At 36.0% G+C, this 120,024-nt stretch overlaps 1 protein-coding gene, 2 non-coding genes and 2 pseudogenes across 5 annotated transcripts; 2 read left to right on the top strand and 3 right to left on the bottom strand.

Moving 5' to 3' along the window:
* Positions 1–20,644: 20,644 nt before the first annotated feature.
* ARHGAP5 (Rho GTPase activating protein 5) lies at positions 20,645–89,130 on the top strand. Of its 3 annotated transcripts, none has more exons than XM_037050261.1 (7): positions 20,645–20,740; positions 33,548–37,438; positions 60,935–61,082; positions 77,411–77,488; positions 79,700–79,831; positions 81,658–81,763; positions 86,194–89,130. In XM_037050261.1, the coding sequence occupies exons 2-7, from the start codon at positions 33,719–33,721 to the stop codon at positions 86,519–86,521; spliced, it is 4,512 nt and encodes a 1,503-aa protein (XP_036906156.1). In that variant the 5' UTR covers positions 20,645–20,740; positions 33,548–33,718; the 3' UTR covers positions 86,522–89,130. The 3 variants fall into 3 exon arrangements, with proteins under 3 accessions (XP_036906156.1, XP_036906157.1, XP_036906155.1); XM_037050262.1 differs by lacking the exon at positions 20,645–20,740 and adding an exon at positions 20,882–21,111 and having other exon boundaries at positions 60,938–61,082; XM_037050260.1 differs by lacking the exon at positions 20,645–20,740 and adding an exon at positions 20,882–21,111.
* On the bottom strand, positions 84,840–85,198 carry LOC118989922 (60S acidic ribosomal protein P1-like; annotated as a pseudogene).
* An 8,948-nt stretch (positions 89,131–98,078) lies between the features above and the next one.
* LOC118989937 (uncharacterized) lies at positions 98,079–98,260 on the bottom strand (annotated as a pseudogene).
* A 10,399-nt stretch (positions 98,261–108,659) lies between these two features.
* LOC118989939 (U6 spliceosomal RNA) lies at positions 108,660–108,766 on the top strand. The gene has a single exon (XR_005067128.1). It is a non-coding gene; the product is annotated as a U6 spliceosomal RNA (small nuclear RNA).
* Positions 108,767–109,586: 820 nt separating this feature from the next.
* LOC118989938 (U6 spliceosomal RNA) lies at positions 109,587–109,693 on the bottom strand. The gene has a single exon (XR_005067127.1). It is a non-coding gene; the product is annotated as a U6 spliceosomal RNA (small nuclear RNA).
* Between the last annotated feature and the right edge of the window lie 10,331 nt (positions 109,694–120,024).

Raw genomic sequence — 120,024 nt, 5'->3', positions numbered from 1 at the left:
AGGCTAGCCTGGTTTCTCAAAAAAGACGGGGTGTGTGTGTGTTTGCACGTGTGTGTATATGTGTGTATCTGCATGTATATGTACAGCTAAATGCACAAACCCTACTCAGAAACACTTTAGTAATAACCTTGATTCTGGAAGGTAGGACTATGTAAAGCTAAGTGTAATTTTTACCTTAATACTACATCATTTATTTAGATCATGGTTTTCTGGGAAGTTGCTAAAACCACAAATGCAAATGACACATGTATCTCTAGAAATTTCCTTTTTAAGAGAATGTCAGTATGCCAACAAAGGTGAAGTACAGAGCATACTTTTGAAAAAGAGCACCTAACCAGGCCTGTATTTTGTAGTGCGTTTGGACCCTTATTTTGTCCTCTCTGTTTGCTTCTTTAACATGCTAGCTGTCAAAGGCACTTTATTTAAATTCAATGAAGGGAAACTGCAAAGGGTGGAACCATTAAATAAACTGTAGTGTCCTTGAGTGTATCCCCTGTGAAGGTCATGGGCTTTGGAAAAGACAAACTTGGGTGGTTGGGATTCCAGCTCTGTCAGTGACCACCTGTTTGACTTCAAATAATGTTCTTCACAGAGTTCCTTTCTGAAAAAGAAAAAATAACCCCTAACAGTTGTTATGAGAAGAATACATAGAAAATTAATAGTATAATGAATAATGTACATAAAATGAATAGTATATATATGGAAATGCTTAGCACAATAACATGGCATGTATAAGGTGCACACATAATTACTTTCCTTATTACCTGGTGTTATTTACCCCCTCAGCATCCTGCACAATATGGGCTGTTTAAGTACTGGACATCCCCCAAACTAGAGGAAATCAAGAAAAAAATAGTTGTTCTTCCTTTGTTTTTCTCCTTTACTTTCACACAGAAGTCTTCACTTCTGACACTTGTGGTCAGCAAACAGGTGGACCCCCTCATCCCCCACCCCACATACACACAACAAGCAATTCTCTGTGCATTAGCTGGATATTCTACAATTTAACTCATCTGTGACACTGTCTACTTGGAGATAGTGTCAGATACCACAGGTTAAGGGTTCAATCCCACAAAGGCAGCCCCCATTCCTCTTAAGTAGGAGGTCTCCAGGTTGCCCACAACTACTACTGCCTGACTTGGCTACAAATTGCAGTTTCCCACTGCACACTCCTTGGGTTTGATTAATTTACTAGAGAGGCTCACAGAACTCAAGGGGACACTTACACATGTTCACCAGTTTATTACAGGATATGATAAAGGATACAGCAACAGCCAGATGAAGAGGTACATAAAGTGAGGTACAGGAGGGTCCTGAGTACAGGAGCTTCTGTTCCATGGAGTTGGGGTGTGTCACCCCCCTTAGTGCGGATGCGTTTTCAGTGTGGAAGCTCTCTGAATCTCTTACTATTGAGATTTTATGGAGACTTCATCACATAGTCGTGATCAATTAGTAACTTCATCTCTAGCCCCTCTTTCTTCTCTAGGTAAGTGGAGTTGGGGCAGGGCTAAAAATAACCAATACTGTCTCCCAAAAATGTAAGAAAAATGATCTCATTTTTAGAATTCACATAAACTATGAAATTAAAAATTTGGTAAAATAGAGGTCAGATAAGACATTCTACAGCATTTCTAGAGTCCTCCATTTCCTGTAGTGTCAACACTTTCATTGTCAGGAAAATTCACTTGCCCAATTATCAATTCTTTTCTAATTAATTGTTGGTAAAATGATACTGTTGTCTTCTTATACTTAAAATTCAGAACCCCAATGCCAAAGACAAGCACTGTGTTTCGCTTTAATGAACTGTAGAAGCCCATTTCTTTCTGTCTAAAAATGAGTTTTGGCAGTGGGTAGCGAGATTTTTGGGTTGTAGTTCAGCAGCAGATATTGGCAAGTCAATTAATCCAGCCAAGTTTATAATTTACCACCTCAATAGTGCTGCTGATTATTTCTTAGGTGCTTTGAAATTTTAAAACATTATTTAATTTTTCTGCAATTTAAGTTCCTCATTTGCAAAAAGAAGGTAAAAATACCTGCATGAAGAGGTGAAGATGAAATGTAAATGTTAAATGAAACCATCTAACATAGTACTTTGCGTGTAGTAGGTACCCAGTAAATGTTATTTTCTTTCTCGTCACGATTTTGTTTATAACACCATGTTTTACTCAGATTAATGTGTTTACATATGGGTCTACCTCACTACATTGCAAACTCATTCAAGGCAAGAATTATGTCATATTCATTTTTGGATTCCTAATACCCAGCATACTGCTTGACACAAAACACATGTTTAACCCATAGTTATTGAATACAGGAAGAAAGAAAAGGGGGGAAAAAGAAAGGAGAAAGGGAAAGACAAAGGGAACTAAGTGTTAGGTAAAGTTGATACCATAGAACAAAACTCTCACTATATAATTACTAAAGTTATTGTATTTTAGGTATTTGTTTTACATATTAATCTAAGAATTCTAAGAAATTACTAACATTATAAAATTATAGTTGAATACTTCTTCATATTTTTGAAGTGGGAAAAAAAAAAACCTGAACTGTGTCTCCTTTTGTTTTATGCTGATATACAGGAACAAGCATTACTTGAATGAAAATTGCTTGTCAAAAATGTAACTAATGTGAGATGGGGCTGTGATTTTGATGGCATGTGTCATTTATGCCAGCAAAATGAGAGGAGTGTCACCATGTTTCAGGGCTCTTATGCGTCACTTAGAAAACTCTGCAGTCTGCAATCTACTCATTCTGTGACCTAGTCAAGGTGATTTATCACCGGTAAAAAGAATATGTTTCATGCCTTTTTAGTGACACACTTGACACATATTACAAAATGATACCATCTATAGAGTATAAAGTTGCAGTGCATATCAATCAGGCATGTTATACTTTTTGGTTGCATAATTCACTGTTTGAAAATACCATATCTGATATCAAGAAAAGAACAAGTAGCTGCTATCAATGTGGTTTTCAGCCCTCTCAAATAGACTTCCAGCACTCCTCTCCAATGTGTGCTCTGGCCCTAGCTTTCTTTTATCTTGGGCTTTCTGTTGCTGTTGCAGTTATTGTCTCTTAAATCGTGGTTGATAAACACAGGGTTTTTATTTTTTAAATGTTAAAAAATTTCATAACATAAAATCATAAAAAGTAAGACATTCATCTTTGCCACCTTTATACCCACTTTTCTTGCACTCCACTTTCTTCTACAGGTATGTATTCTTCCAAACTTTTCCCATATATTAAATGTATAGATATATGTGTGAACAAATATATCTTTATATAAATGGGATCCAGCTATATATATTTTATCAAGCAATATGCTTTTTTCACTTGATATGCCTTGTAGTTCTTTTTATGTTTATATATATAAATTGATCTTATTCTTTCTGATGGTTGCATAGTATTCCATACCCTGGTTCTAACATAACTGATTTCATCAGAATAAGTTTGTTTTATCTTTAATATAGTATAAATAGTACAGCAACAGATATTCTTGTCTATTTATCTTTCCACAGAATAGAGTCCTAGAAGTAGAATTTCTGTGTTAAAGGGCGCACAATTTTTGAGTGCCACTTAGAGCATTCTATTTAATAATCATTTCTGTTTGGTTATCCTTCCCTGTTTTACACCACATTGTATTCTACTCTGGCTTAACTGATCCTTTCAATACATCGAGATACCTGCATAAAGAAGCTTTAGCTTCTTAAACAGAATAGGGGAAAGGAAGATTGTGCTACTTATGTTGATTTAATCAGAAAATTTTAGTAATGTCATAATATTTGGTTTTCACCATAACAAGCTTTGTTTTAAAGTTGAGTTCAGTTTAAGTTTTATAGTTATTTTATCTTGTACCACATTCAAGGGGTTTTAAATGTTTAAATGGGCAGTCACTTAAAAATTATCCTACAGAAGGAATTGGAGGGGGCAGGCAAATATGGAGTGAAGTGCTTCCTAGTAGATTAGACAATTGCCATCGGGTCAATAGAAGCTCTATGAAGTGATTGCTGCTAAACTACATGTACTTTTTTGGGTTTGGGGGCTTGGAGGAAACAAATGCTTCCATTATTTTCTTTGTGTTACAGAAACGGGAGCATCTAAGCATTGTGAATTTTTAAGTGTTAAAAATGAGACATGTAGGTTACAACTACATGGGTCATGTTTTGACTCATCTTTTTAGAAAAGATCATGAGATTCCTAAGTATGGGATATATCACAGCCTCTCAAATGGGGACTTATAAACAATGTCTAGAGAGGATTGAGGACTCCCTCCTGTATTCTCTGGTACTCTCCTCCACCAAATCTGCCTGCTGTGGTCACAAAGAAAATTGATCTTCTTTATCACTTGATTTCTAAGCTTGTGCCACAGTTTCAAAAATCAGAAAATTTTAACATATACAAGGAGTCCCTGGAGACCACCGACTCCTTTCTCTTGCCCTGAAGCAATAAACCTATGAGCTGCATTCTAGTTTAACCACAGGTCATCTGTCTTTCCAAATAGTTTCTACTGAGTTTCTTTCACTTTTATTTATTTTTTTTAATTTATGGCTAAGGAGAACAGAATGATCAAATCAAATTTCTCCCCCTCCTTGCCCTCTGCACATGTGCCCATTCCTTGGAACTTCCCTACTCTCTTCACCATTGAAGCTCCTTCTCCTTCACACTCTGGTCAGTCATCATCTCCTTGGTGATGGAAGCATTTTTTGGTACTCTCTTACTTCCAGTGGAAAGTATTCTTCTAGCATACTTATTACTATAATATGATACTGTTCTCTCTCTCCCAGTAAACAGTGAGGATAGGGGATTTGTCTTTATCTTCAACAACCCCAGCATCAAGCACAATATCCAGTAATCAGGAAATATTGGTTAAATGAATGAACGAACAAACAATGGACTGAATAAACTGATTTAACGAACAGTTCTTTCTTAGATGTCATGTCTTAGAAGTGTATGGATTGATTAGAGATCCCTCTCTACTTTCAGAGTTCATATTAAAGCTACAGTCATTTACTTAGGCTCTTTCAAGTCTTTGGATAAGGGTGAAAATTACTTAAAAATGACTAGTACATGATTTGGTGTCTGTTAACATGCCAGTAGGCATCATGACAGCAAAAGGCATTATGTCCATCCATCATTTGTTAATTTGCTTGATTCTTAGCCCATGGAAGTGGTTAAAGAGGTTTGTTATAGAGACCTCAGATCATTGGACTGGGCCAAACTGATTTATAAAAACATAGATATTTTTAAAAAACTTGGATTTTTCAATGGCATTTGCACTAAGAAACATTCCCAAATTTGTGTGGGATTGCATTTAGCTTTGACTGGAGTGTTTGTTTGTTTGTTTGTTTATTTTTTAATGAGGGCAAGAATGATAAGACCTTTATCAAAACAAAATGTGCTGTGGAAATTGCTAAATAATGGCATTTGGGAAACATGGTTAAATGTGTGTGCTTTTGTAAAAAGTGATTAAACTGAAACAGGATTAGCAAAAATTCAGGGTTCAAGCATGGAAATTAATTTCTGAACAAGAAATTAATGTCTTGTTTCATTTAATTGTTTCCTGTGTGATTATGTTAAACTGAAATTAATTTCTGAAATTTTTTAAGCATTGAAACTATCGTAGTGTTTCTCAAGTTTTTGTTTGTGTCTGCGTCTAGATTCCCATTTTGTGTCCTCCCATCATTCCGTGGTCAATCAAGGGCCTATTTATACCCTCGTATGTTTCTGGCTAGTTACTTCCGACCCTACTTATCTCATGCAGCATGTTCCAGACTGTATACACACCACTTCTGAATCATTGTATTTTTTAGGAAAATTTTTACCACACCAAGCAATACTGGGAAAGCTTCATGAAGAGACTGCTCAGAAGCCTTGAATTTGTAAGTGCTTAATCAGGGCACAAAGCTTGCTCTAGCTTGCAAAGTTAGTTTCCATGAACGCATCTATTTCCACACAGAATAGTGACTATGAAGAAGGGCAACCCTTACTAGGGGCCTGCAATGTGGCCCAGTCATCCTAATTTATTCAGGAATGAGAAGGATTTCAAAAAGGAAGAGCTGAGTTGAGAGAAGTCTCAATGCCGTAATCCCTGGCTCTATAGAAGTTTTCTGGGTTTAAGTTACTTACGATTTGGGCTCTAATTTTCTTTCCACTGCCAGCTAAAACCCTGGACCTTTATAATGCTTACCGTGACATGACTTCTTAGAGTTTTACACAATACAATTTTTATACCTAGGTGAAATGTAAACATACTGAACCCTTGTTAAACTGGTACTGGTTTATTCTGGATAATAGTTCTATTGCTTCAAATTGAAAGCTATTCTTCTTTTGAGTACTTTAGGGACTCGGTCGCTCTTAAAATACTGGGCTACCCCAAGTTTCTTGGAGTAGAAGTCTCTTTGTATCTATACTACCAGTATTTTAGGACAAAATGTTTTCCTGTAACTAGGCTTTAAAATAATGGAATGGTTATAAATGAAATTTATTCCTGTGGCTACTTAAAATATCCACTGAGAGTTCAAAATGACTTTAAACAGAGGAAGAGATATGTGCGTGTGTGCATGGCATTTAAATATATATTATATATGTGAGTTTGTGTATAAACTTGTATTAGTTTTGTATATAAATTTACTTTAAGAAAAATGGTCAAAATAGTTAAATAAATGCTAAAGACAACACTAAAATCATATTACTGAAGAAAAGTAATCATCAAATAAGGATATAAACATTAAAATTAAGATGACGATATTTTTAAATTAAAAAGTATAATTATTGAAATTTACTAAGCACAGCACTTATTAGAACTCCACTAATTCACTCTCAAAATTTACTCTCAAAATTTATGTAAACTGCAAATGCTATTTACGTAAACTGTAATAGTATTAATATTAAATATTTTAAGGTATAGTTCAACTTCAGCATTTAAAAATATACACAAACTCTAATGCAGCAACATTATAATCTTTAATAAATTAAAATCAAATAACATAAACTAGAAAAGTACTGAGTTAATAATCATAAATAATTAGGACAGTGATAATTTTAGAGAAGAAAATCACCTGCAGTGATTATTTTAATAACTTACTCATTACTATGAAGGGAGCATAAACAGATTCTTTTAGCATTCTTTGCAGAAATTATCTCCTAATGACACTTTCATCTTAAACTATTTCACTGACTTACTCTGTGATTTTTTGGACATACTCCAGTGTTTATGTCTATACTATAAAGACAAATACGTTGAAACCTTATTTTTGATCTGAATAAAATATAAAATATAAATCAGTATTTAATAATAAGAATGCTGGATATTTATTTATATTAGGTTCACTAAACATAAATGTACAGAAATATTGATAAATTTTTATAAGAACAAGTTCCCTAGCATGAAAAGAATATTAATATTGCTACATGTTGACATTTACAACCATATATGACATTTAAGTCCAGTTTTGTATGGTTGCTAAATAAAGGACCTGATGTAATCAAAGAAGTTTTAGAGCTCAGGGTATTCTTAAAGAGCAACTAGTCCAACTGCCTTATTTTATAGATGAGAAAATTAATGTCAGAAAACGGAAGGCATTTGCTTATGAGTTCAAGGAGTTACTGCAGACCCAAATCTCCTCCACTCAGGTGAGTCATTATGCCCAGAGAGAGCTGACTTTTGTGGGGACCTTTGAATACGCACCAAATGTTGTCTGGAAACAACATACAGTGTCTCACAGGTACAATTATTCGAATGAACATAAATGCCACTGGGATTAACAAAATACATTCATTTTAAAATATAAGAAAGTACATAGTAGTTTTTTATTGTTGTTGTCCTTTGTGCTTGTCTCATCAATAGATTCTCAAAATACAAAATGTCACATGAAAACCACTGAAAAAAATTTTTATTTAATTCTTATTCAAGGACAGTTTCCTGTTTTATATTCCCTGCCCTGGCGCCCCCAGTGCTCCCCAACTCCCTCCCATTTCCACCCCCCACCTTAATTATTGTCGATGTGTCCTTTAACCACTGAAAATTTTTGAAGTAAATATGAAAACTCAGGGAACCAAAACCCAATATTCCTTCTCCTAACTATTTATTAAAACTTTGAATCATTTAAAATGTCACAAATATTGGAAAGAGATAATGACTTTTATTAGTTACTTGATTACTGTTATTATCATTATTAATAGTAGTACCTATGGGAGCAGTGGACCAGTACTACTGAGGCAAAGATGAACCTGAGACCAAGGGCTCCGACAAGTAATCCAGTGAGACAAAACAAGAACACAACTCTGATATCAGTGTGTGCCCTGTGCCACTGGAGCGTTATTTACCCAGTGCTCTCATACCAAGTGAAAGGTAATCTTCTTGTTTTATAGGCATATTAAGATACACAGAACATTTTATTTTAACGGCATTTTTTCACTTGACAAGAGTAGTATCATAAAAATATGATACTATTCCTTTATCCTGACTTACAGTGGCACTTCTGACTCTCTCTGGTTTTGAAATATCTGTAGAGAAGCTGCAAAACCCTATGGTATCTAATTTTTAACATCAGCACTGTCAGGTCTTCCTTTTTTTTTTAACCTTACGGCCGTGTAAGCTCATTTCCTTTTGTTCATTCTTTCCTATATCATTTATATACTTAAAGATAGTTTTTCTTTTCTCATGCAAAGGAATCAAAGTTACTTCAGTTCTTATAGAGCATCTTTCCAACGAAGGAGCACACTCAGAAGTATTTGTATTTAATTGTGCTCTCTGAGTAGACCATGTGCAGCACATCACTGGAACAAAACGCTCTGCCATGAGACTGCACAAAGAAGGGTTCGAGAAAACATACTAAGGCTTTCCCAGATGAAATGAGGAACTGGAACACAACCCTCATTACAATTCGACAAACCAACTGCTCATTCACCGAATGTTCTCAAAGTCTTCTCTGCTATTATGTTCTGTGGGCTCCAGGCTTGCCACTTCATTGAGTTTTATACACACATCAAAAGAGACTGACACACGTATATGGAGAGCTGCCATATGCTGTCTTTCTTGGAACACAAGATGCCACAGAAATAATCTTATATCGGAATATAGCCAAGGTCTTCATTAGTGCTTCCTTTCCATAGCAGATTCTATCCATTTCTCTTTGCATTTGCATTGCTTTGAATCCAGATAAATTTTGCATTTAAAAGAAAAACTAAGATCTTTAGGCTAAAAATTTGGCAACACAGGAAAAGTTTTTGTTTAAACAATTGAGAAATAATACACACTGCTGAAGAATTGTGAGTTATTTATATTGTACCAACTAATACATGTAGCAAATGTTGATATTTTTAATTGCTGGGTTTTCTAAATTTGTTTAAAAGGATTGATGTTTTAAGTGTTCAAATACATTATGATTATTATTTTTCTATGCTATTACCACTGTTCCTGCTGCTACTACTCTTAATACCACCAAGAGGATTTACAGAGTAAAACTTCTGTGTTTGCTTGTCTAAAACACCTCCCTTTATCACTTTTCTTGGAATGTCCTGCTAAAAATTTAGTTACAATGAAGGAAATAAAAACAGTATATGAAAAGGGGATGGCTTTTATGAAATGGAATTTGTGGAATGCCCTTATTTTGGATGAGTTGCAGACTTCCAAATTCCACAGAAACCCAAATAAAAACAGTTCTGTGCCAGTTAAAACAAGACCTCACTCAGTTTGGAATGGCTTCTATGTCATTTGGTGGTATGGCACTAACCTGAAGATCGAAAAAAACAAAACCACAAGACTACAAATTTGACTATAGAAGAGAAAAATGAGTTGATTCAAAGTACCTCCAAAATTCCATATATGAATCTGAAAATACCATAACCACAAACTTAATTTGAGTAAGTAAGTTGGTTAGTTTAAGAGAAATTATTGCCCATTTAAATTTGTCATTCTTCAGAAGATTTTATATCTATAATCTATCTATCTAGTTTGTCATGTTTAAAGTGAGAAATTGTAAATGATAAAGCTATTATAGAATAATAGAAATTGAAAGATTTATTTGCTTTTCATTAAAATATATAATCTAGGGCTTCTTGGTTAAGATTCAACTCTACAACTTGAAAATGAGTTCATTTTAGGCAAAAATCATGCCTTTTATGCTTATAGTTCTGATTTGAGCACAGCCTTTGGCACATAGTGGGTACAAATGATAGTTGTTGAGTGAAAGTGTATACCAAATACTATTTCTTCTTCCTCTTCATTCTTCTTCATCCCCTCCCTCTCCCTTTCCCTCCCTCCCTCCCTCCCTCTTTCTCTCTTCCTTTCTCTCTTCCTTTCTTTCTTCCTTCCTTCCTTCCTTCCTTCCTTCCTTCCTTCCTTCCTTTCTTTCTCCCTTTAACATTTCATGTAATAAGGTCTTAGTGATGATGAACGCCTTTAACTTGACCTCATCTGAGAAGCACTTTATCTGCCCTCCCATTCTAAATGATAGCTTTGCTGGATAGAGTCGTCTTGGATGTACGTACTTGCCTTTCTTGACTTTGAATACTTCTTTCTAGCCCCTTCTTGCCTGCATGGTTTCTTCTGAGAAATCAGCTGATAGTCTTATTGGAACTCCTGTGTAGGTAACTCTCTCCTTTTTCCTTGCAGCTTTTAAGGTTCTCTTTCTCTTTAATCTTGGGTAACATAATTATAATGTACATGATTAGTGTGTGCTTCCTTGGGTCCAATTTCTTTGGGACTCTCTGAGCTTCCTGGACTTCCTGGAAGTCTATTTCTTTTGCCAGTTTGGGGAAGTTCTCCTTCATTATTTGTTTAAATGTTTTCAATTTCTTGCTCTTCCTCTTCTCCTCTGGCACCCCTAGGATCTGGATGTTAGAACGTTTAAAGTTGTCCCATAGGTTCCTAAGCCTCTCCTCCTTTTTTTGAGTTCTTGTTTCTTCATTCTGTTCTGGTTGAATGTTTATGTCTTCCTTCTGGTCCAGATTGTTGATTTGAGTCCCAGTTTCCTTCCTGTTACTGTTGGTTCCCTGTACATTTTCCTTTATTTCACTTTTCATAGCCTTCACTTTTTCCTCTATTTTGTGACCATACTCAACCATTTCTGTGAGCATCCTGATTACCAGTGTTTTGAACTCTGCATCTGACAGGTTGACTATCTCTTCATTGCTTAGTTGTATTTTTTTCAGGAGCTTTGAATTGTTCTTTAATTTGGGCCATATTTTTTGGTCTAGGCACACTTGTTACCTAGTAAGGGGTGGAACCTTAGGTATTCACCAGGGTGGAACAACCCACATCTATGCTTTGTGGCACTGTATATGGAGGAGGGGTCTGAGAGGGAACAATGCCCTCACTCAGCTCTTGGCTGGCTTTGAGTCACTTTCTTTGCTACCCACAAGCAGATTGGGCCCCTCTGGTGCTGATTCCCTGGATGGGTGGTTTGTGTATGTCCTAGGACCCTGTGGGTCTCTCCAACAAACTCTCCTGTGAGGCTTGACGTTTCTCCTGCTGCCTCAACCCTTACAAGTTTTCCCAGTCAGAGGTTTTGAGGCTTTATTTTCCCATGCTGGAACCCTGGGATGTGTCATCTGTCTCATTCCCCAGATGTTCTTCTAGGTTTATCTGCATGCAAATGTGGGACCACCTGCTCCACCAGCCTCTACCCTGCCTGGTCCCCCAGCCACTGCCTTGCTTGTCCCATCCTCCAGCCACCACCTTGCCACAAGTCCTCTCCACCCTGGCTGCCCAGCCCTGCCCCTTATACTGACCTGAATGAATGTTTCTTCCTTAATTCCTTGGTTATTGGACTTCCATACAGTTTGATTTTCTGGCAGGTCTGGTTATTTTTATTTTTAAATTTGTTGTTTTTCTTCTTTTAATTGTGTGAGGAGCAAAGTGTATCTACCTCAGCCTTCATCTTGGCCAGAAGTCCCTTAAAGTAGAATTTGAAAGAGATGATCTACCTAAGTTTCAAAACTCTTGTTTATTATATTCTGCCAGTCAGTGTAATTTTAACGAATCTTGTGGATAAGAAGATAAGACTACTACGTACAGTGTGTGTGTGTGTATATGTATATATGAAAGCATATATGAGAAAGTATATAAGATGGATATGTAAGAAAGTATATATGATAAATATATTTTTCAAAAAATTATCCAGGATAGCCACTGTTAATATTTTTATATGTTTCCTTTCAGGCTGTTGAAATATTCATATTTAAAAAAAACATTTGAACATATTTTGGATCATAATTAATCTCTAGTATATGAATGTCAAACTCCAAATATATTTCATGCATAAAATAATCAAGTGTAAACTAAATATAATTACCCTATAACCAACTTAAACTCAATATATATCACTTTCAAACAATAAGAGCTCTCAACAAAATTAATCTAGAAACTAAAACTGAGTAAGATTTGGATTAAGGTAATAGAATTCAAGAGAGTTCCTAGATCTCCTGGTTGTCAGCATTTCTAAAGTGTTTCCGCTTTGTATGGAGACTATTCCATTTTCAAATGAGGACATTTTATCTTAGAAATATTGCAAGGTATATGTTCTTTACGTCTTAGGAGAGTTTGATAGGGAAGCACTCACCTCTAAGCTGCGGGTATACATAATGGCATCTAACCTGGAAAATACCTTTGCAAATACCTATTATTGTGATGATTTAGCTAAAAACACTTACCTGAACTGTGGGCTGTGGCAGTGGATCACAGTGAGCTAACTGATGAGATGAAGGGGGAGGGTAAAGAGTTTTACTCTCAGGTAAATTCAAAGAATTGCCAGCAGCCTGTTCTAATACAAGGCAAACATACATAACACTGTTGATAGCAGAGCTCTTTCATTAGAATCAGGATGACACTTGGGATGTGTACCACAGTAACATGAACCTTCAGGCCATGCTGCAGATATGCACAGAGTAAATCAGAGGTGAGTATCCAAACTGCAGTAGCCTCTTTTCTTTCTAATCCCCAAATCAGTGTGGCCCATGGTTTCTTTTGGGCCAAGCAGTTGCCTTGCACTGCGAAATATTAAAAGGCATGTCAGTGTTTCCTGGTATCAAATGAAAAGATCACTTTGAAGTGCTCTTTTTGCTTAACTCACTTTCAAAAGTACGTGCTAACTGAAAATGAATTAGACACCAAGAAAGTTAGTTGTAGTTACTCACTTTTGATTAAAATGCCACAGAAGTCCTGCTCAAGGCTCATGTTATTGAGAGAGAGATCCCAGCTTCCCTGGATCAGGGAATATATTGCCCACTGTTTAATAGTTCTTCAGCCAGATTTTGTGATAGAATGAGTGTGCCGTTTCTAACAACAAAAATCAAATAGGGTAACTGGCATGAAACTGTTCAGTCTGAAAAAGAAGTAATGAGAAAAGAAAACCTACATGATGACTATATATTGCCAATTAAGTAAACTACTTATAAGAATGCCCTAGAAGAGAAAGTATTTACTCGATTATTTTGTAACTTTGACAATATTTTGCAGGTTGGGAAAAAGAAGTATTGCAAACATGTAAAAAGGGGATTGTTGGGAAAACTCAGTCAAGTTTTTAAGATCCAGTGAGGCTCAATTCAATTAAGGTTAAAAGTCCAATTAAAAAACGGCAAAAATTTTGAATAAATATCATATCAAATAAGAGATACCAAAGGCTAATAAGCACATAACAAAGATGCTTGACATCATTTCTCATTAGGAAATGTGAATCCAAACTATAATAAGATACTACTTCATACCCATTAGAATGGCTATAATAAAAAAGACAGAAAATAACAAGTATTGGCCAGGTTATGGAGAAACTAGAACCCTTACACAGTGATGACTAGAATGTAAAAAGGTACAACCACTTTGGAAAATGTTTGGCATTTTCTTATAATGTTAAACAAAATTTTACTATATGACTTTTCAATGTTACCTAAAGGTATCTATCCAAAAGAAATGGAAATAAACGAGGTCTGTCCAGAAAGTATCCAGCCATGCAATATGAAAAATAGAGGCATTTATTGAAGAACATACAATACAATGAAGATAGTATATAGAACAATGACACCTCAGTCTCTTTCAAAGTAGGCACCTTGGGACCTCACACATTTCTCTCCCAATCACCATCAGCTTCCCTGTTGTACTTTCCTAAATCTCATTGACAGTCTAAAATCTCTTACCTTTCAGAGGTGATTTTAGTTTTGAGAAAAGCCCAAAGTTGAAGGATGCCAAATCTGGGGTGTAGGTGGGCTGAGTGACCTGAAAGATCTGAAGTTTTGCCAAAAGACTTGGCACAAAACAAGATGCTTGAGTGGGTGCATTGTCATGATGAAGCTGCTGTCCATTGCTGTGGCCTTCTGAATCGATCAAATAGTTTCCACGAAGGATTGTTCAACTTTAATGCAAACTTTTATGCCAATTCCTTGCTCTACTCGCACAGTCATTTTGGGGGTTTTTAAAAATATGTTTTATTGATTATGGTATTATAGTTGTCCCAGTTTTTCCTCCTCTTTATTCCCCTCCACCCTGTACCTCCTTGCTTACCAACATTCCCCCACCTTAGTTCATGTCCATGGGTCATGACTTCTGAAAGTCACACAGTAATCAGAACCTCAGACACAAATTCAGGTCTCTGGACTCTCAGTTCAGTGTTCTTCCCACTTCAGACTAATTTGTGCCCCAGCATTCCTTTGCACTGTAATAAGACCATTTTTTAAACTTTCCTTTAAATGGGTAATTGTGTGGTGTTGAGGAGGATATAGTGGAGGAGGAGTACTACAAGATAAATGTTCCGACTGAGAAAAGCAACCTTCTGTTCCATGGGGTGATGGAAGACATTTTATCACAAACCTTATGGTCCAAAAGGAAATACCAAAGCATGTGGAAAGATCAACTCAGCTTTACCAGTATTAGAGAAACGATCTGTTGTCTATACCTGAAAGCTTTTGAACAGAATCTTAGTGTAGAAAGAGTTTAAAAATAGAATCTGTGACTTGAGATTATCAGATATATAGACAATACTACTGGCAAAATTATATAATTAAAATAGTCATTAATATAGTAAAATGTTCCTTGCTTAATATGTTTTGGTCTGTAAGAACTTAACAAAAGTTATCAAAGACAATACAATCCAGTGGTAGCAGTAATATGTTTGCCTAAACCATTTCTTTTCATTACATCAGAGGTTGCTGCAGACAGAACCAGGTAATGACCAAGGTGGTCTGTAAAGGTCCAAGAGATAATTAAGACAGAAGGGAAGGAACAAGGAAAAAAAGTAAAAAGAAAGGAAAAAGAAATGAACATCTAAAGGAGGAATAAGAAGGAAGAAAAGAGACAAGAAAGGGGAAGAATGAAAAAGAAAATAGAGATTTATGTGGTAGGCAGTTCAACATCTTTACGACAATTTACTTCATCCTGCTTTATACAATCTAAATTTCCAACACCACTATAATCCACATTTTTATTGCATGATAAACATGTTCACTATAAAAATTTTAAAATACAAAAAAGCAAAAAGAAGAAAATAAACACTAGCTATAATCCCACCACCTAGAATAAATCTTTATTAATATGTAGGCCAATATTGTCATAGTGTTTTTAAAATATTTTCTTTTTACAAATATGGAATTACACACCTTTTATTGTTTTGTGGCCTGATTTTTTTTCACAGAAAATATTGTGAATATTTTTCTATCTCAATACATTTATAAGTTTAAAATATTTTAAATATTTGCCTCCACTTAATTTTATAAGACTTTAATTTGTATGACACATATAGCTGTCTATGAATTTTCACCATTTCACTTTTACTCAATTATCATGTTTGTGAAATCTCAGAATGTCTAATGTAAATTATCTTTTGGGGAAAGAATAAAAAAGACATTCAGTGTCTATTACTATGGGAAGCAAAGCTAGAAATAAATGAAGTATATATTACAGCTTGAAGAGAGATGGGAAACCTGTTAGGGGAAAGATGAGTATTATTATTCCTCACCGCGTAGATGTGTCCAAAGAAGCTATGTGTCCATCAGAAAAATCAGATTGTTATTTGAGAAGCTTTTTGAAGACAATGCAGAAGCATGATTTGGCAGAGCAAATATCTACCACTTACTTCAGCTTATAGTAACAGGGAAAAATGACAAAGCCTTCATTGTGAGGTGATTAGACACCTTATTATTGATTTCAGAAATTCTAATGCTGCACTAGTCCTTTAGAATGTTCCCTGATGTTTTAGATCCACAGTTATTTGTTGCTAGTGATTCACATTTATGTACTAGAGGGATGTTACGGGGAGAAGTATGGGTTGTGCTTGGTGAAGGACATCTAACTTGACTTTCACAGGATAATTCAGAGATATCTTTAAATGATTTGTATTTTCCAAAAGTGATTATCTCAGCTGGGACTTGAAAATATAATCTAAAGCCTTCTGTTAGTAATAAATCTACAGAAATCCATACAACCTAGAGTGTTTCATATTATTATTACCAAATATTTATTGAACTTTCTACTAATGGTATTCTAGTTATTGTATAGGTCCAAATATTAATTTGTGATCCCTGTCTAGAGGGGCTCACAACCCAAATTTGACCTAAAAAAAGTGGGAATAAGGGATATCCACAAAAATTATGTTCTGTGGTTAGTCAAGCAATATACGTTCCTGCTACCCATTGTAATGATTTACAAACGACAATGGTAACAATCTCAGAGAATTCAGTTAGTGGCCTTTCCTTTGCAATTATTTTTTTAGCTTTATGGGGTTAACCTTATTGAGATTGATTAAATTCAAGCTGTGATCTTTTATAAAAACTCAATGGAGGGTCCAGATGGCCCAACAATACCTCCTTTTGTGAGAGGAAATAACTTGAAATTTTTTGTCTAATTAAAGTATTTGTGCTGGTGAGAAATGAATGAATTGTTATTCTTTCAAAAGGAGTCTACATTACAAATAATCTTTATAAAATACTAATTATTAAAAAATAGAGGTCTCCTTTCACTATTTCAGTTATGTCCTAGGACCAGAAGGGCACAAACATGACATTTTGAAGCTAGACTCTGATACCATCTTTGGGATTTCAGTCTGAAAATACAATTCTGGAAAATAACGGAACAAGTCTCTGTGAAGCAAAATGCCAAACAGGTCCATGTATTACTCTCCTACTGTTCTAGTCCCCTGCTCACAATTACCTAACTCTTGTCAAAATATTTTCTACAGTAACAGCCAAGACATAATTAGCACCTTTTCTTCATGCTGAAAATATTTTACTGGTAGACATAAAATAAATTTGGAGAAAACCTTTCAGTACCTTAAGTCAGCAAATGACCACTATGTTTATTGGTATATCTGAATTTCCCTACTATGGGAATGGCACCCTACTTCATCCTGCCTGTTCTCCCATCTGTACAAGAGAGAGAGAAAGAGAGAAGTCTAGGTGAGAGGTGGAGTGGGGCAGGGTGGGGTAGAAATGAGTTTTGAAATTCAATAGGAAATTAGACAATAAACAACCTTTCAGTGCTTTATTTAGTCCTCTTCATTATTTTCCAATTTTGTGTATTTTGTCTAGGTGGTATTCTGACGTAGTGTTCCCCAAAGTGTGTTTTGTATCAGACAGGCAAAACGTAATGGTTAATTTTGTCATGAATAGAAAGTCTATTTGGCTTTTTATGCATTCTTAGTTGAGGATATGAAAGCCAAAGTAGTTATGATCAGAAATTTCCAGCAGGGGGTGTACTTGCTTCTATAGGGTAAATTCTTTTGCAGCTAAACCACATCAAACACCAGAATCCCATAGTGTTACCACAGATGGTCAAACTAGAATTTTGATTACATTTATATGGTTCTCATCTCTTTTGAGCCTAAAAAAGCCTGAATACTTTATTAGGTTGTGTTAAAGAATAGAAATTTGTGGAGGATATTTAAATTAAAAATCTAAAAAGCTTACTAAAATCTTACTCTACTAATTTTTTCAAAGTAACTGAAGAACAAAGCTTCTGGTGATTTTACTTATCTACTACAGTAGAACAAATGTTTACTTTTTTAAAGATAAGACTAAGATGGCTTGGTAATATTTTCTCTCTTTCTCATGTGTGCATAATAAACTATCCTCTCAAAATCTCTTTTTTTGGATGGGGAGGGAGGGTGTTTATTTTTCAGAAGACATGGCTCCTAAACAATTAAAAAAGATGCCATCTTATCCTTTGGTTTTTCTTATTTTCTGTTATTGCCTTTTATTTGTAGATACTTGAGCATTTTCAGCCACAGAACTATGCCCCTTCCAATTCCTACTTTCAGATTTTTATTTATACTGAAATTGTGTGCTTCATTTTCTTTAGAAAACCAAGCAACATACAAACAATAAAAATGTTAGCCTATTTGTACTGGTAAGCAGCTTGAGAGTAATACTATTAACAAGAAACAAAGTCTTAAAGTTCCAGGTTTCTGGAATCCAAATGGATGATGTAGAATGACTAAAAATGTCAGCTATGAAAATTATTGCTAAAAAACTTTTAAAAATATTTTCTAGTATCTTAATTATGGGAAAATGAGTCTTCCTCTTTCTCACCCTGGTGGTATGATGTCTTGATTCTTCAGCATCATGTGTTTTAGAGGAACGGTTAAAAGAAGGTGAATACCTTCTTTATATGTTAATGTGTCCTTGAAAAGCCCTGATTTGACTTTGCTTTATGTTCATACATGTCCACGGTTATGAAACTTCTGATTTAGAAAATAATTTTTAAAATATTGTACGGTGGAGATGCTAGAATACTTATCATTTCAAAACCAAAGTTATGACTTTAAATTGGCTTCTCATATTTTCAAACACTTTTAATACAAAGGTCAAGAAATGCATTTAAATTCTTGAACATTCCAACCTATACAAGCAGTATGAGTACTTGTACCACACTTGGAAGTTTTCACTCCTCCCCAATTTCCTCCCCTACTCTTTTTTCCCTTTATTACACTCTATGGTTACTTTTATTGCAAGTTTTCTTTAGAGTCCTCTTCCCTGCCTATGGCTTGCAATGGAAAGAAAGAAGTACCTACAGACTTTACTTAACCTATTAATTACCATTCAGATGCAAGGGGGTGGCTGGAATACGGAATTTTAGTGATACCTTTCTAAAATTAGAGAGTACGAGACACAGAGAAATTAAACATCTCTTTCTTGCTTTTGTCTATTAAGACTACCTTTGAGAAGTACAGCGAGTAGAGGGGCTGGGGTGGGGAACAAACAAAATGAACTCCCACTGGAATTATGAGATAGATTTACTAACAAACATTTTCTACCAAAAGGCAGATTTTTGTTTTTCTTTACTCCAAGACAGAACTGTACGTGGTTGGCAGCAGCTGCATCCTAACACTAAAAAGCAGCCTTGAGTAACTTCAGTACCTTATGTAACACAAGAAATAAAGAATAACCTCAATGTAAAGGACTTTTTATATGCTTACTTTACTGACGATGAACTGTTCTCAATGTAGGAAACGAAATCTTTCCCCACAGAGAAATTCTAACCCAAATTGCTTTTCTTTTAGACTTAACAACGAATTGGAGTAGATTTACTTTTGCTCATTCTTTTATCCATTGGCAACTATTTTTAGATCTCTAAATAAAACAGATTCTGATGACCTTGGGAAAGTCACAAGACCTCAGTCTCAATTGTAAAAGGAAAGGCGTTTTCCACTGTCCTTTCTTTCTCCACCATTTAATGCCAATGCCTAGATGAGAAATACACCGAAAGCCCAGGAGTCCAGGTACCCCCCAAACTTGTGGGGTCTCAAAAAATACTGAATATACTTAAGGCAGTATAATAAAATCTAGGTTGAATTGGTAGTGGTGTGTGCAGGGGTCTTTGGGCCACCCTAAAACCCACCCCATTTGGCATGGCGCTCAATTTCCACAACAGACTAAATCGAGGGCCTCAGCCTGCCAGTGCCGTTAAGGACGGAGAAAAGGATTCTTCGGGCTCCCGTGGAGTTTTGCCTTCTGGTTGAGTACGTCACCAGGTCCCAGGCGGGTGATGTCTGTAGTTGACGAACGATCCCCAGAAAGGCTGGCTGCACACTAGCATGTCCCTGCTAAAGAGCTTGGGCGTAGACTTTCCTGCTTCGAATTCTTGAATGCTCGGAGACCGTAGAGGGGTTTAGCGAGAATCACTCAGCGCCCATGCGATGTTTTGCAAAGGCTAACACAAAGTAAGGTTCTTTTGCACTGTTGTGGTTTGCTGTGTTTCGGCCAGAAAACGGAACCGAAGGAAAGGGAGAAAGCAAGGGAGGGTTCGGAGGCAACCGCGCTCAGGGCTGCACAGTCTGCAGCTTCTGAATCGTGGAGGATGGGACACAGAAGGAGAACACTACGGAGACAGGGGAAAGCTAAGGAAAAATACTCACGCCAATGGGTAAAAGGGAAAAGGTGAGAAGGAATGGAGTAGAAGAGGGAACCAATGGGTGAGAGAGGAGGAGGAAGAAGGGGGAGGGGCAGAAGCCAATGAGAGAGCCGAGACGCGAGCGAGGACGCGGCCCCGCGCTTGCTCTCCTCCCTCCGACTCCAGAGCTCGCGCCTTCCCCAGCTCCCGGGAGACGAAGGCAGGGGCGGGGCCCAGCCCGGCGCGCGGCGCGGGAGGCGTAGCGAGGTGAGGGCGGTCGGGGTGGAGGATAGTGGGGAGGGAGGCGCGGGTGCGCGCGCGCGCGCGCCCTGGCGAGACTGCGCCGCCGCTCCACCCCCGGCCTAGTGTGTGGTTGCGCGCGCGCGCGCCTGCGTTCCGGCGGTGCGCGCCGGGAGAGATGCTGAGGTAAAGTTCGGGAGAGAGAGAGAGAGATCCGTCAGCTTGAGGGAGCCCGAGTGGCCGCCATTACTGAGCCCCGCGCGGCGGCAGGCGCGGGGGAAGGGGGGAGGGACGGGGCCACCTTTGGTGGCTGGGAGGGAGGGTGGGTTACCCGGCGGCGAGAGCCGTAGGGCTTAAGGTTTCGGGGCGTGTGTGCTGGGGAGCGCGGGGGAGGTGGCTGAAGGGACGCGGAGCTCGGAGAGCGCGCCGGGGAAGAGAGGCGAGCAGAGAGTGGAGGAGGCGGCGGCGGCGGCGGGAGCGCTCCCCAGGAATGTCGCTGCCGCCGCCACCGCCGGGACCGCTGCCGCTGAGGAGACGGAGGAGACCTACTGTGTTAGGTAGGACCATGCGACCCCCCCCCCTTTTCGCTCCTGTGTGGGCCTGCCCTCTCGCCCCCTCCCCACCTCGCCAGGGACCCTCGCTGCCCGGCTTAGTCGCCGCCGCCGGTTGTAACCAGTTCAAGGGGCTGGGGCCCCGCAGCCGCGGAGGGAACCTGGCGCCGCGCTCCGTCCTCGCAGGCGAGGCGGGGGTGGGGGGAATACGGTCGGCGTGAAGGGCAGAGCAGCCGGGGGAGGGGGTGCTTTCCCCACAGGTGACGGGCTGGGGTCGACGAGGGCCTGGTGGTGGCCGGGTGCGCGTCGGCTCCGCCAGCCGGCCGCTCTCTCCGGTCGCCTTGACTTGCCCGGGTAAGTAGGGTTGTGTCTGTGGGCTGGGTTGCCTCTAACGAGTTCCACCTGGAAGGGGGAAAGGGGGGTGGACTCATATTCGCGGAAACACGATCTTCGTTGCAAACTTAGCCGCCTTTCAGGGGACTCAGCCCTTTCACTTTTCCTTATCTCCCCCACTCCGCCTTGGGTTCTCTCCACCAATTCCCCTGCCGCTGCTAAAAGTCGGGGCACGATGCGAGAAGTTGCACTGCGCCACCAAAACGGAGTCCTGTCGATGGACTCGGTGGGTTGAGGCTTTGACACTGAGTTTTCGCTAGAATAATAGTCTCCAGATTCTTCCTCTGTTTCCACTAAAGAAAAGTATCGGGGTGGGGGTGGGGGACCGCTCGGGAGCGCGCGCGCACTTATCCACACAGAAATGCACTCACTCCCTCACACCCTCCCTCTACAGCGTTATTAGAAATGCAAGTAAGGTGGAGACTGTGGGTGTAGCTGAAGCTGAAAGGTGTTCAGAAGTAAAAGCAAACTGTTAGGACGTTTAGTAAGATTTCGAGAAAGTTGTAGGGGAGACGCTTATACTTGGGCCATATGACAGAGATCCAGTTTGGGCCCGTGTTTGTATACAGAAATTTAAATGTTTTAAAGCTGCACCAAAATAGGCACGTAGGTGGTGTGTACACACGTTGTTAAGTTTAAGTACCCAACGATACCACTGAAAGAATGTTCAGGGGTAAAACAGTGAAATACGTCGCTGTATTTACTGGTCTTTGCCTATGCTGCCTTCTACAGGTGTTGGGGGTGGGGGTTGCCGGTTCCACTTAACAGTAATCCAGAACCAAAATTCAATCTGAACAGTACATTAGAGGGGTGTTTGTTGATAGTGAGGATCTCATTCAATTCAGGGAAGTTTAAAGAAATATCCCAGGGAGTATTTAAATCTCCGTCTTAAAATGGTTCTTTTAACAAAAAAATGCTGTACTTAGATGCAACTATTCGGAAAAACATTTGGTTAATTAAGATGCTATTATGCATCTGGAAATGTTTTACTGTCAATTCCAATTTATTTGACTCTAATATGATAAGGTTGTGCTCTATTTTTAGATATATGTGCGTACCATATAGGCAACCTACTAGACTGCTTTCATTTTTAATTATTTTCTCATTTGTGGCTCTTACATATATTCTTTGTAGTTGACCCATATTTCTTGTATCTATCATAGAGTAAAGGAAGAGAGTGTTAAGTGAAGATCAAAAACTTACATAGGCCTTGGAGCATGTATGACTATCGTATGTTAGTCGTATGATTAACGATTGATTGAAAAGCTGGTTATGCCTCTTCATGTAACTTTCAATAAATAGAACTACTGATCTGATTGACTTAAAGCAGAAATTAGTGTGGCACTAGATAACGATTGATTTGGTTGTCATGTGAAAGCCACGTTTTTTAACCCACCCTAGCAGGTCTTACGTTATCATTCTTTGTACATTATAGAGCTTTGTGGAACGGGGGTTACACTTTGATATGAGAATTGACACAGAATTCTGGTATTTTAATAATTTTTAGCACTTCCATTTAAATTACTGTAGCAATTTAAAATATGTATTGCAAAAGTACTGTCCTAATTCTGTCAGATGGTACTTACCCTGAATGCTTTAAAACTCTTTCCCCCTCTTCCTTTTTCTGTTTGAAAGGCAGATTTAATACACTTACTCTTTTAGAGAAAATAAATTATTCTGACCTTGCAAGTTAAAGAGTTTTTAAGGAGTAAAATACTGCATTTACATTCCTTTTTGGAATTTACCATATGTTGTGGTCCATCTTAGAATAGTAGTTTTGTAACTCACTTATTTAAAGTGAAGAAAAAGTTATGTTCCATGCTATACTTTTATAGTTATGTCCTATACTAAACTTTTTCAACATTAGCAGGACTTAAGGTGAAGTGTTGTCTTTAGTATTTACTTTTTTAATATGAAATGGCATGATAGAGATTTTTTGGTAGCTACAGAAGTTTTAATTGTCATGATTTCAGTTTTCATAGATACTATTTTGAGTTATTTGGGCTGTGAGAGCCATGATTTTTTCTTTATGCATCCATAAATTATGCAGATAATATAAATTGAAGAAGCATTGTGAAGTGTTTTGCTTCAGTAATGTTTATGTTCATAAAGATATTTGCGAAATACACTTAAAATACACCAGGGGAATTTAGTTTTTTAGAAGAACTGTGCAGAACCTTTTGATAAAGTGATCTATCATTTGGTGATTTGAGTAATCAAGCTCCTATTTGTTTAAGTGAAGGTTGTTGTAGATAATTTTATCAAACCAAGAAAAGCCATATTAATAAGAAAAATAGTTACAATGGTAAGAATTTTAACTGTAAATTATTTGTTTCTCAGACTGTTCGTTGAACCCATTAAGGATTTTTCCAGAGTATCTTGAGATTTCCTCTAACAACCCACCCTCCCAAACAAGGGCAGCTTCTACTTTTCTGTTAAATGTATTGTACTTAAATATAAGAATTCCTTTGAAAAAAGAAATCACCTGTACTAAAATTTTTTAAAGCCTCGGATTTTTTACACATTAATCCATCTTACCTTTATTTAGCACTTACTCTGTGCCTGGCCTTGATAAATTAGAGATGGTGTTACTCGAACTTACTTAGTTGAAGAGGTAGTTAACTATAGTTATAGGAGTTGAAGAGGTAGTTAACTGTAGTTATAGGGGTAAATAGTTACAAGTACTAAGAGGTGCAGAAAAGAGAACAGCTATTTCTCTCGAGGCTTCTTTGGGAATCCTGTAACAGAAGAAGGAAAAAAAATGAATTTAGATGTTTTAACAGCGGAAGTTTGAATGTAAAAGAGAAAATAAATAAGCTTGGTCTTTTTTCACTATATTTTGGACGTTGACTCTCCACAATATTTGCAGTCAAATAAAATAGGTTGTTAATGTTTGGTCATGTTTGTGTTTTGCTACTTAAAATTAAAACTATTTCTTGGGAAAAAGAGTTATGCATAACTCTAATTTTAGGGGTAAATATGACTAATGTGTCACTTGGTTAGTGTTTCAAGCTTTTCATTATGAAGAATTAATGATAAAAAGTTAGTTTTCATTTTTCTAGCTTCATATTAGATTTAGCCTATTTTATTATCCCTGACCAATATTTTGTTAAGAATTTGAGCACTGTGAGTGATACAAAGGAAATACAAATTATTGCTTTCCTAACAGAACATAGCTTGGGAAGTTTGACAATTTAGGAATTGTTAAGTGCCATTTCAAGGTAGAGTAGAACCATGTACTAGGCAGTACCTACTGATTTAAAAATCAGTGCTAAAGAATTTAGATAAAGGAGATAACATTTGGAAGTTTCATTAACATTAGGATTGGGATAAATGAGGGAGGAAAAGGCTTTCAGGTAAGTTGGTGATGTGGGACAAAAAGCAGAGAGAAGTAAAGGGTAGGTTGGCAGTTGAGGGGGAAATATAAAGTAAAAATATAATAGCATCATTGATTTGTACTGTATGAGACAAATTGAGAGATTTGGAGAAAAATATGGGAAGTATCAGAAGGAATGATGGAGAAATAAATAATGTTTGCCTTACTATCTGGTCTCCTTGCTGGATCTTGGCATTGTTAAACAGTCTTGGAAAAACTCCTACCTTGGCTGTTTCTGGTAAGAGTATAGCTCATTTTCTTCCTGTTGATCCAAACTTTTATGTTTTTTCCCCTACATTGGGCTTTTTAGAGCCAAGATAATAATTTACCTATCTATCTGCCTATTGGTTGACTACAGAACTAGTGAAAATTAACATTCCTATGATCTGGGAAATTGGAAGATCCAGATTTCATTCTTTTTTACTATGTAACCCTTTGGATGTTTCTTTCAAGTATTAAATCAAATGGTGTTTTAAATACTTTTCTAAAGTTTATGTTCTTTATTTGTGTTACTAGTCTTGACCTTGCCTCATTTCATTAAGTATATTTTCATTTGTCTTCAGAAATAATGTTACCTGAAACTCAAGTGATACCACCATTTACTGCTAAAAGAGATTAGTTTGTCATAAAGAAATATTGACTTTTTTGTCTTTATTTTTTGTATGGAGCAGCTGATCATCAAAGTCTTTGTCTTGATTTACTCTTTTTAGTTTGGTTATAGTTCAGGTGCTTTAAACTGTATCCATCCATCTCTTGAGCTTTGTGCCCCAGTAAATCTAACTTTGTATTCCACTTTTAGTCTATAATGTCTTCCTATTGCTTATTACAAGGTCTAATTTGTTTTTGTCCTTGAAGACCCTTGGTAGCCGTGTCTTGTATCTTCAGAAATAAAAGAAATAAGGACGGTCTCTACTTTCCATCATGGCAACTGTGCTCTACCACGCTACCCTAATCACACACCTGAAAGGACTTATGTTTTAGATGCAAATCCAGCTTATTTTTCAAAGTTCACTCAGATCTTTTCTCTTCACTGAAACTTGAAAGTCTGCAGGTGATGGCCTCTGGGCACAATTCACCCTTCTGCCTGCTTTTGTATAATGGCTTTTTACGTTTTGAAATGGTTAAGGAAACAATTAAAAGAATATTTTGTGATATGTTAAAGTTACATGCAATTCAAGTTTCAGTGTCCATAAACATACCATGATTATTCCCTTATGAGCTATTATGTATGGTGGGTTGTGGGGAGGGGTTTTTGTTTTGTTTTGTTTTGTTTTGCGCTATGCGTTCAGATTTGAATAGTTGTAACAGACATTGTGTGGAACACAAAACCTAAAATATTTACTGTCTGGTCTTTTACAAAAAGCTTTCAAAGCTCTGATCTATTCCATTAAGTGCTGATTTTTCGTTTATTTGAATTACTATTGAATTTATCATTTCCGTTACTTTTGTTTTTGAAGCTTCTTAGAATTAGTGGGTAAAGTGCTTCTGAGCCTATTTTTTTAAAAACCTGTACCTCCTTTTTAGTTTATACCCCTTCCTAAGATTCCTACTTGACCTGTTAATGTCTCCATCATTAAGAAAATTGTTAAACCACCTAATGTAGTTTGTTTAATGAAAATAATGGTTTCCCACCAATATAGCTTTGCAATATTGAATGTCAGATTATTGTACATCCTTTTCCCCACTTCACACTTCTCCGAAGTGAGGAGAAGGGACTCAGTCCTTTGGAAGGGAGGCGAGCATATTCATAGCACTGGTTTAGTGGACTTCTCTATACATACCTTTGTACCCTGTCTCAAAACCTCTGACGTGAAGCTAAAGAGATAGTGGCTAAGCCCAGTAAATACTTAATGAGTTGTTTACATAGGTTGATAAAAATGAAATGACCTTTGGTTCACCACAGAATAAGGAAGTGGTCTAGAGAGAGTTTAGAATAACTTTCATACCAAGGCCTGCCTTGCCTCAGTGATAACATGTTGAAGCACGTATTGATTAAATAATAAGGTAGGCAGTTAATCTATTTAGGAATGGTTTGGGATGGTTATTGGTTCTCAAATATTTTGTTAAGTGAAACTTTTTTTAAAGTAGTACATTTTTGAAATATGGAAAGGTAAAAATGGCTAAAAACAATTATGTTTGCCAAGTAGAGCTTTTGGGGAGCTTCCAGGGTACTGCCTGCTTAGACCCTCTTGGAAATCCTTCCATTGAACTGTGAGGGTCACTGTTTATAAATCTATAATTTGCATTAATGAGCAGATTATTTCTTGGAAAAAAGCTGGACTTTTTATAAGAATATTCTGCTATACCAGACTTTATGGGTCCATAGCATTATGTGATTTTTTGTTAATTGTGTCTAAAAATATGACTTCAGGATTGCTTAGTGACTTAGGATCTAAATCTGGAGATTGATTCATTCAGTCGCCAAATATTTGAGCACCTGCTGTGTGTCAGGCACTGCTCTGGGTTCTAGGAATATGGTAAAACAAACAAAATTTTCATCCTAAACGTTTAATCATAAACCCTAACAAGATATGCTTCTAGGTTATTTATATTTAGTTACTATGTAAATTGGTGAAATTTTTAATAGATTCTCCTTATTCACCTGATTATAGTCTTATCTAATGATTAATTCATAGGAATGATGACTTTTTTAGTGTTCCTTTCACCCTGAAGATTGTGTATTTATGTACCTTGGTAAAAAAAATATGGAATGTGATCAACTCTCCTACAGGTATTACATTGTTTAATTACTTAGCTACCTTATATATGTTAAAACGGCTTTTTCATTTCCTCTTGTAGTTTTTCACAACATTGACGAATTTGTCAGTGAAAATGAACAACATTAAGAGAAGTAACAGTATGTCAGTATTATACCGTATTCATCTTTTAGTACCATTTAACATTTTTGTTCTTAAACTATTGTAGATAAGTTTACCTGAGATTGTGGGATATACAGGGTCTGGCACTAATAACACCACTTTTTTATTACAAACTCATAAGCGTGTAATTCTGTAATATAGCAATATTGCACTCAAGTATACCATATCACATTTTAGGTGAAATGTTCAAATTAAAATTATAAGTTTTGACACCCATAGTATTACCCTACAAATCACACTCAAGTAAGCCTTACTTCTGCTGGACCCTGTATGATAATCTTTGGGCTTGGGTGTTTCTTCTCTCTAATATCTGTTTATATAAGGGATATCTCGTTTATTTCACTTACAGAAGATGGAGCACATAATTATAAAATTTCTTTCTGTGTAATTAGGTCTTGAAAAATATAATTTCCTATACTGAATATTTGATTTTTAAAATGTGTTAAGAATAAAAATTAGATCTGAATATATTGTTACAGATTATAGCCTTCATTCTGACAGCTTAATTTTTGACCAAATTTTTAGTGCCTTAAAACTTGTATATATTTTCTCCATAAATGGATTTATAAAACATTTTAGATTAATAAATTACAGCACTTATTTAGTAAACATAATATACTTCACTTTTTTGTTTGCCATGGGATGAAGAACATTTTGATTTTAATATATGTTATAGGATTCGTGCATTTATTGAGTGGTTGCTATGTGGGAAGACCCTGTTGTAGGCTCTTGGGATGTATTGGTGAAATAAAAACATGTGTCTTTGTGAATCTTTATTAAACCTGAAGTAAGGTGGGGAAAGGGATAGAGTTAATAATAAAATAAAGTAAGTTGTATAGTGAGTTAGTAGGTAAGGAGTTAAGTGGGGGTGGGGGTTGGTGGGGAGGAATTAGGAAAAGTAAGTGCAAACACAAGAACATGCTTAATGAGTCAAGGAACTGTTGTTCATTGTTCCTTATTGTGACTGGAGTAGAATGAGAGTGGGGCCAATAGTAGCTCACAGAGATGGAGAAGGACGATCTCACAGTAAGCCATTGAAAGGACTTGTTTTCTTTTAGGAGCCACTGGAAAGAGTTGAGCAGAAGAATGGGAGGCTCTAACTTATGTTTTAAGAGGAACATTCTGGATGTTCTGATGGGAATAAACTGGGGGAGGGGAGAAGAAGCGGAAGTGGGGAAGTTAGTTTAGAAGCCTTGGAAAATTCTAGGACCATAGATGATGGTCAGAGTTACAGCAGTAAAAGTAGTGAAAAGTGATAGATTATGGATGTATTTTGAAGATAGATCCAGTAGGAATTTCCTGACCGTATAATTTTCAAGGTTAAAATATTCTTTAAATTGCAGTTATTAGTGAATGCAACAGTTTTGTGGAAAAGTACAAACAAAATTTTAGTTTAAATACAAAATTACTAACCTCTTTTTTAAAGTTTCCAAGATACCCTATAGAACTTCAAAAAAACCCTTTTTTGCAGAAAGCCACTTCATGTTATTAAAACTACAATAAATGGAGCATGTTACATTTGAATGGCTTAGTAGAAATGTCTTAGGAAACTTAGTTGTACAGATAGCTTTATTTCAGCAGACAATTCTAGGACATTTGACTCAAATTATCCATTATATTCATTTCTTTAAGGATAATTAATCTAAACATTTTCTTGAAATAAGATTATGCAAGTTATTTAAAGGCCAAATGAGAAACTGCATTGCAGACTAGTAAAAGCTTAATAACAAAACTGTTCTAATGCTTAAAGATTGTTCATTAAGAGACTCTTCTTAACTCTAACTTTGAGTATGTCATTGCTCCTGTTGTCTTGGTTTACTTGAGTGAAAATAAGCATGATGCTACAACTTAGAAAATGAGAAGTTATATTAAAGTTACATCAGCCCTGGCTGGTGTAGCTCAGTGGATTGAGCGCGGGCCTGCGAACCACACCGTCGCGGTTTGATTCCCAGTCAGAGCACATGGCCTGGGTTGCAGGCCAGTTCCCAGCAGGGGGCTCACGAGAGGCAACCATACATTGATATTTCTCTCCTTCCCTCCTTCCCTTCCCCTCTAAAGATAAATAAATAAAATCTTTAAAAAAATAATCAAATGTAGAAAAGATATAAATATTACCATTAAACATATTTGAAAGGAATTTTCAAAATAAACATCCCGCACATGGACATTGGCCATTAGTTTAATTACTGGTGTACATAACAAAACAATGGATTCTTTCTCTGCATGGTAGGAAAAAATACCTGGGTTAGTGAGTAGAGGACAATTTTGACTTGGATGTTGAGGACCAGTAAATTCATGTATTTATAAAACTACCCAAGTGTATGAAATTAAACTCCTTTTCAATCTATTAACAGTCAACCTCATGAAAGCTGTCTTTCTCCATGTTTAGGTGAGTAACATACTCACGTAAACAAATGGCAAAATATTTTTGAGGGCAGGGTGGGGGCAATTTTTTTCTAGTCTAGGGTTTCTAAAACTTTTTTAAAATCTGAAAACACTTTCCTAACTAAAAAGCTTCTGAGTTAAGTAAACCTGTAAATCAGATAAAGAAAGCACTACTCTTTTGAGAGAGTTGAAAGGAGAAAGCAATAGTTTGCTCAATATTCTTCTTTCCTACCCCTAGGTGAAAGAATTTTTCCACAGTTTGAAAATCATTACTGGTTGACTCATGACAAGCTCTTGAAGCTGACTTCAGAATACCAGCAGGTAGCCCACCTATGAGAGCATTCTTAGAAAGGACATGGATGTTCCTTACTGTATCTGATTGGTAGTTTATTGTGAATTTTCTGTGAAAATCATAAATGCATAAATGCAGATCTAACTTATTTTTAATTACAATTTTAATATTCATGATTCAGAGACTGCTGCTATCAAATTAATTGAAGTCTGTCCAAGCCTTATTATTAAAATTTGTCCTCCATATAATATAGTTTTATTTCTCTTAGATAAAAAGCTTACCAGTTTTCAGTAATGAAAGGGTGATGACTTCATGACTCCATTCATCTTTGTTTTATAATACATTTTGTGACAGTGTATTGTTTCTGCTCTTATAATCTGTAACTTGAGATAGAAAGCTATCTCACTATTTTGAGGGTTATATTATAGGAGAGCGGAAATGAGTTTTAATGTGTTTGGATAAGCATAAAGAAATATTAATAAAAATATGACTGGCAAGGATTTTATTTGTAGTTGAAAAATGTCTGCAGTACTCAGGTCCTTATGGCATAGTCTTGTTATATCTCTATTAACAACTTCGTCTTCAACTGTGGAAGGCAGAGGACCGTCTTTGAATTGCTCTTAATATTTAGAATAGGTATTTATTTAAGAAAGGGTTTTATGTAGTTCTGTTTGTATTGTTTAATAGAAATACTCCCTTAGGTAATCACTAGATAAGTTTTCTTTTGATGTACATTTTAAAGTGTATTGTCTGCAGTCTTTGTTTTTCTAGTAAGGAAAGATAGACCTCATATTCTACTGTTTTCAGTTGTTTCCCTGTTAGTTATGGAATCGTGCTGTTTTCACCAACTAGTTTCCCTTTTTATCACTGTGTATAACTTTGTCTAGTTAATTCACTGTTTTCTTTTTGGTAAATAACCATAAATAAAGAGTCCAGTTGTTCTTTTATTTAGGTTTAGGTGACCTAAAGTTTAGGTAGAGAATGTTGAACTTGTTGCTAAGTGCAAACCCCAATTTTACCAGATTAAGATTTTTACAAAATTACAAAGAAAAAAAGAAAGTTAATGGGATTAGATGGGACAGTCCTAATTTAAAAAGAAAAAATCTTCACCCAAGGATATGTTTATTGATTTGAGAGGGGGAGAGAGAGGATCAAATTAAGAAATGAAACTATTTATTAAACACCATTTTTTTTGCTAGGCACTTAACATTTGAAAAAAATTGTTTAGTTCTTAAAATTTGTATAGATAATGTAGCCCCATTTTATAGATGGGGAACCATGCTTCAAGACATGTAGGTCTTTACTGTTTAGACCTACTATCTTTAGGTCTTTACATAAACAAGGATATGATAGTCCTACTTGTAATTGATTGTATTTATTCCTAGTTTTCTATTTCTTTTGTTGCTCCTTCAACATAATAATCTATTTATTACAAAGGTGAACCTAATAAACATTTTGTTTGAATATTACATGGCTGAAATTAATATTTAATTGAGACTAATAGAATAAACTTCTGGAATATAAGAATAAGGCTGATTTTTAAATATTTTACCTGAAATGATAGTCAAAAATTTAAATGATAAGAACAGCTTCTCTTTATCATTAGTTGTTATATACCAAATATGTAGCATAATCTGAATAGATGTTTACTTGAAATCGAGGTCAGTGGGGAAACCAGATATTGGAGCCAGGTGGTAGGTCTTTCCTTACCTTTATTTTTATTGTTGTGTTCTTTATATTCTTTATCTAGATTAAAGATAACTTTAACATGTTAGTATATATAACTGGATATTTTCCCTATCCTGTAAAATTTTGATGTGATGGAAATGATGTATTGCTTTTAATTCAATCTCAAAAGAATGTGAAGAATCTCCCAAGTAAAATTATTTGAGAGACTGAGTCATTGCTTCCACATAAATAACCTAAATTACATGGAATTCTTAAAAGTTATTTAATGATGCTGCTATATAAAATACTTCTTAAAGGTTGTCTCAAATGTATACTTTTAAAATTCTTTACAGCTTGGTGCTACTCAAGTGTGGTTCATGAGCTCTTTGTAACTGAGGAAATAATGTAGAAATCAAGGACATTTAGAAACACTTGGATAGTAATTTTATATCTCTTGGATCTAACAAGAAATTAGAGCTTAGATTTTTAAAAAATGTTATTTATGCTCTGGCTGGGTGGCTCAGTTGATTAGAGTGTCATCCCATACACCAAAAGGTTACCAGTGCAATCCCTGGTCAAGGCACATACCTAGGTTGTGGGTTTGATCCCTGTTTGGAATGTGGGTTTGATCTCTGTTTAGGGGAGGCAGCTGATTGATGTTTCTCTCTCACATTGATGTCTCTCTCTCTTTCTCTAAAATCAATAAGTATCCTCAGGTAAGGATCTTTTAAAAATGTTATTTATATTATAAAAGTGAGCTTATAGATAATGAAGTAAAAAAATTGATCCTTTACCTTAGTGTGAAAAGCATTGATCTAGTCAAATATTGTCATTTGCATGAACTGTCCTTTTATTTCTATTTCCACTTGTAAGTATTTGAATATCTTAATTGTCTTTGGGCATAATATTTGATAGACTTCAAAGAAGTGTTGAAATTGCTTGAAAAAATTTTAAATTCTAAAATCTTGCTAATAAATTCTTACGAAATTTCATTTTAGGGAACAAGTTCTGAGAGATCAGGTTAGAAAGCAGGTCGTTTAAAGGTTGTGAGGGTGTTGTTAAAGCAGTTGCTAAATGTACTAGTTAGTACATTTTAGTAACAAAGCATAGTTCCCTAGTCATTGAAGGCAGGAAAATTGAGGTTAGGGGAAAGGGCTAGTTATTCTCTTAAACTCATAGGAAAGAGTAGAGACAAAATGTGCATTTGGTTAATAGGGAGTATTTTAAAGATCGTGAGATTAAATTTTGTATTATATTAATTGTTAGAATTGCCTTACATTTTGAGGTCATTTTTTATTTATAACAATAAGCCACAGACTCTTTATGATGATTTTTAAAAATACATCCAATGTTAACTTGCATGGTGCTTTGTTATGGCTATCTTAATATGTATGGAATTCAATGTATGTAATTCATAATTAAGATTTGTCCTTTCTGTCTTCTTTCTAGGGAGATGATGATCCATATGATTTTGAAGATCTTTCTGCACAAAAATGAGGGAAATACAAAGAAACAAATATAGTTCTGAAATTCAGGATCTATATTTTGAGATGATTTTATTTTCAGAATGAGAAGTATATCTGGTTACCTTTATGAATGTAGAGACATGAGAAGAGGGTAATGATGGCAAAAAACAAAGAGCCTCGACCCCCATCCTATACTATCAGTGTAGTTGGACTCTCTGGGACTGAAAAAGACAAAGGTAACTGTGGAGTTGGAAAGTCTTGTTTGTGCAATAGATTTGTACGCTCAAAAGCAGATGAATATTATCCAGAGCATACTTCTGTGCTCAGCACCATTGACTTTGGAGGACGAGTAGTAAACAATGATCACTTTTTGTACTGGGGTGACATAACACTAAATGGTGAAGATGGAGTAGAATGCAAAATTCATGTCATTGAACAAACAGAGTTCATTGATGACCAGACTTTCTTGCCTCATCGGAGTACGAATTTGCAACCGTATATAAAACGTGCAGCTGCCTCTAAATTGCAGTCAGCAGAAAAACTAATGTACATTTGCACTGATCAACTAGGCCTGGAGCAAGACTTTGAACAGAAACAAATGCCTGAAGGGAAGCTCAGTGTGGATGGATTTTTATTGTGCATTGATGTGAGTCAGGGATGTAATAGGAAGTTTGATGATCAACTTAAATTTGTGAATAATCTTTTTGTCCAGCTATCAAAATCAAAAAAACCTGTAATAATAGCAGCAACTAAATGTGATGAATGTGTGGATCACTATCTTAGAGAAGCTCAGGCCTTTGCTTCAAACAAAAAGAACCTTCTTGTAGTGGAAACATCAGCACGCTTGAACGTCAACATTGAAACATGTTTCACTGCACTGGTACAAATGTTGGATAAAACTCGTGGCAAACCTAAAATTATTCCCTATCTGGATGCTTTTAAAACACAGAGACAACTTGTTGTCACAGCAACAGATAAGTTTGAAAAACTTGTGCAGACTGTGCGAGATTATCATGCAACTTGGAAAACTGTTAGTAACAAATTAAAAAATCATCCTGATTATGAAGAATATATCAACTTAGAGGGAACAAAAAAGGCCAGAAATACATTCTCAAAACACATAGAACAACTTAAACAGGAACATATAAGAAAAAGGAGAGAAGAATATATAAATACCTTACCAAGAGCTTTTAACACTCTTTTGCCAAATCTAGAAGAGATTGAACATATGAATTGGTCAGAAGCTTTGAAGTTAATGGAAAAGAGAGCAGATTTTCAGTTATGTTTTGTGGTGCTAGAAAAAACACCTTGGGATGAAACTGACCATATAGACAAAATTAATGATAGGCGAATTCCATTTGACCTCCTAAGCACTTTAGAAGCTGAAAAAGTCTATCAGAACCATGTACAACATCTAATATCAGAGAAGAGGAGGGTAGAAATGAAGGAAAAATTCAAAAAGACTTTGGAAAAAATTCAGTTCATTTCACCTGGGCAGCCATGGGAGGAAGTTATGTGCTTTGTTATGGAGGATGAAGCCTTCAAGTATATTACAGAGGCTGATAGCAAAGAAGTGTACAGTAGGCATCAGCGAGAAATAGTTGAAAAAGCCAAAGAAGAGTTTCAGGAGATGCTTTTTGAGCATTCTGAACTTTTTTATGATTTAGATCTCAATGCAACACCTAGTTCAGATAAAATGAGTGAAATTCATACAGTTTTGAGTGAAGAACCTAGATATAAAGCTTTACAGAAACTTGCACCTGATAGGGAGTCTCTTCTACTTAAGCATATAGGGTTTGTTTATCATCCCACTAAAGAAACATGTCTCAGTGGCCAAAATTGTACGGACATTAAAGTAGAACAGTTACTTGCCAATAGTCTTCTGCAATTGGATCACAGCCGCTTACGGTTGTATCATGATAGTACCAGTATAGATAAAGTTAACCTTTTCATTTTAGGGAAGGATGGCCTTGCCCAAGAACTAGCAAATGAGATAAGGACACAATCCACTGATGATGAGTATGCCTTAGATGGGAAGATTTATGAACTTGATCTTCGACCAGTTGATGCCAAGTCGCCTTACTTTTTAAGTCAGTCATGGACTGTCGCCTTTAAACCGCATGGGTGCTTCTGTGTATTTAATTCCATTGAGTCACTGAATTTTATTGGGGAATTTATTGGAAAAATAAGAACTGAAGCTTCTCAGATCAGAAAAGATAAATATATGGCTAATCTTCCATTTACATTAATTCTGGCAAATCAGAGAGATTCTATTAGTAAGAATCTACCAATTCTCAGGCACCAAGGGCAGCAGTTGGCAAACAAGTTACAATGTCCTTTTGTAGATGTACCTGCTGGTACGTATCCTCGTAAGTTTAATGAAACCCAAATAAAGCAAGCTCTAAGAGGAGTATTAGAATCAGTTAAACATAATTCAGATGTGGTAAGCCCAGTTCCCACCAGTAAGGATGTATCAGAAGCTGACTTGAGAATTGTCATGTGTGCCATGTGTGGTGATCCATTTAGTGTGGATCTTATTCTTTCACCCTTCCTTGATTCCCATTCTTGCAGCGCTGCTCAAGCTGGACAGAATAATTCCTTAATGCTTGATAAAATCATTGGTGAAAAGAGGAGGCGAATACAGATCACAATATTATCATATCATTCCTCAATTGGAGTAAGAAAAGATGAACTTGTTCATGGATATATATTAGTTTATTCTGCCAAACGAAAAGCATCAATGGGAATGCTTCGAGCATTTCTCTCCGAAGTTCAGGACACCATTCCTGTACAGCTGGTGGCAGTTACTGACAGCCAAGCAGATTTTTTTGAAAATGAGGCCATTAAGGAGTTAATGACTGAAGGAGAACACATTGCAACTGAGATCACTGCTAAATTTACAGCATTGTATTCTTTATCTCAGTATCATCGGCAAACCGAGGTCTTTACACTGTTTTTCAGTGATGTTCTAGAGAAAAAAAATATGATAGAAAATTCCTATTTATCTGATAATACAAGGGAATCAACCCATCAGAGTGAGGATGTTTTTCTGCCATCTCCCAGAGACTGTTTTCCTTATAACAACTACCCTGATTCAGATGATGATACAGAAGCGCCACCTCCTTATAGTCCAATTGGAGATGATGTACAGTTGCTTCCAACACCTAGTGACCGTTCCAGATATAGATTAGATTTCGAAGGAAATGAATATCCTATTCATAGCACCCCCAACTGTCATGATCATGAACGCAACCATAAAGTGCCTCCACCTATTAAACCTAAACCAGTTGTACCTAAGACGAATGTGAAGAAATTGGATCCAAACCTTTTAAAAACAATTGAAGCTGGTATTGGTAAAAATCCAAGAAAACAGACTTCCCGGGTGCCTTTGGCACATCCTGAAGATATGGATCCTTCAGATAACTATGCCGAACCCATTGATACAATTTTCAAACAGAAGGGCTGTTCTGATGAGATATATGTTGTCCCAGATGATAGTCAGAATCGCATTATTAAAATTCGAAACTCATTTGTAAATAATACCCAAGGAGATGAAGAAAATGGATTTTCTGAAAGAACCTCAAAAAGTCATGGGGAACGGAGGCCTTCAAAATACAAATATAAATCTAAAACCCTGTTTAGTAAAGCCAAGTCATACTATCGAAGAACACATTCAGATGCAAGTGATGATGAGGCTTTCACAACTTCTAAAACAAAAAGAAAAGGAAGACATCGTGGAAGTGAAGAAGATCCACTTCTTTCTCCTGTTGAAACTTGGAAAGGTGGTATTGATAATCCTGCAATCACCTCAGACCAGGAATTAGATGATAAGAAAATGAAGAAGAAAATCCACAAAGGAAAAGAAGATAAAAAGGTAATTTTAATTTATAGCCAGTAATGTTTATAAAGATGTTTGTTTTTTTTACCTTTAAACATTTTCTTGAGATCATGGAATTGGTATCAGTGCATTTTTATTCAGTAAATAAAATCAGCTCCTTAAATTTTTCTAAATGTTTTATATAGGAGGGAATTTTTTTTGTTACTGGTTGTATTGAATTTTGATTCTTTGTGCTTTATCTCATTTAGCGTAGTTTTATTTCATACTCAGTGTAAAAATTCTAGCTGAATATATTCTCTTGATAGAAACCCATATATAAGTAATTTGGGGTTTTTTTGTAAGCATCCCATTTGTCTATTTTTCCCTGCTGACCCATCAGTTTTGTGATACTAATTTCATATACGTGTCTCACTCAAACATATTAACAGTATAATAAAACTAAAAATTTATAGACTTAGACATTTAGTAACTTATCCAGGAAGCTTCTTTGGATAGTGGTGTACTAACAAAAGACGTGCAGAAAGGTTTTTTAAGTTTGAATTACAGAAATCTGTCCAAATAGCAAGTATTTTCTGTTGTATTTTAAATAGTTACTAATTTATCTGATGATATTAAGCATTAGAAACCTAAATATGTGTGCTATTAAAGTAGAATTTAATAGTTTGTTTTTATTAGGTACTTTTCACAGTGGTACTTAAGTCCCTTCACTTTTTAAAAAAAGATTTTAACTATTCATCTTTATTCATTCATTGTGGTGCTGTATGTGGCAGGGGGCAGATTCACTGTGTGGTTTTGCCTTTTGTGCATCCCCTGCTGGGATCTGGCCTGCAACCCAGGCATGTGCCCTGACCGGGAATCAAAGCACAGGTCGTTTGATTCGCACACCCGCACTCAATCCACTGAGCCAAACCAGCCAGGTCTACTTTTTTTAAAGTATATTTTAATGATTATGCTATTAGGATTGCCCCATTTTTTTCTCCCTTTTCTCCCCCTCCTTTCTATAACCACCCCACCCTCCAGCATTCCCCCTGTTTTGTTCATGTCCATGGGTTGTACACAAGTTCTTTGGCTTCTACATTTCCTGTATTATTATTAACGTCTCCCATCTATTTTGTGCCTGCCAATTATGCTTCTTATTCCCTGTACCTTCCCCCCATTCTCTTCCCTCCCCACTGATAATCCTCCCTGTGATCTCCATTTCTGTGATTCTGTTCTTGTTCTAGTTGTTTGCTTAGTTTGTTTTTGTGGGGTTTTTTTTAGGTTCAGTTGTTGATAGTTGTGAGTTTTTTGTCATTTTAGTGTTCATATTTTTGATCATCTTCTTTTGCTTAGATAAGTCCTTTTTAGCATTTCACATAATAAGGGCTTGGTGATGATGAACTGCTTTAATTTGACCTTATCTGTGAAGAATTTTATCTGCCCTTCCATTCTAAATGATAGCTTTGCTGGGTAGAGTAATCTTGGATGTAGGTCCTTGCCTTTCATGACTTTGAGTACTTCTTTCCAGCCCTTTCTTGCTTATAAAGTTTCTTTTGAGAAATCACCTGATAGTCTTATGGGAACTCCTTTGTAGGTAACTTTCTCCTTTCCTCTTGCTGCTTTTAAGATTCTCTCCTCTTTAATCTTGGGTAATGTGATTATGATATGTGTGCTTGGTGTGTGCTTCCGTGGGTCCAATTTCTTAGGGACTCTGAGCTTCCTGGACTTCCCAAAAGTCTATTTCCTTTGCCAGATTGGGGAAGTTCTCCATTATTTGTTTAAATGAGTTTTCAATGTCTTCCTCTTCCTCTTCTCCTTCTGGCACCCCTAGGATTTGGATGTTGGAACGTTTAAAGTTGTCCCAGAGGTTCCTAAGCCTCTTCTCTTTTTTTGAATTCTTGTTTCTTCATGTTGTTCTGATTGAACGTTTATTTCTTCCATCAGTTCCAAATTTTCGTTCCCTGGTCCTTCCCTTTACTGTTGGTTGTATATTTTTCTTTATTTCACTTTGCATAGCCTTCACTTGTTTATTTTGCAGCTGTACTCAGTCATTTCTGTGAGTATCCTGATACCACTGTTTTGAACTCTGCATCTGATAAGTTGGCTATCTCATCACTTAGTTCTTTTTCTGGAATTTTTATCTGTTCTTTTATTTGGGCCATATTTCTTTGTCTCAGCACACCTGTTAGGTTGTAAGGGGTGGATGGAGCCTTATGTTTTTGCCAGGGTGGGGCAACCCACTTAGCTGCATTGTGGTGCTGTGTGTGGCAGGGGGCGGATCAAACAATGTCACTTGCTTGGCTCTTGTCGTGCTTTTAGTCACTTCTTTTGCTTCCCACAAGCGGATTGTGCCCTTTCAGTTGCCAATTCCCAGGTGGGTGGACATGTGTACGTTCTAGGATCCTGGTAGGCCCCTCCAAAGGACTGTCTTATGAGAATGGGAGTTTCTCCCACTGCTGTAACCTCCACGGGTTTTTTCAGCCAGAGGTTTTGAGGCTTTAGTTTCATGTGCTAGAACCCTGGGTTGTACATGGTCTGTCTCACTCCCTAGTTGTTCCTCCAGGCTTATCCCCACATGAATATGGGATATCCTGGTCTGCCAACTGCCCCCTTGACCACCCAGTCTGCCAGCTGTAACCTTGTTGTGTGTCCTCAGTGCCCGGGCTTCCCAGAGCCAGGCGTTCCATCTCTGCCCCTCCTACCAGTCTGGGTGAATGTTTCTTTAAGTCCTTGGTCATCAGACTTCCATACAGTTTGATTTTCTGGCAGTTCTGGTTATTTTTGTTTTTAATTGGTTCTTATCCTTCTTTTGGTTGTTCTAGGAAGCAAAGTATATCTACCTATTCCTCCATCTTGGCTGGAAGCTGACAGTGCCTTTACTTGTAATGCTATTGTATTTGACACTGGAGTGTACATAAACTTTTTTCATTGTATAATGCATCTGATTTTTTATTATTCTGTTATAGTTGTCCAGATTTTTCACCCTTTAACTTTTATTCAGAGTTTTCACATGGCATTCAGTAGTCTTTTATTCTACCTATTGCTAATTTCCTCATTCAATAAGACCATCACCGTGATATTTACTACAGCTGTCTGCTGTTTATTAAGCCCAGTTGAAGACACATATTTTGAGTGAGTTTTCTTACATATAGTAATTGGTACCCCACAGTTGGGTAGACCTCATTTTATTTTCTAAATTTAAGTTGCAATATTTCCTTATTTTATTGGTGTTTTTTTTTTTAGATCAGGTATTTAAACTACTGAAATAAGGCTCATCTAGATCTACACCACAAATTCTGACTCAAGCCACAGGGCAAACTAAGTATCTCTGGCAGATAAAGTATCTGCAGTTTTCCATTTTACATTGCTTTTATTTTTCCTTTTTTTAAGTAGTATTTATTTATTTTCAGTGAGAGAAGGAGGGAGAGAGAAAGGGAGAGATATCAGTGTGCCAGAGAAACATCAATGTGTGGTTGCCTCTCGAGTGTCCCCTAGTAGGGACCTGGCTCACAATGCAGAGCATGGAAGCGGTGACCTTTTGGTTTGCAGGCTGTCGCTTAATCCATTGAGCCACATCAGCCAAGGCTATTTTTCCATTTTTGACCACAAGTCTACTTAATTGTTTTGCTAATGTTTTATTTTGATATAATTTCAACTTAGAGAAAACTTGGAGAAAGAGTAGATTTTAATTTTGTATACCTTTTACTGAGATTTGCCAGTTGTTTACATTTCGTCCTACTTTCTTAAGCCGTATGTGAGTGTTGGGGCAAGGGGAGTTTTTTTCCTGAGCCCTTTAACATTAAGTTGGAGATATTGGACTCTTTTTTTTTTTTTTAACCGTTAACTGCTTTACTGTGTACTTCTTAAGAACAAAAACACTCTCTTAAGTAGCAACAGTACAGATACCAAATTCAGGGAATTTAACGATGAAACCGCACTATAGTATTCCCCCTTGTCTGCAGGGGATGCATTCCAAGACTGCCAGTGGCTGCCTGAAATTGTGGATAGTACCAAATCCTATATATACTATGTTTTGTCATATATATACCTATGATAAAGTTTAATTTATAAATCAGCACAGTGAGAGATGAACAACAATAACTTATTATAAAATAGAACAGTTATACTGTAATAAAAGTTATATGAATATGGCATTATTGAGCAAAATAAAGGTACCATATTTTTCAGACTATAAGACTCACCTTCTCCCCCAAATCTAGGAGTAATAGTGATTGTTAATGCTGCTGTTGAGTTTTGTTTACATTTACATTAGTGAAATATTATTTATGTTATTAAATATTTTACCACATTTTTTTGCTTCAAGTTTTTTTTTTCCTATTTTCCTCTAAAACCTACGTGTGTCTTATGGTCCAAAAAATAAAGGTACTTGATTATAAGCACTATGATACCAGGATACTTGATCTGCTGACGTGGCTGACTGTGAGTGAGTAGTGAGCGGGTGGCATACACAGTGGGGATATGCTGGACAAAGGGATAATGCATGTCATAAAGCAGGATAAAGCAGGATGAAGCAGAACAGTGAAAAGTTTCATTACACTGGTCAGCACCCAATTTGAAATTTATGAATGGTTCATTTCTGGAATTTTCCGTTTAATATTCCTGGACCAAGATTGATGAAGGTAACTGAAACTGCATAAAGGGAAGCTGTGAATGTGGGTATGGGGTGGGCAACTACTATATTATTTCATCTCCAATCTTTGTTCAAAAAGATAAAAAGAACATGTTTGGAACATAGAGTTTTGAACATTTTGAACCTATTTTCTAATGATCTTTTTATCTTCCAGTACACCTAATTTTTATTTAGTTGGAATCATATTGTATACATATATTTTTTTCAGTTAATCACATTTTGCCATATCACTTCTTAGTCTTTCTAATTATACTCTGTCATTATGTAGTTTTCCATTTAGCAAATGATATTAAAAGTAAATGGTTAGGTTTTCAAGTTTTGAACTTTGTTGTCCTTTATTTTATTTTTTATTTCTTGCTGTCTTTTATTTAAGTGGCTAATTAATTTGCTTTAAAGTTTGTTCCATTTGGATTCTATCTTTGGGATAAATGTACAAAAGGCATGAGTGTTCCCATGGCTTGATATTTATTATGACTGTAGATCTTTCATTGTTAATTTCTTTACTCTGAGCACTATGAGGGAAAGGAATGCACCAAATTTGTATTTATATTCTGAAATTTTAGCACAGTTCCTGGTTCCAGTTAATTAGTGATAATGTCTTCGAATTGAATTAAATTTCTTCCCATCTGATTTGTCCCATTTACTTAACTATATTTTATTAATTCTAAAATTCATTATTTTAGCCCTGGCTGGTGTAGCTCAGTGGATTGAGCATGGGCCTGTGAACCAGAGGATAGCAGTTCGATTCCCAGTTAGGGCACATGCCTGGGTCTCCAGCCAGGTCCCCAGTAGGGGGCATGTGAGAGACAACCACACATTGATGTTTCTCTCCCTCTCTCCTTCCCTTCCCCTCTAAAGATAAATAAATAAAATCTTAAAAAATATATTAAAAAATAAAATTCATTTTTTTAACTTCTTAAAATCTCAGATCTGGATATGTCTAACAATTGATAACATGCCATAATTTAAGTAATGCAGGTTATTTTTTTTCTCCTCTTAGAGGAACATAAAACGTGGTTCTGTTTTCAGTCACTGGCATCTTATATTCACTTACTACAGTAATTTGTCTTTAATTTTTATTACTCCTACCCACATCTACGAGTAGGAATTAATATCAGACCTAGATTCTCTTTCTCTACCCTTGCAGATTACTCTTATATTTGATTCAGTGTTTCATATAGTATACTTCTTTTCATTTGGTGTGAGTCTTTTCCTCATTTGTATTGAAGTGGTAAGTAGACTTTGAGTTGTACTTATAATCTGCTTTCTGATGATTTTACTCAGAGTAGTCTTGGCTGTCTTACTTTTAGAGCTGTTAGAGAATCTCCTTGTACTTTTATATACCATTGTTTTAATTTTTAGAGTCATGTGTTATGATCCTGGAACCCTAAGAAAATTGGAGAAATGATATTTTAGAAGCTTTCACGCTTGTAGATAATTTTTAAAATCTGCAAATTAATTATTCGTGTTGATATGAGTTAACAAAATAGCTCAATATGAGATCAGTAGTCAAAAGTCGACTGCATTGCTGTACATAGCAATAAACAGCTAAAACACCATTTACAAAAGTAAGGCAGAGAGTATCAAGTTCCTGGGAGTAACTATAACATCATGTTCAAATCTGTGGGAAAGTATAAAACTTATAAAGACATTAAAAAGGAACTAAATAAATGGGGAGCTAGTGCCTTTTTATCCATGAATATGGCATACCATAAAGAAGTTGTTCTTAAAACTGGTTTCTAAATCCAGTGTTTCATTCAAAGTGTCAAGGGTTTTCAAGAAATATCATACACTTATTCCAGTCTATATATGGGAAAGCAAAGAACCTAGAATGGGCAGGACGCCCATGAATAAGGAAGAAGTGGAGTGGTGATGATGTGTATGTACTTATTCAATAAGATGTAAAATTTAATGTTTTAAGGCAATGTGGTATATAGCATTGGGATAGGCGCATTGACCAATAGAATAGAATACAGAGCCCCAAGGCCACAGACCTCTGGCTTGAAGCTGTCCTTCCAACGTGGTAGCTAGATGAGGCCTTGGATGCTTGAAATGTGGCTGGTCTGAATTGATATGTGCTGATCTAGAAGGTGAGAAAAGGCTTCCCTGAGAAGTGTGATTTTAAGTTAGATCTGAAGACTATTTAATGTTGAATGAATAGAATGTTCATGTGGTGAGAGGGATACATGGTATGTATTCTTAGAGGAGGTCACTGCAGCTAGTCATTGATCAAAGGCAGTGTTGGCATACTTTTTGTAAAGAGCCAGGTAATAAATATTTTAGGTTTTGAGGGTAATATAGCCATTGTTATAACTACTAGAATCTGCTGTTGCATTACAATCCATAGAAAATTTTTTAATGGATGAGTTATGGCTATTTTCAAATACAGGTAGCAGGCTGGATAGAGCCCCCAGGCCATAGTTTTGCTGACCCATGATCTATGGGAGAGAATAGTACAAGGAGAGGTTTGAGAATAGAGACTAGACTCAGATATTTTTAGCAATGTTAGGAATTTTTGTTATTTAGCCTAAGACTAATTTGAAACTAGACAGTGAGTGGATTTGGGATCACTTGGTTTTAGTGTGGAGAAGGGATTGAGTGTTATGGAAAACCAGTTGGTGTATTATAGTAGTCTGAATGAACCATGATGAAAGCTATGAGTTTTAGAGTGGGAAGGAAAATATTGGCAATGGATAGAATGGGATGGATTGGAGTGATACTTAAAATCCATAATATTTGATGATTGTATATGTGGGGGAAGGGTGAGAATGATGAAAAAAGAAAGGAAAGGTAGTTTGTTAGTTTCTAGCTTGTGCAGCTTCATCAGTGCTGATGCTGTTAATGATGCATAGCATTGGAGATTTACCCAGTTTGGATTTGGGGTGTGGAAATTATAACTTTGGTTTTAGAGTTTAAGGGGAGATGTCAATTTGGTAGTTACATACAAGAATTCTCAGAGGAGGGGTCTAAGTTGAAGATACGTATTTAGGAGTTAGTGACGGTAGTGATGGCAATAGGTGAAATGATCTCAAGAGTGATACAAAGGAGTGTGTATCAGAGCATTGAGAAATTGCTGGTGTTGAATAAACAAGTAGCCAAGATGATTCTTAAGAACAGTAAGTAGAGAGTAAGAATAAACCACTTACCCTTTCTTAGCTGGGTCCTTCACCTGTAAAATAGGAATAACAGGTAGGCTCTGACTTATAATGGTTCAACTTGTGATTTTTTTAACTTTATGAAGTGATATACATTTAGTGGAAAACATACTTCAAATTTTGAATTTGCTTGTTTCCCGGGTTAGCAGTATGCTATATGATACTCCCTTATCATGTTGGGTAGTGGCAGTAAGCCACTGCATCCAATCAGGCACACAATCACAAGGGTACTCTACAGTGTACTGTGATACTTGGTACTCTGCAGTGTACTGTGCTTCCAGTGTTCTGAGCACATTTGAGGCTAAACTATGATGTTCAGTAGGTTAGATATATTAAGTGCATTTTTGACTTGTGATATTTTCAAACTCATGATTGGTTTATTGGGATGTAACCTCATCATAAGTTGAGGAGGATATGTGTAATTCTTGTCTTGGAATTGTGCTAGAAATTGGAACTATGTGTTTCAAGTGCCTGGCATATAGCATGGTCAATAAATGCTACTATAGTGTGCATCAGGCCTGAAGTATTCCAGTGTACGCTGCCTGTATTTTAGAATAGTCCTTTGTCTCATTTGCTGGATTAGTTTTGTGACTCATTTTTAAAGTTAAATAATTCTATGATTTCTGATCCCGAATTTATGCAATTCTTAGCTTTTTTTCTCTTAAGAGAAAAATGGTATCTTCACTGTATATCTCCATTATTTGATTCTAAGTTGGGAGCCATAGTCAAGGAATTTTTTGTTGGACATAGAAAATCATAACTTTTGGGCATTGCTGGCATCTAAGGAAGGCACAGAGATTGTTTCTCAACAGCTTAGTTGTTATTCCTGCCAGTCAGAAAAGGTCTGTGCTTAACAGTTTTTGATTCTGTAATCCAAAGTGAGTTTAGTGTTAGTTACGAAAAGAAAACCTCGAAGACATTTTCTGATTGCAGCCATCAGTGGGAATTTTTTTAAATTACGACCTATTTATACATGTAAATACTTCTACAGTAGATGAAATCTCGCAAAACAATTCTTAATCTCTGCTGTGTATGTTATTTTGATTTTCTGTTCTGTTATAGTGGGGGGGGGGCTCTGGTTGTGACCTACAAAATTAATTTTGTGACCTGCTGTTTGAAAACAGTGCTTTAAGAGAATAGACTGAATGATAAAAATTTTGAATATATTGATAAAATTGCCAGTGTTTAAACACATCTATTCAGTGAAGTTAGTTATACCTGTGTTTAAAAAGCTAGTTCTTTTTTTCTCCAGTATCTGTTTCAGTGTTGTCAGCTTGATTCATATAGATAATGAGAGTAAAATCCTTGATGACTCATGATGCATTAGAGTTAAGTTGATATTCTGATGATTTTCATTTTCAGCTTTTTAAATTGTTTTCCTATCTTGTTTCTAGATCCTGATTTTTTTCATACTCTTAATTTATATTAGCAACTACAAATTCCTGATTTAGTCTCAAATGTTTTTTCCAGTCTATATTATTTTCTTTGTATTTTACTGCTCCCTTGTTACTAAACCCCACTGTGAAATAGTATATTAGAAAACTCTTGCTTTAGCTATTGTAATAGGTTTTGGAGCATGTTTGGGAATGAATGCTAAAATATGCATGTTTTCTTTAAAATAAATGCTGAATAGATATCTATATGTATATATTGAGTCACAAGATACTAATTTTAGTAAATAGTGAATTGATACCATGCTATTAATTTGGTAGGTCATTTAGAATGTAGTAAAATCTTAGGTTTAGAATTATTTAACTTCTGCCAGCCAGAACCTCAGTATTTATTAAGTAAAATGCCTTTTTAAAACACTGTTAACCCAACAGTGGTGGCTAGAATTTTCACTCAGTCCATAAATTGTTCAATTAGGTATAAAAGTAATGAAATATATGAAAATATGTCAATATTGAGCTTTTGTTTGTATCAGAATGCACAAGTTACAGGGTAAGTACTTTTCATTTTTATTGTCTATCACTTGACAGTAATTTTCAAGAAATTAGGTTCTTGAAAAAATTACAATTAAGGCTAAATAAAAATTGTATACTAAAAAGCTTTGTGTAGAAAGAGCAATACAGATCCAATACAGATAGGGTAGCCTTGCACTTGCTTAATTGACAAGGTCTTTTTACAAAATCTTAAGCTGCTTGAAAGTTTTAGATTTTTTTAAACTTATTTTTGGGGAATACCTTGGTTAGATGCTTGACAGTTGATATAGGATCTATGTTATATGCATTACCTGCAGATAGTTCCTTTAGGGGAGAGATGTGTCATGAGGGTAACTTTTGTAAAGGAAGTAGGTCAGAGGAATGAGAAAGCCACTTTCCCAGATCCCTCATCCAGCATGTTTCACAGCCTCTTTGCTTTGAGTTGGGTCCTATATCCATCCATTCCTAACCAGTAAATTCTGGCTAGAGGAATAGAATTATGCTGTTGAATATAGGCCCGAGCCTTCATCCTTGGGCCTCTGGGTGAAGTTGGCTTTCTCCAGATTATGATGAAATGTCTAAAGGATGAAAACCACAGTGTCCACTACAGGCAACATTTATATCTTATTTATAATTGCTCTCCATGGCCTAGCACAGTATATTGTATTGTGATCAGTTTAAGTCAATGTGAGTATATAACTTTGTTTTTGTACTGATAATAAAAGAATGGTTTCTGTGTTCATTTAATAATTAGAATTTATTTTGATTCAAGGAAGCTCTCATTTTATATTCAGTAAGTATCTTACTGAATGCCCACTATGCCTGAAGCTAAGGATGCAGGAGAGACTTAGTTACGGATTCTCCTCTCAAGGAACTTGGCCTAGTAAAATTGATTTTGTTGAAAATTAAACATTTAAAAATATTTTTAGCAAGGTTTCCCAGTCTCTGGTTATTTTTCATTGCATTTGGATAGCATTTAGTGGGGGAGTTTTTAAACCATTTCTATTTTTTCCTGGCTAATTGGCTAAGTTGTTCTGATTGATGAGTTCGGTGGTGTTTCTAAAATTTCTCATCAACTTAAAATTGGTTTCTTTGGCAGTATTTCTGGTGCTGGCTACATTAATTTATGGAATTATATAAGTGTAGATATATAATGTGAGTGTTTCTTCCAATATTTTACTATTGGCTATGTCTTCTGTGCTGTCTGACCATGATTTTTTACGTTTCATATTCTGATTGAAATGTGACTAAGTGGTCAATTTTTAAAGTATATTTTTGATTCATATGTTCTGTTGAGACTTAACTTAAATGATTGCATCAGTGGTATACTTCTTTTCACTAATTTAAAAGCAAGTGTAAATTTCTTAAGTTTGGCTTTCTGTTCAAACTTTTATTTTTTTCCTTAGTTTTTATAGGATATTGAATATTTAGGAAAAACTGACATAGCACAAATTATCGAAATGACTCATTTCTGCAGCATATTATTATAATTTTTAGAATATATTTAGTTCACATATTAAGGAGACATTTCTATAACAGCAGCAATTTTCAACTGGTATGCTGCAGGAGGCACATTACTGTGCTACCAGAATTTTTAAAACGTGCAATACCTGACTGTTAGTCAAGGGCACTGACCTCTTTTCCCTTAGATTGTTAAATTTAAAAAATGACAACAGCGAATATAACAATAGCTGTCTGGTATGAGTGAGTCAAAATTATACCTATTTTTTGTCAGATTGGCAAAAAATGTAGTTTGTGGTATACTGCAGAATTTTAGTAATTGATTTATGTGTGCTGTGAGATGAAAACAGTTGAAAATTACATGTTCTTGTGTTCTTATTATAATTTTATATCAATGAACAATTGTTACTATTGCAAGACTTACAGGCACATTTATAGGGTGGTCAGTTTTATATGCTTCAATATTTGGTACACTATGTATTGTTCCACTCAATCCATTTAGAGTTATTTTTACAGTTTGTACAGTTTTATGATTTCTAGTTTCGTGTTGTCATTTCAACTAATAGTGTGAAAGAATCCTCATGTAAATAGGGCATAATTTATGTGACTGTAAAGAGAAGCCCCAGTAGAGAATTGCTTTTTAAAGCAGTAATTTTTTATGTTTCCAGTTCTTAGAGCAAAATAAAAGGGCATGACCAAAGTGATCTTGTGATTTCTTATCTTACTTTGTCCAAATAGAAAGGCACCTTCCATACTTCGTATAAAGTAGTATATTTTTAGCTTTTTTTGAAATTGTTCTTAGCCTTTAAAAATCTGAGGACAGATTTAGGTATTTTCCCTGGAAAAATGCACGTTCATAAAATTTTATTGGAGTTTTAAGGGTTTAATATATTTGCCCAAGGTGCAAACTAATTTAAGAACCTTTGTTGATGTTAGGGAGGAGGAAGATAATTGACATTTTTCTTCATTCTTACTGATGTTCTGATTGGCAAGCCTTAGAGTAACAAAGTATGTAACAGCTGAGATGGGAAGCAAAGGGAGTGAGAATAGTTTTAAGAATGAAATGCTGGCTTTAATATAAAACTTACTTAATTTGAATATACTTTTAAAATATATATTTGGGAAGCTGGGAAGAAATACACCCATTATTCACTTGAATAGCTAGGTGTTTTGCTAGGACCCTTTCCAGGTGACTTCAGGTTTGTTTTTTTGTTTGTGAGGTTGTTAATGGCATTAATAAAATACTTTCCAGTTAGAAGATATATGTTGAAATGCTTAAAGGGAACATGCTGTCTGAGAGATTAATTAATGCTAGAACCAGTTTGTTAATGTATACAAGAATCCAGATCAGATTTATTTACCCCTAGTTATTTCTCTTCACCCTTTTCACCTCGATTAGCTTAAAGGGTGTGAAAGAGCCTTCACAACATTTCCAATTTTTTAAGTGTGTTTGGATTCTCATCCAGCACCTACAGCCTTCATAGACTTTTAAAAAGGGGGTTAAGTAAACCTTTATGGAGTCCTGGCTCCCACTAAAGATTTCTTTCTTATATTTATTAATATGTTATGCTATGGTGTAATAGTTGATTCCTCCCACCTTGAAGTAATCACTTTATAGTTTTATCACTTTGTAGTTTAATGTTTTGTTTTTCTTACTGCATTGTAATCTTTTTGAGGGCATTTATGATTATCATCAAGTATTGACCTAATTTAAAGTTAAAATTCACAGACTTCCAAAATGTATCTTTGGCCATCTCCCAAAATTGGGTTTCTTGGTTTTTGTTATTATTAACTTAGCACAGTGGTTCTCAACCAGGGTCAATTTTGCCCTCCAGGGATCATCTGACAAGACATCTGGAGATATTTTGGGCTGTTAAAACTGGGATGGGGAGTTGTTACTGGTGTGTATTGGGTAGAGGACAGGGATGCTGCTAAATCTCGTATAACAGTCCACAACAAATGATTATACAACCCAAAATGTCAGTAGTACTGAAGTTGAGACATTATGTATATAGAATGTGATTTTTAATGAAATTCCTGTGTAGTTCTAGAAGTCACTCATACAAGGCATGTTTGTACCTGCTTGTTATGAAGGGAGGTTTTTCCTTCACAGGATATAGATTTTACTTCCCCATCCTCACCATGATTGGATAGAGATAGTTTCAGGAAGGAACTACTGTGGGCCAAAGCTCCATGCCTGTTCCTCTTATGTCCTACTTAGCTGATCTGCATTCCACTGCAAAATACATTTTCATTTCATTGTCACAGTTGGCAACCTCATTGTCATTTGAGGTTTAATTTGACAAGCTGTTGTAAGGTAATGCAGAGATTTCCATGAACCTTTTGCCTAGTTTCCCACAAAAGCAACAACACCTTCTAAAATTAATAGTGCCAGTATTACAAGGATGTTGACATTGATGTGATCCACAGATCTTACTTAGGTTTCCCAAGTTTTACTTGTACTCATTAGTGTGTTTGTATTTAGTTCTGTGTAATTTTTCACCTGTGGGTTTGTGTATCTACCATCACAGTCAAGATACAAAATAATTCTGTCACCAACAGATCTTTCCTGTTTCCCTTTTACATCCATACCTTCCCTTCTCATTCTTTTCCATACATAATCCTTGGCAACCCCTAATTGGTTATTCTTTTTGTCATTTTATAGTTAAGCCAGTTCTAGAATGTTCTATAGATGGGATGATAGAGAATGTAGCTTTCTGGGGTTGATTTTTTTTTTCATTCAGTATAATTCCCTTGAGATTTAGACAAGTTGTTGAGTAAATGGTTTGTGTCTTTTTATTGCTGAGTAATATTTCATGTGTGAATATAGCACAGTTTTTTTAACCTGTTGAAGGACATCTGTATGCCGTATTTGGGGTTATTATGAATAAAGTTGCTGTAAACAATCAAGTACAGGTTTTTGTGTAAACATAACTTTTCATTTCTTTGGGATAAATGCCTAAGAGTGCAGTTGCTGGGTTGTATGGTAATTTCATACTTAGTCTTACAAGAAACTTATCTAGAGTGGATGTACTAGTTTGAATTCCTGCCAGCAATGTATAGTGGATCCAGTTTCTTGGTATCCTCACCAGCATTGGTGGTTCAGTTACTTTTTAATTAAGTTTCAGTGTCTCCTGTTAACCCTTGTTTGAAACTATACTTTTATGTTGCTTTCTGTGTGATACTGTTAATGGACATGCCTAATCTCTCTCCCTATAAAATAATACTTGTAGCCTCTGTGTCAAGTTCAGATTCTTTAGTTAGAGACCTAAAGCCATTTGCATTGTGGTTCTTGCCTGCTTTTTTAACCTCATTATGCATTCCTATATATTTTTTTTAGTTCCAGGTGTGTTGAAATAGATGCAAAATTTTAGCTATTTCAGAGCTCTTGTGATGATTAGATTATGCATGTACTATTACCAAGTACCTAATATATAGTAAGCAATAAATAAATAAATGATAGTTTTGATAGTTTCTCTAGTAATTCCTGAGTGCTTATGCTGACATATGGTAGGCAGTCAGATGTTTAGATGAGTAAATGACCTATAGATAGATTCTCTCTGAATTCCTGGAATGTCCTTGACCTCATCTCTATTTTTGAAGTCTGGGTTTAAACCTTACACTTAATTATTTTGACACTTAGTCATATACTGTTGTGTATGTACTACTAATTAAATGACTGGTAGTGAGATGTTTACTCTTCATAATAGATTATCTATTTCTTGAGAGTGTTTAACATTACTTCCACTGATTATTTTATCCTGCACAATACCTAGCTAGCATAATGCACAATAATTGTTCAGTTCTTACACACTGTTAAAAGTGTCACTTTATATCCAAATGAATTCACAGAGTTGGCTGTTTAATTCTTCTTGTAATTTTATAATAATCATTATTTTGGATGAGTCCTCATTTTATTAATTCAGATGCTTAAGTTTAGGCATACCTATACAGTGACTCCCCTAGGAATGAAGAACTAGATATAATGAAATTGTTCGCAGAAAATGATAAGTAAACCAACAATACTTTGTATATTTATTAACAAATCTTATATGGTAAAGGGTTTCTCTGGTTCCTGTTTAAATTTTTGTTTGTTTCTGTCAGTATTTACTGAGAACATCTACCATATGCTATATTGTGTCAGGTACAGGTACCAAAAATAGAAAAAGTATACATGTCCTATATAGTATTTACCAACAGGGCTTTTGCATTCGTTGTGGAGAGGAAAGGAAAAGGGAAAATAAGGTTAACTGTTGTAGATTTATGGTTTAAACAACTGTGTGGGTTTACTGAGATAGTGATGATTAAGCCATTTGCATTGAATCAGATTGAATCAAGACATCTGTTTTGTGCCCTTTTTTTCCTTTGAATTTTATGTATTTGTTTATTATTTAGAAAGGGGATGAGGGAGGGTTGGAAACAGAAACACTGATTGTTCCACTTATTTTTGCATTCATTGGTTGCTTCCTGTGTGTATGTACCTTGACCTATGAAATTGAACACACAGTCTTGGTGTATCGGGATGATGCTCTAACCAACTGATCTACCAGGTCAGGGTTGTGCCTTTTACGTTACATTTAAAATATGTTGACATCCCAGTGGAAGTATAAAAGGTTATGAGTCTGGTACTCAGAGGAAGAGTTATCAGGATGTAAAAGGATTTAAATCTATGGGATTAAGGTTGCAATGAACGTAGAGGTACATATATCTTTATGTATAAGTGTTTTCAAATTTTTCAGGTAGATACCCAGAAGAGGGATTGCTGGTTCATATGGTAACTCTATTCCTATTTTTTGAGGAACCTTCCTGCTCATTTCCATAGTAGCTGTACCAGTTTACATTCCTACCAGCAGTGTATGAGGATTCCTTTTTCTCTGCAACCTCTCCAACACTTATTATTTGTCTTGTTAATAATAGCCATTCTAACAAATGTGAGGTATTATCTCACTGTGGTTTTTATTTACATTTCCCTAATAGCTAGTGAAGTTGAGCATCTTTTCATATATCTGCTAGCTGCTTGTATGTCTTGGAAAAGTGTCTGTTCAGGTCTTCTGCACATCTTATAATTGGATTGTTTGGTTTTTGTCATTGTTGGGTTTATGAGTTCTTTATATATTTTAGCTATTAACTCCTTATCAGATGTGTTTGCAAATATCTTCTCCCATTTGGTTGATTTCATTTTTATTTTGATGATGGTTTTTTTTGCTGTACAGAAGCTTTTTAGTTCGATATAGTCCCATTTATTGATTTTTGCTTGCACTTCCCTTTCCTTTGAAGTCAAAGTCATAAATGAAGTTATAAGACGGAGGTTCATGAGTTTAGTACCTATTTTCTTGTATGTATTTTATTATTTTGAGTTAATTTTATGTATTGTGACAAATAGCCATCTAGTTTCATTCATTTGCATGTGGCTTTCCAGTGTCCTTCAGTAGGTGATTGGATAAAGATGTGGTACATACATACAGTGGAATACTACTCAGCCATCAGGAAAGATGAAATAGTGCCATTTGTGACAGTATGGGTGGATCTTGAGGATACCATGCTAAGCAAAATAAGTTAGGCGGAAAAAGCCAAGAACTACATGATTTCACTCATATGTGGTATGTAAAACTGAAAGCAACAAATATATGACAAACAAACTTATAGACACTGACAACAGTATGGTGGTTACCAGAGGAAAAGGGCTGAGGGATAGAAAAGGTTAAAGTCAGTCAAATACATATATGGTAACAGAAGGAGAGACTTGGCTTTGGGTACTGCACACAATACAGTATACACTTCAAATCTATATATGATTTTGTTAACCAGTGTCACCACAATAAGTGTAATGAAATTTTAAAAATAAAGCTATGGGATTAGATAAATTCATGTAAGGGGAGAGTACAGCTAGTTAAGAGAGGGATCAGAACTAAGTTTGAGTAGACCAAGAAGAGTTGTTGGCAGATGAAACAAAAGAGAATCCTGGTGAGAAAGGAAAAACTAATAAAGAATAGTGACATGGGAGCCAGGAGAGCAAATATTTAAGAAGGAAATAGTCAAGAAAGAATGTTGCTGAGAGCTCAAGAAGGATGAAGAGAAAAGTTACTTTTTGATTTGATGGTGTAGAAAGAAGTACTTAATCTAGACAAACAGATCAGTGGAATGGAAGAGAAAAACTAGATGGAACTAGGTTGAAGAATGAATGGAATGTGAAAAACAGGAATAGATGTAGACAACATCTTCAGGAAGTTTTGCTGTGAAAGAGAACAAGAACTGGAGAAGAAACTGGAGGTCATTGTGGGATCAAAGGAGGGTTTGTTTTCATGTTTTTAAAAAGAGAGTTGTTAGAGAGTTTTTATACATTCATAAGAATGACCCAGGAGAGGGACAAATTTATGCTATCGGAGAAAAGGGATAGGGAATAGGGGTTAATTGTATAGTTGAAAGCTTTTTGCCTTGAAGACATCTCCATTGTTAACATTGCTCTTTTCAAAAACAAATCATTACTTTTCCTATGCTCTTATTTTCAACATTGGGAATCTCTCTTCTTTCAGCATGTGGTTAGTCAGGTTTAGTTTTGTAACAAGTCTGAGAATATTTTGTAGCTGATATTCCACTTATATTTCTTTTGACAATGTTTACTTTCTTCTTTTCTATTTTTATTCATTGGTAGCAAAAGAAAAAAGAAGAAACTATTAGTTTGCGTGGTCCTTATTTTTATTTTTAAATTTATATTGAACCCATATTTCAGTTTATCATCCTTACTCTCCCATAGTACATCATGATATTCTATAATGCAGTAGTATAATTACATTATATATTATATTTCCCTCCCCACCTTTTAGAGTAGGTTGAGACTTTTGGTTCTGGCCTGTTACCAAATTATTTTTATATTTTGTAGCTTTATCCACAAAATGTAAATTATATTCTACAATATTGAACAGCTATACCATTGTAACTTAGTTTTATGTTTAACTGTAATACAATTTTTTATTGACAATATTTCATTGTGTGCTTAAGGTTTTTCAGGAGTTTGAGAGTTCTGTATTTTAAATACTAACATTTACATATTTTAGAACTTTAAAAATCTATAATTGCTTATTATACACATCTGCGTGAAATACTGCTAAGTAAAGAATTCCTGACACATAATTGTTCAAGAATATTCCCAAGTCTTCTGCCATCCCAGTTTTCCTGAGAACTTGGAGGCTAGCCTGGTATTTTGCCTCCACTTTTGGCCATTGTTTTCTTCTGCTTGGATGAACTTAAAATCTTTGAAGCTTACTGTGTCCAGCATGATATCTGTAACTTAATGGTTCACATATATTTGTCACTTATCTTTCTTAGTACATAGTGAGATCAATCTACAAATTAAGCTTGTTATTTCAGAAGATACCTCAAATATATTTCTGTTTTTTTCTTCATCTTTGGAATATGTTGACGAATGAAGCAGGTAAATTTTCCTGCTCTTGTATGAACCTTTAATTCTCTCAGGGAGACACTAAATAAAGTAACTACATGAGTAAATTATATAATGTAGTCAGAGAAAGCAATGTAAGAGAGATCGGTAATACTGGGTCAGAGCTAGTGGAAGACAGGCTATAAGATTGCAGTTTTTAATGGGATAGTCAATACAGACCTCATTGAGAAGGTAAAAAGAACAGCCACTGCAAAAGACCTAAGTCTCACTCACCCTGGCTGGTGTGGCTCAGTGGATTGAGCATGGCCTGTGAATCAAAGTGTTTCTGGTTCAATTTCCAGTCAGGGCACTTGCCTGGTTTGTGGGCCAGGTCCCCAGTAGGGAGTGCTTGAGAGGCTGGCATGTGAGAGGCAACCACTGATGTTTCTCTCCCTCCCCCTCTTTCTAAAAATAAATACAATCTTCAAAAAAAAAAAAAAGGTCCTAAGTCAGGAACACGTCAAGGCATGCAGATATACATTTGCTTAACAGTTGGAAATAGGATGAAAGAGAAAAGAGGGGTCAAGAATGACTCCCCAAAATTTTTGCTGAGCAACTGAAAAAATGGAATAGCCAATAGCTGAGATGGAGAAGGGTATGGATAAAGCACAGTTTAAGAAAATCATTAGGAGTTTAATTTTGCACATGTTAAGAAATATCTACCTCATAGCTATTCACGAGAAGATGTCAGGTAGAGTATTTCAAGTAAGTCTAGAGTTTAGGAGAAAGATGAATTGGAAGTATTAATTTGGGTTATTAGCATATGGATGACATTACCAAGAGAGTGAATATAGGTTCTGAGATTAAAAAAAAACAGTCAAGGACTGAAGCCTGGGGTATTCACAACATTACAAGATGGGTGAGAAAGGACTAGCAAAAGAGAACTAATACGGAGAGAGCAAGTGAGATCTAAAAAGTCCAGTGAAGAGTGACTGCTGAAAGTCAGGTAGGATAAGAACTGAACAACAATCACTGGAGACCTTAATTAGAACATTTGAGAGTAATAGACTACTATGAATACATAGTAAGAGAGAATGAAAGAGGAATTGGAGACTTCTAGTATAGATGACTAGTGTGAAGTTTGTCAGTGAAAGTGTAAGTTACATTATGGGACACATAGCTAAAAAGGAGAGGCAAGTTGAGAATTCTTTTAAAACTGGGAATAAGAGGAGTTGTTTCTTTGTTTTGTTTTTGTTTTTTTGTTTTGTATGTAGCACAGGAATTATACAGGAGAAATGTGAACTCTAATGATCTTTCCCACTTTATACTGATTTTTTCAATCATGTTGAGTCTTTTACTAAAGAAGTTTTCATTTCTTTTTATTTTATTTATTTATTTTTAGAGAGAGGGGACAGAAAGGAGAAAGAGTGGGAGAGAAACATCAGTGTGTGGTTGCCTCTCATGTGTACCCTACTGGGGACCTGGCCTGCAACCCAGGCATGTGTCCTGACTGGGAATGGAACTGGTGACCCTTTGCTTCACAGGCCTGTGCTCAATCACTGAGCTACACCAGCCAGGGCAAAGTTTTCATTTCTTTAATGGTTTTTTTTCCCTTCAGTTTCTTTACATTTTACCTCCTGTTGTCTTGTTTTTTTTAATTCAAGAATTTCATCTTGAGAGAATAGAGAAGTCTGTATTATTTTCTGGATTGGTTCTTTGAAAGTTTTGTCAACTGCTTTTTGCTACTTAAGGTTTCTTTGGGTTGTTAGTTATAGATGAAGAAGTTGAGTAGTGTGTTTTTGTAAATGTTATAATTACAGTATTTATTTGAGGATTGTTGTTTAGGTGCCCTTGTGGCAGCTGATACTATTAAATCGGGAGCAATTTCTGGAAAGAGCTATTTATTTACCTTTTCCTGGTCTTGTTCACTTATACTAATGATAATTTTTAAATATTTGCTGGACACTTAATTGATAATATTATTTATATTATCTGTTATTAAAATGTTTATTTTACTGTGGATATGCTTTTGCAGATCTGAGATTTACTTAAGTGACCAGAAAGACTGTGGGCATTTGCTTAGGCAGAAGTTAAGATACATGTGAATGTGGTAATGAATCAAAAGTTGGATTATCAGTAATTAGATATTGTTTTCCTACAGGCACAATTATTTAATTGGGGGCTGCCATTTTGGACTAATGGTTGATCATAAGCTGTAGCTATAAGTTAACTAAATAACCATACTCATCTTTTTCTCGCATTTCAGAGAATCTTAATGCTATTTAATAGCAGTTGTAATCATCTAGTCTTAGATGGTTTAATTTATGAAATAGGTTTTCAATCATATCATTTTGAATTGGTATAAATTTATAGCTATAGATCAGCAACTCTTAACCAAAGTGGTATATATCATAATTAGGAGAGTTATTCAAAATCCTTATATGCTGAAAGAACTCCCTGAAGGGATTCTTAAGAACTATTAAAGAAAAAAGGAAATCCTGGCTGGTGTAGCTCAGTGGATTGAGCGCCGGCTGATGAACCAAACAACCGCAGTTCGATTCCCAGTTAGGGCACATGCCTGGGTTGCAGGCCAGTTCCCAGCAGGGAATGCATGAGAGGCAACCATATGTTGATATTTCTCTCCCTCTCTCCTTCCCTTCCCCTCTAAAGGTAAATAAATAAAATCTTTTAAAAAGAGAAAAGGAATTTTATACATTTTTATTCATTATAAAAGGAGTGTGTAATCCAAAACTGTTTTTTCAGCATAGAATTTTCTTTTATCAGTGCCAATTGTAGAAAAATCAGTAAACTCACATTTTTTTGTTTCCCCACCAATATATGTGAATTATAATGTTACTATTGGGGAAGTTGTCTTAGTAAATTACTCCTTTAGAGTTTGCCAGAAATTCCATGCTATAAGCAAGCCACTTGGCTTTTCATGATCTTAGATTATTAGCCCTGAGTATTGATGTAATACAGAATTAAATTACTTGCCCCTGTAACTTTTTGGACTTTGGGGGATCTTTTCTGAGCATTTGCCAGAGAATCTACATTATTTTGCTTCCCTGTCCCCACTCTCCAATTTGAGTAAAGAATTTAAGGGATTCCTAGATAAAGGTTACACTTTTCTTTTTCCTGTAACCCCAAGGTAAGAGTGGAATGATTTCAAAGTCATCTCAGAGTTTAGATTACTTCCTAAAGAGCATTATTAAAAAGAGGATTTCTAAAGAGTTCATTGGAACAGTTAGGACTAGCTAGCTTATTTTTTAAACTTTAGGAAGCATTGCAAACTCTTAAAATACGTTTATCTCTTCATTCCTGTTGTTCCTGCCGTAGGCTGGGCATTCTTGTTTTTATTAATACTTAAGTGTAATATTTCCACCACTGTATTATCTCTCCAAAAAATTCATCTTTGCCTTAGTTTTCTAATCAAATGGTGCAACTAAGTAGTTAGCAGGCTGGAAATAGAAAGTACCTCAGTGCTCCTGAGAAAGAGGACTCAGCCAACATACCCCTGCCTGAACTTTGAAATTACAGTCTCTTTATTTCTGCATCCTTGAACATTCTTCTGTTTTGGTGATGGTGGTGGTGGTGGTGGTGGTGGTGGAAGGATCATTTAAGGGGTAAGGATCCCCACACTACTTCATTTGGTTGGGTTAGTTCTTGAGCCAGAGCTAACACTCCAATGCTCTGATGGCAGCTTCCCAGATATCTAGTTATGTTGTATGTACCCTGAATCACCAGAAAGTGATAGTATGAGGATTTAGAAATTGAAATTAAAGAGCTGTGGAGGATTGCTAGGTGGAGCAACCTGAAATTGAAAATAAGAAAGGACTTAGTTTAATTATTCAAGCTATCCAGAGACTTAGAAGAATACATTGGGGGATCCACCCAAAGGAGATACTCTTCCAGAAAGAAGGGGAAATTAAGATGAAGATTGTTGCTTTTAGGCTTTGAAAGTTCTGCCTGTGGTCCGTCCCTCACCAAACCACACTTTTCTGATTAGAAATGGTATGGTTTTTATCCTGTTTGTAAGGCAGTAATGATATTTATGACAAATATGAATAGGTTTGTTATTTATACCAGAGAAAATAAAAATTAGGCTGAAAAGGGATAGGGGCTTGTCAGTAAAGGTTCTCTAAAATTTATGAGTTTCTTAACACTCTCCTCATCTTTCTATGTTTTAGAGATTCTCAATTGGGAGTGCACAGCAGAATCATCTGTGGAGATGGTTACTATGCCCTACTCCAGAAACACTGACTCAGAATTTTCTCATCAGTTGAATTCCAGACAGTACTTCCTTAGGTTTTTGAGATTGTCACTCTCTGGTTAGGAATTCATTTTCTCCCAATGCTAGATTAAAGTTAAACCCTGAAATTTACTTAATTTTTTTTCTATTGTGAAAATGTTTGGTTTATTTATTACTTGTGAAAGTTATCTTTAAGAAATAGAGTCAGTAAGTAGAAGAGAACGGGAAAATAAAGGACAAATGATGGGACTGCAAGTTTATGAAGTTAACATAGCTTCATTTTATAGTTGGTAATTAAAGCTCTATTATATTCTTACAAATATAGCTATGCACAAAACCTCACATGATCCAAAGGCCGTGGATCATGGCCATGTGTTAAAATTAACAGACTACACCTAAACTGGATTGAGCATTGCTTATTCCTAGTTTTTCCTTTGCATTGACATTGAAAAATGATCTTTTCTAAGCTTCCTGCCTATTCAGTTTCTATTATTTTCCAAAGGGAACATATTTTTTTTACTCAGCCATTTTTTTCTGTATACTTTTTCTCTTTCCATTGTTCAAGCTGCTGCATCTAGCAGAATTTATTTGATGAGTTCTATTTTGATGGGCTTGGTTGAATGTGGCTTCTTAATATTTCTTTTAATACAAAATGTGTGTTTGCATTGCTTAATACTAATGTTATTCTGAAGGGAATTAATTTTAATAGTTTTATCTTGAATATGTTTTCTTAACAGCAGAAGAAGAAAACTAAGAATTTCAATCCACCAACACGTAGAAATTGGGAAAGTAATTACTTTGGGATGCCCCTCCAGGATCTGGTTACAGCTGAGAAGCCTATACCACTCTTTGTTGAAAAATGTGTGGAATTTATTGAAGATACAGGTAGGATAGAAGTATCATTGCAAGAGATTTTATTTAAAATTCCACTTTTGCCACGCAGTTTATTATGTTTATGATTCATTAAAGCTAAATTTTGAAAGAGGTGTATGGGTCTCATTATTAGGATCATCTTGAGTATTAACCCTAGATGTAACTAACATCTGATATTTGAAAGACGCTTTGTTTTTGGGCAGTAATGGTTTTGCTGGACTTCTCTTAATGTTAAACTTACCTTATTCTAAAAATTAGAATAAGTTGAATATTAAATTATGTTATTTATTCATAGGTAGTTACGATTTAAATTTATAATTTGGAAGTTTTCAACATTTTAAGTAATACTGTTGATTCTTAATCACTCATTTTACATATGAATTTTTATTTTAAAACTTAGCAGTATTTATGAATGTATGAAAGGTAGTTTGGGATGTTACTTTTTATTTAGCAGCACTAGATTGATGTCTTACGTGGTTTGATTTTTATTTTTAAGGAGTTTGTAGATACCTATTTTTAAAACAAGCCTGCTCTTATGTTTACTTTGACCAGTGTAAACCATTATCTGAGGGTTGGGCTAGTCAGAGTTGGGGAATAAAGGTAGAATATTACCATGTTTATGTGTATTTAAAATGAGTGAGAGTTAATCATGAAACCTTTGTGATTGAATAGACTACAGAATTTAATGGTTTGAAAGCATGAGCTAATTCCATTTAAACATTATTTGTTCCTAATGATCTCCTTTGATAAACAAGCATTATTTAAAAAACAAACTAGGGTATCTATATCCTAACTAAAAAATCAAGCTCATTCAGGGATGTCCAGCTCATGGGCTGCATGTGGCCCAGGATGGCTATGAATACAGCCCAACACAAAATTGTAATTTTACTTAAAACTTTTTCCCCCCTCATTAGTTTTCATATATTTAATGTGTGGCTCAGGACAACTCCTCTTCCACTTTGGCCCAGAGGTCTCCCTGATAGACCTCATCCTTCAGTTGATTGGCAGCTAAGTTCTATACATACTGGGTTGTCTGGTGAGAAGTGCTGACTTTCAGTTTTAATGTAGGGGTGGAATGTGGGACAGTATGTGTTATCTACTAGTATTTTAGTTGGAATAGTCTCTATCTTCCTCTTATTAACACTTCTATTAAGTGTTAATTTATAGAACCCACATTTGAATATGCCTGTATTCATCTGTTTTTCCTTCAACAACATGTGTAACATGCAAATTTACTGTCTATATTTCTGTTCAGTAGAAATGCAGGGGTTCATATAATGTTTGCTTGATTTTTTAAGTTTCAAGAATTTTCATTTTCTCTAGTAATATGATTAGGCCTTATGAATATGGCAGAGCAATTAGAAAACACTTTTGTGATTAGAAAGTAACAAGTAATAATTTAAAACATTGCATACATTTTTTAAAATTAAACATACCTATTTCTTAAATATTTTGATAGTAGTTTAGTGATTTTGTTTGAGGATTTCCATGTGTAAGATAAAAGGAAATTGTAGTTCAATTCTTAGCACAATTTGAATTACTTCAGTCAACTGATAATTTATATAATGAAGTGCTTTGATAGAAGCATACTGAGGTAGCATAAGACCACAAGAATAGGTACATAGAAGAATAAAGCTAGTTCTTTTGTTGTTGTATGTTGTTTGATTTTATTACTTATTAATGCTAATCAGTTTAATCAAAAATTCCCACTTAAGAGTTCATTATTGAATTCTCAATGTAGATTGTAGCACAGCCATCTTCTGTTTAAGGTTCAACTTAAATGCAAATATGTATTAAATACCTATTAATTAAAAATTGTACATTATTGTTTATAAATCCTTAGACATAGTGGTATAAATGAGCAGTACTTTCATTATAATCAACACTCCTATTTACAGAAGTAAACTTTTTAAAACAACCCCTAAGAAAATATAGTAGATTTAAAAATCAACTTTTTGATATAATTTACATATAATAAAATTTGCCAATTTTAATTGTACAGTTTGAGTTTTGATAACTCTGTGGTCATAGTCGCATAAGTACCACAACAGTCAAGATACTTAAGACATTTTCATCACCCCAGAAAGCATGCAGTGTTTCATCAGTAAGTATTATGGTAACTGTTTGAGTTTTGTAGACATTCTTTATGAGGTTGACAAGTACTATTCTATTCCTGATTTGCTGCATTTTTATCTAAAATTGGTGTTGATTTTGTTGTGTGATTTTTGTGTATCTCTTGAGGTGATCATATATAATTCTTTTAAAGTCTGTTTTTATGGTGATATATTAATTGATCTTCAGATGCTATTATCCAGTCTTGCATCCCTGGGATAAACGCATTTGGTCATAATGTTTTCTTCTTTTTCTGTTTTCTGAATTCAGTTTGCTAAAATGTTGTGAAGGATTTCTGCATCCTGAGGCATACTGGTCTGTAGTTTTCTTGGAATGTGTTTAACTGGTTTGGGTATCACAGTGAGGCTGGTATTATAGACTATTTTCTGGAAAACTGCATAGATTGCTAATATTACTTCCTTTAATGTTGGTAGAATTCACCAGTGAAACTATTTGGACCTGGCATTTCATTTGTGAGGAGGTTTTTACCTATGGACTAAATTCTTTTAATAGGTGCAAGGTGGTATAGATTTTTAAATTTCTTTTTGAATAAGCATTGGTTCTTTTCCTCTTTCCAGTATTTTATCCCTTTCAGCCAAGTTGGCCTAAGGTGGTTGTATTCATTTCTTTCTTTCTTTTTTATTGAATTTATTAGGGGTGACACTGGTTTAAAAAGTTTTGCAGATTTCAAGTGCACAGCTTGACCACACATCATCTGTATGCTGTATTGTGTGTTCACGACCCAAGTCAAGTCTCCTTCCATTACCATTTATCCCCCCTTGTACTCTTCTCCACCTACCCCGAGGTCTCTTCCACCTTGCATTCACCACACTGTTGTCCGTGTGACATACAGTTGTTTTATAAAATTTATTATTTTAATGCTTGTAGCACCTGTAGTGGTGTCTTCTCTTTTGTTCTGTCTTTTTCCCCCCTCTTGTTAGAAGTTTGTCAGTTTTATTTGTCTTTTAAAAGAACCAACTTTATGTTTTTTTCTCTCTTCTGTCCATTTTTTATTTCATTGACTTCTATTTTTTATTTCCTTTCTGTTTTCATTTGGTTTCTTTGTAGTTTCTTAAGAGTCCTAGATTAATGATTTAAGTCGGTCTTTTCTACTGCAGTATTTAAAATTTGCTGTATGCATTGTTTTAGTTGCATGCCACAGATTTTGATGTGTTTCGTTTCCACTCAGATCAGAATACTTTGTAATTTCCCTTTTGATTTTTTTAAAATTTAAAGCATTGATTGTTATATGTTTTATTTCTAAATACTTTTTAGATTCCTTTTCTGTTATTCATTTCTAGTTTAATTCTATTGTGGTTGATAAACAGTTTGATTTCAATGTAAGTTTATGAGATTTGTTTTGTAGCCCAAAATATCCATTTTGAAGAGTGTTCCATGGGACCTTGAATGGAATGTTTATTAGGCTGTTGGGCAAAGGGTTTTATAAATGTCAGGTCAAGTTCTTAGAGTGTTGGTCAAGTCTTACATATCCTTACTGATTTTCTTGATTTGGTTTTTTGTTTTGTTACCATTGAAATCTGCAGTCTTGATTGTAGATTTGTCTCTTTGAAACTGAAAGGCGTTTCAGTTCTGTTAGATTTTGCTTCATGTATTTTGAAATTCTTTTAGTTGCATTTACAATTACGTCTTTATGAACTGACTTATCATTATGAAGCATTCTTTTTATGCTTTCTAATATTCTTTGTTCTGAAGTCTACTTTGTCTAATATTAATATAGCCAATAGTACTTTTAGTAGTGTTCATGAGAAATATCTTTTTACTTTCAGCCTTTCTGTATCTTTATATTCAATATAGTTTCTTATAGACACCATTTCATTGGGTTTTGCAATCCATTTATTTTTGTTGGAATATTTATTAGGTCATTGGTATTTAATGTTAATTATCAGTATAATTGGTTTTAAATTTCCCATCTTGTTTTTATTTTGTATTTGTCACATGTGGACATAAATTCTATTCTAATTCTAATATCAAGTTATTACATATCTTTCAGGTTTTTAGTGGTGCTCTAGCTTTTGAAATATGCATCTTCAATTATAGTTCATCTTCGACTATTATAACACCATAATTTGTAGTTTAAGAACCTTATAATGGTATATTTAACCCTCCTATCCCTTGTTCTATTGTTGTACATTTTAATTCTACAGTGTTTTAAATATCATAGTACATGTTTGTAATTTTTGCTTTAAACAGATAATTATCCTCATTTTTGAAAGATACTTTTTTAGGTTATAAGTCTTTTATGTAACAACTTTATTAAAATATAATTTACATACTGTACAATTCATCTATTTAAAGTACACAGTCCAGTGGTGTTTTGGTATATTCCCAGTGTATGTAACCATCAACAGTCAATTTTAGAGCATTTTCATCCTCCCTGAAAGAAACTTGATACTCATTAAGTAGTCACCTCTTGTTCCTCCGACCCACTCACCCTTAACTTTTCTGACTGTAGATTTACGTGTTCTGGTCTTTTTTTTTAAATATATTTTATTGACTATACCATTACAGTTGTTCTATTCCCCCCCTTCATTCCCCTCCACCCGCACAACCCCTCCGCCACCATTCTCCCCCCCTTAGTTTATAACCACGTGTCTCAAGTTCTTTGGATTCTATATTTCCCCCACTATTCCCGCCCTCCCCCCTATCTATTTTCTACCTACTGTCTATGCTATTTTCTGTACCTTCTCCCCCCTTCTCCCCCTCCCACCCCCCTGTTTCTAACCCTCCATGTGTTCTTCATTTCCATGGTTCCACTCCTGATCTAGCTGTCCTCTTGGTTTGCTTTTGTTTTAGGTGTGGTTGTTAATAACTGTGTGTTTGCTGTCATTTCACTGTTCATATTTTTCATCTTCTTTTTCTTAGATAAGTCCCTTTAGCATTTCATATAATAAGGGCTTGGTGATGATGAACTCCTTGAACTTGACATTACCCGAGAAGCACTTTATCTGTCCTTCCATTCTAAATGAAAGTTTTGTTGGATAAAGCAATCTTGGCTGTAGGTCTTTGGATTTCATGACTTGGAATACTTCTTTCCTGCCCCTTCTTGCCTGTAAGGTCTCTTTTGAGAAATCTGCTGACAGTCTGATGGATACTCCTTTGTAGGTGACTGTCCCCTTGTCCCTTGATGCTTCTAGGATTCTCTCCTTCATTTTGGTCTTGGCTAATGTAATTATGATGTGCCTTGGTGTGTTCCTTCTTGGGTCCAACTTCTTTGGCACTCTCTGAGCTTCCTGGACTTCCTGGAAGTCTATTTCCTTTGCCAGACTGGGGAAGTTCTCCTTTATTATTTGTTCAAATGAATTTTCCGCTTGTTGCTGTTCCTCTTCCCCCTCTGGTACCCATATAATTTGGATGTTGTAACATTTAAAGATATCCTGAAGGTTCCTAAGCCTCTCCTCATTTTTTTTTTTTTGAATTCTTGTTTCTTCATTTTCTGTTTGGTTGTTTTTTTTTTTTTTTTCCTTCTGGTCCACTCCCTTGATTTGAGTCCCAGTTTCCTTTTCATCACTATTGGCTCCCTGTGCATTTTTCTTCATTTCACTTAGTGTAGCCTTCATTTGTTCATCTAATTTGCAACCGAAGTCAGGCATTTCTGTGAGGATCCTGATCACCAATGTTTTGAACTGTGCATCTGATAGGTTGGCTATCTCTTGCTCACTTAGATGTCTTTGGAATCTATTGAGGCATTCCTATGTTAGAGAGTTTTTAAATTTTTTTCTTCATTTTACAGTTTTTCATTTTCAGGCTTTTTACATTTTTTTAAGTCAGTGTACCTCCTGATGATAATCTTATTTTGCTTTTCCAATTTGTAACTTCTAATATGCTAAATCAGGAGACTCTAACAGAGTTGGTTTAAATTGTGTTTTGGATTAGGTTAAATAGAATTGAGAAAAACAGGGAGTGTTGTTCCCCTAAATGAAACAATGTATTTTAGGGCAAGGGCTTTGTGACACATTTTTTTTTAAAGATTTTATTTATTTATTTATCTTTAGAGGGCAAGGAGAGAGAGAGAGAGAGAAACATCAATGTATGGTTGCCTTTCGTGTGTCCCCTGCTGGGAGTTGGCCTGCAGGGAACTGGCCTGCAACCCAGGCATGTGCCCTGACTGGGAATCGAACCGTAATCCTCTGGTTCGCAGGCCTGTGCTCAATCCACTGAGCTACACCAGCCAGGGCACACATTTTTTTGGCTATTTGTTGATCTTTTTGTTTCTCTTTTTTTCAGTTAATAGATTAGATGATCAGATGACCAAGTTATAAATGGGTGAGGCATTCTTTCACCTCTCTTTGCCAGAATTTATATTTGTGTGTAAATGTAGTTAATCTGGAATGCCCCTGCTATTACAAATGAATTGTAATGAAATAGAGACTGCCCTGACCAGTGTTGGCTCAGTTGGTTGAGTGTCGTACAGCAAAGCGAAAGGTTGACTTGATTGTGGGTCAGAGCACATGCCTGGGTTATGAGTTCAGTCCCACTCAGGGTATGTTTAAGAGGCAACTAATTAATGTTTCTCACATCGATGTTTCTCTCCTTCTCTTTCTCCCTCCCTTCTCTGCTCCCTAAAAATAAACTAATAAAGTATTTTAAAAAGATACAAAGACTGTTTCTAAAGAAAAAGACTGTCTCTAAATATAACAGACGTTATATTTCTGATATGAGTTAGGTCTAATGCCAGTGAGATTCTTTAAGTAAGAATTGTGTGTTGCTACAACACACTAATGATGATGGAATAATTGAGGTGGGGTAGGTGAATTAATCTTTGTTTTATTCCAAGGTCAATATAATTTTTTTAAAATAAAGCTTTTTAATTTAAACTTCATCATTTCCACTTGTTGTTTTAAAGAACTTCCTGTATTCGTACATCTATTTTTATGTTTACTCCTTTGCATACCTCCTCAACTCCTACCATGTTTTTCACTTGGCAAAACCTCAACTTTGGTTAAACTAACTCCCTGCTTACTTTGTGGTTGGACCAGAAAGTGGATTATGGTTGTAGAAAAACATAAACCATGCATTTCACTTTAAATATATGACCACAAATCTGAACAGTCATCCCATAGTTCCCTAGTCAGTTTGTTCTCTTGCTTTCATAAAGGATTATTTTATTTTTTATTTTGTTAAATTTTAAGATTTCGAACCTTCAGAAATGTGGCAAGAGTAGTATGATTAAGCCTTCCATCTAGATTCAACAGTTACTTACTTTTGCCCACATTTCTTCAATTTTTTTCCTCAATTGTTTTAGAGTAAGTTATAAATAACATGACACTTGACTCCTAAGTCTCACATCTCCTAAGAACAAGGACATTTCTAGCACATAATAAAATACAAATATCACCTTCGGGAAATTCACTTTAATAAAATCATATTATTTAATATTCTATCAAGCCCTGGCTGGTGTAGCTCAGTGGATTGAGCATGGGCCTGCGAACCAGACAATTGCAATTCAATTCCCAGTCAGGGCACATTGCCTGGGTTGCAGGCCAGTTCCCAGCAGGGGACACACCAGAGGCAACCATACATTGATATTTCTCTCCCTCTCTCCTACCCGTCCCCTCTAAAGATGAATAAATTTTTTAAAAATCTAAAAAAAAATTCTATCTATATTCAGATTCCCTCCATTGTCCTAGTAATGTCCTCTTAAAGCTTTTGTTCTTTCAATTCAGGATCTAGTCAAGAATTATAATTTATATTTTGTGTTATATCTCTTTAGTTTTCTTTAATTTAGATTAATCTCCTAACCTTTTGTGTTTGTTTCCAAGAATTTAAGCTGTAGCCCTGGCTGGTGTAGCTCAGTGTATTGCGTGCAGGCTGGGAAGCAAAGGGTGTAGCCAGTTGGATTCCCAGTCAGGGCACTGCCTGGGTTGCAGGCCAGGTCCCCAGTAGGAGGCACAAGAGAGGCAACCACACATTGATGTTTCTCTCCCTCTCTTTCTCCTTCCCTTCCCCTCTCTCTAAAAATATCAATAAAAATTTTTTTAAAAAGAATTTAACTCTTTTTGTTTCTGAATATTCTTAAATTTTTATCATCTAATTCCTAGTCAACTCCAGTTAAACATTTCTATATGGAATGTATCCTTCTTAATACATCACAGGATGCATTAGAGGACAAATGATGTCATTTCTTAAAGGACTTTTTCATTGCTTTTGAAACTGGGCTTTTAATAACCCTAATAGTGCCATTCAGGTATGTGCTAAAAGTTTGTATCATTGACATCTTAAGATATTTTCATGATTCAAGCGTGACCTGTTTATTCTTGATCTAGAGAAGAAGAATTATATATTAGCCCTTAAAGCACTTCTTTAGATTTAGTATGCCTGTCTGGAAGACATTTCTTAATGTTTTCTGGTATATTAATATTACTAGTTATGGTTTCTAGCTTTGAAGTATGTTTTTATCTGTCACAAGAACATTGCCTTCTTGAAGTAGTTGGTCATTGAGTCTTAGCTAATGCTTTTTTTATATCACAGCCTTTCAACTATAACTTTCATGAGATTGGGTGCCCCTTCTGCCTAAAACAGTCTATAATTAAATTCTTACTTAACAAATGTTTAAAAAACAAACTCCTTTTTTAAAATTTTCCTGAAGATATGTTTATTAATTTGAGAGAGAAAGAGAAACATTGATTGCTTGCCTTCCGGAGTATGTGTCCCAACCAAGGATTAAACCTGCAGTCTAGGTATGTGCCCTGAGAAGGAATCGAACCTGCTGCAACCTACTATGAGCCACCCAGACAGGGCTAATTACAGGTGATTTTTGGTAATGGTTTTTTTTTTTTTAAAGGAGAACTATTTCATTGTAGCAGGGGAAAGAATTACAGATATTCTGTCCCTTAAAAAATAGAACTGAAAAATCACTTGAGGTTTCATGATCAAGAGATAAGTTTTTCTTTTTCTATATAGTTATGCCACATGTAATGTACATTTAAAAATATACAGCTTTTTCAAAGGGAAAATTGAACATGGTTTTGTAATATTCATTTATTTATTTGGAGTGGAAGGGAGGGAGAAAGAGAGGGAGAGAATCATTGATGTGAAAGAGAAACATCAACTGGTTGCCTCTCATATGCACCCCAACCAAAGATCTAATCCACAATGTGGGCGTGTGCCCTAACCAAGAATCAAACAGGCAACCTTTTCTTTTGCAGGACAACACCCAACCAACTGAGCAACACTGGTCAGGACAGGCTTTGTAAGATTTTTAATACATGAATAAATTCATTTTATGAGATAAGACACTTATCTTTGGAATTACTTTTTATGATTTATCATCATGTTCTACCATCTTGATAATCATAATTTATTCAGTAATCCCCTGTATCTGAACCTAAGTTACCTTTATATGCTTATGTTTTTATTTTCTAGAGAAACTGTCCAAAAATGAAATGCCCCACCTCAGTGAGATCATGCTCAGAAAGAAAACTGTTCACCATAAAACAAATGGGGAGGCATTTCAAAAATATATCTCTAATGAATTAAATAGAATAAACTAATATTTCTAGTTTGCTCAGTGTAAAATCTTTAGCAAGTCACTTTACTTTTCTAAGCTTGTTTTATCTTTAAATAAGGCCTCTTGCCAATTATTTTGAAGATGGGATGAAGACAATGCGTAGCATGTATACTTTATTAACTTTTAATCATATGTAAAGAAAGTAATAAGATGAAAGATTGGAAAGCTATTGTGGCTTTTTCTTAAATATTTACTGCCTAGAAAGTAGTGACATGTTTTAATTCAGTAAATTCAAGTTTTAAATACATACATCTCTCCGGTTGAATTTTAAAATACTGTTTTTAATTCATTGAGAAAACAGACTGTTGCCTTTAGCTTTATTATTCCTGTAATAGTCTTGTGCCTAAACCGTCATTGCTAAAAGATTTGTGCCTTGTTGATGTTATTATCCTTATAAACTTGATATGTAGATATATAGCTATATGTCGGTCTTTAGAGCAATTTTATGTTTACAACAAAATGAAGAGGAGAGTACAGAGATTTCTCATATATTCCCTGCTGCCATACATGAACCCTCCCTGTACCTTGTTGCCATCATCACTCACTGCAGTGGTACATTTTTTTATCCAAGGATAAATTTGACCCATCATAATCACTTGAAGTCCATAGTGTATATATTAGACTTTACTCTTGTTGCTATACATTCTGTGGGTTTGGAGGAATGTAAAATGACATTTATCCATCATTGTAATAACATACAGAGCATTTTCACTGCCCTAAGAATTCTCTGCTTGTCTATTCATATGTCTCTTTTTCCTCCACCCCCGGCAACCATCAATTTGTTTTTCTTCATAGTTTTGCCTTTTCCAGAGTATCACATAATTATAATCATAGTGCATATTGCCTGTTTATTTGCCTGCTCATCTGTTTATCTTGGTAAATGTGTCTGTTAAGGTCTTTCTCCCATTTTGTAATGGACTTGTTCATTCACTCTCTGTATTTCCTGTCCTATATCACACATTTATATTCAAATATACAACACAGTGTAAGCATTTTGTTAAGAAACATATCCTGTTCCAAATCAAAACACACCATACTATGTCTCCATATGTTCATATATTTTTTTGCATCAACTAAGTACACTTTTAACTTCATTTCAACAAGTTAGAGCCATCTCATTTAATGTTGATTTCATTCATACATACTTGGTTTCTCTTTGATTTTGGATTTAGGTCATCACATCTGTGAGAATGATTCCCAGATCTTTCTATCACACCCCACTATTTTCTTTTATTCTTGACTACCTACTGTTTGGATGTAGTATCTTGGACTTAATGCAAAATCCAGTTCATATTCTCCCAAGCCACTTCCTTTTCTTGATTTTTTTCTAATAATGCCAATGTCTTTTTCTCAATTAAACAAGCAAAGGTATTTCATTCATGTGACTTCTCTTTTATCCTTTATGCCCACATACCATTAATTGAGGACTTTTGCCCTTTCTTAGCAGTATTTTTCCTTGTGCATGTTTTTCAGTGTCATTGCCACATTAAGATTTGTTATGTCACCTTTCTCTTGTTAGTGCTTCTGATCCCATTGTCTTCCTACCCCCAGATGTCTCTCCTACTTAAAAAATACTGAGTGCTTAGGGGAAAAAATAGATCTGAATTTCATAGTCTAGAGATTAAGGCTTTTAAATCTGTTATTTTGGTTCAAGAAATCAAATACAAAAATATATGCTTAATTGGAATGAAGGCTATCCTGTGGAAGCCAAAAGCATGTAATTCGAGAAGACTAGAACTCAGGTAGTATTGTCATCTCTATAATTGTTTCTCATTTTCTCCATCTAGACTCATCTGTTCACAGAGGGAAGATTTATGTCTTGGTTTTAACCACTTCCTGAGCCATAACCAGGTGTCTTTGAATCCCAACTCCAAATTTTCAAATAGTAATCAATTTAATTGTTTTGATAACTGGTTAATGTGAAATATGTTTTAGTGTTTTTAAATGCATATTTCATTATGTAGTTTTCTTGGAATAAGACATTGTACCACCATTTACCCATATACCTTGTTTACTGGTCCTTAAATTTGTATCAGGTTAATAAGAATGTACATACAGTTTTGTAGCAACTAGCCTGAATAAGCTTGTATAATACCACTGCTTGATATTTTTCCCCCACATGTGCTTTTACTTTTTTATTGTAGTAAAAATTACATAATATATAATTAACCATTTTTAAGTGTACAATTCACTGACGTGTAGGATGTTAATGTTGTATAATCATCACCTCTTTTTAATTCCAACATACTCCAAAAGAAAAATCATGTACCAGCTACACAATCACCCCTCATTCACTTATTCCACAGCCCTTGGCAATCACCAGTCTGTTTTCTGAGTTTGTAGACTTGCCTATTCTGGTTATCTCATATAGCTGAAATCAGAATGTCTGTCCTTTTATGTCTGGCTCTTTTATTAAGTGTGATGTTCCATCAGTACTTAATTCCTTTTTATCACTGAGTAATATTTTATTTTATGGGTATACCACATTTTATTTATCCATTGATGGATGTTTGGCTATTTATACTTTTTGTTTGGCTAATGTGATGTGAGTACCTGTATGAGTTCTTGAAGTTACATGCCTAGGAGTATGTTTAACTTTTTGAGGAAGGGGCTGTATCATTTTACATTCTTACCAGCAGTGTATTAATATGAGAGTCTTATTTCTCCACATCCTTATCAATACTTATTTTCCATTTTTTAAAATTATAGCTATCATTAGGGATTTTGGAGTGAAATACCTCATTGTGGTTTTGGTTTGCATATCCCTAATGACTAATGATGTTGAACATCTTTTTGTGTGCTTATTTGCCATTTGTATCTCATCTTTGGAGAAATTATTTTCATTTCTTTTGCAGATTTTTACTTTATATTGTTTGTTTTTTGCTTGGTTTTGAGAGTTCATTATATATTCTAGGTACTAGATGTGAATGATTTGCAAATATTTTCTCCTATTTTATAGGTTATCTCTTTTATAATGTCTTTTGATGAACTAACATTTTAGATTTTGATGAAGTCCAATTTATTTTTATTTTCTTTATGTATTGGTGCCATATCTAAGAATCCATCACCAAATCTCAAGTCATGAAAATTTTACCCCTATGTTTTGTCCTAAGAGTTTGATAGTGTTAGCTCTTAAAATGAAAGTAATAAGCAGTTAGGGATAATTATACTTAATTCCTTTACATTTTGGATTCTTTTTATTTTTTTTCTTGCCTCATTATTCTCCTAGATTTTCAGTACAATGTATATTTAGAAGTGGCAAAAGCAAGCAGTCTTTTCTTGTGATTCTCTCTTCTGTTTTCCTACTTGATATTTTACTTCTTATTCATTCTGATTTTTATCATTTTTCTTGTTCTGCTAGCTTTGACTTAGTCTGCTCTTCTTTTCCTATTTCCTTACAGTTAACCTAACTTGTCCTGACTGCTGTTTTTGCTGCATTTCTTAGGTTTTGGTATATCGTGTCTCCTGTTAATCTGAAAGTATTTTCTAATTTTACTTATCGTTTCTCCTTTGGATGATATATTGAGTATTTTAAGAGTATGTTTAATTTCCATATATTTGTATGGTTTCAAAACCTTAAAATTTTTTTAACTTGTTTTGTGACCTATTATCTAGTCTGCCCTGGAGAATGTCCCATGTGCATTTGAGAGGCATGTATATTGTGTTGGTATTGAGTGGGAGTGTTATTTTTATTTGGCTAAGTTGATTTATAGTATTAAGTTTTCTATTTTCTTGGTGATCTTTTGCCTAGTTCTATTCGTTACTGAAAAATAAGAGATTAAAGTCTCTAACTTGTGTACTTGAACTTTTTCTCCTTCAGTTGTCAATTTTTTGTTCCATGTATTTTGGTACCCACCCTTTTATCATTGTATAATGTCCTGAGTGTCTCTTATAACAATTATTGTCATGGTCTTTTTTGTCCCTGAAATTATAATAGCCACCTAGCTATTATATGGTTACTGTTGGCATCAAATGTGTTTTCCCATTATTTTACATTCAACATATAATGTCTGGCACAAAAACAGCCCTTTTTTATTATAGAATCTTTTATTACAAAATCATAAGCATGTGATTCTGTGAGATAACAATATCACATTCAAGCATACCATATGACATTTCAAGTGAAATGTTTAAATTGCTGTCCATCTTATGTGAGATGGGCACCTTACCAATCACACTCAAGCAAGCCTTATTTCTGCAAGACCCTGGGTTTGTGTCATTGGATCATAGCGACTGTCTTGTAGATTTCACATGGTTGGGTTATGGTTTTTTTAAAAATCTATTTACTTTGAAAGTAATTTCTGAGAACTTAGTTTTGCCATTTTCCTATCTGTTTTATATGTTAAACCTTTTGTTCCTCTATTCCCGCATTACAGCTTTCTTTTGTGATTTTTTTCCTAATGTACCCTTTTAATTTCCTTCTTTTTTTTCCGTATGTTTTAAATTTATTTTCTTAGTCATTATCTGGATATTACAATTACCATTTAAATGTTATAGCAGTCAGACTTTAATTAAAAACAACTTTTTTTAGCCCTGGCTGGTGTAGCTCAGTGGATTGAGCACAGGCCTATGAACCAAAGGATCGTGGTTCAGTTCCCAGTCAGGGCACGTGCCTGGGGTTCAGGCCAATTCCCAGCAGGAGACGCATAAGAAGCAACCGTACATTGATATTTCTCTCCCTCCCTTCTTCCCCTCTTCTAAAGATAAATAAAGAAAAAAATAAGTGAAAAAAACCCAACAACTTTGAATAGTACATACATGAACCTCCTGCTTCTTTAAGCTGTTCCCAATCCCTTCGTATTGCTATTGTCACAAATTACATTTTTATACATTTATGCACACATTAGGGCACACATATATAGGTGTAATGAGTATATGCCATGGGAATAGTGGATATAATTTCATATATAATTTGCACAAAAACATTGGGTGTGCATTTATGAGAGCACTTGGTTGTGGCAAAATACAGCATCATCTGGTCACTGGAAGCCTGGGCTGAGAGAGACCTGGTGTGGTCCTGGGACTCCTCACTTCTGAGATATCCCTCCCGAAATTTTATCCTCCACACGTGGATGTAGGAGCATTCCATGTCTGCATTTCTCCTATCGGTCTGGATGGATGTGGTTTCTTTATTTCTGTAGTTGTCAGACTTCCATCAAACTCAGTTTCTGATGTTTCTGAGTGATGGTTATTCTGTATTCTAGATGTAATTTTGATGTGGTTGGTTGACATGGTGAGCCATGTCTGCCTATGCTGGCATCTTGACTAAAAGTTCTCAACACCTTTAATTTAGAAGAGTTCCTGAACATTTGTCTTTCTTGACTTTGAGATTGTAATCATACTTGTAGCTACTAAGTTTAGTCTCCATTGATTTTTTTTTTATCTTTACCATTTCTTCTGTGTTTATTGGTTGGCATTTTACTGTACGAATGAGCTTTTCTTTCTACCTCAATTTGAGTTTTTCTCATTTCCTCATTATTATATTGGAATTTATGCATTTTTGTCACAGATACCAATAAAACAATGTTCTATCCTCTGAAGTGTATTGTATTTGTTGAGATAGCATGTCAGTTTGTCTCAATATACATGATACTAAGTTTGATCAATTGGTCATTTCTGCCACACTTGTTTGCTGAAGTTAAAACTTTGGCATGGATTCTTCCTATATTCAGTGAGTTATAATCCACTCATATCCTTTTAAGATTTGTCCCCATAAGTCTTTAAGCACTTTCTTAACTATCTGGCATAGGATATATCCTGATCCAGCCTTGGAATCTTTGTGTTGGTGACTGTTAATTGTCTTTTCTCATTGAATTTGAGATTTTCTTTGCTTTTGATATGATGAATGATTTTAGTTTTTTCATTATTTTGTATTCTGGATATTTGGGATATTTTTCTGTGAGTATTTAGATCATATTAAGTCTTCTTTTTAGTTGGCCTCTTTTGACACTGCAACATCAGGTGAGGAAGGAAGGCTGTCTTGTTTCTGTAAGGTGGGGGTAGCATTCCAGACGCCCAACTTGGCCTCCACTGACCTCTTCTGACACTACTATGGTAGGAGGAGAAAGGGTGCCCCTTCCTTTGGGATAGGGTGGAACTTTAGTCTCTCTTAGCCCCTGCTAACACTCCAGGATGTAAAGGGGCATGTTAGTTTCTGCTGGACAGAGGTGGAATACTAGTCTCATTACTTGGTCACCACTGATAAGTGTGAGGAGTGGTGAATCCATGGCATTTGACTGCAGTAGAGTGATTATAATTTTTTTTAAATGTTTGTTTTGATTGCTAGGCTATATCTTTTCTAATTCTTTAGAGAGAGTCAGCTTTTATTGTTGGTTTTCTGTGTGTTGTTTTGCTGTTATTTTTTGCCTGTGCTAATTGGTATTTCTGGGTTGCAGGCTGCTCTCTTGCCAGGCCCAGGAGCCTTCCTCTGTCCCCCATTCAGGGCCTTTTGATGTTTGTTTTTTATATATTGTGTTCAGGAATTTAGTTGTGTTTAGTGGAAGAAATAGGGAGAAATGTGTCTTCTCTTATGCATGGAGCTGGATGTCCTACATGGTTTGAAATTTTAAAAAACTCTATTTAAAGAACTTACTTAAAATGGAATGCTCAAAAATACTTAATTCATTAAAATATTCTGCCACCTATTTTTGTAAGTCACTAAAATGTCCATAAGGTTATGTATACCTCTTTTTTTTTTTAGGATTATGTACTGAAGGACTCTACCGTGTTAGTGGTAACAAAACTGATCAAGACAATATTCAAAAGCAATTTGACCAAGGTAAGGTGATAATTATATAAATTAAAATGATTGTTTTATTATTTTCCTTACTGAAATTTCATGTTAAAAAGACTGATTTTCATAGGAAAACCTTCTAAGGATATAGGTGTTGAGGGAAGAGAGTTTTGTCGAGAGAGTGGGATTAGAAATATTTCATAGAAGAGATACCACAGTCAAGCAACAGGAGAACTATAAATCTATTACCAGAATTGGAAAAATATCATAGTAAATTGACTTATAACGCATTGGCATCTTTGTATGTCACAGAGAGTATTTATTTAAAAATGGAATTTAAGAAATTTTCCCATGACATTGGGCCAACTAATTATTGGAAGTAAAAGCAGTTGAATTCTATATACTAAAGTAAGTTTTATGTAAGAACTTTGTTCTTATGTAAGCTTAAGTGTGAAAATGAAAGCTCTAAGTACTAGGAAGAAAAATGAGTGAATATTTTTTATAGTCTTAGAGTAGGGAAAGGCCAAAACTTGATAAAAACCTTGGAAAGTATGGACAAGATGATAAACTAGACTATCTAAAAGTCTAAAAATTATGTACTAAATATAAAATTATTTTAAAAAGGATAAATTTGGAGAAAGGTATGAAATGTCTGTGCTTGATTAAGGAATTCACATCACAAGAAAGGGGCCAACATATATATGAAAATATGTACTACTTTTATCAGTTATAAAGAAATAAAAATTAAAAACATTGTATTTTATTATCACAGCGAAAAAGATTGTTGATATAGTGTAGGCAAACCAGTATTTCATGTACTGTTGGTTGTGTGTGCCTTTTGACTATTTATTAAGATTCAGTAGCTTTGTTAGAGATGTTCAATTTGTAAATATTTGTGGCAGAAATCTTTGTGTAAGCATACCAAGATATACTCACAGAGCATTTATTGCTGTTTTTTTTTTGTGTGTGTGTGTGTGTATAATTTTTTTAAAAAGGAATGGGGCTACCTGTGTGTTTATGAGTAGAATACTAGATAGCCATATAAAATAACTTAGATTTTTGCTAAAATAGTAAAATGTCAGTTATTGAGTTCTATGTGTTTGCCTTGCTTTGAAAGAATGTTGTATATAGCATATTGTTTCATCTTTAAAAAATATTTTGTTAGAAAAATCGTTCAACCTTTATAACATAAAATTAGTACAATTTTATTTCCAGTAATAAAGGAAGGGTAGTTAGTAATCAATGCCAGGGCCTCTTGAGTTAGACTTCCTGGTTTTGTTTTCTGATTCTGCCACTTAATTGTTTTTAGTGCTTGAGGGAAGTTTGGTCTTTCTATATGTCAGCTTTTTCATGTCTAGAAGGGAGTGTTAAGAGTAACTAGGAGGAATGATGAGATAATTCATATGAATAGTTTGCCATGCTAGACACTGTATTAAATGTTTGTTGAGTAGCTGTTAGTATAAGTAATGTAATCTTAAAGAAATAATCTTTAGTATACAAAAGGTTTATCATAGTATCTTTGTTTTTTTTAAGGAAATAAATCTAAATGTTCAGTAATAGAATATTATGTAAATTGTTCAATCTGCAGACTATTATGTAGACTTTAGAGTTATTTATGTAGAGCGAAATATTAATGAATGGTGATTTTATAAAACTTTATTTTTATAAAGAAGGGAAGGGGGGAAAGAAAGGGAGAGATGTACGATAGATACATCGATATGTTGCCCCTCACACTCCCCCAACTGGGAACCTGGCCCATAACGCAGGTATGTGCCCTGACTGGGAATTGAACCAGTAGCTTCTCAGTTTGTAGGTCAGCACCCAGTCCCCTGAGCCACATCAGCCAGGGCCATAATTTCTATCTTTTATCTTTCTTTTTCCTTACGGCCTCTTTTAAATAGCTTGTGTAAAGAAAATATTTTAAAAGAAGGTAGGTATTAGTACAAGCTGGTATTATGCTAATACCAGGTAGTAATATTGTACTAAGGTATTAGTACAATATTAGTATATTCAATATACTAATAAGCCTAACAACACGTTTTATTGTAACAGAAAAATGCTTCTTGCTTGGTTCTCTCTTCCCTTATCTATGTAGTTTATCTCTATTAAAACAATGGGATAGAGATGAATCAGCCTGTAAAGAAAGGTAGCTGATGAAAAGACTTGAATATCTTTGGGTGTACAAATACCTGTTTAGTGTACTCCTATAACAAGTGATACAAATTGTAAATTAATATATTAATTTTTGTCTCATAGATCATAATATCAGTCTAGTATCCATGGAAGTAACAGTAAATGCTGTAGCTGGAGCCCTTAAAGCTTTCTTTGCAGATCTGCCAGATCCTTTAATTCCATATTCTCTTCATCCAGAGCTATTGGAAGCAGCAAGTAAGTATAAGCCCCCCCCCCTTTTTTTTGAGAGGGATGATGGGTTTTGTTTATTGATTGCTGTGTCAGAATTAGTGCTAGAATGTGTAGCTAATAAAAATTCAGCTTACTAGCACTGTTTCTTAAAGGTGCTTTTCTTTATAACATCAAGATACATAGATAAAACATCAAGAATTCCTGGGGTTGGCCCCCAGGAATATTTAGTTTTATTAGTCTTCCAGGTGTTCGTAGAAGTTTGAAGATCATTGTGCTAGAAGTTTGAGAGTTGTGTTTTTAATTTAAACACAGAGGCATTGTAAGAAAATAAAATGAACTGTTCAAATGAATGTGTGTATAATGTACTTCAGTAAAACATTAACCTGTGTATGGTCTGTATACATATGTATTTAAAATTTTTTTTTAGCCAAATTTAAGTTTAGCCTCATGTCTAAAGTCATTTTTTGAAAGGTAAGGCAGAAAAAAAAAAGGTACTTATTTCTGCTTTGGCATCATTCATCCTGATAGTTCTATTAAACAAATACTCATTTGTTACATGGCAAAATGATACAGAATACCTATTCAAGTATCCAGTAACTTAGTGCTTAATCCACATTATGTTGTCAGTTGGCTGAAATGGGTATTTCTAAGTATTTCTCTTATTTTGATGACAAGTCTTCAAGCTCTTTAGTGAGACTATTTTCTTGTCATTTTGATTATGTTAAAGTTCTTAATTTTCTTTGCATTAAAACAACAATAAAAAACATAGTATATTGTCACAAGGTACAGTTTGCCTTATACAGACTTTCATATGTAAACTGGGAAAATGGTTCTATTTGATAGCCTAGATTTTCTTAATAAACAGTAGTCTGACAGTTTTCTTACTTAGGAAATTCTTGAGGACTGATTTAGAAGTAATGTGTAGCAAATCAGAGCTGTTAGTGCTAGGTGGTAACTACCTGCCATGAGTTGGGATGCAGATTGGTCTCCTGCAGAGGAACCTGTTGTTACCTTTTGGAAGAATCAAATGAATGAGGAAGAGCAATAAAAGCACTCTGTTGTATCCTATTTATTGCAGAACCTCATTTCTGTTATTCTGTTTCATAATTTGCATAAATTTGGAGAGTAACTGAGTTAAATGCTTGTCTTGGCGAAGAAAGATTTTCAGTACGCAAAGTGGATTATAAATAAGTTATAGGGTGATGATTTTAAATCAGATATTGGCAAACTGTGGCCTACAGGGCAGATTCAGCCTGCCATCAGTTTTTGGTAGGTGTTAGCAAGCTGAGAATGGTTATTATATTTTTTAATGGTTAAACAAAACTAAAAGAAAAAGGAATTTGGTGACACATTAAAACTATATAAAATTCAGATTTGAAAAGTTTTATTTCAACAGAACTGCAGTCATTTGTTATATATTGTCTGTGGCTGCTTTTGTGCTTCGACTGCAGGGTTGAGTTGTTACACCTACAAAACCTAAAGTATTTACTCTCTGGACCATGAATATTAAGAGCCTAATAGCTTTATAAGTAATTAATCGATTCTAAATTAATGCCCAGTTTATAAATTGCTTGAGCAAATTGCAAATACACTGTTTTCTATTTACCACCTCTGAGTCACTTCGCTATTTAGAGATTGGCTTTATTTGCAAAAAGGCTGTTGTAATAGGTGATAGATAATGTGTTTTTAGCAGGTTCTTTAGGACATTGTCTTTGTTTTTGTTTGTCTATGGTAATATGCTTCAAACACATTCTTGATTGTTTCTTTACAATAAGCATAGTAGGAAGCTTTCTCCAATATTTTTCAATATATGAGTTTCACACAAATGCCTTAATACTTTAATTTTACAGAAACCCCAGATAAAACAGAACGTCTTCATGCATTGAAAGAAATCGTTAAGAAGTTTCATCCTGTAAACTATGATGTATTCAGATATATAATAACACATCTGAACAGGTATTTTTATTCCTACAAATAAAATGCAGTACAAGTTCAAATATAACTTTATAAATTGGTAATTATAAAACAAAAAGGGGTATAACCTTACTTAAACATATAGTTTAATTTTAGTTCTCTAAATTTTTTTTTCTGGATTTTTAAGATAGTTTTTTGGTTTTTTTTTTTAAATCAACTTGTTTAAAGAAAGGTATGTGACTCTTAATATATGTAATGATTGTGTAAGTAGTGAGTGTTAAATAAGTACATTATTTTTTCCTGATTGTTCAGACATCACATTTTCTTATCATCACGGTTATTCTGTAACAGTTCTCTTTTATAGAATCTTAGAATTTTAGGTATAAAATGACAATTAACTAAATCAGTCTGTTTGAAGTTGGAAAAATTTAAAGAAGGAAATTTTATGCCTAATTTCACATAATTAATAAATGACACATGAGTAGAATCCAAATCTTATTAAGAGGTTCCATTTGCTTTTTTAATCTCACTATGTTGCTTTTGTGTAACTCGCTAATTTTGTTGAGATATTGGACACAGTGAAGTTTTATTAGAAACTTGCGTTCATATTATTATCCACCATGACCGTTACCTAAGGTGCAGGACATTAATCCTATATTAACAGTATTAAATATGTTAAGCTTCAAGTTTATGCTTTTGTCTAAAGATATTCCTCCCAAAGCCATACTTTAAGTGAAAGGCAGTATTGTATAATAGCTTAAATCTCAGACTGTGGAATCAAACAGTCTTGGTTTTGTAACATTTTTAGTCCTGTGACCTTGGCCAAATTACTTACCCTTGCTAAGTCTTTATTTTCTCAATTACAAAAAGAATGAGATTCACAAAATTGTTCCTGGGACTGAATATAATCATTAGTATTTGTATTAGTTTTTTCAAAAATCTACTCTTCATATTTTTTACTGACATTTTTATGATCTGAAGTTTGTTGTTTTAATAATGTCAATGCCAAACCAAGTATATTTCAGGCTTTACCTCTTAGGAGAGAATATTAACCATTGCTTAAAATTTTGTTATCATCATTATAGAATAAAATTATATTAGCATATCTGATACTTATTCTCTGAAGTCTCTCTCCCCGAGGAAATATTTATATGTACATTATTATAGCATAATTATGGAATTTCCTGTTTTGAAAATTACTGTACAAGCAGTTCATGGTAAAACTGAACAGGATACTATAGAATTCTTTACACAATAAGGAATATAGGGATGATTTGTGACCATATTATTGTTTAGCCTGATCAAAGTGCTGAAATAAGAATTATAAGTCATTAAAAAGTATAGGGAAAAGGGACAAAGGGAAGAGCATATTGAAAGAATCACAGTGCTAGTCCACCATCAGTATTACTTTACTTACTGTGTTTGGCTGTAGTGATTCAATGACACAGACAAAAGCATAGTTAATTTGTTGCGGAACAGCAAAGAAGGCCTATGTGATTTGAGCAGAGCGAGGGAATGACAGAGTAAGGTCAGAAAAGGAAGGGGACTGTGCCAGATTATTAGGACAGTACTATAGCTAGCTTTAGTCCTCAAAATGTTTTACTGACAAAAGAATGGTGATTCATGCATGTATGTCACTAAGCACACTGTAAAGTTAACTGACATTTATTTGGAGGAGGCACAAGACTTTCACAATGAAAATAGCATTGCATGTTTGTTACTCTGAATGTTTATGGGGAGCCACTGGAGAGTAGAACAGAGAAATAACTAGATCGTAATGGCTACTCTGTATGCCAGGTACTTTTGTAAGTGCTGTAGACACAGCAGTGAGTAAAGCAATCACCTATTCCATGGAACTTACATTCTGGTATAGGATATAAACAAACATATATATGTGTGTATAAACAGTGGGTGATAGACAAATTACAAAAATTAATTCATGGAGTTACTTGGTTATAGTCTTTCACCCTCCATATTTAGTGAGTTATTGCTTCAGGTCAGTTTTTTTTCTTATAATTACTTTTTCCTTCTTGTTTCTCTACCACAGCTTCAGTTGAGGCTTTATCATTTCTCATTTAGGGAACTTGTTTCTTTGTAATTGAGCTTTCTTGCTGCTAATTAATACCCTGTGTTCTAAAGAAGAAAAACCAAATTGTATAGGTTTACTTCTAACTTCTTCAGTTACATTTCCTATCTTTTTCTCTCATGCACATACCAAGTCAGTGCTACTGTGTTATTACATTAACAGCACTCAACCAAAAGATTCAGCCTGTAACTCATCCCTCATAACATCTTAACATGACTGCTTCAGTCTCTTTCTTTGCTTCCACTTTCTTTTTCTCAGCTGGAGCAGCAGCAGTTGAGGGGGCAGAACCTCCTGCTGGTGCCACACGATCTGCTGGGGCAGGTCTGCCAGTGCCTACATTGCAGATGAGGCTCCCAGTGTTGACATTGGCCAGAGCCTTTGCGAACAAGCCTGGCCAGAAAGGTTCAACATTTACACCAGCTGNATGACTGCTTCAGTCTCAAAATGCAGTCCTCAAGCCAGCAGCAGCAGCAGCATTGCTTGGGAACTTGTTGGGAATACAAATTATCAGGCCCCACCTCAAGCAGAGCCTTCTGTTTCTGTTTCAGCAAGCCCTCCATGAGGCATCCATACACACTGAAGTTGAGAAAAACCACAGTTGCCTAAATTATTCTTCCTACCATTTTTTACCAAAGCTCATTACCCTGGACTCAACTCATACATCACCTCCTCAAGGAAACCTTCCCTGGCCACCCTCAAGTCTAATGATTTTGGTACTTTTTCTTTGTACTTTTTGATTCAACAATTAGACCTGATGCCCATACTCTTGTGTCCTTCAACTTTATTGGTATTTTCCAAATCTACACTTGCCTGCTGTATAAAAGCCCTGGCTGGGCTCACTGTATGTTAACAAAAGGCTGATTTTATTCCGTTATTGTAAATCAGTATCTCAACAAACAGCCATAACTTTTACCGCACAACACATGTTTTTAGAGCACATATTTTACCTTAGATGTGCAACTCCTGTGTTGGATTGGGGTTCCTTTGGTTTAATTTTTTTAAGTTCAGATTTTTATTGACTTATAAAAGAGGTTTAATCAAATAATCCAAAGCCCCTGTCATCATCAGACTCCTCAGATTTTTCTTTCTTTGCTTCCACTTTCTTTTTCTCAGCTGGAGCAGCAGCAGTTGAGGGGGCAGAACCTCCTGCTGGTGCCACACGATCTGCTGGGGCAGGTCTGCCAGTGCCTACATTGCAGATGAGGCTCCCAGTGTTGACATTGGCCAGAGCCTTTGCGAACAAGCCTGGCCAGAAAGGTTCAACATTTACACCAGCTGCTTTAATAAGGGCATTGATCTTATTCTTCATCATCAACACCTCATCCTCACAGGATAAGGACTGAGCAGATACAGGCTAGCTCTGAGACAGAGGCCATGGGATAGGCAAAAGCTGGGCGAGCACTGCCAGGAGTGGTGGCTAGTCTCCCGATGAAGTGAGGGCCTCACCCCAACTCGGCTTTGGCTTCCTCGGAAGGACCAAGCACCTTAGTGGCATATGGGGAAAGGAGCTGCTTTAAATTTTTTGATGTGCATGTTTAAGTATAACGTTTCTCTATCTTAAATAGTGGGTTGTTTCTTTATGTGTAAAATGAGAGGGTTAGATAAAATACCTAAGATTCCTTCTTAATTTAATAATTTTGAGTTATAATTCAAGATAATTTTCTCATTTCTTACATGTTATAGGTGGTGGTAGAAGTGCTTACATATTTAGTGGATTGGATGAAAATTGGTTAATGATGTTTATTTATACCTTTACCTCTATATGTTTATATTAAAAAAATTATTTAATAATTTTAAGGTGGAATGTTTCTGTGAACTGAGTATTAGCTTTCAGATTAAATTTCTAACAATGTATAAGATATTTAATGATTGAAAAGATTGTTTTTGGAATGCTAGTAACTAATTGTTTTGAAAGTTGGAAGTTTCCTGGTATAAGGATATGTTAAAGTGACTTTTCCTCAGAGTTCTATATTTCTAAGGTTGGAAGAGATGGCATACTATTGTTAGTCTTATCTCTCACAATATTCAAGTAATTTGTATGTGCAATTAGAATTTTCTGTTTCTATTACCAGGAAACTCATCAAAATCTGTTATGTGTCTTTATCCTGAGGTAAAGGTGTTTCACATAAGTAAGATAGCTTCTGTAAATAAATTATAAAACCCCAGTGTACATTTTTAAAGGCTACCTTTGATTATTAAAAGGAATGGATTTTCTTCTGTCTCCTATTACCAAAATGTAGTTGAAATAGAATGCACAAGAAAAATGTTTTAAAATAGAAGTTAAAAGGTAAAAGTAAATCATCTGAGACTAATTTTAGCTCTAGGATTTTTTAATTGTAATGAGTTTTGATTGATTTTCTAATTGCTTTTTCTATTATAATTTCAGGGTTAGTCAACAAAATAAAGTCAACCTAATGACAGCAGACAACTTATCCATCTGTTTCTGGCCAACCTTGATGAGACCTGATTTTGAGAAACGAGAATTTCTGTCTACCACTAAGATCCATCAATCTGTTGTTGAAACATTCATTCAACAGTGTCAGTTTTTCTTTTACAATGGAGAAATTGTAGAAATTGTGAATACTGTGGCTCCTCCACCACCTTCAAACCCAGGACAGTTGGTGGAGCCAATGGTACCACTTCAGTTACCACCACCACTGCAACCTCAGCTAATACAACCACAGTTACAGACGGATCCTCTTGGTATTATATGAGTAGGAAGTGATTGCGGACGGCCTGAAAATGGACAATAAACAAATCTAGACATGCATGTTTCAGGGTTCAGTAGTATACTTCATGTTTCTTACAGATAATTCACATTCAAAATGATGAGGCATTTTCTCTTTGAACTGTATGGTATTCCTTATTCATTTAAATTACAAATCTAAGACCATGTGGTAAGCATGACTGGAGAGGTTTAATTTTTATAAACAAAAATAGATATAAAATACAAAACTGCTGTTGCATGCAACCTTATTGCAATCAGTATATCATTCCTGTGGCATTTTCTGTCACATTATATTGTGAATAAAATTTTTCTATAGAAATTAAATGATTTAAAAACTCACATATATGAAACATTTAATGCTTTTCAGCCTGCTTTATGGCTGGTTTTGTTATTTGATGTGCTAATTTGGGTAACCTAATTTTCATTTTAGCGGTCTCTGTAGATAATTAAAAGCCCAGTGAAGTATTTTATAATTTCAGGCTACTTATGCCATGCTCGGGATGTTGTTTGAAAGAAAGAAAAATACACTTAACATTTCTGCACCTTCATCTTCACTGCTGAGTCAACCTGAGGATGATATGATGAGGGGTAAAAGAATATATTTCTTATACACACATACAAAGGACACACTTGTGGCTAAAGTGAGCTGATAATGTTGTGCAAAGGATAGTTGTCACCAACTCATTTCTTTATGGTCCATAATAAAGTAAACATCTTGTATACTGTTAATTCTATAAACAGGTGCATGTTTAAAAGATCTATGATGGTCTTGTAATCTCAATCTAATATATTTTAGATATTTTAATTTTTTTCCCTCTTGGGAAATACATTTAGTATAGTGTAGAAAATACTTCATGACATTTTCATATAAGGTTATATAACTTTTCATACATAAACAAGAAAATTTGTTGTAGAAAATTCTTTAAACCAAACATTTTAATCTAGGACTTCAATTTAATCTGTTCCTTGAATCTATTTTTATGTGGCCCTTAAAAATATCCAAAAATCCATTGCTAATATAGCAATAAAAAATACTTTGGGTACTGACAGCCTCTTTGGAGTGTGTATATATATAATCGTGAGCTTGTATTCTTATTCTTTCCTGTGACATGTTGTACTAAAATCTAAAGTGGCTTTTGCACCATTTTTTAAACCCGTTTTTTCCTTTGATGTTGGTACCAGATTTGCTATAAGTGACTGCTGCTTATGGTGTTAAACATTTTGTTAGTGAAGCTGCATCAGAACACTAAATTATGGTTAAAATATTCAGAATAGGTGGCATAGGTAAATTTTTTAGGCTTTATTCAAAATTTGTTCATTATGAAACCGTGCCTTTTTTTTTCTGGAAAGGGAAAAAAAAAGGTCTGTTTTTTATTGCTAGGTGATACTTTGTGTAGTAAAGAGAAAATCCTTTGGTCCATGTTGTAATCTACATTCATACTGCAATTTTAAGGTTGTCTTATGTGTATTATAGTAAATAGATGATTTTGAGATTCCAGGCTCCTAAGAGTTTGATTTGCTCCATTTTTTTTCCTAAAATAAATGTTGTCTTTCCCAACTGTTATGTTCTAGGTATTATACTTCTGATTTTAACTTCATAATCAAGATGTCAACATGAATGAGGCTGCTGTTGAAGTACATGTATATTATAAATTATCTTATTTGTGTTATACTCTTACATGTTATTATCTTTTCTAAGAAAACAAAGTCCCTATTATTCCTATTGCAAAGCACACAGGAATTAAGAAAGTACAGTAATTTTTAAAAAGAAAAACCCGGTAAATGTAGTATTCTTAACTTGTTCTATATTACTTATACCTGTTGTCTATATAGCTTTAATTTATAGCTGTCAGTTTAACATTGGCATGTTTGGCAAAGAAAATTAAACTTTAAGAGTTTTATAAACTGTTTCTAGGTTGCTAAAGAATTTATTTTTCTACTATATATGGTATAGACAAAGCTCAAAACTATGTACAGGAAAAAAGCCTGACTTTCTTTGAAAGTAGGCTGAAAAGAGAATTTTCAGAACTGTTTGTGTCTTCAGTTCACTCGCTCATAACTTTGCCATTGTAATATGTGAATCCCAATTTATTTAAGCTATTCTCTTTTATACTGTGTTAATTTAACTTTCATGTGCATTTGGTATCATTTTTTGTTATTAAAACTAGCATTTATCATTTTCTACATTAACTACCTTAAACCTTCCCTAAAACTTATCTCCACTTTTCTATGCATTCTCTAATTGATTTGAAAATCTTCATAGTGAGTCATTTTAAAATCTACATTTGGTTCACCTAACCAATAGGTTACAGTTAATTGAAAATTAAACTGCGGTTTAAAGCTCAGTCTGTTACACTGAATTAATTGTGTTTGCTTTGCCAAGGGTTTAGATATATTTTTAAATATTAGAAAAATAAATTCTAAGAATAGAATAATATAATTAAACTTTCTCTGGTAAGTTACTGGGAGATTTCATCATTTAGGGACATACATGTGAGACTTCTTAAAGGATGAAAAGTATATTAGATAGTCTCATAATTATGGGTAAACATTAAGGCATTATATTTTACAATTTTAAATAAAATTCCATCTACACACATGTTGCCATTGTTTCATTTAAGCTTGCAGTTATTACAATATTATATTTAACAGTATCTAGATTAGCAATGTGAAGAAGTATAGTACTCAGTTTCTAATTTTCAGTAGATTTATTGGAAGTCAAATTCTTTTCAACAGTTAGGATATGTAATTAATTTTAGAACAAAATTTCAGGTACAGTATATTTCCATTTGAAATATTTGTTAGTAGTACTTTTTTTCCCCCTAACATTTATAATGTAAATACTGTAGGTAATAGCAAGCTAACTTAGCTGAACAGCAGCTTTTATTTTCCATACTATTTGTAAATAATGTAGACATTTTCTTTGAGGTACTGGAGTTTAATTTCTAATATCTCCTAGATCTAAACAAAAGGGAACAATTGGAATAAGAACTTAGGCCTTAGCTCTTTACATTGTGATTTTTTAGTTTTTTATACAGTAATACTTGTGATGCTATTTGTCAACTGGATAAAAATATATATATAAATTTTGAAAGTCAAAAGTGCTTTGTTTTTTTGTTTATAATTAATATCATTTTGTGCTTTACCCACAGGATGCTTCAATAAATTAAATATTAGTGAAGCTTCTTCTGTATAAAGAATGCAATGAATAAAACATTAAGAAGCTGTGCAGTTCTAAGTTTTAGTTTCCTTGATTTTTACCATTTCATTGGTAAAAATCAACTAAGTCTTTTTGCATAAAGTAGGAAAATAAAAATAGTTTCAGTTGATGTCAATACGATGAAAGTTTTATTAGGTATATTACTGAGCTTTTATGGTACCATGAAAGGAGATTGAAAATTCATTCTGGGTGTATACATACAGATGAAAATTTATTTTTTACATGTTGAGGAAAACAAGGTTGCCCAGATTTGTAAGATTCAAATATTACCTGGATTTGGATTTTAAGCTATAGCTAGACATTCCTTTGAGCCACAAGGTATATTTTGAATACTGCTTTAGTTTATAGCAGAGCTGCTTACATTGAAGAAGTTACTTTTGTTTTCATGATTTACGAATATTAAGCCAAACTTTATGGGCATATGTTGTCAGATTCTATGGATCTGGTGAGGTCTGTTTACCTTGAAGTTTTTGTATATGCTTATCCTGAATTTAATCGTTTTAACTAAGTACCTTAATTCTTAGCCTGAACAGTTTCTGATTTGTTTGAATACTTATATTGTATTTGAATTCCTGAAGTTCTCAGTAGCCTTTTCAAATTGATCAAATGTCTAAAAATAAAATTTTCTAGATTTAATAAGTGAAGGAACTACTTTTCAAAATTGATTTCTTATGGTAAATAACATTTGTGTGTGCAAGCATTATTAGCTCATATCCAATATCCAGTTACTGGATAACAGTACTGGATATGAGATACTAATGTGATATCGCATAGTGTGATAATGGGTTATTAATTGGGATCCAAGTACCTTGATCTCTTTAAAGCAGTTACCTACTAATTAATGAACTTTGGGAATATTTACTATTTATTTGAATTTCATCATCATCCTATGAGTGATTGCATTTTCCCTCATGATGTTAGTTTTACCTCAGGAGTGGAAGAATCCATAGTTCACACATTATTCAAATCTTAAAATGTTTATTTAGTCTTATATAAATTTTGTAGGCAGTAGCAATAATTTTGAAAAGCTTAAAGGTAGTCAAAATTTCCATTATTACTAAGTTTAAAATATAAAGTATAAACCTTGAAATTACTACAGTGATGGCAGTTCTTGTTTAGTCATTTTTACCATAGTAAGGAGTGCTAAGTCTTTTACTATATACACTTTGAGTAGTTGTCAAGACATTTGTAGTTAAGAAACAACATTTATTTATTCCCACAGTGCAGATTTTCTATCAGTTTTATTTTCCTCAAGTAGTAAAAACTGTTATGAACAAATTGATAATGGCTCTCCTGTTCTAATGGTTTGCCTAATTTTTAGTTAAAAATTTATTAATGTTACAACCTATTTACTAAACTTTATTTCTGCTTTGCATTAAATGTTATTCCAATATAAGTGATGTAGTTTTAGCAATTAATCTATTTTATCTCCTTACTAATTCATCTAAATTAGTTTTATTTATCTGCTCAGCAGATCATCTTCTTATGACCTTAAACAGTATTTTGTCCTAGTCAATCATTTAATATTTTTAGAGCTTGGCAGTTTTTAAAATACTTTATACCAGTTTTAGATTTGGAGCTCTTAGTTTCCCTTCTTCTTAAATTGTATTTCATTTTATTGAAATAAATGTCTCGGTAGGTGTTTGGTCAAGCCACCATATATTTAATACCTTAAAGCACATTATCCCTACCTTTACTATTTTTGTAGGACTTGAGTTATTTTAAATGTGTCACTGAAGCGATTTTTTACAATTTATTTAATTATTTTTCAAGTACAGTTTTCTATTACTCCCATCCCACCCCCCGTGCTCCTCCCTCCCTCCCTCCCATTTCCACCCTTCTTAGTTGTTGTCCATGTGTCCTTTATATTTGTTCCTCTAAATCCCTCCCCTGTTTCCCCTGAAATTCCCTCTCCCCTCTCCCCTCTCCCCTCTCCCCTCTCCCCTCTCCCCTCTAGTAGCTGTCCCCCTGTTCTCTATTTCAGTGTCTTTGGTTATATTTTGCTTGTCAAGCGATTTTTTTTAAATCTAGTTATCTGAGAGAATGTCGTCTTCAGATATCCTCTCAGATTTACTTCTTGGAAATTTCATTTCCAGATTGTTCATCTTTGTTGACACTTGTTGTTTTATATCAAGAAACCACTACCATCAATGTGCTTTTAAAATAAAAACTAAAATTTAGTTTTCTAATTAAAAAATAGTTGGCCAATTCCTGGCTTAGACTGTTAGTAAAATTAAATTTTCCAAGTTTTATCCATGTGGAATAATTTATGGTACATTAACTCAAGATAGGTAAAAGTAAAATTTTACAAAGGATGCTTGCTGATAGTTGCCGTTTTTACCACCTTTTTTCCTAAAGAGAATCATCTTTTAGTTGTAGGTAATGATTAGATGCAGAGAGCTACTTTAGTTAATAGTTTTAAAAGATCCTAATACTTTAAAACATTGCATTTGGTAGGTAGGACTGGTGATGTACATATACATCAGAACAAAATTGCTTTCACAGTCTTTCTTGTATTCTTAAGGATAATTTAAAGTACTGTATTTTGCCATGTATAATGTGCACTTTTTTGCCCAGATGTTTGAAAGATTTACGGGTGTGCATTTTACATGGGTAGTACTAATTCTGTATCTACATAAATGTTTTTAATTCTTTCATACATGCTAATGCATTAAAAGTGTAACTCTAGGAAGCAGTACTAATAACCATATGCAAACTAATACCCTGGAGTATGATAATCAGTTTTATATGTGAAAGATTAAGTTAAAAAATTAATGGGAAGGATATTTTTTCTGAAATTTTGGGCCAAAAACATGGGTTTGCCTTATACATGGGAGTACATTATACAAGGCAAAAAGTAGTAATGTTTTTCAGGACCATAATTGTACCTCCACATGCTACAATACTAATCATCAATATAGTGAATAAATTAATTGTCAGATTAATGAGGTGATTAGTATTTTTAAACTAGACCTAAAATACCAAAATCATGTCCATAATGGATTTAGAAGAATGTGACCATTATTTAATGGATGGTCTCTTCAAAGTGTAGGTCTCTGCCTTTGAAATCTTTGACTTTATTTAAGTGCTTATATGAGGCAAATCTTAACAAATTCAGTCTTCAGTGTAAACAGGTTCCTTTAGCTGATAATAACTTTAGAAATTTTAAGAATATGCAGGCTTTTTGTGTCTTTCTGTTTACAGCAGTGGTTTGCAAACATGAGAATCACTTTTGGGAACTTTAAGATTCAAGCTCTCCAGCCCTGGCTGGGTGGTTCAGTTGGTTGAAGCATCTTCCTGTACACCAGAAAGGTTGTGGGTTTGATCTGCATTTGGGGCGCATTTGGGAGACAACCAATTGATGTCTCAGTATTTCTCTCCCTCTGTGTCTCTATAAAGTAACAAACATACCCTTGGGCGAGGATTTAAAAAAAAATTGGGCTATGCAGAAAGCCATTAACTACAAAAATTTCTGCCGAGATGCAAGAATAACATTTATTCCCAGTTACGTGCTTATACATTGCGTGAGTTTCTGAAAGAAATTGTTCAATAGTAAGTGTTACATAGCAAACCTTGGCATTCAAATTTAAACTTTCAACGATGTCAATATGTAGACTTGATAGTTACTAAGCAGTTTTATAAAAATTGAAATCTAAGTTTTCATGGCAGAGATCAAGGCATGTTAGTAAGGCAGTTTTTCAAAGCTTCTACAAAACTGAACTGTTTATAATGTCTTTTCCCCCCATAACTGATTAAAAGGGGTCTACTAAAGAAACAGAAGGGAAACTAATAATAAAAGGAATAGGGGAGGAACTGGAGGAGGAGAGCAATTTTTATTTTAAAAATGTTTTTAGTATTCTTATGTAACTGGGCATCCTGAATTTTCTCGTTGCCATTTTCATTTTTCTACCACTTAAATTTATTTGCCATACAAATATGGGGTTGAGTTTTCATAGGTTTGGGTCATACCATAGAGCAACAAAAATAACTTGGAAAGGCCTTATTTTAAAAGGCACCAATGTGATACAGAAATGAGATCTAAAGCAGTCTCATGAAAGGCAGAACTATTCAGAGGTTAGTGGAAGATGAGAAAACTTCCTCTGATTTTCTTTGCAGAATTGGGGCTCAGCCTGGTAATCTGGATTTGGTCCAGGCAGAGGGCTGTGTTAAGAGAAATAGAAATCAGCTGTGCTTTTGATTGATTAGGGTTGGAGTGACAAATAGGGACTTTTGAAAGTCCCTGAGAGAGAAACCCAGTCGCTGTCAAATACTTGTTAAATGTCAAAGCTTAGTGAAGCTAGGAAGCAAAGCTGAAAAGTTCTGAGAGGCAGAGCTGAATCCCTTGCAGACTTTCATACCTGAGGAAATAAAGGTCCAGGTTCACAACTGGAAAGTTTCTAAGTCTACTGTAGGAACAGAGATGAATTGGACTAAAATCTACCAGAATTCTTTGCCTAACAGAGGGAAGGGGGGCCCTCTAAAGAGGAAGGAATTTGTCTTGGAGCCTCTAGCTTTTTTATATATGATATCCACATAAAATTTTAAATCTATATGAAGCAGTAATCGGATGACAGTGGAGGGGAAAGTGTAGTTGATCTCAGTGATCCAGACTGAATTGTGGAGGTGACAATGACTTAAGTTATCCTGATTAATGGGGGGGGGGGGGGGGAGGAATGACTGAAAAGGTTGACAAATTGATGGAAGTTTTTTAATATAAAAATTTTTAATTTTATTGTTTTAAAAAGACAGTCTAGAACTGAAAAGTCACAATAAATCTCTAGGCCTTGGCCATATAGTTTGGTTGGTTAGAATGTCATCCTGATACACCAAGGTTGCATATTTGAACTTTTGTCAGGGGACATAGGGGAATCAACCAGTGAATGCATAAATAAGTGGAACAACAAAATCAGTGTCTCCTTGGTCATCTTGATTATAAAATCAAATTTTTAAAAACGCCCTAGATGAGGGAACAGATTGCACCAGAAAACTGAACTGGAAGACAGACAGGATTGTTAATACATAACAATGAAACATGGTGTGTTTAAAATGTCCTAACATGTAACTTGGAAAATGGAGCAGAAACAATGTTTGGAAGTTATGGCCGAAAAATTTCAAAAATGGGTAAGAGCCCACAGGCTAAAGTTCAGCGAATTTCAGAGCTAAATGTTAAAAACTACACCTTATGTACCCCTGGCAAAAATGCTGAAAATCGAAGCTGGAAAAGGGACATCACATTACATTACATGTCCATGGGTCATTACATACATACAATGTATTTAGCTTCTGTATTTTCCATACTATTCTAACCGCCCCCCCCCCCGCCTGTTTTCTACCTACCATTTATGCTACTTATTCCCTGTACCTTTTACCCCCTCCCTCTCCCACTCCCCTGCTGACAACTCTCCATGTGATCTCCATTTCTGTGATTTTGTTCCTGTTCTAGTTTTTTGTTTTTTTAGGGTCAGTTGTTGATAGTTGTTTTATTGTTTTACTATTCATATTACTGATCTTATTTTTTTTATATTTTATTTATTCATCTTTAGAGGGGAAGGGAAGGAGAGAGGAAGAGAAACATCAATGTATGGTTGCTTCTCGTGCATCCCCTGCTGGGAACTGGCCCCTGCCGGGAACTGGCATGCAACCCAGGCATGTGCCCTGACTGGGAATCGAACCGCGATCATCTGGTTCGCAGGCCCACGCTCAATCCACTGAGCTACACCAGCCAGGGCTGATCTTATTTTTTTTTACACGAGTCCCTTTAACATTTCATGTAAGAAGAGCTTGGTGATGATGAACTCCTTTAACCTGATCTTGGAAACACTTCATCTGCCCTTCCATTCTAAATGATAGCTTTGCTGGATAGAGTAATCTTGGATGTAGGTCCTCGCTTTTCATGACTTGGAATACTTCTTTTCAGCTGCTTCTTGCAATGCTTCCTTTGAGAAGTCAGCTGATAGTCTTATGGGAACTCCTTTGTAGGTAACTCCTTTTGCTGCTTTTAAGATTTTCTCCTCTTAAGTCTTGGGTAATGTAATTATGACGAGCCTTAGTGTGTGCTTCTTTGAGTCCAACTTTGGGACTCTGAGCTTCCTAGACTTCCTGGAAGTCTATTTCCTTGGCCAGATTGGGGAAATTCTCCATTTTTTTCAAATAAGTTTTTAATTTCTTGCTCTTCTTGGCCTTTTGGCATCCCTATGAATTGGATGTTGGAACAACTAAAGTTGTCCCGGAGGTTCCTAAGCCTCTCCTCATTTTTTTGAATTCTTGTTTCTTCATTCTGTCCTGGTTGAATGTTTCTTCTTCCTGCTCCAAAACATTGATTTGAGTCCTGGTTTCCTTTTCATCACTGTTGGTTTCTTGTACCTTTTCCTTTACTTCACTTTTCATAGCCTTCATTTTTTCCCTCTATTTTGCATCCATATTCAACCATTTCTGTGAGCATCCTGATTACCAGTGTTTTGAACCGAGCATTTGATAGGTTGGATACATTTTTTCTGGAGCTTTGGTCAGTTTTTTCATTTGGGCCATTTTTTCTCTTGGTGAGCCTGTTACATCACAAGGGGCAGAGCCTTAGGTGTTCACGAGGGTAGGGCAACCCACGTGGATGCATTGTGATGCTATCAGTGGAGGAGGGGTTAGAGAAGGAACAATGCCACTTGCTCCACTCTCCCGGCTTTCAGATACTTCAGCAGCTACCCACAAGCAAATTGGGCCTTTCTGGTGCTGATTCTCAGGTGGATCAGTTTGTGTACATTCTAGGACCCTGTGGGTCTCTAACAAACTCTCCTGTGAGGCTGGGAGTTTCTCTCGATGCCCCAAACCTCACAGGTTCTTTTAGTCAGAGGTTTGAGGCTTTATTTTCCCACTCCGGGACCTTGGGATTCAGAGTCTTTCTCCCCAGTTGTTCCTCCCAGTTCATCTGCATGCAAATGTGGGACCCCTTCCTCTGCCAGCCTTGACATCTACCAGCTGCCACCTCACCCGCTCCGGCGGCGGCAGCTGTGTCCTTGATGTGAGTCCTCTCCCTGGCTGCCCATCCCCACCTCTCCCACCAATCTGGATGAATGTTTGTTCTTTAACCTCCTGGTTGTCGGACTTTTGATTTTTCTGGCAGTTACAGTGTTTTTTGTTTTTAAATTTGTTACCCTTTTGGTTGTGCAAGAAGGCACAGTGTATATACCTATGCCTCCATCTTGGCCGGAAGTCGGGCACATCATTTTAAATCGAGCAGCAGTGAGACTAAAGTTGCCTCAATAGAAATGATTAAGGGCAGAAGACAATGATGGACTGACATCTTTAAAGTACCAAAGCAGGGGGAAATGCAAATGAAAAGGTTCTGGTGGTATAAAGATGGTTCCAGACAAAAGCTAAGGTACTTTGTCACCAGCAAGCCTTCAGTAAATATTGTAAAAACTAAAGAATGCTGAAGTGGTCCTCAGGCAATTTAACTACTGTGGTCATTGACAGTTCCAACAGTTTCATTCCTGAGGGACTCTGAGCATTAAATCTTAAATTCCCTCTAAGATCCACAACATTTGGAGTTTTGAATATCAGATAAAGACAAGTAGGGAGCGGTCCCCAACATTTTTGGCATTAGGAGCTGGTGTCATGGAAGATGATTTTTCCACCGATGGCGGGGGCAGGGGGGCGCGTGCCTTTGTGGAGATTCAAGCACATTACGTTTATTGTGCACCTTATTTCTATTATTGCATTGTAATACATAATGAAATAATTACATAGTCACCATAATGCAAATTCAGTGGGAGCCCTGAGCTTGTTTTCTTGCAACTAGATGGTCTCATCTTGGGGTGATGAGAGACAGCGACACCCAAAGTGTGTTGCTTATGTCCAGTCTACTTTGTAATCAAATTTAGGTTGCTGTCACTGCAACAAACTCTTCTTCACAAAGATAGGATGTTGGAAATGGAAGCAGACTTTCCAGTGCTTTTCTGGCAGTCTCAGGATATCCCACCTTTAATCTAGAATGTAGGGAGATTTGAAGTCTCAAACATACTTTTAAAGCCACTGTTATTTGCAAGCTCAAGCAGTTGATCCTCTTCTAGCACGGACAAAGTTGAATCACCCGGCTTATTCACAAATGGGTCACGGATCCATTCCTTCCCAGTTCAGTGGTCTTTTGTGATTGGGCAGTAATGCTCAAACTCTTGAAAGCTGAGATAGGCGATCATGCACCAGCTGGGAGAAACAAGGCCCTGGCTCAGTTCCTTTCAAAATCTCTGCTAATGTTTGAAACAGGTAAACTATCCCAATGTTCACTTGTCACCCCCATATTTCCAGTTTGGCTTTGAATACAGCCCCTTGATCTGCCAACTTGAACACAGTTGTCATTCTCCCAGGAAATGACAGCTCGAGTTCATTGATCAGGTTGCATATTTCACACAAGTAAGCAAGTTTTGTGGCCCATTCTGTGTCATTGAAATGTGTTGCCAGTGGTGACTTTTTCTAGTAACAGACTATAGAAATGACCCCTGAAAGTATAGTCCTTGGTGATGTTTTCTGGAAGAAATGTCTGGAACAGCTCTCATAACTCAAACACTCTGGCCAGTGATCTATCTTTAGAAAGTCATCTCACTTCTGTGTGTAAGAGAAGACATGTGTGCTCCGCGTCCATCACAGAGCTGTGCACACAGATGTGAGTTAAGGGCATGTACTTCAATGTGGTTGATTAATCACATCTTTCAAAACGTTAAGTTCAGGTGACATTTTTTGCCTAGCCAATGTCTCTCTATGGATAACACAGTATGCAGACTCACATTCAGAAGCAACCTCTGACCCGAGTAGTGGAACCAGAAAGCCATCCAGTCATGGCAGCCACTCCATTCATGCATATACCAACACAATTCGGTTCAAATTCGTGATATGTAATCATTCAAAGACTTGAATAGTTCTGCAGTTGTGGCATTGGCAACAAAAGTGCACAGAACATATCCTCATGCACATCCTCCTGAAAAATATATCACACAAAAACGAGCATTTTTGCCTTGTCAACATCAGTAGACTCATCAACCTGGATTGTGTATCATAGTGATTTATAATTCCTGTAACAATTGTGCTTCGATCTCCTTTGCTATTTCATCAGTTCATCTAGTTATGGTGCTGGCTGAAACAGGAACACATGCCACCTTTTGAACTGCAGCCTCTCTTAAAAGTTCACAACAAATGTCCTTGGCAATAGGCAGTATCAACTCTTCACCAACAGAAAAGGGCTTTTTAGCTTTAGCAGTGCTATTAGCCACTAACAATGATGCTCTCAGTGCAAACACATCTGATGAAATGGTGGCCTTCAGTAATTGCTTCTGTTCTTAGTCACTTTTTAAAAAAAACTCCAAAGGCCTATATTTTAATGCAGGATGCATGGTCTCCATGTGGTGAAGTGGTTTTGAAGCTTCATGGCTGGTCACCACATACTACAAAAAGAGGGCTTGGAGAATGTGAATCATCTCTTGAAGTGAACCCGTAACTTAAAGTTGGTATTTTCTTTGAAATGCAGCTTTCTTTTTGTTTGCACTCTTAGAGTCTTCTGCTGTCATATCATTGGGGCTTTACCCTTTTTCTTAGAAGCTCTCCAGCAATGTTTGTTTTGTACTCATTTTGGCTAGGGTTAGTTTGTGGGCTTACTGAAACTGACTTAGACAAGGGCACAGTGTGGGAAAGAAGTGTGGACAGAAATGGTAAAGGGGGGACCGCATGTGGGCTACTGTAAGTGTCATATTCTGACTTAAAGCCTGCCAACAGGCACAGCTGCACAATTGAAGTACATCAACTCACTTGCCACTATGAAGCCTGCCACCAGATGCAGCTTCATTGTCACCCACTCACTGATAGAGTTTGATATGAGTATGTGAGCAATTGGCTTATGGCCTCTGGACAGTCAAACCTCTGCTATCTGTAGCCACTCTCCAGCGCTAGCATCACCACCTGAGCTCTACCTCAGATATCAGGCATTAGATTCTCATTAGGGGTCGCCACCTAGATCCCTCACATGCACAGTTCACAGTAGGGTTTGTGCTCCTATAATCTAACATTGCCAGTGATCTGACAGGAGGTGGAGCTCAGGGGTAATGAGAGAGATGGGGAGCGGTCATGAATAGGGATAAAGCTTCACTCGCTCACTTGCCGCTCACCTCCTGCTGTGCAACCTGGTTCCTAATAGGCCACCATCAGATACTAGTCCATGGCTTAGGAGTTCAGGACCCCTGAAGTAGAGGAACACATGCCACCTTTTGAACTGCAGCCTCTCCTACAAGTTCACAACAAATGTCCTTGGCAACAGGCAGTATCAACTCTTCACCAACAGTAAAGGGCTTTTTAGCTTTAGCAGTGCTATTAGCTACTAACAATGATGCTCTCAGTGCAAACACATCTGATGAAATGGTGGCCTTCAGTAATTGCTTCTGTTCTCAGTCACTTTTTTAAAACTCCAAAGGCCTATATTTTAATGCAGGATGCATGAAGTAGAGGCTGTGTGATCATTGTTGAGACTAGCCTGCCTCTTTCAGCAGCTCTGATTGAAACAGTCAAACCACCTATAGGCTACTGTGGAAAGTAAAGTTGAAAACATAATGGCTAAGGTGGATAAAGTAGGAAAGACTTCACTTACCAATCAGTATTCAGGTTCCTTTGATGAATTCATCTACAAAAGAAATTGTGTGTGTAATAATGTGAATGGGCCTTCATTCAGAAAGACACATTTGTATATCAGAGAATTCATACTGGAGAGAAACTATATAACAAAAATTCACTCAAGTCTCGCCTTAGTGAATATCTGCAAACATTCAAGAGAGAAATCTTATTCATGCATTAAGTATAGGGAGGCATTCACTTACCAAAGATCACTTATCTTTGTACACTGTAATGCTCACACTGGAGAGAGACCTGTAGCTGTACTGAATTTGAAAAGGCCTTCACCTCTAAGTCAGTACTGATTGAAGTTCAGAATATTCACACTGCAAGAAGCCATTTGAATGCAGTGCCCATGGAAAAGCCTATACCCAGAAGTTACAACTCAGTGTACACCAGAATTTCATACTGAAGAGAAAGTGTTAAAGGCCATCAACCATATGTCCAACTTGCTTATTGAATGGTAGTCAGCCTCCAAGACAGTCCCCCAATGGCACTGGCTCCTGGTATTCACATTTTTGCATGGTCTACTTCATTTTTGCCAAGATTGGTCTTGTATGACCAATTGCAAACAGTAGAAGTGATGGTATGTTAGATCCAAGACTAGATTATAAGACTGGTTTTTCCTCTTGGGCATCCACTGTATCCATGATCTCTTCCTCTGAGGGAAGCAAATTTTCATTCTGTGAATGGTCCTATGGGTGAGGAACTGAAGTCTGGTTAGCAACAGAGGAACTAAGGTTTACCAATAATTGTTTGAATGAGCATGGAAGCTGCTTCATCTTCCCCAACTAGCACCTTGAATGAAAAATCATCAGAGAACCTGAACCAGCCTACATATCCAGCTAAGCCATTCCCAGATTCCTATCCCTCAGAAATGTAATGAGTGTTATTTTCATCTGCTGGGTGTGAGGGTAATTTATGCAGCAATAAATAACAAGTACAATTGCACATGAATGTTTATAATGGGGAGGTACTTTTGTGAATGTGATGATTGTACATTTCTTTCATTTCCAAGTCACAACTCCAAGTGTATCAGAATATTCCCAGTGAAACTGAAACCATATGTATGTACTGAGTGGGAAAACACAAGTGCTAGATTCAATCTCCATATACAGGGTCTGGCAGAAGCAAGACCTGCTAGAATGTGGTTGGTAAGGTAATAATATGGGTGTAATAATTTATAGTCTTAATTTGAAACATTTTACCTATAAGTGTCACATGGTTGCTTGAGTATGATATTATGTTACAGAATTACATGCTTATGATTTTGTAAGGAAAGATTATGTAATAAATAGGGGGCATTATTTGTATATCAGAAAACTTACATATTATTTTGCATGTAGGTTTCTAGATTTACCAGTATCATTTGTTGAAAGAGGCTATTTTCACTCCATTTTTATGCTTCTGTGCCCTTTGTTGAATATTAATTGGCAGTAGGGACTTGGGTTTATTTCTGGGCTCTCTATTCTGTTCCATTGGTCTATGTGTCTGTTCTTATGCCAGTACCCGACAGTTTTGATTACAGTGGCCTTGTAATATAGTTTGATCGCAGGAATTCTGATCCCTCCTAACTTTGTTCTTCTTTCTCAAAATTGCTGTGGCTATTGAGGGTCGTTTATGTTTCCATATAAATTTTTGAAATGCTTGTTCTAAATCTGTGAAATATGTCCTTTGTATTTTACTAGGGATTGCACTGAATCTATAAATTGCTTTGGGTATTATGTATGTTTTGATCATGTTAATTCTTCCCATTCATGAACATGGTACATGCTTCTATTTGTGTCTTCCTTCATTTCCTTCTTCAGTGTTGTGTAGTTTTCTGAGTACAGGTTTTTTACCTTCTTGGTTAGGTTTATTCCTAGGTATTTTATTTTTCTTATTGCTATATCAAATGGGATCTTTTTCCTGATTTCAGTTTCTGATATTTCATTGTTGGTGTACAAAAATGCCTTTGATTTCTGAATATTGACTTTGTATCTCACTGTTTTGCCAAATTCACTTATTAGGTTGAGTAGTTTTTTGGTGGAGTTTATAGGATTTTCTATGTACACTATCATGTCATCTGCAAGCAGTGACAGTTTTGTTTCCTCTTTTCCAATTTGGATGCCTGTTTTTTTTTTTCTTGTCTGATCACTGTGGCTGGGACTTCCAATACTATGTTGAATAGAAGTAGTGAAAGTGGACATTCTTGTTTTGCTCCTGATCTTAGTGGAAAAGCTTTTAGTTTTTGGCCATTGAGTATGATGTTGGCTGTAGGTTTCTCATATATGGCCTTTATTATATTGAGGAATGCTCCCTCTATTCCCACTTTATTGAGTGTTTTTCTCATAAATGGGTGTTGTACCTTATCAAGTGTTTTTTCTGCATCTATTGATATGATCATTTAATTTTTGTGTTTCCTTTTGTTTATGTGAAGTATTGCACTTATTGATTTGCAAATATTGTACCATCCTTGCATCCCTGGGATGAATCCCACTTGATCTTGGCGTATGATCTTTTTAACATATTGCTGGATGCAGTTTTGCCATTATTTTGTTGAGGATTTTAGTGTCTATGTTCATCAGCAATATTGTCCTATAGCTTTCCTTGTTGTGTCTTTATCTGTTTTAGGGATTATGATGATGCTGGCTTCATAAAAAGAGTTTGGGAGTCTTCCATCTTCTTGAGTTTTTTGGAATAGTCTGTGAAGAGGAGCAGTTAGCTTTTCTTTAAAAGCTTTGTAAAATTCTCTTGTGATACCGTCTGGTTCAGAGTTTTTGTGTGCCATGGGTATTTTAATTACTGCTTCGATTTCATCAGCTATTATAGGTCTGTTTAGGCTTTCTGCTTCTTTTTTATTCAGCTTTAAAATTTTTTATTTTTCTAGAAATTTGTCCATTTTACCCAGGTTTTTAAATTTCTTGGCAGACAGTTGTTTGTGGTGATTTCTTACAAGCCTTTGTATTTCTGTGGTATCAGTGGTAATCTCTCCTCTTTCATATCAGATTTTGTTTTTTTGTGGTACTCTCTTTTTTTCTTAATGAGTCTGCTTAAAGTCCTGTTGATTTTGTTTATTTTCTAGAAGAAATCAGCTTCTGGATTTATCGATCATTAGAATTGTTCCTTTAGTGTCTGTGTCATTTAAATCTGTTCTGATCTTGGTTATTTCCTTTTTTCTACTTACTCTGGGCTTTGTTTCTTATTATTCCTCCAGGTCTTGTAGTTGTAGGGTTAGGTTGTTTATTTGAAATGTTTCTATCTTTTTTAGGTAGGCTTGTATTGCTATGAACTTCCCTCTCAGGACTGCCTTTGCTGTGACTCATAAGTTTTAGACAACAAAATGAAACTCGACCACCAACTTACACCATATACAAAAATAAACTCAAGATAGATAAAATACTTAAATATAAGTTGCAACACCAGAAAAGTTCTATAGGAGAACATAGGCAGGAAAGTCTCAGATATTCCACGCAGCAATATTTTCACTAATATTTTCCCTAGAGCAAGGGACATAAAGGATAGAATAAACAAATGGGACTTAAGCAAAATAAAAAGCTTGTGCATGGCTAAAGAAAACACCAGCAAAATGAAAAGGGAACCAAACGTATAGGAAGATATATTTGCTAATGATACCTCACAAAAGGAATTGATCTCCAAAATAGGTAAAGAACTCACATGACTCAACACCAGAAAGACAAAAAACCCAATTAAAAAATGGGCAAAGGACCTGCACAAATTCTTCTCCAAGGAGATACAGAGGGTCTAGAGACATATGAAAGGGTGCCTATCATCACTAGCCATCAGAGAGATGCAAATTAAAACCACAATGAGATACCACTTTACACAAGTCAGAATAGCTATCTTAAATCAACAAACAATAAGTGCTGGAGAGGTTGTGGAGAAAAGGGAACCTTTCTGCACTCTTGGTGGGAATGCAGACTGGTGCAATCACTGTGGAAAACAGTATGGAATTTCCTCAAAAAACTAAAAATGGAACTGTCTTTTGGCCCAGCAATTCCACTGCTGGGATTATACCCTAAGAATCCTGAAACACTAATTCAAAAGAACCTATGCAACCCAATGTTCATAGCTGCACAATTTACAATAGCCAAGAGGTGGAAGTAAGTGCCTATCAGTAAATGAGTGGATCAAAAAAACTGGTACATTTATACAATGGAATACTGTGCAGCAGAAAGAAGGAAAGAGCTCCTACCCTTTGCAACAGCATGGATGTAACTGGAAAGCATTATGCTAAGTGAAACAAGACAGGCAGTGAAAGACAAATACCATATGATCTCACCTGAAAGTGGAACCTTAGCAACAACAACAACAACAAAAACAAATAATCAAAATATAACCAGAGACACTGAAATTAAGAAAAAACTTGATTTCAGAGGGGAAATAGAAGGGGATAATGGGGGGAGAAGGGGAGAAGGGTTGTCATGGAACATGCATAAAGGACCCATGGACAAAGCCAAAGGTGGGTAGGATTGAGGGTGGGAGGTGGGGATGGCAGAGGTGGGGGGAGAATGGCGACAAATGTATTTGAAAAAACAATAAAGTTTTTTTTTAACCCTGTTTTTATTAAGAGAGGGTCTTTATGAATAAACATGTTTACATACATATCAGAGAACCTATACTAGAGAGAAACCTTATGAATGTACTGACTGTGGTAACAGCCACATCAGCAGATTCCCAAAGGAGAAAAACTCTGTGTGTGTGTGTAGGAAGGTCCTTTGAATGACCAGAGCAGTCATACTTGACTCATCATATGCACTGACTGTGGGAAAGGCCTTCCAATAAGCTCTCAGTATATATCAGAGAAGTCATAAATTAAAGAAAATCTCTTTCTTGAAAATGAGAAAGCTCTTCACAGAATCAGATGAAATTTCATGTTATGGATTTTATATAGCCCAGAAAATATACGAATATCTATAAATAAAACACTATTTATAGAAAACACTATATAAAGAAAGAACCCTGTTTCCTTCTTTATCTTCAACAGTCTGAGCTTAGGGATGAAATTAAAAAAAAAAAAGTTAGCCCTGGCTGGTGTGGCTTAGTGAATTGAGCACCAGACTGCAAAACAAATGGTCGCCAGCTCAATTCCTAGTCAGAGCATATGCCTGGGTTGCAGACCAGGTACCCAGTAGGGGGTGCTCAAGAACCAACCACATATTGATGTTTCTCTCCTTCCTTCATTCCCCTCTGTAAAAATAAATAAGTAAAATCTTTTTTTTAAGTTTTTAAGATGTGTCTAGAATTTAAAACNGTGGCTTAGTGAATTGAGCACCAGACTGCAAAACAAATGGTCGCCAGCTCAATTCAGAGCATATGCCTGGGTTGCAGACCAGGTACCCAGTAGGGGGTGCTCAAGAACCAACCACATATTGATGTTTCTCTCCTTCCTTCATTCCCCTCTGTAAAAATAAATAAGTAAAATCTTTTTTTTAAGTTTTTAAGATGTGTCTAGAATTTAAAACTAATTTCAGAACATCTTTTCTAGTTCCAAACTTCAACAATATTTGATTATACATTTAGTGCCAATTTTAATTACACTATAACTCTAACTCCATGTTGAAATACATAACACAGCTTTACAGAATCATCAAGTAATATATTGGCATTCAAGAATTGCTCACTGGCCGAGTGTATAAGTATGAAGCCTCATTTTACTAAACAACCTTATTTCATACTCTTGGCTTCCATTTACTGTGTGTTGTGTCCTGATTTCAAAGATATTAAAATATTTTTAAAAAGAATGTTCAAGTATATAATTTAGTTGTGAGCAAAGGTTAAGTTTTTAGAATATACTTGTGTGAATTGGTATTATCTGCATTAGTCAAAACACAGAAACAGATTAAGTATACAACTGAACCTGAGACTACATCTGTCAACTACCGAACCCAACATTAGTGATTCAGCTTTAGCCAAGCACATCATCTACTGAAATAATTAATGTTGTTAATTTGAATTGCATTGACTTGTAGTTTAATTTGCATTACATTGACTTCTAGTTAGTTTTAAAACAAATCAATATAACACAAAACTAAAGTAGTTGAATTTGTTTTTCATTTATAACAGCTATAAGAATAAGTTTGTACAGTTTAATGTTTATACGTATTTAAATAATATAATAGAAATAATTTTAGGAACATTGGAGGTCTAGAGAGAATTTATTGCTTTAAAAGAGTTCACAAGTAAATCATCTGTGAACAATTCTGCTGTAGCTTATTTACAGCATATTGTGTGGCAGTTCCATGATTCTACAAGTATACTTTTTTTGTATTTCTGTACACATTGGATAATTTAGAGCCATTATAAATATTTTACCTCCAAGGATTGATGATCTCGACAATCTTTTTTCCCCCCGTATGTGGCAAATATTTTTTCTCTTTTCAGAATATAAAGGGTTTAAACATGGTCATGTAGGAGTGTAGCCTGACTTAAGGAGTAGAGAAATAAAGTTCATAACTCTGGAACTCTGACCATCCTTCCACCGATAGATTTCTGTCATCATGTATCCTTTAATATACTCTTTGGTTGTCAGGTTTCTAAGAAAACATGAAGGGTTTTAGATATATTTCTTCAAGCCATAAAATTGAACATCAATTTATTAATAGCTCTGAAAGCAGTAATAGTTTATTGGAAAGCTAGGCCATTAGAAGAAATACATCAAAGCAGATTTTACTTGTGATTGGACAATTTACTCAATAGGTGTATGATTTTCGCCTAATTTTTTCTTTGGGCCCGGGGAAGAACACAGTGTTTTGATTACTTTTCAAAGCGTTGAAATAATGATAACCACAAATATAGATAGGTTTAGCAATAATCCCTGTAGTCTTTCTGTTCCTTTTCTATTTTTGACTTCACATACCAGAAACTCATATGGTTTCACACTGTTTTCTTTTTGTACATCATAAAATTGTGTACTAATTAAACAACTTTTAAAAATTACTTGTTTTTCACAGGTTCCAAAGTATTGTGCCATGGTTTTGGAGAGAGGTAGGACGACTAAATGAAAGAGAGAAAAAAAAGCAAAACTGCACTTACACTATAAATACACCGTATTCCTTATTAAAGGTACCATCATCCTAAGCAGGCTAACCTACGCTCTTCACTTTCCTTCAATATATGGAGTAGTGCAACCACCTCAATACCAAGGCTTTCTTTCACCTTTGGCCCTCATTTCACAACGTGCAAGGCTTTGACTTGAGCGGTACGGTTTTTTGCAGTTAAAATCATAATCTTGAATACTAACATTCCGGCATTTCTCGCAAGTAGGTCTGTCCTGAGCGTTTTTATCATAACGGGTAGGGTCAGGGTGCGGGGAAGTATAAGGAACTACAAGAATGATGCTCCAGTTCAACTCTAATAGTGTAATTTCTTGAATCCACCTCTCAGGCCAAAAATGTGGGCTTCAGCATGTTCTTCAGTGTTTCAGCTAGTTGGCAACCAGAGTTCAAGGTGGCCCCTAGGCCCTAGGGGAAGCAAGCACACCTGTGCAAGGCGTGGCCGTCCTTCTGAGCTCATTCAGCCCTTTCCCCATCACACTGGCGCCTGGGCATAATGGACTTAAGCCGCGGACACTAGCGCCGAAGTTTGCTAAGCCCAGGGAACGGAGAGTGTGCTGCTAACGATCCAGTACCGAGTGGGAGAGGCACTGGGAGGAATTTTCCGGAGGGCTGGACGCTGAGCTCATTTCGCCAATACCTTTTGCGACAGCACAAGGCCCCTGTGTCACGGGTGAAATATCCGTGATATATTCCATACACTGGTGGGAGGATCCGTAATGGATCCAGAGCCCTAGTAGTCTAGCAGACTAACCGATTTGGGGAGAGTCCGCCTGCTCCAGGCAAGATGCCGGGACTGCCTCGATCACGCCAGCCCGGGTGCCTCACGGACCACGAGTCGGCTACTCCACTCGACCCCGAGAGCGCAGGCGGCACTGGGTCTTCGACGGTGCCCACTGGTCCCGACATGCTCCTCGGACACGGCGCGAAGGTCTGAGGTCTCACAGCCCGCCAGGAGTCCCTCCGCAGGCTCCTTACCCAAGGTGCCCCGGGAATATTTGCATATCCCACCAGACAGGTAAACCCGGAGGCTCGGTCGCAGCCTAGCGATCATAGCAACAACACGCGAGCCTCATGAGGTGGTACCTTTGCATCATATTCCCCTAAAAGTTCCGTGGTCGCCTGGAAAGCGAGGGATTCGGTCGCCATAACTAAGAGAGAGGAGAGTATTTCGTTCTTTAAATAGCTGGTGGGGGCAGGCTTGCATTGTGCTCGCTTCGGCAGCACATATACTAAAATTGGAACGATACAGAGAAGATTAGCATGGCCCCTGCGCAAGGATGACACGCAAATTCGTGAAGCGTTCCATATTTTGGTGCTGTTTCCTGGATAGACCAAGACTGTCTCAGGAAGAAGGTACTTTTCCAATGCCAAGTGACCGTGATACCTGCACTCGAGTACCTTTTTCTATTGATTAAGTTGGTTTGGGCAATGAACTCTTAATCAAATTTCCCATCACAGTTGGTTTTCGATAGATCGGCATTTCTGATTCGTAAAGGCTACAAGAATGCGGGCATACAAAGCAGGTCTCAGAAAGCAAATCCAAATGGTTGCTGCTTTCAGCCAGTTTTCAGTTGGTCCTCGAGCTCTAAGGGTCCGCAAGCACCCGCCAACATTGATCTCGTCCGATGTAACCGCTGCTTGACAACCGTCTCTGCCTTGGCTCAGTACGCCCTCAGGTCTTTATAAACGGCCGGAGAATGCCACAAAGTAGACACAACAAATGAACACTAATGTTGCTTACCTCTTTTGCTAAGGATCCATTACTTTAGCAATTATTTAGTAACTCAATAATTCAGAAATGATTTGGAAAGATTCACCGAGCAATTTACGTGCCACTCTTCTAGTTAACAAAAGTCAACCTACCTGGGTTTGTGGAGTTTGTGTCTTTGAGGGAGACAAAACCGTAAACAAGACGTTTAAAATTTATGAAGGAAAAATGTAGGTTAAACTATTAGCACCAATGCCTCTTCATATGACTCAACCTCATTTGTTTCAACGACTTACACGAATGTCTTTATAAAGAAGAGTCACGACTTTTGCTATTACTCGCCACACATTTTGTCTCTTGACTCATTTGTGCCTTTTTTCGGAGGTAATCAAAGGGCGAGAGCGTGTGAGTGGCCAGTAGGGACAAAAATATGGAACGCTTCACGAATTTGCGTGTCATCCTTGCGCAGGGGCCATGCTAATCTTCTCTGTATCGTTCCAATTTTAGTATATGTGCTGCCGAAGCGAGCACAATGCAAGCCTGCCCCCACCAGCTATTTAAAGAACGAAATACTCTCCTCTCTCTTAGTTATGGCGATCGAATCCTTCGCTTTCCAGGCGACCACGGAACTTTAAGGGAATATGATGCAAAGGTACCACCTCATGAGGCTCGCGTGTTGTTGCTATGATCGCTAGGCTGCGACCGAGCCTCCGGGTTTACCTGTCTGGTGGGATATGCAAATGTTCCCGGGGCACCTTGGGTAAGGAGCCTGCGGAGGGACTCCTGGCGGGCTGTGAGACCTCAGGCCTTCGCGCCGTGTTCGCGGAGCATGTCGGGAGCGGCGCCAAGGCCGAAACTTAAGTGCGCAATGCCTTTGAGGACTCAGCAAGGTTGGAAGAGTTGGTTCTTGAGTCGTCTTTGGTGCCGGGAGGGCTGGGCGAGGACAGCGCCATACTTTTAAAGCAAGTCATTTCCCACTTACATTTTCTCTGATGGTTCTAAAAAAAAATGTAATCACCCAGCCATTAATTATCACATCTTGAAAAGTTAGTTGTTTAATATCACTTAATATTCACTGTACATTCAAGTTTTCTTGACTATTTCAAAAATGGCTTATTGTTGGTTTGTCAAGGATCCAAGCAAAGTCCCATTTCCCGCATTGCGTTTGGCTGCTGCCTCCCTTAGGCCTCTATTATTCTTGAGCGTCGCCCCCTCCCCATTTCTCTTCATGCCATTGATTTAGTGGGGAAAGCGGGTATTTGCCCTGTGGAATGTCACAATTCAAGAATCATGACATTTATTACAGACACCATTTCTTACAGATGATGTCATTTAACTTCTCTGTCCTCCCTGTTGCTTGAAAATTAAAAGATCAAAAGCCTCATTCTTTTAAGATTTGATTTTTTAAGCATGAGCGGCTTACTAGTGGGCCGTGGAATTAATATTGCATCCCAGCTTGAAGCTTGCAACGTCTGGCTGAACCCCTCCATTATAAAGTTTCTCATAAGTCTCTCACTTAATGATTTTAGAGTACACTGATGAACGATGCAGGTAGAACTGGTGTTTTGTTGGTTGGTTTTTAACCTTGGGGTCATGAGCCATAACGATGTAAACCCAAGGTAACCGGTGTCTAAGTTCTGTGCCCCAAAGAAGAAAACTGAGAAAATAAGACCAGGAAAAGAAATGAAGGTAGAATGCCAATGTGGTTTGAGTCTCCGGATCATTCGTTCCACTCCATATTTTGGTTATATGAGCGAACATCTCTCCTCACCGCTAAGAGATTCTTCTGAAGCTGCTTAATGTTGGCTCTGAGTATTGGGTCTCCAGCTCTCTCACGTGGACTATCCTTTAGCTACATTTATCTGTGTAGAATCAATTGGATAAGAAAATGACTCCACCTACCCTCATCCTTGTTTGAATATAGGCTGATGCTTCTTTCCTGGGTATTTTATGAATGTTGTTTTCTGTCAAGCTATGCATTTATTGAAAGCTTCATCCAGCAGGGCAATGTGCTAGAGACATTACAATTTAACGTCTTGGATTTCCTTACTCTGTTTTCTCCCTACTCTTAAAACAATTCTCCCCACTCCCTGCTTCCCTCCCAAAGGCTTGTGTTGCCCAGACACTCTTTTTTTTTCCTTTTTTTTATTTATTTAACTTTTGTTCAAGTACAGTTTTCTTTCTTGTACTCCCAGCCCTGCACCCCCCCAGTGCTCCCCACCCCCCCTCCCATCTCCGCCCCCCCGTCTTAGTTATTGTCCATGTGTCCTTCATACTTATTCATGTGAGTCCATCNCCTGGTGCGATTTTCTTGATGGATTGCATTCACCATCTTTAGGCCCCGACACATGTGTCCTTCATACTTATTCATGTGAGTCCATCTCCTTTTACTGCCCAGACACTCTTCCTTCTGTTTCTTCTTCCCCCAACCTGCACACTGCCCCGATCTGCATTGCATACTTCACTAACTGAACACATTTATCCAGTTCACTTTTGGCCTTTGTAATTATGCTCATTTTTCACACTTTAATGTTTCGCTTGCAACATTAAAACACTATTGGCTTCTGCCAAACTAAACAACATTAAAAATTCCATATTTGCATTGCGACAAAAACAAGTCTTGCTCTTATCACTGCTTAAATATATATAAATCTCCAATCACTTCCTTAGAGGGAGATATATCAAATCTTTTGGAAGTCATGTAGGGAACTTATGAGTAGTTAGCCTTTAAGTTAATCTTCTGTATCATGAGTTAAGAATTGACTCAAACGAGAAAAAAAAGTTTTGGTAGGCATTGTTAACAATTTGACTATAGGAGAGATTGATTTAAAGGGTTTTTCTTAGCTTATCTAATTTTTTAACAAAAAGGTTTTATTTTATATTCTGGACCATACTGTCTTAATAATTCCAACTATTTACATTAGCAGCAGAATAATACAATGATCTTTTTTAGTGGTATATAAAACTGTGATGCATCCTAAAATCAATGGCATTTTAGATCCAGAGACATGTAGCATCTCTTTTTAGAGAAGGGAACTGAGGCCAAGTGTGTAGTTGTCTTCCAAGGCAATACCAGCACTGGTCCTACTATCTTCAGTGGCCAAATCCATTGTTCGTTACACTGCACGTGTAGTATTTAGGTCATACTATTTGCAATATGTTACAAGAAAAGAATGAAGACTTCAAGCCTGCCATTTTAAAACCACAATTCTGAGTTCTGTGCATTAGACGGCAGCAACAGAGCAGTACACACTGATAACTGCAAAGCCTACCTTATTCTTTCTTAATTTCACATGAAGGAATGTTCAGTGATACAACTCAGTTAAAACTGGCCAAAACCACAAGTCATTTCCTCTTCAGGAATTTTGCTCTAATTAAAAAGAAGATACTCAACCAAAATCCTCACATCCTCTGGAACAGATGAGTCACTTAGAACCGCAGTATCAACGTTACCAGATTTATCTGGTGTGAAATTGGTGAATTCTAGCTGGGTTGGAGTTTGTAATCATCAAGAGAGCTTTTTAAAATATACATATTTTATCGATGATGCTATTATAGTTGTCCCATTTTTTCTCCCTTTTATTCCCCTCTGCCCTGTAGCCTCCCTCTCTCCCGCCAGTATTTCCCTCCCTTAGTCCATGTCCATGGGTCATACATATAAGTTCTTTGGCCTCTCCATTTCCTATAATGTTCTTAACCTCCCCTTGTCTATTTTCTAACTACCATTTATGCTTCTTATTCCCTGTACCTTTTCTCCCATTCTCCCCTCTCCCCCTCCCCACTGATAACCCTCCATGTGTTCTCCATTTCTATGATTCTGTTCCTGATCTAGTTGTCTGCTCAGTTTGTTTTTGTTTTTAGGGTCAGTTGACAGTTGTGGGTTTGTTGCCATTTTTCTGTTCATAGTTTTGATCTTTTTCTTAGATAAGTCCCTTTAACACTTCATATAAGGGCTTGGTGGTGATGAACTCCTCTAACTTGACCTTATCTGGGAAGCTCTTTATCTGCCCATCCATTCTAAATGAGCTTTGCTGGATAGAGTAATCTTAGATTAGATTAGATGTAGGTCTTTGCTTTTCATGATTTTGAATACTTCTTTACAGCCCTTTCTTGCTTGCAAGGTTTCTTTTGAGAAGCCAGCTGATAGTCTTATGGGAACTCCTTTGTAGGTAACTCCTTTTGCTGCTTTTAAGATTTTCTCTTAAGTCTTGGGTAATGTAATTATGACATGCCTTAGTGTGTGCTTCTTTGAGTCCAACTTTGGGACTCTGAGCTTCCTAGACTTCCTGGAAGTCTTATTTCCTTTTTCAGATTGGGGAAGTTCTCCTTCATTACTTGTTCAAATAAGTTTTCAATTTCTTGTTCTTCCTTTTTTCTTTATGGCACCCCTGTGATTTGGATGTTGGAACGTTTAAAGTTGTCCTAGAGATTCCTAAACCTCTCCTCGTTATTTTGAATTCTTGTTTCTTTATTCTATTCTTGTTCAATGTTTATTTCTTCCTTCTGCTCCAAGTTGTTGATTTGAGTCCCGGTTTCCTTCCCTTCACTGTTGATTCCCTGCATATTTTTCTTTATTTCACTTTGCATAGCCTTCTCTTCTTCCTCTGTTTTCCGACGATACTCAACCATTTCTGTGAGCATCCTGATTACCAGTGTTTTGAACTTTGCATCTGATAGGTTGGATATCTCTTTGTCACTGAGTTCTAATTTTGGAGCTTTGATCTGTTCTTTCATTTTGGTCATGTTTTTTTTTGTCTTGGCACACCTGTTACATTGTAAAGGGTGGAGCCTTAGATATTTTCCAGGGCAGGGCAACCCGCATCAATCCTGCGTGGTGCTGTATGTGGGGCAGGGAACTGATAGGGAACAATGCTGCTTGCTCATCTCTTGGCCTGGTTTCAGTCACTTCTCCTGCTACGTACAAGCAAATTGGGCCCTTCAGGTGCTGATTCCCAGGTGGGTGGGCTTGTGTATATTCTAGGACCCCGTGGGACTCTCCAATGAACTCTCCTGTGAAGCTGGAGTTTCTCCTGCCTCTGCAACTTTCACAGGATTTTAAGCCAGAAGTTTTGAGGCTTTACTTTCCTGCACTGGAACCTGGGTTGCTCAGTCTGTCTCACTTTCCAGTTGTGCCTCCCAGTTTAGCCTCACGCAGCTGTGGGACCGCCTGGTCCTCCAGCCACAGCCTTGCCATGCATCCTCTCTGCCTTTCCTATCAGTCTGAGGGAATGTTTCTTCTTTAACTCCTTGGTTGTCAGACTTCCATACAGTTCAATTTTCTGGCAGTTCTGGTTATTTTTTATTTTTAGATTTGTTGTTGTGCTTCTTTTGGTTGTACGAGGAGCCAAAGTGTGTCTACTCATACCTCCATTTTGGCCAGAAGTCCAAGAGAGCTTTTTGAAAATACCAGTGCCCAAGTCTACCCTGAAAGTTCTGATTTAATTGTTCTCTGTCTCTCTTGACTGTGAAATGAAGTCTTCACAGATTCATTTCAGGTTTTTCCCCACCCTTTTTTTTTTCCTTCTTGGCTCCTGTTTTTTAATGGCACACACTGTCCATCAGGTAAACACTTATCTAAATTCCCCACTGGGCCCCTTCCTCTGCTATTCTATTCCTTTTATGGTCATACCCTTTCCCTCTTGTTGTACCCATTAACTCCCCAGGACTTCTCCTAAATGTCTCAGCTAGAAAGAACTCCAAAATATTTCAAAACTCACCATGGCTGGGTCTTATTTCAAGGCTCTGCTAGCTAACCCCATATGGTAGAGCACTGTTTTCCAAACTTGCCTAGTTGATTTCCCTCTACCACTGTGGAAAAGCTACTTATGCTTCCATTTGCACATTCACTCCAACATTCTTTGACTCCATGTATGTTTGTGATTTTTTCTTTTTAATATATTATATTGATTATGCCATTACAGTTGTCCCATTTTCCCCTCTTCATTTCCCCTCTACCCTGCACACCCCCTGCCTCACCATTCCCCCATTTAGTTTATGTCCATGGTCACAAGTTCTTTAGATTCTATATTTCCCACACTATTCTCGCCCTCCCCCTATCTATTTTCTACCTACCGTCTATGCTACTTATTTTCTGTACTTTCTCCCCCCTTCTCCTCCTCTCACTACCCTATTGCTAACCCTCCATGTGATCTCCATTTCTATGATTCCACTCCTGATCTAACTGTCCTCTTAGTTTGCTTTTGTTTTAGGCGTGGTTGTTAATAACTGTGAGTTTGCTGTCCTTTCACTGTTCATATTTTTTATCTTCTTTTTTCTTAGATAAGTCCCTTTAACATTTCATATAATAAGGGCTTGGTGATAATGAACTCCTTGAATTTGACCTTATCTAGGAAGCACTTTATTTGCCCTTCCATTCTAAATGAGAGCTTTGCTGGATAGAGCAATCTTGGCTGTAGGTCTTTGGATTTCATGACTTGGAATACTTCTTTCCTGCCCCTTCTTGCCTGTAAAGTCTCTTTTGAGAAATCAGCTGACAGTCTGATGGGAACTCCTTTGTAGGTGACTGTCCCCTTATCTCTTGCTGCTTCTAAGATTCTCTTCTTCATTTTAATCTTGATGAATGTAATTATGATGTGCCTTGGTGTGTTGCTTCTTGGGTCCAGCTTCTTTGGGACTCTCTGAGCTTCCTGGATTTCCTGGAAGTCTATTTCCTTTGCCAGACTGGGGAAGTTCTCCTTTATTATTTGTTCAAATAAGTTTTCCACACGTGGCTGTTCCTCTTCCCCTTCTGGTACCCCTATAATTAAGATGTTGGGATGTTTAAAGATGTCCTGGAGGTTCCTAAGCCTCTCCTGATTTTTTTGAATTCTTGTTTCTTTATTCTTTTCTGTTAGGTCATTTTTTTATTCCTTCTGGTCCATTCCATTGATTTGAGTCCCAGTTTCCTTTCCATCACAGTTGGTTTCCTGTGCATTTCCCTTTATTTCAGTTAGTTTAGCCTTCATTTGTTCCTCTAATTTGTGACTAAAATCAACCAGTTCTGTGAGCATCCTGATCACCAGTATTTTTGAACTGTGCATCTGAAAGGTTGGCTATCTCTTGGTCGCTTAGATTTATTGGCTCTGGGGCTTTGAGCTGTTCTTCTTGAGCTCCAATATTTTGGTCTGTTCTCACCTATTATGTATGAGGGACGGAGCCTTAGGTGTTCACCAGGGCAGGGCAACCCAGTTGCTGGGTTGCAACACTGTATGTGGAAGTGGGGTCAGAGAGGAGCAATGGCATTTGTTACGCTCTCTCTTGGATTTTGGTCCCCTCTGCTGCTTCCCGCAAGCAAACTGGGCTCTCTGGTGCTGGTTCCTGGATGTGTGGGCCTATGCACCCTCAAGGACCCTGTGGGTCTCTCCAACAAACTCTCCGTGAGCCTGGGAACTTCTCCTGGCACCTTGACTTTGAAAGTTTTTCAAGTTGGTGCTTTTAGACTTTAATTCCCATCACTGGGGCCCTAGCCTGTGTGGTCTGTCTCACCGCTCGCTCCTTCGCCTGGTTTACCTGCGTGCAAATGTTCGAGTGTGTGACCTAGTCAGCCCGCCGCCTTGTGCCCTCACTGGGTCCATCCGTTGCCACCCCACGCCTGGGATCTGCCAACTGCTGCCTGTGTGACAGGGACGGTCTGGCCACTTTTTCTTGCCCAACCCCGCTCAGCCAGCTGCTAACTCCGCCCCTCTTACTGGTCTGGCTGAATGGTTTGGTGTTGTTGGACTTCTGTATAGTTCAATTTTGTGTGTTTTGGCTGTGTTTTTGTTACTAAAACTTTGTTGTCTTTAAACTTGGTTGTGCGAGGAGGCACAGTGTTTCCACCTATGCCTCCATCTTGGTCGGAAGTCCATTTGTGATTTTTATTTTTCCTTGATGCTGATTACAACATCTATTTTGATTCTTCATTAATAAATTTCATAGAAATTTTACATTTTTTAAATATTTTATTGTTAGACAGAGGGGGAGGGATGGAGGAAGAGAGGGAGAGAAACATCAATGTGTGGTTGCCTCTCTCACGCCCCCTACTGGGGAACATGGCCTCCATCCCACAACTTCCCCCAGTCTGTGCCCTGACTGGGAATTAAGCCCTCCACCCTGTGGTTCACAGGTTGGCACTCAATCCACTGAGCCACACCAGCCATGGCTCAATAAAAATTTTAACTCATGCTTGTTTTATATCTGCACGAGAGGCATGATTTTTACTTTTTTAAATTGTCTTTTAATAGTTTGGGGGTTCAGCTAACGAAACCAGGTATACTTTTCTCCAGACAAGTGTGGCTCATTGGCTGCTTTGGCTTTCAAAGCGGCAATAGTACTTTGTTGATTGTCTGCCTTTCTAGTTTTCATATTGTTCTCTATTAATTTTTTTATTTGTTTTTGTTTTGTTTAGAGCGGTAAGTCATTGCCCACTGTTGATAAGAATGATTGGGTATTTGGTGTTATGGTCTGACCATTTGATGAGGTCTATGAATGAATTAATGATTTGTAGAGACCTAGTCTCTCTTGGGTGAGAGATAGCAAAGAAACTAGTCAGTTTTAACTTGTTTGCCTATTCATCTATTTGGGTTTAAATCCATGTGTCACCAAGAAGGAGCACAACTCTTTGATATATGAGCCAGTAAATTTATTGTGTTTCTCTGTTTACTCTTGACTTATGACTGAAATTACAAAATCGAAGCTATAAACTCCATGTCTGTATGTCTGTAATTCAGAAAGGTCTTTACCTTTCATTGTATGAATGTGTAATGTTTCCCTAAATCCAGATGGGATTAATAAATTAGATGATAAAATCTACTAAATTAAAGTAGCCCTGTTCTGTTTGGCTTATGAAATATATAAGTGTTTTTATAAATATAATATTTCTGTAATTCTCAGGAAATGAGGGGTTAGAACTTCTAAAATATAAAATGTGCTAGATTTAGAAGTATTTCAGAAGAAACCAGCTCAGAAACATATTAAGAATTTCAGTTCACATCATTTAGGTAAATCTTTGGCAAACTAGACTAGTTTAATTATTTGGTTTAAGAAAATAACTGTCTTCTCTGATTTATCAGGGTTATTATAATACAAGTATATACTTTTATTATACTTGTGTATGTTTTTCTACACTTACACAGGTTTACTGATCAAAGAAGCTAGCGTGACTTCTACTCAGTGCTGGCTTAAAAAAATGTAATCTTGTGCTTAACCAAATTGTACCTTTATTCTCTTTTTTTAAAAAAGATTTTATTAATTTATTTTTAGAGAGGGGGGAAGGAGGAAGAGAGAGAGGGAAGGAAACATCGTGATAGGTTTTGCCTCCCATTTGTTCCCCTACCAGGAACCAAACCTGCAGCCCAGACATGTGTCCCAACCAGGATCAAACCAATGACCTTTGGCTTTACAACATGATGCCAGCCGACTGAACCATGCTGGTCAGGACACATCCTTATTCTGATGAACTTTATTTCACTAGCAATTATGCTCTGTAGTATGTCAGCTTATTTAACTTGGATTGGAATTAAATTGGGTTAATTAATGGAAAATTATTGAGTACCTAGATCATTTCTAAATAAAAACTAATACTTAAGTATTAATTTTTTAGTGTAATTTTAACTTTGTATACCTTTGCTTCTTAATTTTATATACTATAGAAAGATTATATTTTTAGGTCTTGTTAATGAACACGTTCATTTTCGCCAGTTTGAGAAGTTGTGTATGGGATATTGGCAGCTGTAGGAAGTTGTGTTATACGGATTCATGAGTTCTGCTGCTCTGATAAAATGCTGGGTGTGCAGTTCACATTATCTCCCCTCCCACCTCAGTCTTCCCTGGAAAATAGAGTTTACTCTGGTTAAAAGTTTTAAATATTACAAATGGCTGAGATTACATTGAGAAGTAATACTTTCAGAGAAATGTAACTATATGCACTTCTATTTTTGTAAGGAAAAGACTAATTTTGTCCTGAAGCAGCAGCATAAAGTTTTTCATAACACCTTATTTTTCTTTTAATCTCACTAGTATCTGGAATTAGATTTCCTCTTTCATTGCTAATGTTGGTAATTTGTGGTTCCTCTCTTATTTTCTTGAACTCTCTGGCTAGAATTTTATCAATTTTATTGTATTGTACAAACCACTCCCAATTTTTGGTTTCATTCTTTCTATTGTTTGTTTATTCCTATGTCATTGATTTCTACTTTTTATTATTTCCTTTCTACTATTTACTTTAGATTAATTTGCTCTTCTTTCTCTAGTATCTTACAGAGGAAATTTAGATGGTTAATTTTAGACTTTTTTTTGGTTCTAAGAGGAGAATTTAAAGCCATTAATTTGCCTTTAGGCAATTTTAGCTGTCTCAGCTATACCTCACAAATTTTATTGTGCTGTGCTTATATTTTCATTTATTCAAAATATTTACTTTCCTGTTTACGTTTCTTTTTCTTTGTCACCTGGATTATTTAGATACTTACATTTAGTTGCCAGATACTTGGGGGATTTTCTACATATCTTTGTATTCTTTTTCTAATTTGATTTACTTGTGCTATCATTTCAATTATTTTACATTTATTGTGACTGGTTTTATAGCCCAGGTGTGGTGTGGCTAGTGAATGTTCCATGTGTACAGAAAAAGAATGTGCAGTTGTTGGCTGGAGTGTTCTAAATGTTAATTGGTTAAGTTAGTTGGTAATGTTGTTCAAATCATCTGTATTTTTACTGATTCTTTGTACTTCTTTAATTCATTATTACAAGAGGACTGTTGAAATCTATACCTATAATTAGGGAGTTCTATTTGGCCTTTCAGTTCTAACATTTTGTGCTTCCTGTATTTGATAATCTATTGTCAGATATGTACACATTTAGGATTATTATGTCTTCTTGAGGAATTG

The sequence above is a fragment of the Sturnira hondurensis genome, unplaced genomic scaffold (genome assembly GCF_014824575.4).
Source record: "Sturnira hondurensis isolate 20B ecotype Veracruz unplaced genomic scaffold, ASM1482457v3 Scaffold0006655, whole genome shotgun sequence".
NCBI classification, from domain to species: Eukaryota; Metazoa; Chordata; class Mammalia; order Chiroptera; family Phyllostomidae; genus Sturnira; species Sturnira hondurensis.
Note: the sequence above shows the minus strand (reverse complement) of the source record. Positions and strands in the feature narration are given on the sequence as shown.

What these genes read in the sequence shown, in the direction of transcription:
- ARHGAP5 (XM_037050261.1), top strand. Translation starts at nt 33,719, where the DNA reads ATGATGGCAAAAAACAAAGAGCCTCGACCCCCATCCTATACTATCAGT. An exon ending in TCAAAAGCAATTTGACCAAG is followed by an intron (nt 77,489 to 79,699) that starts GTAAGGTGATAA and finishes TTTGTCTCATAG; the next exon opens with ATCATAATATCAGTCTAGTA. An exon ending in AGAGCTATTGGAAGCAGCAA is followed by an intron (nt 79,832 to 81,657) that starts GTAAGTATAAGC and finishes TTAATTTTACAG; the next exon opens with AAACCCCAGATAAAACAGAA.